The sequence below is a fragment of the Cupressus sempervirens genome, chromosome 11 (genome assembly GCF_028749045.1).
Source record: "Cupressus sempervirens isolate cs-2001-9-10 chromosome 11, ASM2874904v1, whole genome shotgun sequence".
NCBI lineage: Eukaryota > Viridiplantae > Streptophyta > Pinopsida > Cupressales > Cupressaceae > Cupressus > Cupressus sempervirens.
The window spans coordinates 808,963,249-809,107,427 of record NC_143128.1 but is presented as its reverse complement, the minus strand read 5'-3'; the positions used below and the strand labels follow the sequence as shown (position 1 = coordinate 809,107,427).

Sequence of the window (144,179 nt, the reverse complement as noted above, 5' to 3'; positions counted from 1 at the left end):
GTGCCAAGTGAAGTTCAAGTGCCAAGCAAAGTATCAAGTGCTAATCATCAGAAAATCTTAGTAGGTGTTGAGTGAACCTTAGGTGTCGAGCATCAGTAAAAATGTAGTTGGGACCGAGTAACACAGTATGTGCCAAACACCAAAATTTCAATAGTGTTGAGCTGCTACATTATTTTGAAAGTCAAAGATTTTCCAAATCTGAGCCAACAAAGTTGTTACATTGAATTTTGTGAACTAGTTAGAGGATAAGGATGATGAACTAGTGGCACAGAATTTTATGTAAACCATTTTTGAGCAAATTCAAGAGGATTCTTCATGATTTTTTTAAAAGAAACATAATATGGGTTAGATACAATGAATCCTACCTAATCCGTATGAATTGAAATTAAAGGAGGGAAGAATCAAGCAAGAAAAGGAATTCTAGACTTCTATTTAAGGAGTCACAGACTAAGAAGCAAGAGCTATTGGAGTGCCAAATAGTGAAGTGGTTAGAAGGGTGTCAAGGAGAAGACATCTAGGAGAAGGAAGAATAGAGCATAGAGACTCTACTTTTACAAGTGGTCAAGAAGAGATGATTGCACTACTACATTGAGCATGGAGACTCAAGGAGACTAAGCTTGAAAGGAGGACAAGTTGTCAAGAGTTGTAGAGACTGAAAGCCAAGCAAATGAAGAAGAGCTAAATGGTGATCTAAAATCTACAAGTTGAGTTGTATTCTGTAATTAGGTCAAAACCCCTTATTGTTACTCTCTAGCAATTGTATCAGTTAGGGTAAAGGAAAATCCTATAGACTTAGGTTGGCCTAACAGCCATTTGTAAATCCTTTAGCAGGGTGGCATTCCAAGTGAATGTTCTAATATCCTTTAACCAGACCCACTTCTAACAGGGTGCTTAAATCCTTTAACCAAGTCACATTTAATAGTGTGTTGTAAGTCTTTAATAGGGCAAGCCTTTCACAGGGCATCACTTCATAAGAGTGAGAATTGAGTAACATGTTATTGGTGGTTTTTCCCAAATTGAGTTTCCACATAAATCACTGTGTTATGTGTAATGCGTGCATGTTGATTTACACTAACTTGTTGAATATGGAAGTTAAAGCTCAGATGAATGAATGGTTATGTGGGCTCACTACACTAAGTGAAAAAGTTTGAATCGGACATTTGGACCTTGCATAATTGATTCACCCCCCCTCTTAATTATTCTAAAGCATTTCTAACATTAAGTTAATAAATATTTCTATAAAAAACACTTCAAAAATAAATTAAAGAGAGATAGAGAAATTAATTTAATAAAGATATTTTAAATTGCAAAAAAATTGCATGAATATTTAAAAGTTAATAAAATATTAAAAAGAATTTGATCAATGAGTTCCCTTGCGTGATTGCACAATCAGAGCCCCAAATTTAGGGGAGAACTCTTTATCAGAGATCTAGAGCTCATTCCATAGGGATTGAGATTTTGGAGAAGGGATTTTTGGAAAGAAGGGTTTAAGAAGAAAGAGGATGTCTTGTCTACTTTGTGTGTTTGCGTATTAGCATCAAATTCAGGTAGAATCTTGTGGTTTATTCGCACAATGATTTTTGTTCTTCGAATCCTTGTCTTCTCTATGTTTGATAAATCTGTTTTCAAAATTTTATTTAAGATGAATCTTTTGTGGTAAATTTTATTGTTATTCATATTGAATTTATCTGCATTCAAGGAATTGAGTTTTAGAATTGTCATTCTGTGGATTTTAATTAGTTGAGTATTTTAATCAGAAAGGGTTTTGAAAAGAAATTGAATTATAGAATGCAAAAATTGATTGGTTTATTGGATTTTCCCTTTGAGAGTATTATTCACAGTTTTTTTAAAAAAATATATTTATTAAAAAAATATTTTTTTTTTTGGGGGCAGGGGGCTATTTTGTTTTTATTAAACAAAATTTATATAAATAAAAATGATTTTGGTGGGCGGGGCCACCAACCCCCCACCCACCCCATTTCTTCACCCTGCCATGACAGCGAGAGGGTTTTTGGCGGCCATTAAAGGCTATGCACAACAGATCCTACTATCATGACAACAGAAGTAATGTCGCAGACAGTACTCTGTTGTCATTAGAATAGAGCTGCTATGGCAGAGTCCTAGCCTATGAGCTTTAAAATTATTAATGAAAGGTTTTTTTTTTCAAATTTTAATTTATTAAATTAAAGTAATTTGTATTAAATGTTAATTTTAATAAATATTAAATGTTATAATATAATAATAATATTATTTTCTTTGGATAATAATACTTATTATTATTAGATCAATAATTACTTATTAATAATTTAATATTTATATATTATTTTATTAATAAATTAGTGATTATTATTATCTTTAATAATCTAATGATTATTGAATGAAATATTAATAATATTTAATTAAAATTGGAATTAATGGATTATGATATTGTATGTGAAAAGTAAATTTAGAAATTGTAAACTTTAGCAAACTAAAAACTGGCAATGAAATAAAAACTTAAAGCTTACTGTAAACTTGAAATTGTGTGTTTTCAAAATCAAACAAAACTATGAAACTACACTGTTAATTGTATGCTTTCGTATGTTTTGTGTTTGGGGTTGACCTAGAAGTGTTAACTAGTTTAGGACATCTACTAGAGGTTGGGAGTTATTGTTTTGATGATTATATATGATGTCATGAATTGGGTTATGTATAATTTCTTAGATCAGTCTTGTTAGGATGATCATATTAGTGATGTTTGTACTTTGACAAGTGATTTCAGTACTTGTCAATTACTTGTTTAAGAACTGGTGTATGATATGTGGTCTTTTGAGATCTTTTTGCTTTACTGAGCTTAGGGTAGGTTATCTATATGTAATTTCAGGAAGTGGCTTGCAATGGAGGCTAGAGCCCAGAGAGGTTGCCTAGGTAACCCATTGTAGGTTATTTAAATAAGTGATAACATTACATTAAATGAGAGTAAAATGAATTAACAAGAGTCATTTTCTTTCCTCACCCATGCCTCAAGTGTTTGTATAGACTAGGATGGGAGTAGAGAGGATGCTTGGTTATTACCTTGCTTTGTTAGTATGCCTTGTCAGTACAAAAGGATACTAGTGCTACATAGAGTCACTAGGGGCCAAAGTCCAGTCAGGTTGCCAGGGTAAACTTAGAGTTGACTCATGTGATGACACTTGCCCACTTACATACTAGATATCCTACAAGTCATTGTTTCCTCTTGATTTAGATGTCATTTATATCTTGGTACCTTTGAGTTAGATTGCTTTTAGGATTTCCTTGACTTAGATGTTGGATTTAAATTTTGAGTTGGTTATCCTGTTTGGGACTTGATACTATCTCCTTATCATAGTGGGAGTGGACCTTTTTGGGTTACCATGAGGTCGGGTGGTAGTGCTTTTTACTTTTACCATTGAGATACATCAGTTCGATACCGTGGCTAGAGTTCCTTGTTCTTCTTTTCCTTTGATTCTATCTTTGTGTACTATGATGGATGGTTATACTTATTGTATTATATTTGAATTTTATGGATCTTAAAGAGTTGATGCAATCTATTTTGTGATGTATATTCTTTCAGCCTTTCATACCTTGTTGCATGTACAATGGATGATTGTGCATTTTGATTATTGCCAAGTGGCATTTAGGATAATTGTATATTATTTAAATGGATGTAAACTTGTAGTTAATCTTTAATGTTGATGTGTTATATATTGGATTTAATATTAATTAAATTTAAATGTGATTCAATGTCATGGGATCTTTAAGGGATGTAATATGTTTATGTGTTTCTTATGTATGAATGTATGTTATGCCTTCCGTTGTTTTATAATTTTTTTATAGCTGTTTTTATATGTTATCTTTAAGAAAAATGTTTGGCACTTAGTGAAAACTTTAGTTTAGTTCTTTTGGATCCCTTGGTGGTGCGTTACAGTTTTTGACTTTGATTTAGTCATGTATGCTTTTGTGAGATTCTAACTCGTGTCTTGTTGTCCCTAAAGGATGCCTCCTGCATGTAGATGTGGAAGAGGCCATGACCTGCAAAATATGTGCTAGAATGAACATGAAGAAGAGAAATGTGAGGAAAACTATGAGGAAGAGCATCATGAAGAAGGGGAGAGACATGTAGAGAATTAGGGTGGAGTAGAGGCATTAGTAACTTTTCTATAGGAGATTATAGCTTGGTTGGAACCTTGGATTGAGGGTTCTCAAGATGGTAGTTCATAGTTAGAGGGATCACAAAGTTGAGACTTCTATATATCTAAGCATAAAGAGAAGAGTGTGAGATTTATCACACACCACCTAGTGTAGAATGGAACACAGGAGAGGTAGAGATGACGGTGATGAGAACACCATCCATTTGGACATAATAAGAGACCATAGGGTTGAGACTTGGTTATTGGACCTAGGTCATTGCTTTTCTATGTATCCTTATGCAAGAAACCTCATAGCCCATTATGCAATGACACACCTAAGACATCATGCTTCAATTGGTGTAACATAGAGGAAAAGAAGCTCCAAATTATATAGGAAGATCTTGCATGATAGATATTTGAGAAGAGGCTTAGAGAGAAGTTTCTATCTTCTCAATATAGAGCAACTTAGGAAGATAGTTCCATGAGATTAGATATGAAAAAATAATAGTGGAAAAATTATAGATGAGGTTCTTTAAGCTAAGAAAGCACTCAATTTACAACCATGATGAGGTACTTTTGAATCATCACTTCATTTAGGGTTTTAAGGACTCTATCATTGGGGATGTTCATATGCACCAAACCAGGACATTTGCATTTTCCACTAAGAAGTCAATGATTTAAAAGAGAAATTTGGAAAGAGGATATAATAGTAGAGTGAGTATGCAAAATCACACTACATAACCTCTAAGGTCAGATGCATCTTCTTTATTAACACACTCTATAAGATCAACTCAGATGAAATTTGTACTTATAAGAGGTGGATGTTAGTAGTTTGGTAGATAACACCACTCATAAAGCTATCAGGGAAGTTCAAGATTAGGTAACACAAGAGAGAAGGGGCATACAATTTATCCAAATACACAATCATAGCAGAGCTGCCCAAAATAGGTTGGTCAACAAAGTTCTAATAGGGGGAGTTTTCATTAGTCTAGTGCTTCCCAGGGAGGATGTGATTATGGATATGGTGTTGGGGCATGCTTCTCTTGTGGCCATTTGGTCATGAGTAGGATATCCCCAAAATTTGTTAAAAGGGCCAAGTAGAGGTGTGGCTATGTCAAAGCCTACTATGGGAGATACATGTAGATCTGATTAGGTATTTGTGGCAGTTGACAACCATCAACCCAAGAATTAGATTATTGTAGTAGAGACTATATGTATGTTACATGGCTTTTCTACCGCTATGGTTTTTGAACATGGTGCTTTAGATTCTTTTATTTCACCATCCCCTATTTAGAGATGTGGGTTAGTGACATGAAAAGTAGATAGGTGGCAGTTTGATTTATTCGCAGGGTCCAAAAAGACTATGGATTCCCTAGTTGGTTGTTGTGTGTTGGACTTGGGAACCTTCACCACCATGGTTGATCTTCATATCCTACCATTAGGGTCTTAGGACATTGTGTTGGTTATGGATTGCTTAGCTTCTCATCAGGAAAACATTAATTGTTCACACAAGTTAGTAAAGTATGTCAATGACATAGGTGCGTAGGTTGACCTTGTAAGTTGGGTCTAGAGACCACTCTCTCTTTGGATAATCTCAGATAAGAAGCTAAAATAGAGCATGAGGCATGGATGCCATATATTTGCAATCTTTGTCAATGGCCTTGATGGGATTGAGAATCAATATGTATCTCTAGATAACCACCCTCTCCTTCATGAGTATGCAAATGTGTTCCTAGATGAGATACTTGGTATGCCGCCATAACATGATATTGATTTTTGTATTGATCTCATCCTAAGAACAGAGCTTATTTCTCGAGCACAATTTAACTACTTAGGAGTTGATTGAGCTTTGATTTCATCTAGAGGATGTGTTGGCCAAGGGATATATTCATCCTAGTGTATCTGCATGGGGTGCACCAATCATCTTCATTAAGAAGAAGGATAGATCATTGTGGTTATGCATTAACTACAAGCAATTGAATAAGGTGACAGTGAATAAATGATATTCCTTTCTAAGGATAGATGACTTGTTTGATCAGATGAAGGGAGAGAGAATATTCTCAAAGAATTATCTTAAGTCCAGATACCATCAGCTTCCTATCCATGAGACTAATATTCATTGTACATTTTTTTCCATGTTATGGGCATTATGATAGTTTAGAGTTATATCTTTTGGGTTGAATAATTCACTATATATGTTCATGAGTTTGATAAATGAGGTGTTTTGCACATACCTTAATCAATTTGTCCTTGTTTTTCTCGATGATATACTAATCTATTTTAAGACTATGGAGGAGCATGAGGTCCATTTGTACCAAATATTGCAATTCTTATGTACCCATCAATAATATGGAAACTTGGGAAAGTGTGAGTTTATCCAGATAGAGGTGATGTATTTAGGTCACATCAATATGGGTGATGGTATTGAAATGGATCTTGCAAAGATCTGAGCTATCATGGATTGGCCAACACCGACAAGTGTTTCCAAGGTTTGTAGCTTCATGGGATTGACAACTTACTACCATCAATTCATGAAGGATTTATCTTGTGTGTCTCATCCTATCACTTCTCTATAGAGAAAAAGGAATAATTACCTTTGTTCAAAGCTATTTGAATCAAATTTTGAGGCTTTTAAATAGAAATTGACCAATGCACTTGTCCATGTAGTGCCTAATCATGTAGGTGGTTTCATTGTGTATATGGATGCATCATTAGATATTGTGGGAGGATTGTTGATGTAGGGTGGATGAGTGATTTCATATGAGTCTAGAAAGCTCAAGGACCATGAACTAGATCCCCTCTCATGATTTGGAATTAGTGGCATTCATAAACATGCTTGTGTAGTAAAGATTTTTTCTTTTGGGTCACATGTTTGAATTGTATAGTGATCATTGTAGCTTGTAGTATATCCTTACTCAACCAAACTTGAATGCACAACAATATCATTGGATGGAGTTCTTGTTTGAGTACAATTTTCATGTTCATTGCATCAAGGGAAAGGAGAATGTTTTGTGGATAACTTGAGTAGGAAAAGGCACCAGATATTATTTTTCACTGGGAGTGTATTTGTGTATCCATATCTTGGAGACTTTTCCTAGTGATTCTTAGTATCAAGAGGTTAGAGAATAGATTGAGTTTGGACATACCCTTGAGGTGCAATTCACAGGTTATTCTTTGGAGTTCAATATACTATTGCAGTACTTGGTGCTCATTTATTTACTAGTATTAAGGGATCTTTGTTCTTTAGCTTCGTGAGAGGTACATCATGCACTATGTTTTGTATATCTTAGCATTAGGAATATGTATGCCAACCTTAAACAATTGTGCTTTTGGGTAGAGATGGGGCATGATGTTGCTGATTTTTTTTCTTGATGCCTTGAGTGCCAAAGAGTGAAGGTAGAACATCAACATCTTGCAGGTCTTTTGCAGCCACATTCCATTCCAAAGTAGAAGTTGTACACTAAATTTATTATTTTATCACATGATTTTGTTGGATACAATTGTTAATTGTGTATTGTCTTTGATGTTACACAAATGTAATATCATCCATCAGACAGAGTCTACCGAGCTCAGACGATCGGCAAGCAATTTATAGTGTCTACCAAACATTCCTGTACATTACACAGTAAAGTTAGCTCTTACCGAGCTCACTCAGGCATCAAAGGATCTTGTAGTAGAAAGTTAATGTTAACCGAGCTCCCAAGGTTAACAAAGGGAAAGTTCAATGTCTACCGAGTTCACTCGGTCATCAAAGAGAAAGTTAGCTTTTATCGAGCTCACTTGGTAGGTGAAGGAAAGTTAGCTTTTACCAAGCTCACTCGGTAAATGAAGGAAGGTCAGTGTTTACCAAGTTAACTCAGTCTTCTAAGAAAGTTGCAAGGTTTGCAATGTTTACCGAGCTTCACTTGGTTAACACTGGGAATACCATTCTGGAGCAATGGTCACCGAGCTCAGTCGGGAAACAAAGAATTTTATTGTTCTAAAGAATTAAGTTTAATTGTCTTGTGAAGCTGACTGATTTAATGTTTTTCAGTTGTTGTAACTTGTAATTGAGCCGACTTGACAATCTGAAAGGTCAAGTTGTGAATTCATTAGATGCAAGTGTGTGGATGCATAAGAGTGCGAATATATGAATAAGAGGATATATGAGCGAATGTTGAGGAAGGATTAGATAGCCTTATGAAACTGCAAAATTGTGTTCGATCAGTAAGGATCTAGTGAAGTAGAATAGAGATTTGTATTCAGCAAAGATAAGTTGCATATATTTCAGATCACTTCATTGTTGCTTGCTAATCATTATAACTGTGATTCAAAACCTCTTAACAGAGTTGGTTTGACAGCAATTTTGTAAATCCTCTAACAAGGTGACAATTCAATTGAATTGTTTAAAGACCTCTGACAAGGCCACTTCTAACAGGGTGATTAAATCCTCTAACATGGTCACACCCAATAGTGTGTTTTGTAACCTTTAACAGGGTTGGCTCCTAACAAGGCTCACTTTAGAAGAGTGAAAATTGGTAACTAGTTACTTGGTGGTTTTTCCCAAATTGGGTTTCCACGTTAAATCTGGTGTCTCCTATGTTCATGATTATTTTTTTATGCATGCATGTTAACCACTTTAAATTCTTAACAAGTTAATAGAACATCTATCTAGTTTCAACATTTATTTGTATGGTTACCGAGTGTCAGCAACAATTATATTTTAAGACATCCAAGGATCTGTGGATTTATTTTTGTGGTAATTGATTTACCCCTCCCCTCTCAGTTACTCCATCTCTATTTTCAATAGATTTCCCATGTCATTGCATTTTCATGATACTATTATGGTGAAAGTGAACAAGGTTTCCAAGGTAGCTCAATTTTCACCCATGAGAGCACCATATACTACTGCTTTGGTAGCTCATGTGTTCTTGGAGGATTTTGTTCAATTTTATGGGATTTCTTGTAGGGTCATCTTTTATAGAGATTCAATATTTATTTTAGCACTATAGAAATATCTTCAACATTCTTTAGGCATGCAACTCAATTTTAGTTTTTCTTATCACCGAAAGAAAAATGGATAAATTGAGTAGGTGAATCAAGTTCTGGGACATGCCTCACATGAATTTGATGGATTTTTAGGCAAAGTGGGAGGAATATTTTTACTTGGTTGATTTTTCCTATAAAAATGAGTGCCATAGCTCACTTGGCATGTCAGCTCATGTGTTCTTGGAGGATTTTGTTCAATTTTATGAGATTTCTTGTAGGATCATTTTTTATAGAGATTCAATATTTATTTTAGCACTATAGAAATATCTTCAACATTCTTTAGGCATGCAACTCAATTTTAGTTTTTCTTATCACCCAAAGACTGTTAGAGTAAATAATTAATTAATTATTAATTATTTATTCTATTACTTAAGCTTACTTAGGTTAATGTATTTATTTAATATTTGGTATTTAATGCATGTAGTGATGAGTTGTTGATAACACGGGAGTGTGTTCCCTTCTAGCATGTTCCACCTTTTTGTGGAAGTGTGCTTAGTTGTTAACCTTATCTTCTACCACTTTCCAGCTTGTTCTAAAAACTTCCATGAGGCCTTTATATTCAGGCTCTCTCATTGTATCTCTCAACTTGCATTCTATTCTCATTGTAAATACAATTTCATTGTTTTGCAATATGTTCTTTCTCATGTCCATTTAGGGTTTTTCCAAGCTCCACCTCTTCCTTCTTGATTTCCCTTTGATAGGTTATTTGCATGTAGGTGATCTTGGTGAGTTGTAGAGTTGGATTTCATCAACTCTTACATGGTATCAAAGACACCCTGCTACTACTTCGTTGAAGGTTTTCTGAAGCTGTGATTCAGAGACACAAACTCTAGTTTATTTGTGTATTTTTCTTCAATCTAAGGAAAGAGCATTTTTTTTGGAGCACTTTGGACCCAAACGAATGCTGCCATTAGATTCAAAAGGCATTTTTCAGCTAGGATCCATATAAAATTTTCTAATTTTGGAGACAGGGCTTTGGGAGGCAATTTTTTTTTGGTTGCAGGCCCTTCCATATGGTTGTATGGATGATTTTTGGCAAATTTTTTTTAAAAAAATTTAAAAACCATCGTCTACCACCGCGCCACCATGAGGCCAACACCACACCATTGGAGCTTAGCCTGTGGGCTGCCGCAGCTGGCTAGGCGACCGCTGAGCCACTGCAACAACACTGCAGCCCAGTTGTCACTCACCCGCAACCAATCTTCGGCAATGCCACCTTTTGCCTCTTCTTTGACATCAATTTGCATCTTGTCTACCACCTAGGGCTTCGCTCTACCCAAGGACATGTCAGCTTGCCCATCTGCACAACACAGCGAACAATCAGCAGTTCATGGTACATCAGTGCCCACGTGGTAGTTTTCCCAATCCGCAGTTCCCTAACACTTGGAACCGGTATAGGGGTGACATGTGGGATAGGTGCCATGTGGCACTTTTCCATGTGGACCCTACCATGTCACCCCTACCACATCATCTACCATGTGGCATCTTTTTTTACTGCGATGGTTGCTAGGCTGTCAAATTTAACATAGCGGATTACTGATGTCAGCATGATGTCATTCTACATTAGCACCCCTGCCAGGCTCTCCAAGGTCCTTTTTGACCTACCTTCAATTTTTTGGCCATAACTTGAGCATACAAAGGTAATTTTTCGATCTAAAAGAAGTGCCAAAAAGCTGGTTCTAAGACAAAGACATTGGTGTAGGTATTTTCAAATTTTGATGCAGTTTTGTTGCCCTTTTTTTAGTTGAAGTCTGAAGTTCTATTTTTGACTCTGGCATGCATATCTTTTGCGTCCCATGTCAATTTTTTGAAAACATTATATTTTTGGAAAGCTAGTTTTGCCATCTTTTAAGAAATATAGTTTTTTTCCTTAGATTCTAGCTCATGCTCTTTTTATCATGTTTTTGGTATTTTTTCTCTATGGTGGATATCTTGGGTATTTCAGGTCCAAGGATCATTTTCCTAGCATGGTTTTTTTGTTTTAGGCTGTACTTTCTTTTGTGTCATCTTTTTTCCCTTTTCTGATCATTGTAGATATCATTTGTAAGAACTTTTATGTACATGCATGGAGATAAAGTGTCACTCTTGCATTTCAGGTTCATGAACGTTGTTTTTGAGATAGTTGTACTTGCACTATTTTTATAAAGCACCATGGGGGGATAGTTTTTCGCTATTTTAGGCCTTCTTTCTTTTGTTTTCCCATGCAGTGTCAGTGTGTCCGTGTCTTTATAGGTGTTTATACCTCTTCCTCTCTCAGCGTTCTTGATTCTGTCTGTAGGGGATTTTGGCCCATCTTCTTAGTTGCATGTCATCTCACCCTATCTGCATTAAGGGGGGGTTATGTTGTTGTTCTAATGCATCCTTGGTTCGATGGTTCAATAGTGTGAGCTATGTATTCAGTGGTTGATTCTATATATGAGGTGATTGCAGTGGCTGGCTACCTATGCATTTTGGTGAGATGGATCATCTACCATATAGACATGCTCGGTTCATGCCTTCTTCCTTTTACTTGCACTATTTTTATAAAGCACCTTGGGGAGATAGTTGTTTGTTGTTTTAGGCCTTCTTTCTTTTGTTTTCCCATGCAGTGTCATTGTGATCATGTCTTTATAGGTGTTTGTACCTCTTCCTCTCTCACCGTTCTTGATTTTGTCTACAGGGGATTTTGGCCCATCTTCTTAGTTGCATGTCATCTCACCTCGTCCGCATTAAGGGGGAGTTATGTTGTTGTTCTAATACATCCTTGGTTCGATGGTTTGATAGTGTGAGCTGTGTATTCAGTGGTTGATCCTATATACGAGGCGATTGTAGTGGCTGGCTACCTATGCATTTTGGTGAGATGGATCATCTACCATATAGACACACTCAGTTTGTGCCTTCTTCTTCCATGGAGGTTCTTCAGATCAGCAGTTTCTTTTTTATGGTAGATTTTACGGCTTCTTCATGCTTCAGTAATGCTCTTCATGATCACTTTTTGTTCCTATTTTAGGGGACATTCCCCTAGTTAGAGGCTTCTTCCGTTCTTCACTAGGTTTACCTCTTTTTGGGGGAGGGTTTTTCCCATGTGGTTTTCACTCTTTCCCCATTTTTAGAGGTTTCATCTCTTTGCATTGTACATAGGTACCTAACATGGCCTCATTGTCGAGACCCATTCTGCATTTCATCTTAGTTTTTTGAGCTTAAGGCATTCCCCTAAGTTGCACTTAAGGGGGGGGTGTTAGAGTAAATAATTAATTAATTATTAATTAATTATTCTATTACTTAAGCTTACTTAGGTTAATGCATTTATTTAATATTTAGTATTTAATGCATGTAGTGATGAGTTGTTGACAACACGGGAGTGTGTTCCCTTCTAGCATGTTCCACCTTTTTGTGGAAGTGTGCTTAGTTGTCAACCTTATCTTCTACCACTTTCCAACTTGTTCTACAACCTTCCATGAGGCCTTTATATTTGGACTCTCTCATTGTATCTCTCAACTTGCATTCTATTCTCATTGTAAATATAATTTCATTGTTTTGCAATATGTTCTCTCTCATGTTCGTTTAGGGTTTTTCCAAGCTCCACCTCTTTCTTCTTGGTTTCCCTTTGACAAGTTATTTGCATGTAGGTGATCTTGGTGAGCTGTGGAGTTGGATTTCATCAACTCCTACAAAGAAAAATGGATAAATTGAGTAGGTGAATCAAGTTTTGGGACATGCTTCACATGAATTTGATGGATTTGTAGACAGAGTGGGAGGACTATTTTTACTTGGTTGATTTTTCCTATAAAAATGAGCACCATAGTTCACTTGGAATGCCACCCTTTCAGGCCCTATGTGGTAGGCCTTGTCATGCCCCTTTGAATTAGGATCAATTGGAGGACCAAGTAGTTTTAGGTGCTAAGATGCTTTAGGATATGAAGTAAAATGTTGCTCATATTAAACAGTATTTGGTTACCACCCATGATTGAAAAAAGAAGTAGATAGATGCCCATAGGCTAGATCACCACCTTTTTGTTGGTGGCTAAGCATTTTTGAGATTTCAGCTATAGAAGACCCCCATCCATTATGGGAAATGCTATAAGTTAGCATCATTTTCTGTTGGACATTTTGAGATCCTAGAGAGGATTGGTCTTATTACTTATTTATTGGTATTTCTGTCTAAACTATTACACATCCATGATGTTTTTCATGTTTTTGTTTTGAGATAGTATATTCCTAATATGGCCCATGTACTTGATTGGGATGCTTTGTAGGTAGAGGTTGAGAAGCTTTCTTTGGAGCCCATATACATTCTTTAGCATTGGAGGCTCACCCTTATAGGTTAGGATATAGAGTAGGTAAGCCTCAAGTGGGATCCCAATGATGATATTTTATCTACTTGGGAGGATGACACACAATTGAGAGATTTTTACCCTTATCTTTTTGTAGGCTTTCAAGAGTAAGCCTATGCCTAGTTGGGGAGGATGTAGTGCCTCTTGTGTTTGCATTCTATTCCATAGTTATTAGAACTTGACATATACTTTGATGGATTTTGCATGTTTATTTTCATATTGAGATGATTTGATGACTATACACTATTTTGATTACCATTATCATAGTTGCTACATCTTAGATGTGTTACTATTCAGTTTGATCATATTTGCATGATGATGCTAGTGATGTGACATGATGCCTTACGATGATGTTTAATTTATGTTGTATTACACATGGATTATGATTTATAAGTTATCATATGGATATTAGTGGATTCATTTCTAGGGTGCTTTTATGTTGTGAATATCTATCTTTTACCTTCAATAAATATATTCTCTAATGGTGAAAATGGGTTATTTAAATGGTTGAATTTAAATGCTTTATTAGATGGCTATATGTTTTTATGCTATACTACTCCATGACTATGCATGGATTTCTTGTTAGTGCAAGTATGAAGTGGGAATAGAGTCACAAACACTTGCAAGATCTATACAGTGTCTTATTCTCCTTCACATGATTATGTGTTTTTGTGTGCTTTTCCTATTATATTAATGAGCATCTACACTTAATGTTTACTTATCTACTAAACATGTACCAAGTACATTCACCCTTCAAGATCTGAGAGTGTACCTTTATCCTTGGCAGTAGCACTAGGAGATGGTGACTTTGAATGTTCATTTTGAGCCAATGTCATCCTTGTATGGGTGACTTATCTATATATTTGTTATTATTAACCCTTCATTAATTGGTAAATTTGGATTCATGATGCATTACATGATTAGAGTTGTGAATGTGTTTATTTAGGATTTCATAGTTGTTGCAAAAAATATTATTAAAATGTTGAGTTAATTGAATTGGGAGAAATCTTATAATTTATTTTATTTACCAACTAATTTTTCATAGTTCAATTGCAAGCACTTGGAATTGCCTAATTTATTTGAGACAAGGGGTAAATTATATTATCAAGCTATTTGATATTCTAATTTATAAGTCACTTTTATAAAAGTGCTTATATTGGCAAAAGCGAGTTTTCATTCTCACTCCTTATTTCTTGGTTTTTGGAGAAATTTCTCGAAACCATTTTTGTCCATTTTGGTGATTTGTTCATTGTGGGAGTTTGGCTTGCCGACTCATCACGAGGATAGTCTCATTGGATTCATAGAAAGAATCTCCTCCTTTGTTGAGTGTTTCATCGTATTCAGTAGTGTATTTATTTCATTAGTGTAATCCTCCATTTTGAGTGTTTTGTGTGAGGTGGCGCTTTCTCATTTCTTGTGTTTTAGTCCATTTTACTTCTTTTATTATTGTCAATTGGCTGGCAGTTGAGAACTAGTGTTCCCCTCTATTTTCATGCATTAATTTGACCTAGTTGGATGGGAACAAACATTTGATGGTTTATGTGTTTTTATGGAGTTATGCTACTGTCATTTGCACGTGATCTTATAGCTTGGATTTTATTTGATTTTTGGATGTTTTTATCTCATTTTAGAGGTGGGTTTTTTATTTCATCAAATTCTTGAATGTTTGATTTTTGGGTGTTTCTTTTGTCACCTAATTTTGCGTGCTACCCAAGAATTGTGTGGCATAATTTTTCTTTATGGAAATGAAATGAATACTAGGTTTAAAATCTTTTCATGGTTTTGGTTTGTGATCAATTAGGATTTGTGACAAGTCTATACTCTTAGGAAGATGCGCAATTGAGTAAGTTATTTACACTTAGATATTTTATTGAATTTCTCATATCCAACCTTTGCATTGGTTTATATTTATTATTTCATGGAGTTGATTGTATCCATCCATGAGCACATATATGTGCATATGGTAGGATCTTGCAATACCCAAACTCTTGGATGTAGGTTGATTGAGTGATTGATCATTCAAGGTTTGGGTTGATAATTTATATTGTCTATAGACACTCATAGTGTGGTGAGCATAGGTATATAGGGTAGATGTATGAAGTGGCTTCTCTTATGCACCCCAATTCATAACTGACTAATAAGGTAACCTGAAGAGGTTTCAATAAGTGATAACCAAGTTAACATGGGATAATAAAACTTAATGAAAGATAAGATTATTGAACACCTAGCCTTCTGAGGGAGTGAGTTAACATACCATATACAGTTCAGGCTAATCGATGCCAAGTGATTACACTCCACTAGAGTTTCTACATAGTTATCATATAGCATGTCTAGCTACTAACCTATTATACTTTATTGTCTTAATGATCATTACATTTTTATATCATGTAAGTTTCACATGAGTGTGCCTTGTAGGCTTTATCTTATGTGACTTTTGATAGTTTGTTATCTCCATGAGCACTACAAGATGGGTCTAAGGGTTTTGTGTGGTTCAAAAGGATTGCTACCTACACCACTACCAGGGATCAAAGTACAAAGATGGTCTTCTTCTAGCTTTAGGATTTGAGCTTGATGCTCATTTAGATTCTTTGGTGTCACTTTGAAGTATGTTAGTTATGACTTATGCTTTTACTTGATGCATATGTTATATCTTGATGTTGTATCATCCTAGTTATGGAGCAAAGTTGTATTTGGTAGATTAGTATGTTATATGTATTCATACATTACATGCATTTATTAATGTTATTGAGTCCTTATTCTTGAGATGCATGTATCTGGTACTCCCTAGTATCGAGGCCTAATTTATATTATATCTTAGATTAGCTTCTTATTGTTAACCTAGGTACTTGATTGTGCCCCTTGTAAGAAAAAGGTTGTACAATGAAATGATACCTTATGTTTCATTGCATACAATTGAGAATTGTATTGCATGCCTTCTAGAGTTGTATCATGTGATACAAAAGTTCATTGCTCCTAGTTTAGAGTTTTATCATACGAGTACCATGTTTTGTTCACTAGTTTACCACCCACCTTCTGGAGTTTTATTGTATGTTACTAATAGATAAATATCATTCCTCAAAAATGGACATTTCCTAACTTGTTCAGGGAATGCAACTTGGTATTTTGGATACCCTCTTTGGATTTGTTTCTTCTCAATTCCGTATAGATCACCTATTGATTGTTTCAGGGTCATTTTTTATGTTTTCCCGTTCCTTAGATGTATGTTAGTCTAAAAAAAGAACTTGTATGACTCAATCACTTAGGAACTTCTATTTGGGCTTTAAAATGAACATTGTATCTAATGTTAGTAGTATTAATGAAATGGACATTTTTTGGTTAATTCACCTAAATGAAAAGTAGGCATTGGCAATTAGTGAATGCTTGGGGGATATTTGGTTATTTAGTTATGTCTTTCATTGCTATCTTATGATTGTTATTATCCATTTCTTAACAAAACAAAGAAAATATATGTTAGTCTATATTTATCCTTGTTACTGAGGTTCTCTAGGTGGGGCATTACACTGTTATTTCTCTATTTCTATTATGTGATTGTGTTATTAAGGGGATAACCATTCATAAATACTAATAGGATTCAATCAAGTATCCATTCATTATACTCATTGTCCCATAGAATAATTTCCCTCAAGTATGACAATAGATGAAGACTAAACAATTCATTTCTGTCATTTTCCAAATTGTTAAATTCTATTTCTTATGATGCACCAGTTTGTCTTCACATTCAATACATACACACTTATGCAATTCCCTCATACACAAGCATGCTTTCTTTATTAATTTACCTTAATATATATGGTATTTTTTTCATCAATAAGGTTTTCCAAGAGAAATATAAGAACTAATAACACAAAGTCAGGCATCATGAGCATAAGCATTAAATATGATCCATCCTAGAGGATAGAGGGGTCTCAAATGCATCACAATAGGAATTCTCAAAATGTTATGATCAAGGTATGTGCATTATATCAATTTGTAAATTTTCTCTTAGAGGTAACTGATAGAAAGACATTAAAAAACTTGTTACCTATTGGATCAATATCACTCTTAAAAAAACACAACATTATGTAAAGAACACTTCAGTATTGTTGAAGGAATTTGTGCTATACACTAATGACTAAGCACTTCACCATTTAAACAATCAAGTAAGCTAGATCAAAGGAACACATGGTAGGTTAAATTTAGGTGGAGTTACAATTATGTCCTCAAAAATCAAAGAAAAAAGTCAAATAGGGTTGTGAATGTACTAAGCCAAAGGAGAAACTTGGTGTAGTGCAAGGTTGGAGAATTCCCAAAGGAGATGTCCATGCCCCTAACAAATAACCACACAATAGAAACACTAATACAACAACAATGCAAGATCTAATACCAAATCACAACTCTTTATTCATAAAAATAACTGATTATATACAATATGCCCGATTGTAAGGCCTTTCGAGTTAGGACCAAATACAACAATAATTACAATAATAGTTCTACAAGATCCAACAAGATCCAAATTAAAAACCCAATCCCAACTAGTCCAGAACCACAACTAGATAAGAACACCAAGAAGAATCCACACTTATACCCTCAGATCCATCAAGCAACCCTTTAGTTCTCAAGTCATAGCTACTAGCTCTTCAAAGTTCGCATCTAGCCTTCATCCTCTTCTCCAAGTTGGATGATCATGCCTAAAGACTCCAAAAAAAACCCTACTTATACCCAACTAAGCCAAAAGTTGGCCCAATTCATTACAAATTAAATTAGTATCCCTTACATTAAATATATGTTAAGCCACAAGTCAGCTACAACACAAACTAAATACCCAAAGTCGGCTCATAGACAACTCGACACCAATAGGAACTAAGATCAAGTTGAGCATTGAGAAAGACCAAGCCAAGCATCATAAAATTCTTAAGCATTGCCGAGCTCCCAATGCATTCTAAGCACCATAGTGTATGTCAAGATCCTAATGCATGCCAAGCACCACAGTGTATGCCAAGGTCCTAGTGTACACCAAGCTCCTAGTGAATGTCAAGCACCATTTATTATGTTGAGCTCCTAGTATCTGTCGAGTTCCCTTTAATGACTGAGTTAAACTTCCTTCTTTGAATGAGTTCCCAAACTCCAAATCCAAACCACACCATCCTATAGGATTACAAGCCAAGCAAGGATGCTCCTACATCAAATGCCCTAGGTTTGAAAAGATGTTCTTAATAGCTAGAAGAACATCTTTTGGGATTTAACACATAAATCCAAAATTGGCTGTTCACATACATATCCTCCAAGTCTTCAACTTCTACAATCTTTCCCTTGTTCTTCTTCTACTTCTTCATATCCATCCTCAATGTGCTATAGGTTTTCTTTCCATACTGATCTTTAACCTTCTCAGAATCTACCAACTCAACACTGTTGCCAATACTCAAGTTCCTCCTACTGAGATTTTCATTCTATAAAGGAAGTAGGGAATACTTCCTACCACCTTTCTCAATAGTAAACACATTGTTGATATAATCATGCATGACCTTGCAATCATACTGCCAAGGTCTACCAAGCAACACATGAGAACTATTCATGTCCACAATATCACACAACACTTGATCCTTAAACTACCTAATCTGGAAATCAACAAGGCATTACTCCCTCACTTCAAAAGCATGCTCATCTTACAACCAACCAATCCTATAAGGACAAGGGTGTCTCACTCTCTTCAAACCAAGTTTCTAAACCATCTATTTAGCAACAAGGTTATTAGTACTACCAACATCCACAATCACATTGTAGACTTTACCACCAGACTTACGATGAGTTCTAAACAAACTAGTCCTCTGACAATAATCTAGTGTCCTCTGACCACTAGTAAACTCTCTCCTTGCTCAAGTTAACTATCTTGAACTACAATCTCATTCACAACAACAACTTTCCTACCATGAGGAAATTCAAAAGATCTATGCCCTTCTTCATTACATCTGAAACAATTTCCATTGAAACCACCTCCACCTGTCCTTCTCTTCTGATCAATAGGTTTTGGTCTACCTTTGAATCTCAATTTAGCCTTTGCCGAGGTATCCTACTTCTCCTTCCCTCTAGCATTACCTTGACTTTTCCTCTTCAACTTATCTTCTACCTTCAGAGTATACTAATAAGAATCTTCGACTAAAGAAATATTCAACATACCAACCTCATCATGAATATTGAATCTCAAAACATTAAAGTACCAAGCTACCTTTTCCTTTGACAATTCTTTATACATAGATTGAATAGTCAACTTGTAGAGCTCCTCAGTATAATCTTTCATAGTCACATCTTTCTACTTCTTATTATGCATACTCTTAAACAACTCAAGATCATAATTAACAAAAATGAACTTAGCCTTCAACTTAGTCACCATCAATCTCCATCTTGTGATCTTCATCTCACCTTCTTCTTCTCTATCTCTTTGCACTTCTTTTCACCAAAAAGTAGCATGTCCTTTCAGCTTAGTTTGTGCCAACCTACTCTGAGTGGATCCTTAGTATCCTCAAGCTCAAAGTAGTCTTCCAATTCACCAATCCAATCAACTAGGTCTTTGAGAGTCAAAGAGTTAAAGTACTTGAGAAATTAGAAACCTCCATGTTATGCTTCAGCTTCAGCAGAGATCTAGGTCTAGCAAACTGACCAACTCGAGTTCCTATAGGTCTCTCCACATGATTAGTTATGTCCTCACCAATAGATCTAATAGCTTCAAAGTCTTTAAAAACTTTCTCATAGCCATCATTAGTACCCACATGCCTAGGTATACCACCTAAAGCACTCACAATTTCAGCAATCATGTCACTCTTCATCAATGCAATCTTAGATCTAAATTCTGCTCTAATCTTCTCTAAGATCCTTTCCTCCACAACATCACTAAGATCATTAATTTCCCTAGGGTTCAATCTTCTTGGAGGCATATTCCAAAATTTTTACAAACCCAAAGCAATAGATGCACCAATCTAGAAGATCAATAAGCTCCACAAGATCAACCTTCTCCAACCTAAGATCTTGGTGCAAAACTACCTCAATTTCGGCAATCTATCCACACACTCAGGAAAACCTTCACTCTAATACCACCTATGTAGTACAAGATATGAGAATCCCCAAAGGAGATGTCCAAGCCCCCAAAAAATAACCACACAACAAAAACACACCAATAATACTACAACAATGAAAGGTTTGATACCAAATGACAACTCTTTATTCATAAAAATAACTGATTTCATGCAATATGCTTGGCTGTAAGGTCTTTTGGGTTAGGGCCAAATGCAACAACAACTAGAATAATAGTTATGCAATATCCAACAAGATCAAAATTACAAACCTAATGCCAACTAGTCTAGAACCAAAACTGAATAAGAACACCAAGAAGAATCCTCACTTGTACCCTCAGGTCCACCAAGCAATCCTCTGGTTCTCAAGTCATAGCTACTAGCTCTTCAAATTTCACATCTAGCTTTCATCTTCTTCTCCAAGTTGGATGATCATGCCTAAATACTCCAAAAATCCCCCTACTTATACCCAACTAAGCCACAAGTCAACCTAGTTCATTACAAATTAAACTAAATCACTTAAATTAAATATATGTTGAGCCATAAGTTGGTTGCAACACAAATTAAATACACAAAGTCAGCTCACAGACAACTCAGCACCAACAAAATCAAGATCAAGTCGAGCGTCAAAAAGACTAAGCCAAGCCCCAGTAAATTCCTAAACATTGTTGAGCTCCGGGGGCATGTTGAGTACCACAGTGTATGTCAAGCTCCTAGTGCATGTCGAGCACCATAGTATATGTCGAGCTCCCAGTGTATGCCGAGCTCCTAGTGAATGTTGAGCACCATAGAATATTTCAAGCTCCCAGTATTTTTCAAGTTCCCTTTAATGACCGAGTTACACTTCCTTCTTTGATCGGGTTCCCAAACTCCACAGTCAAATGACACCATCCTGCATGATTGCAAGCCAACTAGGGATGCTCTTGCATCAAAACTTGATAATGTAAATATAGGAAAATTTAGTAGGATTTGATTAACTAAACTCTATTACAAGGATGATCTAGATTTTTTTGAGGGATAGAAGGAAAGAAGTAAGATGGTAGGCATAGGAATGAGTAAGTGGTTGAATTATTACATTTAGAATGTCATGTTATTCAAACTAAATTAGTTGTGCATCTTGAGGATCTCCATAGGGGATAATCTCATCAAAGATAAAAATTCTAAAGAATGGGTAGGATATTTTGGCATTGAATGAACAACATCCCTAGAGAAATAAGGATTCTTTTGATTAAAAATTTGTAAGGATTTCTAGAAGTGTTTTCAAGAATAGAAGACCTACCAAGTGGCTAAGGTACTTTTGCATAATATTGGAAATAAATTCCATTTCAATTGGAAATTTAATTTTGAACATATATAGATACATAAATACATATATGCATATGTAGTGTATGTATGTATGTAGGTAGGTATATGCATATGTGTATGTGTATGTGTGTGTCCCTATATATATATATATATATATATATACCACATTTTTTAATTAAATCATGTACACATTCAGGCTTTGATGGAAAACCTATGGCTTGGGATCTTTCCTACTTTTTGTGTGTTTTTTCCTCCCATTATGATTTTCCAAATTCATCATTATCAATTTTAGACATTATCAAGTCAAGTGTTGCATCATTTAGTACATGAATCAATTATGTTATATGTACAAAAAATTATGGCCATGACACCTATAATATTTCTCAGTTGTTGTGTCTGAGAAAGCCTTATAAAACTTTGTGATTCCTAAGAATACATGGCCCTTTAAGATTCCTAAGAAGACATCTTAGAGGTTTTAAATGGTTGTAAGGGGTCATAAGGTCTCCTAAGAGAGCCCAAATGAGCTTCCACCTTCATGGAGTAGGCCTTATTAAGTAGAGAATATTAAACTATTCTTGAAATAGAGAGAAGCTCAATAGGGAATATCTTAGGGCCACATGGAAGAAAATAAAATTTCCCACTCTTTTGTTAATGTAAGAATCAAAGCCTATTACAGTTGTGCATATCATCAATGGTAGGGGTTGAAGGAGTTTAACACAATCAATAGCACATTTATGCATGGATGAGAATCAGTGATCAATGTCCTAACATTTTGAGAAGACATGTGAGTGGAATATAAGAAGTAATGGTTTTGACTTAGGAGCATTATGAGTTACCTTGCTATCCTACTCATCTTTGTGCATTTTGTCAATTATTGTTGAGTTATAGTTGTGGCAGAGCTCTAGTGTTGGCTGAGTGCAATGATTGCTAAGTGCAGTAGTGACTGAGTTCCCTATGATGGTCGAGTTCTTTTTTTCACCAAGTCCTATTGTTGTCGTCTTCCTTCATGTGTCGACTGAGTTCACTAGCTTGTTGATGCTCATTATTTTTTTGGTTGAGTTTGTCTGCAATTGGTTCCTAGTATGAGCTGACTTGTTCATTCAATTTGAATCATGAATTTAATGTAAGGATCATGCATTGGGATGTGTCTAGACCATTATGAGGTTGACCTTCTCTTGTGTAAAGATCTAGAATCTTTTGTAAGCCATTTTGGCAAGTATAAGTACAGGTGTCTAGGGTTAGGTTTAGAAGTTGGTTAGAAGTAGAAAAATCATAGAAGTTAGCAAGCAAGGGCCTAGATATCTGATCATAGTCCTATCATGTTGGGGGCATTTTGATGTATATCTGATCTTGTATTGGCTATAACCTAAAAGGCCTCACAATTGGCCATTTTTTTTATATTTGATGAATCAATAAATATATTGTTGTTTCGTCTCTCCTTAGTGTTCTTCTCTATTATTGGTCTTTGTTGTGTTTACTTTGTAGGGTCTTTGGACTATTTGGTGTGCCTTTGGCCCTAGTTTTCCATCCATTCCTGTGTCAGGTGGTATCAAACCTTGAGGTTCATCCTTGAGGAGATTGGATCATGTAGAACCTTGATTGATTTTGGTTATAGGGTGGCAGATTTGTAGATTTGACCTATAATAGACAAAGGGTTATGATCTTACAAGAACCTATTTGTCAAAATGGTTCAATGTAGAGGAAATGTTGATAATGCCATATTGGACATGTAGAGATAGATTATAACTAGATTAGATATTGTGGAGACATCCTAGAGGAGAGAAGCACATCTTGATGATGTGAATGATGATAAAACAATGGTACTAAACCCCAATCTAGAACCCGAGGAAGATCAAGATGAGGAAAGATTATTGAGAGTGTTTTCTAGGGTACATTCAAAGCCCATTGTGGAAGTTGTTCCTTATGATGGAAAGTTGGATACCAATGTTGTGTTGGATTGGATTTTTGATATGGAGAAGCTCTTTGAATTTGAAAGCACTCTTGATAATAGGAAGGTGAAAATTGTAGTCACTAGGTTGAAAGGTCATGCCTCACTATGGTGGGATCATTTGCAAACTGATAGATAAAGAAGAGGAAAAGAGAAGATCAAAACTTGGTTGAAAATGATGCACAAGGTGAAGACGAAGTTCCTTCCTGTTGATTGCCAAGTTAGCTTGTTAAGGAAAATGCAAAATTTGAGGCAAAAGGACATGACTGTGAAGGAGTACACTAAAGAATTCTAGAGGTTGGACATTAGATTTGGACATGTGGATGATGAGGTTGAAAAATTTGCACGGTACCTAAACGATTTGAGATTTGGAATTCAAGATGGAATAAGTTTTCTGAAATTGGATAGTGTGGAAGAAGCATATCAATATGACTTAAAAGCTGAGGAGACCTTGACAAAGAAGCATGAGCAAAGACAAAGAGGTAGAGGTGATAGATTCCAGAGAGACAAAGGTAGATCTTATGGAGAAGGTGGTAGATCTGACAATTTTGTGCAAGATAATGACAAATCTGAATGGAAAGGTGATGAGAAAGACAAGACCCAGTGGAAGGGTGGTAATTCCTATCAATGAGGTACTAGTTCTTATCGAGGAAGAGGCAATTCTTATCCTAGTGGTTTTCATGATAATTGTTTTAGATGTGGTAAATAAGGGTATAAATCCTTTGAGTGTAAATACTCTGGTGAGAGTGAAAATGGTAACATAAATGTTGTGATTCAAGGGGATCTTGAGGGTTCACCAAGTGGACTTGAGGCTAGAGAAAATTTGATGGGTAAGTAAACTTTGTGTAATAAAAGAGTTGATGAAGAACCTGCCTGAGGAGAATTCTTTTCAAAATTAGATGTAAGATGACAGGGAAATATTGCAAAGAGATCGTTGATAGTGACAATTCAACAAATTTGGCATCAGAGAAGCTGGTTACAAAGTTGTGTAATCAAGGCCCCAATCCTTGATCTGGAGGAACAACGAAAAGAAAAGTCGAGCCCCATACAAACATTAGAAATGAAGAAACTAAAGAAACCTGCAATAATTCAACATAGTGATTAGCAGACAAAAAGAAAGAAATAGCATCCTACTAATGCTATAGGGGAGAGGACTCAGTACTTGAGCACGTTCCAATGGTTGTGATAGGAGTTGTTAACTTAACACCTACACTTGTTGATTTAATATCCAACATTTTTGACAAGATTGTACCAATAGTTGTAACTTTAAAGTTGTTCTTGGTAATGATGACTACCCATAATTGAATGAAAAGTGTTCCTTTTCCCAAAAAACAACCAATAGTGTGATGTCACATCAGCTGCACAAGTACAGGGGTCTCTAATGCACTATGATTAGTCTCACTTTTTTTTGGGCTGTTTTGGACACTTTGGCCAAAAGCATGCTAATGTGGCATCATATTTGATGATGTGGCTCTAAAAGCTTAGTTGTAAGTAGGGGATTTGCCAAGTAAGCTACCATAAAAAAATGAGAGTGATTTGAAATTTCCACAGGATTTTGAGAAAAGTTAGGGTGCTCAACTACTAGGTCCTCTCCCCTAGCACCCTTCCTCCGGGAGAAACTAATAAAGTGGCGTATAAATTATTTAAAAAAAACTTATGAATGTATTTCTCTTGTAACATTCTACATAGGCAATGCTTAGCGATAAAGTTTGCAGACTTGCTTGAGAGTTTCTTAGTTTTGTTCATGTTTCAAATTGATGGACGAGTATAGTTTAAACCATCTATCTTCTCTCAAAACAAGGGTGGCTAAGTACTTGCCTTTAGTAAAGTACAATATAATTTAAATTTAATTTATGTATAAGAAAAATATATTTTTTAAATTTTTTTTAATAAAAATTATTATAATTTTGAATTAAATTATTTTCATCAATATTAAAAAGTAATATGTTAATGATCTAATGATCTCCATATAAATTAGCAAGTTCAAAATGGTAGCTTAATTTGTGAAGTGTAGATATTAATTTTAATTATATTTTTAAAATAAGATTCAAATTTTTTAAATTATAAACATTAAAAGATCTTAAAAATTAAATGACATTCTTTAATGTTAATTCTATTAAAAACTATTTGGTTCTTCTAATACAACACATCTAATTGATTATTAATTTTGTAATTTTTGAAAGAAAGATTCAAATATAAAGATGGAGAAAATAGTGGCGATAAATAAGATTTAGAATTATACTTTATACAAAATAATATCTCCCAACTTATCTCAATTCGTTCAACCAACTAAAACATAAAAAATTAATATGTAAAAATGAAAAAGTTAAAAAAATCTATAAAACTTTAAAAAATATAATATTTATATGAAAAAATAAAATAAAATGAATTATAATTGGTAGATTAGAGGTCATTTAATAACTTGTTAATTAAAATATCAATAGTACTTCACCTATAGACAAGTACTAGTAAATTCCACTGAACATTTTAGGACATTCATTTATCTTTCGACAGAAGTATTCAAATGCAGACCAGTGATATCATTGCTAGAAATCATCGTATTTTTCAGCCCATTTCGAATGAATAATACGAAACTACTCAAGCATTGTACATTACAAGCACTTGCTTGGAGAAATTTCCGATTTGGACCCCGCGTAAACGTGCAGTTAAATTTTGAATTTGCTGCAGAAAATGCCAAGGAAGAAAATGTGGCGGCACTGGGTATCAACAATACCGATTCTAAAACATATGCAGTTGTTCTGGAGGAGCTTGTTCTCCGCGGCAATTTCGCAGAGGGCAAAATAATTCATGCCTGTATGATTCAGACTTGTCATGAAGCGAACACATTCCTAGGAAACCTTTTAACAAACATGTACCTCAAATGTGGCGATTTAGATTATGCGCGCCGAGTGTTTGACGGAATGTCTCAGAGAAACTCTTTCACATGGAGTACAATATTGGCGGGATATTCTCGAAACGGTTACGATGGGGAGGCTTTGAGAATGTTTTACAGAATGATGCTGGCACGGGAGTGGCCCGATCGATCTATCCTTACAAGTGTTCTCAAGGCGTGTGCAAGCATTGCGGATTTTAAACAAGGGAAAAAGGTCCATGCCCTTGTTATGAAATATGGACTTGGTTTGGATATCGCTGTGAGTAGTGCTCTTGTTGATATGTATACTAAATTCCAATGTAGATTGGAAGCACGCCATGTGTTTGATAAAATGTCTGAAAGAGATGTAATCTTATGGACTTCAATGATTGCAGGTTACGCACAGAATGGTAATGCAGGGGAGGCATTGAATCTTTTCTGCCAAATGCGATGGTCTGTTGTGGAACCCAATGAGTATACATTCAGCAGCGCTCTTGCTGCTGTTACAAGTCAAGCGGCATTAAGAAAAGGTGAGCAGGTCCATGCCCTTGTTGCTAAGATTGGTTTGGATTCAACTCTGTTTGTGGGCAACGCTCTTGTTACCATGTACGCCAAATGCAAGTATGTGGTTGATGCATACAAAGTGTTTGAGAAAATGCGAGAACGAGATTTAGTATCGTGGAATGCGATGAATGCAGGATATGCTCAGAATGGTTATGGTGTACAGGCGCTCAGAATATTCTGCAAGATGCAACAGACAGGTTTGAAGGCTAACGAGTCATCGCTATCCAGTGTTCTCAAGGGGTGTGCCAGCCTAGGAGAACTTGAATGTAGTACACAATTTCATGCATACGCTATAAAAACTGGATTTGAGGTAGATTTATGCGTGGGAACAGCTCTTATTGATATGTATAGCAAGTGTAGGCTCATGGAAGATGCAGGGAAATTGTTTCACAGAATTGCAGAGCGAAACGTGGTGTCATGGACTGCAATGATTTCAGGATATGTACAAAATGCTCTAAGTGAGGAAGCTCTGAATCTATTCTGCCAGATGCAACGTGAAAATATAAGGTTCAATGAATTCACTTTGTCCGCTATCCTTGGTGCATGTTCTAGCCTAAAGGCCTTGGAAGAAGGAAAACAGATCCATGCACACATAACCAAAACTGGCTTTGAGGCATATGATTCCATGGGAAGTGCTCTTGTAACAATGTATGCCAAAAGTGAAAACATAAGCTGCGCATCTAAAATATTCAACAAACTCCATGAGCCAGACTTTGTCTCATGGACAGCTATGGTTTCAGGATACGCCTGGAATGGGTATGGCGAGGAAGCTTTAAATCTTTTTTGTAAGATGCATCAAGCAAGCTTAATGATAAATGAATTTACCTTTGCTAGCGCCCTTGGAGCATGTGCCATACAAGCAGCAGCTATAGAAAGTGGCAAGCAGATTCATGCATACACCATTAAGACTGGATATCAGTCTCTCGTCTGTGTGGCAAGTTCCCTTGTCACCATGTATTCAAAATGTGGAAATATTGAAGCTGCAAACAAGGTATTTGAGAAGATGCATGAACGAGATGTTGTATGCTGGAATTCAATGGTAATAGGATATGCCCAACATGGACAGGGTGTGGAAGCCCTTAGGATATTTGATCAAATGCAAAATGAGGGAATAAAGCCAGATCATATCACCTTTGTAGGTGTGCTCTCAGCATGCAGCCATGTGGGTTTTGTGGATGAAGGCTACAAGTTTTTTAATTCAATGATTGAACAGCATCAGATAACACCAACAGCAGATCATTATGCTTGCATTGTAGATCTTATTTGCCGAGCTGGTCGCCTAGATGAAGCACAAGATTTTATCAGTAAAATGCCAGTTAAAGCTGATGCCACGGTGTGGCGAACACTGCTTGGTGCCTGTAGAGTCTATGGTAATATGGAGGTAGGAAGGCATGCAGCAGAATGTATTATTGAATTAGAACCACATGACTCTGCAGCCTATGTGCTGCTATCAAACATCTATAGTGCAGCTGGCATGTGGGATGATAGAGAAAAGGTGAGAAAACTGATGGAAGATAGGGGAGTGAAGAAGGCAACAGGATACACCTGGATTGAAGTCAACAACAAGGTACATACATTCGTTGCTAAAGACAGATCTCACTCACAAACAACAGAAATTTATTCTAAATTGGAGCAATTAGCTGGGCAAATGAAAGAGGCAGGATATGTGCCTGACAAAACATTTGTACTGCACGATATTGAAGAGGAGCAAAAGGAACAACTTCTTTCTCACCACAGTGAGAAACTAGCCATTGCTTTTGGCTTAATCAGCACACCTTCTGGATCACCTATCCAAATTGTCAAGAACCTTCGTGTATGCGGAGACTGCCATGATGCAACTAAGTTCATTTCCAAGATAGTTGGGAGAGAAATTGTTGTGAGAGATGCAAATCGCTTCCATCATTTCAAGGATGGGGTGTGTTCTTGCAATGGTTATTGGTAATGCTATCCTTAATAGCCAGCAGTCAGCTTATTATTATTCTGGTCTCATCTGGGTTGTTGTCAGGGACTACACGATAAGATTCCTGCTTTGCAAACTTCAAAATGGGTTTACGTCACTGTCAATTTGAATGCTGCCTTTATGACATAGATGTTGCACAAATTTTATGGATACTATTGCATGGTCTGAAGTCTCAATACACCAATAAGAAACAGCTCATACCCCAACCGCCCCACAGTTTAAATGAAAATCTTGAGATAACAGCCTTAGCACTTTTAGGTATGTGTCTGAAGCACCTTGGTGATTTATGTTGTCCTGAGATTAATGCCCAGAAGTGGTTACCCTGGATAGATTAGTGTGGGACATACAAACCAGTTATTGTTGGATTGAAGAAGAGGCCAAAGATCTATGCATTTGTATATAAATTTAAGTTATCTGGAGCCTTCAGTCTTGGCATACTTTGTTTTATTTTTGAGCAATTTAAGATGGTGGAATAACTGTCAGTAAGGATGATAAAACATGATAAATTTTGTTTGTTCTTCAGGTTTACTTAGAACTCGCAATCAGAACTACCAGCAATATTGTCACTGCTGAACATCAGTTTGTGCTAGATTATGTGGTGGCCTATTACTTCACACTCAAAAAAACCTCATTTGACAGTCAAGGGTGGATCAACAAAATTTGATAGCTTGAAGTTATTCATTTAAAATCCTATTTCTCATCAAATGGTGTGTTGAATGTGTTGCGTCTAGAGATAAGAAATTAAGTTACATTCTGAGAGCTACAAATACTCACCATCACATGTGCAATCTGATCTTATTCCATCTTAACTCAAACAAAAAACTCATTTGTTGAAGCAATAATCTTTGATTACGAGGACCATGGATTGCTAATTTTTTTTCTGTAAATACTTTGACTCTGTCAATATGGCAGTTATGCTCAGCTTGCATGCTTACAAGTAGACTTCATTAAGTACAAAATATAGTGTTTAGCTGTTCGTATATGTATTGTCACTGAATAATGCACCCTAGCTAAGGAAAACTCAGCTTACTGGTGAAACATGGGAGCATCTCCCAGTTGTGGGTAACCATTAGTAGAGATGAACCTCCAGAGAAGACTGGTTTCCTTTTGGTACTCACCTAGACTACTTCTTACCAGGGAAAGGGTAAGAGATGCTTGAAATGAAATGCCACTGCTACTAAGAGGTGATGCACCAAGATTTAACATTTTGAACTCTAGAACTGACTCACAGCCTGATTTATCAAAAGGGTTCGGTTGTCATAACTCAACTCAAAGTATCTAGTACATAAACACTTCACAGGAAGGTGAAGGTATTTTTATCAATACTTTCTTAAAGGAAACTATGCTTACAACTACAACATATTGGCACTACACAAGATATAATCTACACCAATATACATCTTGTTGCTACAGATTGCTTGAAATGGAGATGAAAGTAAAGGATTTAATACAAATCACTGTGATCAACTCAAATTCTTTCATTCACAACAAACAACAATTTGATAGGGAAAGAAAAGTCTGCTTCTATTTCATTAAAATCAAAACTGATTACAATGCTTTGAAAATCCTGAAAAATGAGCTACAAATACTCTCTCTTGTTGAGTTTACAAGAAATGAATAAGAACTAGAGAGAAAGAAGAAGAAAATTAGATTTATACTTAGAGAAGGCTCCAACAATTTGAAATTTGAATCCTTAGCTCTTTGGCTTGATGATCCAGCTGTTTGACTTGACTGAAGTGGACTAGATAATTCAACTAAAAGTGTTGGCTGCTCCTTGTCTTTAAAATCTGGCACTAATTGCTTTTGATTTGAAATCAAACTTGCTGGGCGAGCAGACTTGAAAATCCCTCAAAAAAGGAGGGAACTGAAGATGTCATGCTGATTTTCCTCTCACAACTCCCCTTGGTTGATGACTGACCCATGCGAACCTTCAAATCAGAGATTAGACTGCTGATTAAGCCTTAAAATCCTCCTTAGAGTGTGGAACTTTTATTTGGTCGACCTCCATCTTTTTGAAACTCGATTTATAATCTACTTATTTCGATATTTGTAGGTGTTGATGTGAGTTTTGTTCCATTACAACATGCAGAATCAAATACTTGATGTTTTAAAGAGAAACACCAAACACTCAATCCTCTCTTGATACAAGGTCATCTCTCATGCTAAGCTTGCATAGTAAGATCATGAAACGACTGCAAGGTTGCTTCTTAACCGTGGGCTTCACTCAGTTTTATGTTATGATATGTTGGTTTTCGCAAAGGGACTTTCGCTATTCATTCAATGAATATCAATGTGCAATAAAATTATAGATTTGATCTTCCAATTTTAACTCCACTTAAACTTATAACCTATTTCTACTTCTACCTTTTCTATTATGAACAACGAATCATTAATGACTTGGACTCTACTAGATGTAATTTCAGTAGAAGTTGCACCCACCTAGTGCAAGCTTCTAAGGAACAACTAAATGGTTTTAAAATCAATGGCCCCTCTCCTTTAATCCCATCAAATTAATGCAAACTAAAGATTGAATATCGATTAAAGTTAAGTACTTTCAATCATCGACTTACCACACAAGGTACCTTACCATCAGCAAGAGGCTAGTGGCCTAGATTTGTTCGAGTTAAACAAGTAAACATCCGCAACAACTTCCATTTAACTAAACTAATTCAACATGAAAATAAATCTACTCCAAGTGAAAGATTGAGGAAACTGTTGGCGCTCAAAATTGTAGTCCAAATTTTGAGCACTTTTGAGAAAATTTAAGCCTCATAAATTCATATGTACTTGATTGTACCCGACTGTACCTTTGAGGCCCCTAAGGTGTTTAATGTTTCTAACACCCTCCATTTAGTGTGTTTAAGTGTTCCATGGCGATAATTTGTTGTTCCGAGCCATTCTGTAAAGTCTTGTTTTGAGCAAATCCCAAATTTGCATTTTACCCCAAGTGTCAAACAACGACAGGAGCCTGTGTTTTCCATTGAATATCTGGCACCCAGAAAGGTTTTGTGACTTTCCGCTTTGGGAGTGTCTAGTGTCCATACCTGAGAACCTATGTTTCAGATTTCAAGTCGTTTTGAGTCCATCTGACTAAGTTTTAAATCCCTCAAAGCTGGTCAGTTACTGTTTTCATGCTTTTGCAAATTACACACATTTTTGGGAAGCCCTATTTGACGTGTTATAACTTTTGACCAGTTGACCGAAATGCTAAAATTCTTTTTGCGTTGTATTGTAGACCTCAGAGACTTGTTATGTTTCAAGTTTCATCCTATGACAAATCCGTTTGATCAGTTTTCAAATGTGATTCCAAACGCAATTTGTAAAGTTTTACTGGTGTTAGCGAATGCAGATTGATTGGAACCCCTGTTCGTGATGTCAAAACTTGAAATCTGTGATTGCTTGGATCGAATGGTTTGTTCCCCTATATTCTACTTCGAAAATACTTTAAGTGTGCCAGTTTATAAACTTTGACGAATCCATTTGCACACTTTTCCAGGGTCATTCCATTTGTAAAAATCGTTATCTTGTCATTGTTTCTTGTTTGCAAATCCAAGTAGCCTACTTTGAACGTTTTCCATTTGCACCCAGTTATTCGTTATGAGCCTAAATCGTAGATCCATAATGTCCTCATGACAAAGAATGAGTGCCCTAGTTTTTGTTTTCCCATGTGCTCATTTGCCTAGTTTTCAAAGCCAAATCAAAACCCAGTTTATTGCTTTCTAATGTGTTTACTTGCAGGTAGTTCTGAAAGGTCAACTTTGACAACGAATATCTTTCGACCATGAACTCGTCATGAGACGAGATCTGACTGAGTGAAGGTATATAGAACAGAGATTCAATGTGTCAGGTTTCAGAGCCTGGTCAGTTGTCCGGGTTAGTTTTTGAGGCCAGTCAACAGACCTCCTAGCGCAAAGTTGACAATTTGCAAGAAAGGATAAAATGAGTTTCAAATGTTGATTTAGTGATCGAATTTGTTTCAAATCAATATTAGGTAGTGAATGGGTCAGTTTTACAATTTAGGTGTTCAGAAGCGAATTTTTTTTAAAGTCGAACCCACTTTGGGGCTCGACTAAACTTCTCTAGACCATGAGTTGAGGGGGTGTCAGATATGAAACTTGGAGTGCACTGTCTTCTTATCAACATATTTATATTCCGGAAAAGGAATGAAGAGGTGTTTCAATTTGTATTGCAAATGTCAAGTTTTCCGAAACTTCAAGATGTTGTTCTTGCGTCATTACAAGCAATGCATAAACAATGGTCAGATGCTATGAATATGTTTAAAAGACAAGCTTCATCTTTTTCATCTCTGCTTAGAGTTAATGGATTGGTTTGAAACTAGCAGGATGAATTTATATGCTTGAATTCGACTTAGAACAAATCTTATTCTCTCCATTCTTCTCTCCAAATGAGATTTTATTCTACACGTGCAAAGAGTAAAACCCAAGTTGAACTAGAAAACAGGGGTCAAGATTTTGTTTAAAAAAAAGGAGTTACTAGCTCTTAGCTGGTAACCATGCTCAAGGAGTTGCAATGGCAGCGTAAAGATTGTGTTGTAATGTAGTGATTACAATTGTTACTACTCTTGAAATGAAGTGAAAATCAGTAAAATGTTGTGGAGCAATTGTAGTTCTTATTAGAGATTGACATGATGAAGCTCGGGCATATGTTAAACATCAATGTAAAAATAAAGAATGCACATGCCCCCAGGTGTCGGCATGTATAAAGAAGTAGAGCAGCTGGCTAGTAAAGAGGGTCTTCCATGTTTTAAGAAAAGAACTCCACATCCAAAGTCCCCAAGGAAAGGAAGTTGTTCACAAAGGAGAGTCACGTGCAGGATGAAGAAAAGGGCCCGGCTAGGAAGTGAAGCCGTAGATGTTGAATGAACAGAAGGCATCTAAGGAAACGCCAATGTTAAAAAGGAGTAGCCCATGTTTTGCAAGAAGAGAGAACCTGCGTGAGGACAGGGGAGGCGTGAAGAACAAGCAGATTAGACATTAGAAAAGACGCCAGTCTAGAGAAAATAGGGAACCCCATGATGTTAAAGAAGACAGTCCACGCTAAAACAATGAAAGACGCCTTGCAAAGAAGAACGAAGGACAACCCCACTCAAAAGCTCAGGCATCACATGGATGGCAGCTCCACATCTGAGAACAGAGGTAAATCGACTAAGAGGTGAACAGGACAACATCTCCACATTCTTGGCAAGAGGGGTCAATGTCAATTATCCCGCATTCCTTCGAGGGTTACTTTTCATATTGTTTAAATGCCATTGCACACATACCCTTAGTTGTCTCGAACAAAGGCCTTTCTGAAAAGGTAAAGCTTTGTGGTGGGTCCCAATACACGTGTGACGTCAGCCAGCGGGCGTGGAGAAAGTAAGAGTTTTAAACAAGTGAACAACTGTGATGATGTGGCAGAATCAAAGGAAGGACCATAAGATTGCGCCATGTGGCACATCCTGTGGTGCCTGCTTCCCTGCATTATCAAGTTGCTCGTTGGTTAAATAAAGCAAGAAAGTGGGCTCGCGACACGTGGCAACGGGCCCGCCAGGTAATTGACGTGGTGGATGCATGTTCGAGCAACCAATCAGATAGTGACACGTGGCATCGGAGGAACAAGTTCGGATGTAAGGCACAGGATGCTGCCACGTGGTAGATCCTGTGGTGCCCACATTCCCGCAAAAAGAAGATGCAAGGAAGATAAATAATGCGGGAAAGCGAGATTGCGACATGTGGCATGGGTCCCGGTGGCACTGACGTGGCATCTAATGCAGAGGTGGGCCAATCAAACAGCGCCATGTGGTGTCGGTCAAACAGAGGGTTGACCATGGATTGGAAGGATGAGAAAAAGGTTGAAGAGTAAAAAATAATAATATTTTATTATTTTCTCAGAGAAATGAAGTCACGTTCAAAATTTTAAATTTTAAAAGGGCTTTATAATAAAGTTTCAACTTTAGAAATTATTTATTTATTTTTTGAATTTTCAAAGGTGCATCAGACCTGAACTTTTATAGCCAAAAGAGTGTTTTTCAAATTGAGATTCTGGGCATTTTCGGAAGGCTAGATATGCGCTCCAATATACCGTTGGAACTGGGAAGAGCTGAGTTTTCCATTTCTGGAGTCAAATTCTACACAGATGTTCACCAATTTGTGCTATATGTCATTTTGTGGAATCTAGGGTATTGGCAACAGAATATGCAAAACTCTTCATTGATCATTAAGAGTGGTTAAAAGACAGATGTGGAGGCTTGTTGAATCTTGGGTATGGAGGAAAACTAATCCGAAAATTTTATTTTGCCTTTGAGGTCTTATAACTGATTTTCACCTTTCACTTTGAGTTAAATTTCGACATCAGAAGTCAGTTACCTTTCCAAATCAAAATATCTGAGATTCTTTGTGCCTTTGAGAGAAAAAATGGTGAGATTTGATTTTCAATTAGAAGGAGAAGTTAGAGAGAGGTTTTTGATCTTCTTGGGAAGGATTTCCAAAGGGACAGATGTCAGTCTTAATTTCAATCCGAGAATTGTCTTCTCCATATTTATTCTTTCTTCTCTGAAAAGTTGTTGGTTGGTTTTCTATTTCCAGTTCTTGGAGCTCTGCTCAGGCTATGAAAGCCACACACCCAACATTTCTCTTGTATTGAACAACATTTCATGTTTTATGCAGATAGTTCTAGTCTGTTAGATGATTTATGAGTTAGTTTATGTACATCTCTCATGTATTCTTTTTTAAGGAGAATGAATAAATCAAGTAAAGGTTTCCAAATTCAATTTGAATCTTGTCTCCTGTTTATGGATCTGTATGGTTTTCTAGTCTGTGATGAAAGACCATAGATTAGGTTGTATTCCATTTAGGAATGTAGTTGATTGAAATATCTTGCTGATGGAACAAAGACCCATGTAATTGCTTGGTGCTTATTAAAGGTTTTACAGATTTCATGAAAGGATTGTCCGAGTATGAGATTCATTTTTGACACAGATTGTCTATTCACAAGGTGAAAGATAGATCAGGGATCTTGATGTAGGGATTATGTCATAGATTTCAATGAGATGTACGGCTGCAATTCATTTAATTACCCAATAGATAAGGCACTGATCACAGATAGGATCATTAAATTTTGTTGCTCATACCTGGGTCTTGCTATCATCAATCTTTTAAATCATTTTCATTTTATGTTGAAAGGTATTCAAAGTAAAACCCACACTTAGCTTTCTAGTTTCATGAGTCATGTTCTTAGCTATTTCATGCTTGTGATCTCCTAGCTAAGCATAGAAGAATTAGGGGTTTCATTTGCTATCATAGATCCTGACTATGTTTATTACATTGGTTCCATATGTTAGATCTAAAGAGGTTCACCCGCCTAGGTTTTGCAGAGCCTGAAGAAGAAGAAGGGTCATGCCTTATAGTTGGCCTGTTGTCAGAAATGGCATGTTGAAAATGGGAGTTAGCTGCCCCTAGATATGTCAATTTCTCAGTGGGATAATTGAAAACCTGAATATGTTTTCAAACACCAACAAAATGGTGATTTTGCTGGGGATTGTATTGAATTTGTACAATGGACAAACCTTGAGAATTTAAAAATAAGATTCAATACATTAGGAAAGTGTTGCTACAGCAGCAGGGTTGTGAGGTGTTGTTCATATCCTTGTTGATTTTCATGTTCCCCAGTAAGCTTTATTCTCTTACAGTAGTAATTCTGAAATTGAATATAAATTGTGTTGAGAAATGACTATACCTTCTATCAGTTCAATTTTGTGAGTTGCTGTTGTAAAAATCAGAGTCTAGAATCTAAAAATGAAGAGTATCTTGTTCTCTTTTCAAAATGTTTGAGGATCTGCAAGTTATTTCATGCTGAGAGTCTGGTTCAGAATTAGATCAGTAATAATCTGTGTTTCAAAATCTTTTCTCACAATTGTGAGTGGCGACTCTATCTCTGCAACCAGTGGTTTGTAATTATTGGTGTATTTTGATGAGGGCTTTCAGTACATTGTTGGGCAGATCTGGATTTGTTGTTAAATTTTGGTTTGAGAAGAGAAGTGTAGTTTGGATCTAATAGTGTGGAAGAGTTATGTTTCATCTTTTTTTAGAGATTTCAAATTTGAGATAAATCTGAAGAGTTTTCTTCTACCTGTTGTTGTTTCAAATCAGTTTATAGTTCTGTTCAAATCTAATGCAATTCATGTCTCACTTAGTGTGAGTGGCGACTCGAAATTAATCTTTGTACCAGTGCAATTCTATGCATGAATTGTGGTTAGTTGCTATAGGAGAAGAGCAAATTCAAAGTGGTTGAAACATTTTTTAATGGTTGCAAAATTTGTGGTGTGTTGATTCAAAAGGTTCGGTAAGGATTCGATAAAATTTTGGGTCTGCTATTGTAAAAGGTGGACAAAGAACTTTCAGCCATCTGGATCTTGAGGTATTCTCATTTTCATGTATTTTCTTTTCATGAAAATCAATTGTAAAAAGTGTATTCTCCATCAAGTGAAATTTAGCATTAAGTAGAGGAGAATAGTTTTTAAAAGGTTTCATACACTTCATCGGGTTGAGTTTTAGCTAGTGTTGTTTTAAAGTTGTGAAGTGTATTCGAAGCATTCATTTGGTAGAAAGTTGTGTAAGCCTGATGCAAGTTACAGATCAGAATTTGTTATGGGTGAATGAGTTTCATATTTTTGAAGAATGTCGAGTTTTATCTCATCTAGAATACAGCCGGTTAGTGAAGTTCCTAGATCCATTTCTACCAGGAGGTATATGCCATTAAATGTTAATGGTATTCATGGTTTCCCGAATACTATGCCTTGTAACTTTAGAAAGTATTTGCCTGAGTTTGGTGGAAACCATGAAATTTCAGCCAGTCATCATGTTCAGTTGTTCAATGACTTGATTGGTGATTTTGAAATTGCTCATGAAGACGTTCAGATGAAGTTGTTTGTTCAGACTTTAGAAGATGATGCTAGGGACTAGTTTTCGTTTTTACCAACATGTTCAATTTCATCCTGGGATGAATTACTGTCAGACTTCGTGATGCAGTTCGGGGAAAGAGTAAGCATCTCTGATTATTTTGATAGGTTTTTGAAAATTCAGATTAGGAATGGTGAGTTAGTTCCTGAATTTAATATCAGATTTGCAAAGGTTTTAAATGAAATTCCTGAAAGTTACAAGCCGGATGATCAAGTGTGTTTAGTGGTTTATCTTGGCGCATTTGATAAGAAGATGAGCTATCTGTTGAGAGATAAAGAGCCTAAGACTTTGCATCAGGCATTCATGACAGCAATAGAGATTGAGAATAACATGAAATATGGCTTAACCAGGAGTCACTTCTCTAGGAATATTTACTGGCAAGATGAGGTGCAAAGAACAAATCAATGCCATATAGAATGTTTAATTTCAGATCAGAAAATAAGTACCCCTGCTGTTGTAAATAGTTTTGTTGAAGATTTAGAAATAAAAACATGTGAACATGAAATCTCTTTGTTGCAAAGAAGAAATGATTCCATTCATGCTGAATTGAATGCACATGTTTATGGTATTACAACAACGAATGATATAGTTGATTCACTTGATGAGTTATGCATGCAAGATATAAATCCAACCATTCATTTTCCCATTGATGATTTGCATTGTGTTGAAAATGTAATGAATTAGGAAGAGGAAAGGTATTTATCTTAGTATGAGAATGAAGAACCTGGAAGTGATGTATTAAGTGATAAAGATGAAATTGCTGACCTGACATATTGTGAAGAAGCATCATGTGAAGGCAATGGCGAGACTTGTTGCTCAAGTCAAGAAGAGGATTGTGATAGTACATATGCATCTTCATGTGAATCAAATGCTGATTGGGAAGAAGAAAGTAATGACGGAAGTGAGTACTCTTTTTCTAGTAAAGGTATGAATACTATTTCTAAATCTGAAAGTGAGTGTCCATTTCAGAATTGTGTAAATCAGTTTGAGATTGAAAGTTATGAAGAAAATGTGTCTACACAATATGAAGAAAAATAGGCTATCCATAGAGACATATTACCTAATTGTGTAGAAGAGTGTCTTGAGGATGAGTGCAATGATGATCAATACATGATTGATCCTGATATTAATGCATCAACACCTATTGGTAAGATACGTGATGATTTTCTTGCAAGACATTTGAATTACCTATATGGAGACAATGAAAGTAACTTTGATTTGTATTCTACATGCTTTGTTGACGGAGTGGATGTTGAGTCTTCATATGATTCTGATTTTTCTTCTTCATATGTTGAAAGTGTCCATGACAATGATGTTAGAAATGGTTTTAAAATTTTCACTAATCCATTATATGGTGAGGAGTTTGATGTTGATTAGCACATCACTTGTCCTAATGTCTATGAAGGCGCTTTGCATGGAATTATCAATCCTCTTTTTGAAAAGCACATGGACAGTTCAGATTTAGCAGAGAATAAGTTTAATGATGATACTTTGTCTTACTACTATAAGAGATCAGACTGTTCTTCTTCCAAATATGACAGTGAATATGATCATGATATTGCATCTGATTATGATAACAAGGTGTTTGATGAGACGGTTATTGAAAATTTGCCTATACCTTGCAATGATTTTTATGATGAATATTTTAATGTGATGACTACTCCACTTGCTGATTTTAGAGAATCATTTGAAGATCTCGGATTAGTTTCAGATTCTGATGTGGATGACATATGTGAGTATCAGTCAGATTGTTCATTTGATTCCTATCTGGTTATACAAAAGGACACACATTTTGAAGGTATGAGTGGTCTTTTTCCCCAAGTTGAATATGAAGCCTTCATATTCGAGAATGATAGCATGCATGAGCCATTACATGAAGAGAGTTTTTAGTTTCAGTCTGATATGTTTAAGCATGCTGATCAGTATTTTCATAATGAGCTAACGATTGAAGATGAAGTAAGTTTTTATATGCATTATGAGAGTAAGAGTGATGATTTTGTTTTGCCAAGTGATTTGTTATATGATGATAATATGATTGGCGAAACTAATAGGAGAAGAAATTTCAGTTTGCCTCATGAAAGTTCAAATGAGAATCATGTTTATGACAGAGGTAAACAATTTTGTTGAAGTTCGGTGGCTCGAGGCCATCGTGTGTACATAATCTTGGTAGTTGTAGTAGTTTCCCAGTTTTAAATAAAGCTGTTCGAGAGGAAACTTTTGAAGTCAGATGTGTGGTCTGCTTCTCCCAGAGATCTGAAATCTTGCCATGCTTGCAAGGGGCATGCATCCCTAGATAGAGCCACTGTTGGCGCTCAAAATTGTAGTCCAAATTTTGAGCAGTTTTGAGAAAATTTAAGCCTCATAAATGCATATGTACCTAATTGTACCTGACTGTACCTTTGAAGCCCCTAAGGTGTTTAATGTTTCTAACACCCTCCATTCAGTGTGTTTACGTGTTCCATGGTGATAATTTGTTGTTCCGAGCCATTCTGTAAACTCTTGTTTTGAGCAAATCCCAAATTTGCATTTTACCCTAAGTGTTAAACAACGACAGGAGCTTGTGTTTGCCATTGAATATCTCGCACCAAGAAAGGTTTTGTGACTTTATGCTTTGGGAGTGTCTAGTGTCCATACCTAAGAACCTATGTTTCACATTTTGAGTCATTTTGAGTCCATCTGACTAAGTTTTCAATCCCTCAAAGTTGGTCAGTTACTATTTTCATGCTTTTGCAAATTACACACATTTCTGGGAAGCCCTATTTGACGTGTTATAACTTTTGACAAGTTGATCGAAATGCTAAAAATCTTTTTGCGTTGTATTGTAGACCTCAAAGACTTGTTATGTTTCAAGTTTCATCCTATGAAAAATCCATTTGATTAGTTTTCAAATGTGATTCCAAACGCAATTTGTAAAGTTTTACTGGTGTCAGTGAATGTAGATTGATTGGAACCCCTGTTCGTGATGTCATAACTTGAAATCTGTGATTTCCTGGATTGAATGGTTTGTTCCCCTATATTCTACTCCGAAAATAATTTAAGTGTGCCAGTTTATAAACCTTGACGAATCCATTTGCACACTTTTCCAGGGTCATTACATTTGTAAAAATCATTATCTTGTCATTGTTTCTTGTCTGAAAATCCAAGTAGCCTACTTTGAATGTCTGCCATTTGTGCCCAGTTATTCATTATGAGCCTAAAGCATTTATCCATAATGTCCTCATGACAAATAATGAGTGCCCCAATTTTGGTTTCCCCATGTGCTCATTTGCCCAGTTTTCAAAGCCAAATCGAAACCCAGTTTATTGCTTTCTAACATGTTTACTTGCAGGTAGTTCTGAAAGGTCAACTTTGACAACAAATATCTTTTGACCATGAACTCATCATGAGATGAGATCTGACTGAGTGAAAGTATATAGAACAGAGATTCAGTGTGTTAGATTTCAGAGCCTGGTCAGTTGTCCGAGTCAGTTTTTAAGGCCAGTCAACAAACCTCCTGGCACAAAGTTGACAATTTGCAAGAAAGGATAAAATGAGTTTTAAATGTTGATTCAGCGATCGAATTTGTTTCGAATCAATATTAGGTAGTGAATGGGTCAGTTTTACAATTCAGGTGTTCAAAAGTGAATTTTTTTTTAGTCAGACCCACTTTGGGGCCCGACTAAACTTCTCTAGACCATGAGTTGAGGGGGTGTCAGATATGAAACTTGGAGTGCATTGTCTTCTTATCAACATATTTATATTCCGAAAAAGGAATGAAGAGGTGTTTCAATTTGTATTGCAAATGTCAAGTTTTGAGAAACTTCAAGATGTTGTTCTTGCGTCATTACAAGCAATGCATAAACAATGGTCAGATGCTATGAATATGTTTAAAAGACAAGCTTCATCTTTTTCATCTCTGCTTAGAGTTAATGGATTGGTTTGAAACTAGCAGGATGAATTTATATGCTTGAATTCGACTTAGAACAAATCTTATTCTCTCCATTCTTCTCTCCAAATGAGATTTTATTCTACATGCGCAAAGAGTAAAACCCAAGTTGAGCTAGAAAACAGGGGTCAAGATTTTGTTAAAAAAAAGGAGTTACTAGCTCTTAGTTGGTAACCATGCTTAAGGAATTGCAATGGCAACATAAAGACTATGTTGTAATGTAGTGATTACAATTGTTACTACTCTTGAAATGAAGTGAAAATCAGTAAAATGTCGTGGAGCAATTGTAGTTCTTATTGGAGATTGACATGATGAAGCTCGGACATATGTTAAACATCAAAGTAAAAATAAAGAATGCACATGCCCACAGGTGTCGGCATGTATAAAGAAGTAGAGCAGCTGGTTAGTAAAGAGGGTCTTCCATGTTTTAAGAAAAGAACTCCACATCCAAAGTCCCCAAGGAAAGGAAGTTGTTCACAAAGGAGAGTCACGTACAGGATGAAGAAAAGGGGCTGGCTAGGAAGTGAAGCCGAAGATGTTGAACAAACATAAGGCATCTAAGGAAATGCCAATGTTAAAAAGGAGTAGCCCACGTTTTGCAAGAAGAGAGAACCTGCATGGGGACAGGGGAGGTGTGAAGAAAAAGAAAATTAGACATTAGAAAAGACACCAGTTTAGAGAAAACAGGGAACCCCATGCTGCTAAAGAAGACAGTCCATGCTAAAACAATGAAAGACGCCTTGCAAAGAAGAACGGAGGACAACCCCACTCAAAAGCTCAGGCATCATGTGGATGGCAGCTCCACATCTGAGAACATAGGTAAATTGACTAAGAGGTGAACAGGATAGCATCTCCACATTCTTGGCAAGAGGGGTCAATGTCAATTATCCCGCATTCCTCCGAGGGTTACTTTTCATATTGTTTAAATGCCATTGCACACATACCCGTAGTTGTCTCGAACAAAGGCCTTTCTGAAAAGGTAAAGCTCCGTGGTGGGTCCCAATAGACGCGTGACGTCAGCCAGCGGGCACGGAGAAAGTAAGAGTTTTAAACAAGCAAACAACTGTGATGATGTGGCAGAATCAAAGGAAGGACCACAGGATTGTACCACGTGGCACATCCTGTGGTGCTCGGTTCCCTGCATTATCAAGTTGCTCGCTGGTTAAATAAAGTGAGAAAGTGAGCTTGCGACACATGGCAACGGGCCCGCTTGGTAATGACGTGGTAGATGCATGTTCAAGAAACCAATTAGACAGTGACACATGGTGCCAGAGGAACAGGTTTGGATGTAAGGCACAGGATGCTGCCACGTGGTAGATCCTGCAGTGCCCACATTCCTGCAAAAAGAAGATGCAAGGAAGATAAATAATGCAGGAAAGCAGGATTGTGACATGTAGTGCAGGTCCTGGTGGCGCTGACATGGTGTCTAATGCAGAGGTGGGCCAATCAAACAGCGCCACGTGGTGTCGGTCAAATAGAGGGTTGACCACGGATTGGAAGGATGAGAAAAAGGTTGAAGAGTAAAAAATATAATATTTTATTATTTTCTCAGAGAAATGAAATTCACGTTCAAAATTTTAAATTTTAAAAGGGCTTTATAATAAAGTTTCATCTTTAGAAATTTTTTTTTTTTGAATTTTCAAACGTGCATCAGACCTGAACTTTTATAGCTAGAAGAGCATTTTTCAAATGGAGATTCTGGGCATTTTCGGAAGGCTAGATATGCACTCCAATATACCGTCAGAACCAGGAAGAGCTGAATTTTCAATTTCTGGAGTCAAATTCTACACAAGTATTCACCAATTTGTGCTATAGGTCATTTTGTGGAATCTGGGTTATTGGCAGCAAAATATGCAAAACTCTTCATTGATCATTAAGAGTGGTTAAAAGATAGATGTGGAGGCTTGTTGAATCTTGGGTATGGAGGAAAAGTAATCCAAAAATTTTATTTTGCCTTTGAGGTCTTATAACTGATTTTCACCTTTCACTTTGAATTAAATTTTGACATCAAAAGTTACTTACCTTTCCAAATTAAAATATCTGAGATTCTTTGTGCCTTTGAGAGCAAAAATGATGAGATTTGATTTTCAATTAGAAGGAGAAGTGAGAGAGAGGTTTTTGGTCTTCTTGGGAAGGATTTCCAAAGGGATAGATGTCAGTCATAATTTCAATCTGGGAATTGTCTTCTCCATATTTGTTCTTTCTTCTTCTCTGAAAAGTTGTTGGTTGGTTTTCTATTTCCAGTTCTTGGAGCTCTGCTTAGGCTGTGAAAGCCACACACCCAACATTTCTCTATTGTATTGAACAACATTTCATGTTTTATGCAGATAGTTCTAGTCTGTTAGATGATTTATGAGTTAGTTTTTGTACATCTCTCATGTATTCGTTTTCAATAAGAATGAATAAATCAAGTAAAGGTTTCCAAATTCAATTTGAATCTTGTCTCATGTTTATGGATCTATATGGTTTTCTAGTCTATGATCAAAGACCATAGATTAGGTTGTATTCCATTTAGGAATGTATTTGATTGAAATATCTTGCTAATGGAACAAAGACCCATGTAATTGCTTGGTGTTTATCAAAGGTTTTATAGATTTCATGAAAGGATTGTTTGAGTATGAGATTCATTTTTTATGCAGATTATCTATTCACAAGGTGAAAGATAGATCAGGGATCTTGATGTAGGGATTATGTCATAGATTTCAATGAGATGTACAGTTGCAATTCATTTAATTACCCAATAGATAAGGCACTGATCACAGATAGGACCATTAAATTTTGTTGCTCATACTTTGGTCTTGCTATCATCAATCTTTTAAATCATTTTCATTTTATGTTGAAAGGTATTCAAAGTAAAACCCGCACTTAGCTTTCTAGTTTCATGAGTCATGTTCTTAGCTATTTCATGCTTGTGATGTCCTAGCTAAGCATAGAAGAATTAGGGGTTTCTTCAGCTAGCATAGATCCTGATTATTTTTATTACATTGGTTCCATATGTCAGATCTAAAGAGGTTCACCCACTTAGGTTTTGTAGAGCCTAAAGAAGACGAAGGGTCATGCCTTATAGTTGGTCTGTTGTCAGAAATGACATGTTGAAAATGGGAGTTAGCTGCCCCTAGATATGTCAATTTCTTAGTGGGATAATTGAAAACCTGAATATGTTTTCAAACACCAATAGAAACCATGCAAAACCATAAAGCAATATTGAGTAATCCACTATGAAGAACCAACAATGAATAATAAATTACTTTGACAAGCATTACAACAACATCTTCATCAACTCTCTCCCTTAGCTAGCCTACTCTAATCTCCTAGCTCTCTACTATCTCCGATTTCTAAGCCTAATGAATTACAAATGAGAAGACCTTGAACTTTTATAGTAGTTCTATTACAACAGAGGGCCAAGATCGATTCAAGATCAAGGGTCAAGATTTCTTCCCACAAACCCTAATTAGGGTTGCCAAATTTTCAACCAATTACATGAAGGAACAAATTTATGAGCTAATAAGAAAATTACAATGATTTTGATAGCCAATGAGAAAATAGGACACTATGATGTTAGTTTTGTACCACTACATAACATATAGGAATTGAATACTTGATATGGAATATCAAATACTCAACCCTCTCTTGAAAAGTAAATACTCATGAAGAACATGAGAAAAACTCCAAGGTTCCTTACACCTGTGGATATTAACTCAGTTATATTAATTTGATTTGTTGGTTAATCACGTAGGTGGACTTGTGTTGTTCATTCGAAGATGTTGGACTTTTGTTGTGATGGTGATGAAATCTAGCTTTGTGACAAATAATGCTGATGGTGATGACAAAGGGTACATGGTTGAATGACTTATAACTTTCTAACTTTCTTCTTAAATGAACTCCAACTACTAAACTACTCATTGCTTAACTTCTACTCCTATGAATGGAAAGATTAGCAAATGGACGGGGATCAAATCTGTTGAAAGCTTATTAGCAGCTCTACGTCCATAGATGCAATGATTCAAGGGAAAAAAGTCTAGATTAGCACGCAAGGCTTCCTAACCAGCCGCTAGGATGCTAGTGGCCTAGTTTATAGATCCCTATCAAACATCCATTAATATCACCATACAACTATCCATCTATTCTTACTCTTGCTTAACAACTTTCTTGAAATTAAATCTACTTTAACAACTTTAATGGAATTTAACTCTAACTATTGGAAGTAGAAACCATGCAAGTCACAACAATGATAAGAGAAGCAATTTTGGTATTATCTTAAGCAACAATTTTCTTGAACCCTTTAACTTTAACTATTGGAAGTAGAAACCATGCAATAACACCAAGTGTTCTTATCACCATACAAGTCACAACAATGATAAGCAATTTTGGTATTATCTTAAGCAACAATTTTCTTCAACCCTTTACAAATGAGAGCACATGGCCTTATATAGGGGCCAAAATTACAACCAACAATAGATATTAAGAGGAAAAATCAATGATCTCGATCAAATCCTAGAAACCCTAATTAGGGTTGCCACCCCATCAGCCAATGAGAAGATGCCACCTCATCAATGGATCAATGAAAAAAAAGAAAAGTGACAACCAATGAGAAGGCAACAAAATGGTAGTCAATCAGAGTCAGACATCTATCCTACCCAAGAAGAAAGGAGAATTTTCCACTTGGGCTTACATCAAATGATCCTCTAAGATAATTCTACCCTTTTCTTTCATCTTTTTAGCCAAAGCAATGAACTTGGCTAGCCTGTCATTGACTTCCTTCATGGGAGGGCAAAGTGTGTGCTTCATCTTGAGCTTAGTTCAATCCATCATTTTGCTCGCTGCTTGCAGTGTCTTCTCATGATCCTTCTCATATTCTTTCACATATTTGATAAAGGCATTGAGGGAGGCAAGGGTGCCCAAATGCTTCTTCTTGATGGAAACCTTCCCCAACTCATCCAATCTCGACCCAAAATTTGTCTCATTGACGTTCTTCTCTTTGATATCTTCAAAATCAAGTGCAGCCCCAACATCGCTCATCATGGTTGAAATGGAAGTGTTAACGCCTAGGCTGTGTTGTGCAATCTCATTCCATATCTCTTCAAGCATCTTCAATATGATGGTCAAGGAAACATACCAAGACTCCACCATACTCATTCCTCCATCCAAGAACTTGGTTCTCTTCAAATATCTCTCTGGTAACCCAATAAATACCCATAGCCTGGGAATGGCTAAGTCCTTGACTAGAAGGAAATCCTTCCACTCCCCTTCAAATATTCTGAATTTGTCTCTAATAGCCACCAATGACCTAAATGTCAAGATAAAGGAAGGCAAGAAAATTTTCCCATCTTGAATTATATCATTGGTCCAATCTTTGAGTAGCTAAGCTGATATCTCTTCTATGTTGCTCCAGCTATCTTACGGAAGGGCTGCCTGGTGCAATTATTGGATAGGTTGGGAATCTCTCCAATACTTGTTTTTGGCCTCCAACTTTACAATCCTTTCATTTTCCTTCCTCAACCTTTCTCTAATTGAAACCATGCCTTCCTAGATCTCCTCACATTCCATGTCATTCGTTATTCTTCCCAAGTTATGCTCTACTATCTCATAATCCTGGGCTACAATCTCATCTACTGCCTTGCTAACCTTTGGTATAGCAATCTAAAAAAATTTGGTGACCCTCATCATCACTCCTGATTACCTTTGCCATCATTTTGAAATTTGTTTATGTTTCTCACTATCTTCCTTTTCCACTAACCCTTGAATATCTTCAATTGTTTGTACAGTCACCACCTCATCTCTTGGCATAAACATTTGCCTTAATCAGAGTGGTGTAGTGCATCTCCCCAAATCTTGATTCAGTTCGACTAGCTAAACATCACCAATGACCTTGGGTGCCTGGCTTATTTCCTCAATATCAATTGGCCTATCCTCTTCTTCACTAGTGACTGTCACATCATCTCCATGTTGGTTCTCTAAGAGAGAAGAGTACTTGGTACTATCACTATAACTACTTGATTTTGAATCAGAGCTCACCTCTACCATGACCCCTTTTCCATTTGTATTATCCCCTTGGCTTCTAGCTTCAATTATGTTCTCCATTGATGGTGTTGCATTCTATCACTTTGTTGGAGGCTCTTGATGTTCTTTGTTTTTTTCAACCTCCAAATTTCTCTTCTTGCCCTTAACTACTCTTTGTTGCTAGCTACTAGCCCCACCTTTCTATCTGACTAACTCCACTGGACCTTCTTCCAATTTCATCTTCTCATAAGTAAGGTGTACCCTCTAAATTTGTAATTGCCTTAACTTCTCATTGTACCATGACTTAGTGTGTAGGTCAACTGTCCTTGTAACTACCTCTAAGGAAGGATCCTAATGATCATCCCAATCCCTTGGACCTAATTTTGTTCCATTCACTATATCAAAATCTTCTCTTAGCACATTTTCATCATCTTCCAGTTGATCGGGAATATCAAGGCCTCTCCATCTAATTTCCCTCATTATGCCCACTAGCAATCTCAAGAAAGTTAGCTTTCTCACATGAAATTCATCCTATGCATTGGCCCAAAAATCTTCTATAGTAGGAATATGTTTGAACATTTTTTTGTGAGATGTCTTGATAAGACCATTAGGATCGAATCCTTGTATTTCTCTATACCATCCTAGATTATATCGCTATAACTCTTTGTCTGCAACTGCAAAGGCGAAAAGGTTGGGGCAAGTATCATTGCCTATTCCAAATGAGAAGGTAATCCCTATCTCATCCTTAAGTTTCATCATCTTGTCATAATGCTCAAGTTGTCTAGCCAACTCCATCAAAACTATCTTTTCAAGTGGGTACCTTGGAAGTCTCTTGCGAAAAAATCTACTTCATGCTACTCTAATATATGTGAATTGTAGAAATCGGATGAACCAACTCCCATACTTAACTTTTACTTTCGCTTATATTGACAGCCTCCTAGTAGGTGTCCCTTGTAATATTCTTACCATCTTCATGGAAAAGGCATCATACAACATCTTATAATCTTTTGTGTTATGAAAATGAAGCTATGGATAACACTCATGCACCAAACATTGCCTCAACCCATTGCCAATCACTCCTAAGGCCTTAAGTCTAGGATTTTCATACAGTCTTCCAATCAGATAGAAAAGATAGGATCCCATGCAAAATTGCTTTTGGTTTTTCACTGTCCTAAGTTGCAACTCTATATTTTCTCTTATAATTCTAGCCCAATCAAATTTTGTCTTTCCATTTTCAATTTCATCAATAAAGTAGTACATCCAGTTCTCGAATTGCATACCTTGAGCCATGCCCATGATTTGGCTGAGAAGCACAATAAGGTCACCATACTTTGGTTTGAAATTTGACCGAGTGAGCTTTGATGACTTGGTAACTCCCTTCTTTCCATGGTGTAACCAATTTTTCTTTAGATGAATGAAGTAGGTCTCCTGGTTATCCTCAAAGAACTTGGTTGTTTGATCCATCATTACCACTTTCATGCTTTTATGCTGGGGAATATTGAATACTTTTTCGACCACTTGTCCACTGATCTTAGCCAACACTCTCTTCCCTTCATCGAAAATGATGGACTTGATAACAATATCAAACTAAGATGCACACTCCATTACCAATTCCAGATAAGACAAGTTAGGAGGAAAAGCCATTGTGTGTACAATTTCTCTCTTATAGATCTTCTTCACCATGGGGGATTGTCCTTCCTTCAATCTATCCTTCAACTGTACAATGTTCACCATGCTGATATTGGTATCACTTATTCTCCTTACTTTCGAGAAGAAGGTGGTTTTAGGTATTATGTCTTCCTTATTTTTTTTGGTATTCATTCCCTTTGAGTTCTTGCTTGCACTAACATCCACCATCCTAAACATTTATTTTTTGCGCCTTCATTTTAAATGATATTGGACTACACTTATTGATCTCCAACCTTCTTTCTATCGATGGAATCTAACTTATTTCCGCCTCTCCAAATCCTATCTCTATACTCATCAATCTCCAAACTTCTTTCCTAAGGATGAGACTACCACTTATTTCTACCTCTTCATTACCTTAGGATGGACTACACTTATCAATCTCCAAACTTCAACTCTATGGTGGTCTAGATTATTTCTACCTCTCCAAGTGTCCTATCATGAAATGTACACTTATGTCTCCCAACTTCAGCCTATCAATAGAAATGATGAAGTGGTGGATGAAAAGTGCAAGAAGAAGATAAGGGAAACGAACCAAACAAGAACAAGGAATAAAATTTTCCTTTAAAATGAATCTTCACCTCCAAAAATGAATGAGAAATTTACCTTAAATCTACCTTTACCAATAACCGGGTCTCTTCACATTCATATCAAATCTTGGAAATTTCAATCCTCCTCCAAAATATGATACCCTAGCAAATGAAATGCTTGCAAAGTTTGCTCATGCCACTAAATTTTGACCTTAAATTACCTTGCCAACTCACTAAATAAAATTGCCAAGCTAAAGAAGAAAATCACAACCCTTGGAAGAATAAACCAAACTTCAAAATTGTTGCCAATCTCGCAAAAATATGCCTTCTCACCACAAATTTGACCTAGGGAAAAAATCACCCAACTTGCCAAAATTTGAATCTACTCCTCCAAATCGTTTGATGGAAGAAATCACCCAACCAAGGAGGAAAAGATTGCTGCCAAAGAAGGAAAAATCAAGCCCCAAAAATCACCCTAGTTGGAAATTCGATCCCTAGAAGAAAATCGCTCCAACTTGCAAGAGGAGGTGGAAAGAATGAATGAGGAAATAAGAGGGGCTAAGCCCCTTCTTATACCAAACTTTTTGCCTCTCCAAGTGGGCCGACCTACCTGGAGGGAAAACAAAATTAAGTTAGTCCCTTAATTAATGGCCCAAATTTAAATGAAACAATAAATTGACCTAGCCCTATAGTAAAATTGACCCATTTAATTTCCAGTTTGATTCGAATTTGTAAAACAGAAACAAGGTAAGCCTAAGAGATGTCAAAATTTTCATTTAACAATGCTTTGGTAATTAAAATATCATTAAAATCAAATCTAGCAAGCCAAAATTGATTTTTGATTCCAAATTACCAATTTCCCTTAACATTTCTAAAATCCTCTATGAAAAATTTCAACCAAATTAATGTGATTTTGTAATTTAATTCAATTCCAATCCTGCAATGGAATTTCAATTTTTTTAACAAAATAAATCCTTTTCCTAGTAGTCAAAATTTAAGCTCCAATTTTAATTTCACTATAAAAAAATTCCTTTTCACCAAAAAAATTCAAGATTTTCCAAAACACCTAAATCTAAAAAATTAATTTTGGAAATGCTCAAGCTTATTCAATTATTTCAAATTTCTAAAAAAAATCATCTAATTCCAAAGTTTGCAAATTTATCCTGGCAGATATTATTTTAACCATTGAAAAAAAATGTTGTTGTTGAATTCTGCTAGGCCTAAGGACAAAATTACATGTTTCGAAAAAATCAAGTTTCGTACTGGGTGTAAACAAACCAAATGCCTCCTGGCTCGAAGGTGTCTAAGGTGTAAAATTGTCAATTCAAGAAAAACCTTTGGACCACTCCAAATTTGCTAAGGCAACTGAAAAAAAGGGGGTCCCCAAATTTTTTTGGAGCAATGGTGTGAAAACCTCACAACACCACTCGACATAATTTGATTAACTATGCTTGAAATTGAAATTTTTTAATTGGAGGAGACAACCAATTGCCATCTCATCATCCTTATCCCGTGCTTCGAGTCCTGATTTATAGAAAGTGTTTGCTAAAATTGCAAATATTTCTCATTGTTTGAGATTTCTCTATATTTTGAAGTTTTCTCATGGAATTGACTTGAATCACTTGCATCTTTGTGAACCTATGAACTTGAACTCTTCTTGATTCTCTTTGAATATGTCCTCATGTAATTGGATATTCTGTGCTTTCTTGAATTTCCTCTTGATTTCAATCTAAATTTGTGCATTAATAGCTTGAATCACGAATCCTTCCTTCTCACTTAAATCCTTGGGCTTAAGCCATCTTCTTGTAGTATTCCTTGAAGTTTTGAGGCCTTGATCATCACCTTTTCCTCTAGCTTCTCCTTCTAGTACCAATTTCTACTCCTGTGACGATGGAGGGTATGTGCACTAGCAATGTTTTGATTTTCTAAGATGTTCTAAGAATGAATTTCAATTCAACCCTTCTCCTTCTTGAATTCACCTTGCTAAACAAAGGAGAAAAGCATTAAGCTTTTGAAAAAATCTGGAAATAAAATCATGTCAATAATAAACAAAATTCATCCCAATTTAAAACCAACCACTTTGCAAAGTTGAGACAAATTTTAATCTCATCAAAATCCAAAACCATATATTATTAATATTTTTTATATTTTATATTTGTAATTTTCATCACTATCAATTTTTATTTTTATTTTGAGAAGAGGTAGGGTGGTTTTTGTGATTTAATATAGGATGGGAGTTGGTTGGGGAAAATCCTAAGCCTTAGGAATTTCTCCCAAACATGGTGCTCTAATAAAATCTCATTCCAATGTTCCTTGGTGATTCCTTTCTCTATGCTTGTTCATGGTGTTGCCCTCATGCCATAAATTGATCTTCTAATGCCTTAGAGGATGGTAAAACTTGGGAGAATCAATGTGGTGGAGAATCCTGAGCATCAGGAAATTTCCCCAAGAGGGAGAATCTTGAGAGACAGGAAATTTCCCCAGTAGGGAGAATCTCGAGACAGGAAAAATCCCAAGGAGAGAGAATCTTGAGCGACAATAAATTTTCCCAGGAGGGATGGTCCTAAGAGTAAATTTTCCCTGAACATGGTTCACTCACAAACTTTTTCCTATTTCTCAAACATGCAAACCCTTCTCACTTTGACTAAAATTCTACCCTCCACTTGGAATTAGGCTATGAAAATTCCTCAAATGGCAGCAAAGTTCTCACATAAACCCTAGGCAAAAATTACTTCCTAGTGAGCCAAAATTGCTCAAACTCACCCTCAAACTTGAGACTTGAAAAATGTTGCCAACTCAAACCGCCTAAGACAACATCTTCTACTTGCTAAAACAAAAAGATGGGGTCCCCATTTGCAATGGGGTGATGGTGTGAAAACCTCACCATTGTAGGATTCATTAATGAAGACATTTCAAATTTTGAAATTAGAAACTCAAACTATTTTGCCTCTGGGATTGGTGGTGTCAAAATTTAAATCTTCATTCAATGCCTTTTAGGTATTCCCATAGTAGCAATCTCTGATCTCTTGACAACAATGCATTGTTTTGATTGTGATATGCTTGTTATTTCTCTTTATGACTGTCTTTATTCAGTACATGCCCTTTATTTTCTCTTATAGACATCTTTTCTCCTTTGATGCATCCTCTCTAATATTTCCAATTCATCTTTGTCACATATTCCCAATTGTTGATCACTATCACGCTGTTTGCAACATGATGCTTTATTCAGTTAATGCTCTATTTCTCTATTTTTTCTTTTGTAGTATCACTATGTTATGTTGTCCTCTATCTTTACCCTGACATATACAATCCATTCACCAACAATCATGATAGCGACTTACATTCTTACCACATCAACAATGAATTACACCATTCTTTTTACCATGACTAGTTCTTGGATGTTACAAGTCATTATTTCACATTTTGTAAATCATTACTAAAAACACTAAAAGTTATCTTTTGTATTGGTATTTTTCGTGATTGAAAAGATTGTCCTCTTAAGGAAGATATTGTTTATGTTTGTAGCTGTAGGAGATATCTTGATTATCTACAATGGTGTTCTTTCATATACTCATGTTTGGAAGTATGAAGAGATATACATTTGGAAATATAAAGAGACATGTTTGGAAACATGAAGAGACTTTTGGTAATAATATGAAGAGTCTTTCAGTTCAATTCGTAAGAAGTTATATTTTTAAAGAGCTTCAACATTGTGTGTGTGTGTGTGTGTGTGTGTGTGTGTATAAGCATTGTACTCAAATGATACCAGAGCCAATTTAAGCAATGACAATGAGTAGTGTTAGCCATCAAGTTTTGAAAATGGCTAGGAAATGTTAGAGAGCCCTTCCTATTTTGGGTAATCTTAATGAAATGGTAAAATGACATGTAACTATTGTGTATGGTGGTGATTGGAATGATAGAATTCACCTCTCTTTTGTGCCTTTTGAGAAGGAATCTGCTATCATGCATTAGTGCTTGGAAGATTCTTTGAAAGATATTCTACATGAGAAAATAATGCTCACCAATGGTGATTGCATAACACTTCACAATTGTTGTCATAAAATATGAGCTTTTGGGTATGCTCAAGTCAACAATTTGAGCAATAGTTATTGGTTGCAAGTGATCTATGGATATATACTGATGGAGCTTGGTCTACAATTCTCTTGATGATTTATATTTTGCATTTTTATATAGTGTTTATCCTACAATTCCTGGGATAAGATATGAATGCCCATTACTATAGTAGTCTTATTAGTTGAACTGTAAGAGAGATGAAAATTGAAATCTAAAAGGGAATTTCCAAATTCATCAACAATAAAGAAAAGTCTTTTATGGTTATACCTTTGAATATTGATCACAAATTTTATGTAGTTAATTCATGCACTAACATATGGAATAGTGAATCATGTATGCTACTAGCACTAGTTTGTATATTTATCTTTAGGTGTAACAAGCTACTTTTCCTTTCCTATTTAATTGATTTAATTTAACAAAACATTCCATTTTAGAATCACATGAAGGACAGTTATAATGGCCACCTTATAAACATTAACAAATATTTATATATTCAAATGAAATGAACAACAAACTTAACAAATTAACTGAATCCTAATCTATTGAAAAGAATAAATGATTTAATTATATTAACCATCTACAATATACATCAATAGAAAATGCAAAGACATAAAATTAAGGTTCCTAATAAAGAAGTTATCATGCATGTAGATCATATCCTTGTATTGTGCAAGTCTTCGCATTTGCTGGAGAGGAGAAGCACTGCCAAGTGCTTAACCTCCCAACTGCAAACCCTTAAGTATCCATGCACAATCTTAACTAAGAAAGGCCCTCCCTACCTGGGATTAGGCTTGGGAAACTATGAGGCCTCACTTGATTCATCATAGTATGAATGAGATAATTGCATTATGATGAATCTAATTCAAATTTTTTTTGATACACTTTTGAGACTATAGGGTTATGCCATTTTAATATCTGCATTTTGATGATCTACGCTTACCTCTGCATATAATGACCTAATTGATGTATTTAATGATTCCATTTCATGTTCTAAATTATTGACATTTTTTTAATAAGAAATTGAATTGTAGAAATGCTTTCAATGTAAGAATGTAATGTTTAAGTGGAAATTAGAGTTAAATGATAGATTGTGTTATGCATTGAGACTTAACCCACATACCTAGGGATTCAATAGTTGTGGATTCAACATCTTGTCACAATGATAAAAATATATTATGAAGTTATTTAGAATATTAAATTTTCCATGCTATGTTGATGAACAAAGTTTGATATTATAGTATTATGAGCATTTTACGTAAAAATTGTTAGAAAAAGAAAGTTAATTGGAAAGAATGAAGTATGGAACCCAAATGTTAAATGTGATATGCAAGTTTTGATATTTTAATATTTTGAATGCTATATTTGAAATGATTAAGAAAGGGAAAGTTAATTTGAGATGATGAAATATATGCAAGCTTAAGGTTGAATGAGATAATGATTCATTTCACATATGTATTTATTGCTTACATGAATTCTTGGACTATTGATGCTTGAGTTTAGTGTGCTAGAATTTGACCATGTGTTTAATGGGGAACCAAGGCTCAAACTACTACAAACATGATATAGCAAATGTTGAATTAGTGGAAAATATTCAAACCTCGTTGTAGTGTGTTTTGCTCCATATACGTGCATTGTATGTGTGTGTAGTAGCTTAGTTCATGTATTATTGGAGACAAGTCACTTTTAATGTAATGTGTTGTTTTGTGTGTCACTTGAAACTTGTGTTCTCCATGTGGAGATGCCATGTCATTTAGGGTTTGGCAAGAAGTAACCTAACCTAAATCTAATCCCAATGTAGTACCCAAGTTAACCTCACATAGAAAAATGCCATGAGGAGTCCCCATCAAGGGAAATTCGAATTCCAACTTCCTACAAACTTGTCAGGGTCAAAAAGAAGTCCTAGGGGGTTATTTTGGTGAAAAATAAGTGCTCTCATGATAATACTATGGGTTGGGGGTCTAAATCTAACCTTTAGTAGGCTTGGGTGACCTTGGAAACCCTCCAAACATGTCATTTTCTTAGAATTTCGAAATTGAAGAGTCACATGTTTTTCTTCCACTTGGTCAAGGTGCAAATTTAGAAAGGGGAAAGGATGTAAGAAAAGGGAGGCTTGTTGTTTGGGCCATTTTTTAGCTAAGTGAGAAGTTGGAGGCTTTTTAGAGGGCTTGGGAGTAAATTTGGGGGTTGTCCACCCACTTTCTAACTTTAGAGACTCTTAGGGTTTGTAAGCTTAGGAGGGAGCTCTTCTACAACCATTCATTACCATTTTACAAAAGGATTCAAGGTTGGTTTCTTCTTGCCCATGCATTATGTTTCTTCAAACTTGCATAATGGTATTGCATTCATGAGCATGTAGGGGTGTGAGCTCATGTTGTGAGTAGAATTCATGGCATTTTATTGTGATGTAGTATTCACGTGAATGTTTGAATGGTGTTCTTACCATGTAGTTATTTTTCTTTCATTTTGAAGTTGGAACTTGATATTGCATTCATGAGATTGTAGGTAGTGAGTACGAAATTGTGAAGGAAATGTGTATTACCATCTTGTGACTCGTTGTGTTGTGTTGTGTGGTGTTGAGCATGAAGTTTGGATTTCCCTTGTTTTCTTGCTTTTGGTCCTCCATTATTTGTGTGTATGAGTGTTGTTATGGGTGTGAGGGCTTCACTCACCCTTTGGGAAGGGAAGAAAAGTCTAGGGTGAAGGGCTTAAGTTGGGCTTGAAAATGTATTGAGAACCTTGGAGTATGGGCTCCATTGTATGCCATAACCATTCATATATTGTTGGGGGTGATAAGGAAAGTATGGTGTAGAGAGGAAGTTTATGGAGTATGGGTTTCAAGGAGGCTACAACTACTAGTAGGGTTTGGAGGATGATTTGTGGAGGCCCTAAGAGGGCATTCATTTGTTGATTTATGATAGCCCCGAGAGGGTATGAAAATTTTTGATTTATGATAAGCCCCGAGAGGGCATAAAAATTGGTTATTTTAGATATAGTTTGCTATAGCAAGTCTCCATGCTAAAGCACACCTTCACCCTATGTTTATGGTTCCATTTGTGAGCCATTGTACAATATCCTTGGAAGGGAATTGTTCAAGTCTAAAATGTAATATTTATGCATGTGCTAGTTTGTATGTGGATCTTGGTTTGAGCCTTGTTCCCCTAGTGTGGGTGTGGTCTCTTTGGAGGCCTATGGTTGGGTGGAGAGCACCCATGGTCCTTGTTTTGTTGATGCATTTGCAGATCTGAGTTCTAGGGAGCAATGAAATAAACTTAGAATGATCAACTTGTAGATTGTTGCTTGAAATAGAAATTTAGTCATTTACACTTGTGATGGAGGATACTCCACCTTATTCATGTGACATGATATAGGATTGCATTTTAGTATATTGAGGGCATTATATGTAATTTGTTTCATTAATTTTCATTGGTTTGTATTTGAATGTAGTAAGGTTGCAAGTTGAAAAATTTGATGTGGATAATATTGGAAATGTTCATTGTAAATTTACCATGGTATGGTTGAATGTAATATGGAGAAATCATACTAATTAGATACTCCTTCTCATTTTGTTCTATAAATCCTTTGGTATAGATATTTCATAGTTGTTGTGTAGAAGATCCTTATTGGCATAGTTGGTTCAATTGGAAAACATAGATGGTTGTATAGTAAAATCATATGCATGCATTGGAAGAGAATTATTATAGTTGATAGTCCTTGTATATGCTTGAAATTAAGTTTATTTGATCTCAAGTCCTAATAGCTCTTAAGATGAGGAGGGAGAAAATGTATCAAACTAGAATGACAAGACCCCCTGTAGCTTCATTTTAATACTCTAGAATTTGTATGGGATGGACAATTCCATCCCAATTACAGATCATTATAATATTCAGTAAGAATATGCCAAGAATCTTCATTATGGAGAACCAATAAAATAATCATGCATAACTAGAAGACAAAGTACCAACTAATATAAATAATTAACCTAAGAACAAAAGCATGCCTACTCCTACAATAATATAAAATACTACTCCCTTAGAGTAGGACGTTAGTATAGGATGAAGCTGACCCAAAAGAAAAGAAAGGAAATAAATAAATAAGACATACATAAAAATATCAATACTAGGCATTTGTATAGGATAAAGTAACAAGGAAAAATAAAATAAATAATTAATAACAAGCTAATGTGGGGGACAGTGGTCCCCACTCCATAGGCATCCATCATCTTTACAAACCTTATGGCACTTGGGAGAGAACGCCATGCTGACCACATGTTAGCACATGTGTGTAAGCTACCTCCTAATGTTACCATCTTGTCACCAAGCTAATGCAAGGCGCCTAAATCACCATGGTTTATGATGCCTAACCTAAGTGGGTACCTCTAGAGTGCATAGTAAAGTGCAAGGTGGACATGTAGCTGACATGTTTTGACTTATGTTAGAACCATCTCATCCCTAGGCACCATTATTGTTGAAATCTTATTTACCTTTGTATGAGTTTTGACCTAACCTCTCGTTGACCAAGATGTCAGATATCTTTCCCTAGGCACCTCATTATGAAATCAGGAAGGACACCATTTTAGGAAGAATAGGAACATTGGGGAGCACATAATATTAAGTAGATTAGGCACTAGTCTTGGGGAATGTAGTTAAGATGGTAGTACCCCTTTTTGGGCTTGATTTGAAAATGTTGTGCTTTTCTTATAGAGTGGTAATGTGAGGCTTAAATATTAGTAGCAGGTTAATAAACTAATGTTTTTGATAATTAGTAGCAGGTTAATATGATGTTTTTGATAATTAGTGGTATATGTTGATTCTTTAGGATTGTTAATAGGGTTTTGGGGTTAGTAGATAAATGTAGGTATTAGTGAAGTGTTAGTATTTTATTTATTTATTAAGGATGATAGTTCTTAGTAATCTAAAGATAGTTCTTATTTGATAATTAATAGCAAGTGGATTAAGTAAGAAAATAGAAGTAATAATAATGAATGAATAAATAAATAACATGTGTATCAATTATTTTGGTAAAAACTACTTAATTAAATAATCTATATGACATCCTCCGAATATGCATGAACTTAGTATATGAAGGAATGTTAGTCATGATTAGTTTGGAATATAGAAAATTATATTAATAAATGTAGGATTTAAATTATTATGCAAATTCCTTAATGATCTTTATTTAACCATCACTTAATTGATAAGAAGGTGGTAAGGTTGTAAATGAAGAGTAAATTAGAAACCATTCTTATAACTGATCTCTCATTTGAAGCCCTTATATGTTCCCTGGTTATTTGAAACATTAAATTGTTATTTGAGACACATGCCAAATGTACCAACCTTCATATAATTCAATGTGCTTGCCAATTAACATTGGTCATTGATAACTAAGACAAGATATTAAAGAATATTAAAGATAATAATAATAGCAAACAATATATAATTATGAACTTAATGATCTTATTTTCATAAACTAATTCGGATGTAGATCAACGCTTAAAAGAAAAATTTAATAATAAAGTTGTAGAGGTAGTAGAGTTAAAATGAATAATACTCATATATGTTTCATGGTCAAGAAAAGGTATAGGGCTAGGTTAATAAATCATGAATTAATGAAATGACTAGGTGCAAATGATCATCAAAAAATTTGGTTCACCTAAATAAAAAGGAGATAAAATAAAAGATTGAAATGAAATGGGGTCAGTAAATCATAACGCATCACAAAATATTTGAAGGCACATAAGTGATAAGTGATTTAAATTACATAGTGGTAAAACATTTAGTTGATAGGAGTAGTAGTGTAAGGCTTTCATCAAATTTTTTCTACCATAATAATTCAAAGGCAAATGGGGCATAGAATGTAATAAGTGAAAACCATTATCTAATATCTTCACCAAAAGTGACCATGGAACCATCACATGCAACAACGACACAAAAGTTGTATTTCATACTTACATAAGTCTCACTGCAAGGATAGGAGGTGAATTCCGATATAATAACATTGCTTAGCTAGGATGTTGTATCCAAGTGTTCAACTAATGATCGATCTTCTATGAAAACTTGATGTTCCTAAATCTGAACTTTCCACCTCCATGCATAATGATCGAATCGACACTTTCTAACATGAGTTGTTGTCTAGGTACCCTATAGTTGATAGAACATTCATATATAGTTCTATAAACCTATATTTAGTTTCTCTTTAAAATAAAATAAAATAAAATAAAAATATTAAATTTAAAAAAAATATTGGGTTGTGTTTTTCCTTGAAAATTAGGGCATGACAGACACCACTAACCTTCCACCGAGCATCCCAGTGTTAGATTGTTAGCTAGGCAGCCAACTAGGCTATGGATACCTTCCATCAACCTATCTACCAATTGCTAGAAACACTGACCTATAGTGATCACAACAACAAGCATGCCACTAACCTATTGTGGCCAAGGATTTTCCTAGGCACTATGTACCCAATCACCCACCACTTGACTTGACAAACAAGGCCTATACTTTGGACTACCATGAGCTGACTCAATTTTTTAGATTGGTTATATTTATTATTTATTTATTAGTTATTGATTTCTTTCTCTTTTCATGTAGGGAAGACCCCCTATTCATTGATCATCAACCCACACCCTTTATCTCAACCTTCTTGGTCATCCTTGATGAATCTCAGGGTGGCTATCTAAACATGATATAGTCATAGCTAAATACATTTTTCCCAAGCCAGCTTAACATTAATACAAAAAATTCATGATGCTTCATAATTGTATTTCTTTACTCTACCTAGGAGTGTTTTCTATTGAGTCTTATCTTAGAGGTGTATAAAAGATGCCCCTATATAAGCATTGCACTAGTTAGATCTCTTTCCAAGTTAAACAAAGTTCTGATAAGAAAAGTAATTCTAACTGTAATAGATTCTTCAAAATTTTATGCATGTTTGCATAGCTAGACATGAGTAAATAAAAGATACTCCATTTGGAGATAGACTTTATCTATATTATCATTGCTTTCTTTCAATTCCCAAGCTAAGATTTTTGAGCCTCTTATAAAAATTGGAAAGAATAGAAATAAAAATGCATGACCTGATAAATATTATCGCTTCTTTGTATGTTTAGAATGGACCCTTTGCAATTGCTGGTAGGTGTGTGTTAGAATTATTTAGAATAATTGAGAGGGGGGGTGAATTAGTTATTCAAGGTCCAATAATGTCCAATCCAAACTTTCTAATAAAATAGAGGTGAATCAAAGGTACTATCCTTTTTACTTTCTTATCATACATGCAATTAAACATTAAACAATCATGAAAAGTAATCATGTATCACCACATAACACAAAAGATTTTGGTAACCCAGAAACCCTCTAGGAATAAGAAGGTAAAATTGGGGTGGGGATGACACCCAAAAAATAACTACGCAATTAATTTCAACCACTTCTGATGGTTTGCCCTATTAAAGGCCTACCCTATTAAAGGCTTTACACACTGTCAGATGTGACCCTGTTAAAGGATTTCTACACCTTATTAGGAGTGTGCCTTGTTACAGGACTTAAGAACATTCAACTTAGAATGCCACCCTATTAAAGGATTTACATAGAGCTTTTAGGCTCACCCAAGTCCATGGGATTTACTGTCACCTTCTCAAAAGAATCTTTTATCCCTCTCTAAGGATCTCCTATCCTTCTCCTGAGGATCTCTTATCCTTCTCTTGAGGATCTCTTATCCTTCTCTTGGGGATCTTCTATCCTTTTCTTGAGGCATATCCACCTAGCTGTTAAGCTAACCTAGCAATGTAGGATTTCAATGTCTAATACAATGGTAAGAAAGTATTAGAAAGGTTTTGACTTGATAAAGATTGCAACCCTAACCTTGCAGATTTTAGATCACTCTTTAGTTCCTTTCTTTGCTTAGCTTTTCTCCCTTGTAGTGATGATAGCTTGTTCACTCTTCAAGATTTGTCTCCTTGAGTTCTTCTACTCATTATGCTAATGCACTCTATGGTCACTCGATCAACTCAGAGTCTTGATGCTCTGTACTTACTCCTCACTGTGTCCTCTTCTTGAGACTTCACACTAGCCTTCTCTTGGATTCTTCACATGACCACACTTATTACCAATTCCCTCTCACACACACTTGATCTTTGACCTGTAACTCCTTATAAAGAAGTTCTATTCTTCATTTCCTGCTCAAATCTTGATTTGATATGAGAAAATGATATTGTTTTCCCTCCAAATTGCTTCTTCTAGAAACTTCATGATAAGTCCACCAGCATTCATCTTGAATTGGTTTGCATGGTTTACATAAAATTTTGTGACATCTACTCATCATCCTTATCATCCAACTAATTCACAAAATTTGATGTAACAAACTTATCATCACTGATCTGGTGAATCTTTTGACTTAACAAATAATGCAGCAACTTGGCATCATTGGTTTACTGATGCTCGACACCTTCTGTGTTACGAATTTTCTCAGCACTAACTAGCTAGCTTGGTTCTCTCAAATGAACTTAGTTAGGCTTTACAAATGACTTAGTTAAACCTTACATCTTTGATGTGTCTCAGTGTGTCCATTCTCTGTGTCTTAGAGTATGTCATCAATACACTATTTCATCAATGGCTTAGCTGATCTTTATACTTCTTTACAAGATCATAACTTCAACCGTTCTCTAGGTGCTTTAGTTACATCTTATTGACTGGCTCCTCCTTGTCAATCAACCAATTGATAGCACTTGGATCACTTAAGCAATTGTCATTCCTGCAAGTAGCAAGTTTGACATCAATGACATAAAAATGACTGAAAAAATTATTTACCAGTTCCATTATTCTTCATTCATGATCTTTTCAATCATTTCCAACAATCTCCCTCTTTGGTATTGATGGAAAACCAAACTGATCAATTGATTGGGCTGATCAACTTAGTTACCACCAAAATTAGATACCAAACAGAAAACTAATTAGATACCAAATAGAAAACTTTTTGTCATTACATTTCTTCCTCTTTGTATCATGTCTCCCTCTTTTGCTGATACAAACTGAATCCTTTGTTCTGCTTCTCCTTCTTGATCGCTGCATCCTTACTTTGTATTCCTAATCCTTCCTTCATAGCTGCTTGCTGATTAGTACCTTATCTCTTCTTAATATTCTTATCTGTTTTGAATCTCCCTCTTTCATATACATCTCCCTCTTACTTTGTATTGATCAGTTTCTCATAAATCTCGCTATTTGACATAAATGCCAAAGATGTAGCATCTTCAACATGCTAAATATAAGCTTTGCATCTCATGTTTTCTCCCTCTGTCACCATGCTTGTGACTGATCTGGAGTTTCTACTCCTATTGTCATCCTTTGCATCATTCTTCTGATATTTCAATGATCTAATTCTATTGATGTAGGGCCACTTCTTTGTTACTTTAGACTGCTTGAGTTAGGGGCATTACCCCCAACTTGCCTCTAAGATAGTCATAAGGATCCTTGGGCAATGGTTTGGTGAAGATATCTGCAATTTGTTCCTTTGTGTGAATGTACTCCATCTTCACTTGTTTGTCTTCCACCAATTCTCTTACATAGTGATACTTGATTGCAATATGCTTGGTTTTTGCATGCATTACTGGATTCTTAGATATGTTTATAGCACTTGTATTATCACAATATAGTATCACAAGTTTGGTTACCTCTTCTTTCATTCCTTTCAATAGATGTTTAAGCCATACAATGTTTGTGCAATTGACTACTGTTGCCACATATTCTGCTTCTGCAGTGGACTGAGATGTGCATGTTTGTTTCTTGCTAGTCCAAGTAACTAGCCTTTTACCTAAGAATAATACTCCTCCACTTGTGCTTTTCCTATCATCAATGTTGCCTCCCCAATCTACGTTTGTGTATGCATTGAGCTCAAACTTTTCATTCTTTTTGAAATATAGGCCAAAATCATCAGTTCCTTTGAGATACCTCATTATCCTTTTTATTGCCATGAGATGATTTTCTTTAGGATTAGTAGAGAATCTAGCCACTATTCCAACTGCTAGTGCTATTTCTAGTCTGCTATGTACAACATATTGTAGTTTTCCAATCATGGATCTGGACATTGTTTGATTGACTTCAACCGATTCATCATTTTTGGATAGTTTATGTCCTATTGCCATTGGTGTGTTGACTGGTTTGGAGCCTTCCAATCCAAACGTCTTAAGTATCTCTTTGATGTACTTTGATTGTGTCATGAATATACCATGTTTTAGTTGATGTACTTGCAATCCAAAAAAGAACTTAATTTCTCCAAAAATAGACATCTCAAACTCATGTTTCATTTTGTTAGCAAAACTTTTGCAAGGCACTTCCTTTCCTCCAAAAACAATGTCATCCACAAAGATTTTAGATACAAGGATATCCTTACCTTCTTCTGATTTGATGTACATGTTGCTGTTATCATTAGTTCTTTCAAATCCAAATTTGCACTAGATACTTGTGAAGTCTCTCATACCAAGCTCTAGGGGCTTGCATTAATCCATATAGAGCCTTATGCAATTTGCATACCTTATTTTTGTTATTTTCATCAACAAATCCTTCTGGTTGCTCTAAGTAGACTTCCTCCTCAAGTATACCATTCTAAAATGTGTACTTAACATCCATTTGGTAGACTTTAAATCCTTTGAAAGCTGCATATGCCAGTAAGGTCTTTACTACTTCCATTCTGGCAACTGGAGCAAAAGTTTTTCCATAGTCTAGTCCTTCTTCTTGTGCATACCCTTTACAGACTAGTCTTGCCTTGTTCCTTGTGATTTCACCATTCTCATCTAACTTGTTTCTAAACACCCACTTGGTTCCAATTACATTCTTGTCAGCTGGTTTTGAGACTAAGGTCCATGTCTTGTTCTTTTCAATTTGTTCTATTTCTTCTTTCATAGCATTGTACTAGTCACCATCTTTTATGGCTTCACTTACTATTTTTGGTACCATTTTTCTGAGTAGACATGTCTCACTTCTGAGTCTATTCCTTGTCATTGGTCCTACCTCTTTGTTTCCAATAATTTGATCTTCAGGATGATGTCTTCTTACATACTTTGTTAATATTGGTTCTTTCCTTGTTAGCATGTTGTCTCTTTCAGAATCTGAATCTTCATGTGTATTTTCATTAGATATTTTTTCATTTCCTTCATGTCATAGTTCTCATAATTTGAATGAACATTCTTTGTATTCTATAGCTTGGATTTTGAATGTATCTGCTGCTCGACATTCACTATCTGTGATTCAACAGATGCTAGATTTTGTTGCTAATTGTCATTCTGAGTTGCAACTTCACCATTATTAGGTATACCTTCATAAAACTATACAAAGGTCTTGTATTCTTCTACTTTCTTGGTGTTCTCAACACTTTGAACTTCTAAAAGCTCATCAAATTTCATATTTGTGCTTTCTACTACTTTGTTACTATTAACATTCAAGCACTTATAAGCTTTGCTTCTAGTAGAATAACCAAGAAATGTGCTTTCCTCACTCTTTGCATCAAACTTTCCATTTCTAGACTCTTTATATATTTAGCATTTGCATCCAAATATTTTGAAATGTTTTACCTTAGGAGAATGCTCATACCATAATTCAAAAGGTGTTGCATTTGTACCTTTCTTGACTTGAACTCTATTGAGTGTGTAGACTGCAGTACTTACAATTTCTCTCTAGTACTTGAGTGCAACATTTTTCTCCATCATTAAGGTCTTGGCACATTCAATAACTGATCTATTCCTTCTTTCTACTATACCATTCTAAGGTGGAGTCCTAGGTTTTGATGTCTTCCTTTTGATTCCTCTTTCATTGCATAATTCTTCAAATTCTCTTGATGTGAATTCACCTCCTCTATCAGATCTAGGACATTTTAGGATCTTCCTAGTCTCTTTCTCAACTCTGGCCAAGTACCATTTGAACATTTGGAATGCGTCTATGTTTCAGGAACATGACTGTCATCATCCTTGAATAGTCATCTACAAATAGCATTATGTATATGTCACCTTTGTAGCTTTGTACTTCAATAGGACCACACAAGTCAATATGAACTAGCTCTAATACTTCATTAGAAGTATAAGCTTTTCTTTTGAAAGTTGACTTGGTCATCTTCCCTAGTTGGCATTATTTGCACATGGTGTTATCAGTCTTTTTCAACTTTGGTAGACCTCTAACTTTCTTCATTTTGCTGATGCTTATCAGATTGTCAAAATTTACATGACATAGCCTCTTGTCCAATAACCATACATCATCAATTTGAACAATGAGACAAGAAGCATCTTCCATGTCTAGGTAGAACAAATTACTCCTAGTCTGATCACCTTTTCCTATTAGACTTTCTTGAGAATCATAGATCTTGGCAACTCTATTTTCAAATTCAACCTTGCATCCTATGTTGACTAACTATGAGACACTTAACAAGTTATAATTCAGGCCTTCAACATAGTATGCATTATCACATGATATCTTTTTAGTAAGCTTGATACTACCTTTCCCTTTGATCTGACATGGTGCATTGTTACCAAATCCAACACTATTTCCTTCATATTGAGTAAAGGAAATGAACTTACTTTTATCTCCAGTCATGTGATGAGAGCATCCACTGTCTATGATCCATTTGTTATTCTTTTTCATGCAGGTTACCAAGGAAATTGCTTCATCTTCATCTGATTCATCTTTCATAGCCACATAGACTACTTCATCATCATTCTCGTCAGAGTCTTCTTGAACAATGTAGCATCTTTTGCCTTTACCTTTGTAGTCCCTATTGTCCTCTTTCTTGTTCTTGATGTTGCTTCCATCCTTGTGATTTTTCTTTTGTGTGCATCTAGTTGCAATGTGACCAACTTCATTACAGTTGAAACAAATGATTGGCAGCTTACCTTTGAATTTTCCTCTTCCTCTATGAAATCTTCTTGCTAGTAATGCCTCCAATTGATCTACATCATCTTCATCAGTGCTGCTATCACTAGATACATACTTTCCTTTTCCACTCTTTTTCTTTGTTTGCACCTCCTCGTTGTCTTTCATTTTCATCTTGGCTTTGAATGTAGATTCAAAGTTTTTTGGCTTGTAGTTATCAAAGTTGGATAGCTCAAAGGCAGTGAGTTTTCCAATTATTCCTTCAAATGACAATACGTTGCCTGGTACACACCTTAGCTCTTGGATAGCTGATACTCTTATAGCATAGATAGGAAGCAAAGTTCTTAGGTATTTGCTACATACTGTTTCTTTTGCTAACGGTCCTCCTAGGCTTCTTATGGCACTTACCACTTCCTTCATCCTTGCACCATATTGAGCAGCATTCTCTCCTTCCATTTTCATGTCATCAAACTTTCCTCTTAGGCTCTCTCTTTTGGCTCTCTTGACATTATCATCTCCTCCATAGATTCTTGATAATGTTTCCCACATCTGATGTGTAGTACCACATTCTTTGATGTCATCATACTTGACATAGCTTAGTTCTAAAGAAATATCTAACATCGCTTGATTATGCTCCTTCTTCTTGCTCATGTCATCTGTAGTGACGGGTCCTGCGGGGTCTACATGATCAACTGTGATTGAGGTTTGTGCATAGTCACCTATTGATCTAAGGTGTATCTTCGTCAAACTTTTCCATGCAACAAAGTTGTCTTTTTTTAGCTTGGGAACTTCTCTCTTAGACATCTTGATCTTCCTGCTGCTAGTACCTTGAAACAAATCAGCAGTGGGCTCTGATACCAATTGTTAGAATTCTTTAGAATAAGTAAGAGGGGGGGGGGGGGGGGGGAGGGTGAATCAGTTATTCAAGGTCCAATAATGTCCAATCCAAACTTTCTAATAAAATAGAGGTGAATCAGAGGTACTATCCTTTTTACTTTCTTATTATGCATGCAATTAAAGATTAAACAATCATGAAAAGTAATCATTTATCAGCACATAACACAAAGGATTTTGGTAACCCAGAAACTCTCTAGGAACAAGAAGGTAAAACTGGGGTGGGGATGACACCCAAAAAATAACTGCACAATTGATTTCAACCACTTCTGATGGTTTTCCCTATTAAAGGCCTGCCCTGTTAAAGGCTTTACACACTGTCAGATGTGACCCTATTAAAGGATTTCTATACCCTGTTAGGAGTGTGCCTTGTTAGAGGACTTAAGAACATTCAACTTAGAATACCACCTTGTTAAAGGATTTACATAGAGCTGTTAGGCTCACCCAAGTCCATGGGATTTATAGTCACCTTCTCAAAAGAATCTTTTATCCCTCTCTAAGGATCTCCTATCCTTCTCCTAAGGATCTCTTATCCTCCTCCTAAGGATCTCTTATCATTCTCCTAGGGATCTTCTATCCTTTTCTTGAGGCTTATCCACCTAGCTGTTAAGCTAACCTAGCAATGTAGGATTTCAATTTCTAATACAATGGTAAGGAAGTATTAGAAAAGTTTTGACTTGATAAAGATTGCAACCCTAACCTTGCAAATTTTAGATCACTCTTTAGTTCGTTTCTTTGCTTGGCTTTTCTCCCTTGCAGTGCTGACAGCTTGTTCACTCTTCAAGATCTGTCTCCTTGAGTTCTTCTACTCGTTATGCCAATGCACTCTATGGTCACTCAATCAACTCAGAGTCTTGATGCTCTATACTTCTCACTGTATCCTCTTCTTGACACTTCACACTAGCCTTCTCTTGGATTCTTCACATGACCACACTTATGACCAATTCCCTCTTACACATGCATGATCTTTGACCTATAACTCCTTATAAAGAAGTTCTATTCTTCATTTCCTACTCAAATCTTGATTTGATCTAAGAAAATGATATTGTTTTCCCTCCAAATTGCTTCTTGTAGAAACTTCATGATAAGTCCACCAACATTCTCCTTGAATTGGTTTTCATGGTTTACATAAAATTCTGTGACATCTACTCATCATCCTTATCATCCAACTAATTCATAAAATTTGATATAAAAAACTTATCATCACTAATCTGGTGAATCTTTTGACTTAACAAATAATGTAGCAACTCAGCATCATTGGTTTATTGATGCTCGACACCTTCTGTGTTACTTGGCTTCTACTGTATTTACTGATGCTCGGCACCTGAAGTCTATTCCTAGGTTACTCAACACTTGAACAATTACTCAGCACCTGAACAATCACTCAGCACCTGAAGGATTGCTCGGCACACATTGCAGTTGAACTTGCTCGACTTCAACTAAGAATTTTCTCAACACTAACTAGCTAGCTTGGCTCTCTCAAAAGAATTTAGTTAGGATTTACAAATGACTTAGTTAAACCTTACATCTTTGATGTGTCTTAGTGTGTCCATTCTCTGTGTCTTAGAGTATGTCATCAATACTATTTCATCAATGGCTTAGGTGATCCTTATACTTCTTTACAACATCATAACTTCAACCTTTCTCTAGGTGCTCTAGTTACATCTTATTGATTGCATCCTCCTTGTCAATCAACAAATTGATAGTACTTAGATCACTTAAGCAATTTTCATTCGTACAAGTAGCAAGTTCAACATCAATGACAAAACAATGATTGAAAACGTTCTTTACCAGTTCCATTATTCTTCATTCATGATCTTTTCAATCATTTCCAACAGTGTGAAGCAAGGGTTGCAATCATAGAGCAAGGATTTAAGAGGTGCAACCTCTAATATTGTCTCACAACACTATATGCTTGTACCACTCTAGCAAGGATTCTCAACACTGTAAAGAACATACCCACATAAATGTTGCACGACTTTGTATGGAAAGTATTCTCAACAATGATGCATGATATTGCAAATAAGAAACTATAAATATACAGTAGTGGAATTGCAATTAGCAATGATTATGAATGTGCTATGGAGTGAACTTGAAAAATAGTATGCAACTATGAATGGAATGAATTTATAGAACAATATGCAATTATGAATGGAATGAATTTGTAGAACAATAAGTGGACTAGTAAGAAGATATGAAATTGTGATTGTTGGCATGAAGAAACCATCACATATAAGAACTTTTCTTTTTGATAGCATGCTTGGTAATGAGCAAGAAGGAAGAAGGTAGCAATATGAGTCACAAAAAAAACCATCAGTAACATAGATGCAATTTCATACTATTAAAATGGCCAGCAAGAAATATTAATGCCAGGAAGATGGCCGCACATGATTTAATATTAAAACATTATCAAGGTTGGAAAAAAATAGCTTCCTGCTCCTATGTTATAATATAAGGACATTATTGTACCTAACTATACTCATATATGCATGTACACATACACATATACATGCATAAATTCTAAAAATATGTATCTTGTGCATATGTCAATTTTTAAAGTAGGCATATATGTTCTTGTATATCTTAATTGATTTACTCATATATACATATATATTTGTATACAGGTATAAGTATAAAGGTATCATGGTGTTGTTATATTAAGACATGCTTGACACAACATAAAGCTTTGAGAATTTCCCAATTTATAAAGGTAAAAATTTTGTTCATGGTTTAAATAATGCTCAGTGGTTTTCTGTTATTATAGAATGATATACATATATTGATTGTTATCATTTTTTATGCCTCGCCAAGATTCAAATTTCAAATGTTTTACCCGCCAACAGCTAGTGTGCAGAGTTAATATTATTTTAAATACCCGATCAAACCTTATAATATGTTCTGCGGCCCACAAGTCTTCCATCGTTAGATCTAAAGAATATCTACGGTTGGTGTTATCTCATCATGGGAAGTTGCACGGTGGATACATTAGTGACATAGTGCTGTCCTGTTGCGTGTCCAGTGGGTCCCAAGTATGCAGTCCTACAAAGAATTTGAGAGCCATAGATGTGAATTTGATCCACGGTTGGTGCTATCTCACCATGGGAAGTCGCATGGTGGATACTTTGGCAACATAATGCCTCGACGACGTGTGGCATAAATGATGTAATGGGCCTGCCCTTCTTCAAAGTGATAGTACATCTCATCCTTAGTGGCAGTTGTCAGATGGGTCAGAATACAGTGGCATTTTTTCATTAGTCCCTTCAGCCAGCTCGAGATGCAGTTGTACAATTTTTTGGACCACCATAGATCTAAGGCAGATCTACAGAAGATGCTATCTCGCTATGGAGAACTGCAAGAATTTTAACCATAGCAACATAGCGCCCTTTCACCACGTGGATCAAGGGGCCAGGTCTCACCAAGGTATGTGTTCCAAGGATTGCCAAGTGTCATTCAAGTGTGGTGCAGTTGCCAAGATGGTGCCAGGTATGATGGGCTTGGGTAAGAACAAGCATAGTATTACGACGAGTCTTCATGATCGTCAAATTTCAGGAAGATCGATGGTTGGCATTATCGCACTATTGAAAGTTGCACACTATATACCATAGTGACATAGCACCTCAGTGACACATGCAAGGTGGGCCTGTGTTATCTCGTGAACCTCAAGGATGATGCTAGGTTATGCTAGGTAGATACTAGGTGTACTGACAATGTTTTGCGAGCCCAAAAGTTGAAAAGCAAAGCGCGAAACATGACGAGTCTCCATGATTGTTAGATTAAGAAAGATCAACGATGGGCGCTATCTCGCTATGGAGAACTATGAGAATTTTAACCATAGCGACATAGCACCTTGGTGACATGTGTTTGGTGGGCTCAACCAGGGTTGACAATTAACGACTGGCAGTTAGTGTAATCATTGCAACTGGAGTTTGAGGAGTTGGCACGGTTAATGATGAAGAGATGGTCAACTATGTAGGACTTCCGCGAGGTGGCAAAGTAAAAGGAGGCTGATGGTCCATGTAGTCCATCTTGCTTACAGAAATAGGCTGACTCGCTGACTCTGCTAATTCACAAACCAAAAAATGAAGGTAATCAATTTTGTTGCGCGATCTGATCTTCATGATCGATTCCAACTACCATGAAATGAATGCAGAACAAGAAGAAAACTCCAACACCCATCTTTTGATCCATCTACTGGGTTAGAGCATAGTTATGGCACCATGTCAGTCTTCTCAGGGCCCTGTTCTAAATCATTGTATCTGTATCCACATCCAGATTAGATTTCCCCTTGATTGTTCTCTGTAGGACTTAATGGCAGGTAGCTGTGAAGTCATTTCAACTGGAAGAGATCTCAGTTATGCCTGAACTATAAAGGAAACTTTTGTAGATTTTGTTGAGGTCGAACCTTTCTCTAGCTTTTCTCTGCTATTGCTCTACAACTCCATTGTAAATTCCCTTGTGCCTCTAAACTGTATGATTCTCTATTTTATCTCCTTCAACCATTGGTACGAAAGTGCAAGAACTCTTTGCCTTCACAATTTTTTTGTGAAAGTCTATAATCTGCATGATTGTATCTCTATTGGCTTGTGAATGGTATATAAGTGAATCTCTCTTTCCTTGTGTTATTCATCTTGATCATCTTGATCTACATGTGGTTATTTGATTAAAGCAAGTCTGAATGTGTATATCCTTAGTTTCATTCTGGTTCAATAGTGCATATATGGGCAGAGATTGGTTTGAACACTCTATTTTGGTGCATTGCCTCTTTAGATTAGGCTAGGTAGATTTGTTTCATGCTCCCCTTCTCCCTTTTCCTTTCCAAGAGTAGTTAGGTGCACCCTGATAGTAAGAGGAAGCCAGGCTTCTCCGGAGGCTCAACCTCATAGTTCAAGTCCCACAGCTTGGAGGTTGTTTCCATGTTTCACTAAGTTGTCCTCATGCATAGGCTCTGGACAAGGGTGCAAACCTAAGTGACAAAATTTTTTGGCACGCCCGGTGGGACTCATTTCAAAAAATTTCAAGTCTATTGGTGTCAAAAGGGAAGATTTCAATATTAATACTGAAGAGATAGTACTGGCTTCGGTGTTTAAGCCTTCAAGAGGATCATTCTTCAAAGTACTTAGTGACTCTGAGCTTTAAACACATATCTAGTTCCAGACCAAAATTGCAGTGATTCATGCCCAGAGATGAGACAAGGACATCTTCTCAAGGTAATTTTCAATACCAAGAGCTTTCACTTTCAAACCCTAGAAGAAGGAAGACTAGAATATCCTTATCACCAGTTAGGAGTGCAGTAGTAACAAATACTCCTAAAAAATCTATCTCTACTCCTCCTGCTGTTAGATCTCAACCTAGACTGCCATCAACACGTATCAGTAGATCACTTGTCTATATGGAATTGCCTAGAGCTCATACTTTTTCCACCTTTAATGGTGGGAGCCCTCTCTTGTTAGGCCAAAGACATGACATACCAGTAGCTGCACTCAAAAGTATACCGGAATTTACTGGTGAAACTTTTATCTCCCCCTCAGAACACATTCAAGAGGTTGCAAATGTCTACAATATCCATGGCATTACAGAGGATGATGTTTTAGTTAGGCTCCTAGCCTTATCCTTGAAAGGAAGAGCACTACAATGGTATAGAGGTTTAGCTCATGGTTCTCTAACAGATTGGGATGGATTAGGAGTAGGATTGTGCAAACATTTTGAGGATAAGAGTGATTATTTGTCACTTTTAGAGAAGTTGACTACTATAAAAAGAGCCCCCCATGAATGTATGACTGATTTTAACTATAGATTCCAAAAGACATGGGATAGAATACCTACTTCAGTGAAGCCTACCCCTGGTAATGCCTTCTTGCATTACCTTAGAGCTTTTAATAGCGATATTGCCACTACAATCCAAACTATGGGAGGAGATACCTTGCCTAATGCTTATGAGATAGCAATAAGGGCAAAAAACATCTTGATACAAGGAGGTAAGTTAGCTCCAAGGCATCCTATGCCTTTCTTCCCTGATGTTCCAAATCATCGACCAACAATGGCTCCCCTTCCCACAACTTCTATATCACAATCCCTTACTCCAGTCTCTCAAGCTTCCACATCCTCACATGGGATAGATGAAATCAAGGAGATGATGCAATCTATGATGCAGAACATGGAAAAAAGAGACAAGAACCTTGATAAAAGATTGCAAGATCAAGGGAGGAAGTTAGAAGACCAAGGAAGGAGGTTGGAGGATAATTTCTCTATGATGCAGAAAGTGAGAAACAAAGTGGTGACTTTAGAAAGATAGCAGGCTCAAGGTAGTAAGCCTTATCAATTGCAATATCAAACTCCAGATAGTGGTAGGCCTCTAAATCCTAATCATTGGAACCATTCTTTTGATCAGAGTAGGTAGGGTGGCCAAACTTCAACCTCAAATGTAAACCAAAGTAGGGCCATAGTCCATCAAAACAATATGGCTCAAGATCAAGATTTTTGTCCCTCCTGTAACTACTCCTATGCCTATTGTATGTGTTAGAAGGATGAATCTTATTTGGCCTTAACAGTCCAAGAACCTGCAGCAAAACAAGCATACAAGGAGGACCAATTTAAGGATGCCTCAGATATGCAAAGACAGGGTGATTGTTCTTTTATGAATCATCAGATGGAGGAGCATTGTAATGTAAACCAGGATTCCATTGCTCATAATACTAGAAGCAAAAGAAGAGCTATGGAAGATGTTGTCCCTCCTCCTCCCAATCAGGCCTCAACTTTGAATACAATACCTCATGAGCAAGCAACAAATAATCAATTAAGTGCCTTTCAGCAGCAAAGGAAAAACCATGGCAGAAATGATACAAGTGATCCTCAGGCCATCCCATCACAACCTCATACAGTTGCAGCCCCCAAGGTTTCTACCAAAACACTTGCTATGCCATTTAGTGTGGTAGAGCAAATGAAGAAGAAAAATGTGAATATCTCCATGTGGGATGTTGTTGCTACTATACCAATGCAAAGGAGATTGCTGCAGGAAGAGTTAGAAATAATTGAACCAAAGGATCAGACATGTAGCATGGAAAGTGCCACAAGCCTAGTACAACCATCAAGGGAGGAAGAAAAAAATAAAAGGGTTAGACCTCCTCCATTCTATGTTTCCCTAATTATAGGAGGTAAACTGGTCCATAATTGCATGATTGATTCAAGGGCCAGTAGTTCAGTGATGCCTAGGTGTGTTGCTGATGCTTTGGGAATGAAATATGAGCCCATTGTTAGGGATGTATTACAGTTGGATGGTAGTACTGTCAAGACTGTAGGGATCCTTAGGAATGTGGAGATGGCCCTACATGCATGCCTTGGTTGTATTGTAACCTAGGATATTTCTATTGCTGAAGTCAAGCCATATTTTTCCATCTATCTGTCAAGAGACTTTACTGCCCAAATAGGTGGTTTCATATCTTCTGATTGGTCATATATGTCTTTTAAAACTAGATATGGAGCCAATGCTTCAATCAGAGTAGAGCCTCAAGCCCTCCATCATACTAAATCTTACACCCCCAACCCCATCAACATGAATTGCCCTATTCTAGAGATGGATGAGAATGACATAGTGAAGGAGCCCACCACTTCCCTGGCAGAGATACCTAATTTCTTCTTGGATGAGTGGGCTGACGCATATCAATTTGACCCTATGTCAGAGATCCTCGAGACAGGTGTCAGTACATATTGTATATTGGAAAAGGATGCCCTGGTTCCTAATCTTGTGGATGCTAAAGAAGATGAAAGTGGGATATGTAGTATGTACTTTGACGGATCAAGCAATAAAAATGGATCAAGAGCTGGTTTAATGTTAATTTCCCCTACACAAATAAGGTATTACTTCTCCTTTAGGCTCCTATTCAGTTGCACCAATAATGTGGCCGAGTACGAATCCTGATCCAATGTCTCTTACTTGCTCAAAAAAGAGGAATTCAAGCCTTAAGGGTCTATGGAGATAGTGAGTTGGTGGTTAATCAAGTGAGAAATCAGAATATCGCCAAAAATGGCTTGCTCAAGTCTTATAAACATAGAGTTTGGGATTTTCTTGAAGGTTTCAACGCATTTAACATCCAAAGCATCCATAGAAAAGAAAATAGACATGTTGATAGACTTGTAGCAATAGGTGCATCTTATGATGTGCCAGGGAATCTTGAGGAGGAGAAGAAGCAACAAATCACAGTGGTAGTAAGGCCTGCCATCCTTGAAAATAACACCCACTGGCAAGTGTTTGAGTCTGATGAGCAAATTGTCAGCTTCTTGCAGAATGAGGCAAAATTTTCAAAGAGAAATCAGTCAAGACTACAAGATCAGTATGGTGATCAGATCATTCATCTCAGTTCTAACAAGTTGCCTAAAGGTCTCATTACTTTAGAGAGTCTTTTTAATCCTGATGATCAAGCAAAGGGCATGGCCATGAACCTAGTTGCTGATGAGGGTGACCATACTCTAGTCATGGTTGCTGATGGAAAATCCTTAAACATGGGGAAGGTATGTTCTAAAATTGAACAAGAAAATTTTATTCATCTATGTCAGGAATTTAATGATATATTTGCTTGGACATATGATGACTTAAAGGGTTTTGACCCAAGGTTATTTTAGTATACCATAGATTTAGTTGATGATGCAAAACCAGTAAGACAAAAACAAAGAACAATGAATCCCAAGATTGAACCATTAATGAGAAAAGAGCTATCCAAATTGATTGAGGCCCACATAATTTTTCCTATCAAACACTCATCATGGGTAGCGAACCTTGTCCCTGTTAGGAAGAAGAATGGGGAAATTAGATTGTGTGTGGACTTTAGGGACCTTAACCAAGTTTCCCTTAAAGATCACCATCCTCTCCCTTCTATGGAGCAAATTTTGTCCAAGGTTAGTGGTTCAAAGAGATTCTCATTTCTTGATGGATTCTCTGGTTATAATCAAGTGCTGGTTAAAGAGTCTGACAAGTACAAGACTGCATTTACCACTAAATGGGGTACCTATGCTTTTTGTAAGATGCCATTTGGGCTAACCAATGCAGGTGCTACGTTTTAGAAGGCAATGGAGATGGCCTTCAAGAAATTGATTGACAAGTTTGTCTTAGTTTACCTTGATGATATCACTATGTATTCAAAGGATGTAAATGATCATTTTGATCATCTCAGATAGGTATTCCTAAGATGCAGAGAGTTTGGGGTTTCCCTTAACCCAAGTAAGTGTGTCTTCACTACTAGCCAAAGAAAATTATTAGGGAATATTGTATCTAAGGATGGATTAACCATTGATCCAGAGAGAACAAAAGCAATACTTGCTCTCCCTCTTCCTAAACACAAGAAAGGGCTGCAAAGTTTCCTAGGCAGGATAAATTTTGTGAGAAGATTTATCCCAAATCTTGCTACCATGGTGAAACCTCTTACAGCTATGCTTAGGAAAGGTATGGTATTTACATGGACCAAGGAAGGGAAGGAAAGTTTTGAAGAAATCAAGACAGCCATAGCCTCAGCCCCTACTCTCATGAACCCAAAATTTGAGAAGGATTTCATTCTTTATACCTTAGGTGGTGAGCCAAGCATTTCTATTGTCTTGACTCAAACAAATGACTAGAATAAAGAACAACCCATAGCTTTCTTTAGTGAAGGGCTTAAGGAGTATGAAGATAGGTACAATTATGTAGAGAAGCAAGCCCTTGTAGTCATCACAGCTTTAAGGAAATTCAGACACCTCCTATCCCATAACAAGATTCATTTGTTAGTACCCCATGCCAATGTGAAGGGTTTCCTTTTGAGCAAAGATATTAGTGAGAAAAGAGCTGGTTGGATTACAAGAGTGATGGAGTATGATGTCAATATCCAGATCACTAAGCTGGTAAGAGGTAAAGGATTGTGTAAGCAGATATTATCATCTCAAGAGCCTGATGAAGAAGTTGTCATGGTATTAATAGAAGAACAAGAAGCAAGAAATGATGGCCCAAGGAATTGGATGGATGACATGAAGAATTTCTTATTAGGGAATGGATACCCTCAAGGATTAGACAAAGCTAAAAGGAGACATTATAGGCTATAGTCAATTCCTTATGTCATAGCTGATGATATCCTTTTTAGAAGAGATTTTAATGGAGCCCTATTAAGGTGCCTTGATATAAACCAAGTTGAAAGAATGATCAAGGAACTTCATGATGGTCCTAATGGTGGCCACTTCTTAGCTAGAACAATTGCAATGAAGATCATGAGGGCTGGTTATTACTGGCCATCTCTATTCCATGACTTTCATAAGTATGTAAGGAAGTGTGAAAAATGTGCCTTCTTCTCTAGCAAACAAAGACTTGCAGCTCTTCCCCTCCATCCTATCTAGGTGGATCAACCTTTTTCTTAGTGGGGGTTGGATTTCATAGGCCCTATCAATCCTCCTTCTAGTTCTGGTCACAAATGGATTTTAGCTGCTACAGATTACTTTACCAGGTGGACAGAGGTAGTGGCATTGAAGGATGCCACTGAATCTTCAGTTGTTGAGTTCCTTGATGGAATTGTGACTAGGTTTGGTGCCCCTTCAACCATTATTTCAGATAATGCCAAGTCTTTTGTTGGAGCTTAGATTTGTGCATGGGTAGTGGATCATAATATCTATATGAGCACATCCTCAAATTACTATCCTCAGGGTAATGCTTTGCCCAAGTCATCCAACAAGAACCTAATCAGGATCATGAAAAGGACAATAGAGGATAATCATAGGTGTTGGCATAAGAAGTTGAAGACTGCACTGTGGGCTGATAGGATAAGACCTAAAAGATCAATAGGGAATTTACCATTTGTGTTGGTACATGGTAGAGAAGCAAGGCTTCCAATTTCATTGGAGTTCCCAACCCTAGAACTAGCCCATCAGCTGGAGTTGATTGAGGATTATGCCATGACAATGAGAATGCCAGAACTGTTGGAGCTAGAAGAAAAGAGAAATTAGGCCATGCAGACCCTAGAGGCACATCAACAGTAGGTGAAGAGGAGTTTTGACAAGAAGGCTAGGGTCAGGATCTTCAAAGAGGGAGATTTGGTTCTGAAGTGGGATGCTGATAGGGAAAAACCAGGAAGACACTCAAAGTTTGATGCATTGTGGAGTGGTCCCTATCTAATTATTAGCTACAAGCAGACCAATGCTTTCCAGTTAAGCAGGCCTAATGGTGAGATTCTGCCCATCCCAATCAATGGGATTTACCTTAAGCCATGTTTCTGATAGGGTTTGGGGTTCCATGTATATAGTTAGTTTAGTTCTATTCTTTTTTGTTCCCTATTTTCCAAGAAGTGCATGAGCACAGGGTTGTCTCTCTATGAGATAGCAGGTTTTCAAAATTTTGAAGATTGCAGGGAGTTTTGGTCTCTGGTTCCAGTTGCAGAGACACAAATTTTTGGGTTTTTCTCTTAGAAGTAGGGTTAGGGTTTTACAATGCATAGGATCTACATCTTTTTGACTTTGTAGCCCAATGGATGCTTTAGGCCATTGGTCTTATGCATAATAGGCTCGCATCCCCTGTGAGTCGCCAAAAATGTTATCATTTTTTACGCTCCACCAAGATTCAAATTTCAAATGTTTTACCTGCCAACGGCTAGTGTGCAAAGTTAATATTATTTGAAATACCTGATCAAACCTTATAATATGTTCTGTGGCCACAAGTCTTCCATCGTCAGATCTAAAGAATATCTATGGTTGGTGCTATCTTGCCATGGGAAGTTGCATGATGGATACGTTAGTGACACAGCGCCCTTCTACCGCGTATTTGGTGGGTCCCAGGTATGCAGTCTTGCAAAGAGTTTGAGTGCCATAGATGTGAATTTGATCCATGGTTGGCACTATCTCACCATGGGAAGTTGCACGGTGGATACATTAGTGACATAATGCCTCGGTGATGTGTGGCATAGATGATGTAATGGGCCAGCCCTTCTTCAATGTGATAGTACATCTCATCCTCAATGGTAGTTGTCAGATGGGTCAGAATACAGTGGCATTTTTTCATTGGTACATTCAGCTAGCTTGAGACATAGTTGTACAGTTTTGTGGACCACCGTAGATCTAAGGCAGATCTATGGTAGGCGTTATCCCACTATGGAGAACTACAAGAATTTTAACCATAGCGACATAGCGCCCTTTCGCCACATGGATCAGAGGGCCAGGTCTCGCCAAGGTATGTGTGCCAAGGATTGCTAGGTGTCATTCAAGTATGGTGTAGTTTCCAAGATGGCGCCATGTATGATGGGCTCAGGTAAGAACAAGCATAGTATTATGATGAGTCTTCACGATCGTCAAATTTTAGGAAGATCGATGGTTGGAGTTATCGCACTATTGAAAGTTGCACACTATATACCATAGCGACATAGTGCCTTAGTGATACATGCAAGGTTATCTCATGAACCTCAAGGATGATGCCAGGTTATGCCAGGTAGATACCAGGTGTACTAATAGCATTACACGGGCCGAGAAGTTGAAAAGAAAAGTGTGGAACACGATGAGTCTCCACGATCGTTAGATTAAGAAAGATCAATGATGGGCACTATCTCGCTATGGAGAAATATGAGAATTTTAACCATAGTGACATAGTGCCTTGGTGACGTGTCTCATGGGCCCGACCAAGGTTGACAGTTAACGGATGGTAGTTAGTGTAACCGTCGCAACTGGAGTTTGAGGAGTTGGCATGATTAGTGATGAAGAGATGGCCAATTATGTAGGACTTCCACGAGGTGGCAAAATAAAAGGAGGCTATTGGTCCATGTGGTCCATCCTGCTTATAGAAATAGGTTGACTCGCTGAATCTACTGATTCACAAACCAAAAAATGAAGGTAATCAATTTTGTTGCACGTTCTGATCTTCATGATTGATTCCAACTACCATGAAATGAATGCAGAATGAGAAGAACACTCCACCACCCATCTTTTGATCCATCTACTAGGTCAGAGCATAGTTATGGCATCGTTTCAGTCTTCTCAGGGCCCTGTTCCAAATCATTGTGTCTGGATCCGCATCCAGATCAGATTTCCCCTTGATTGTTCTCTACAAGACTTAATGACAGGTAGCTGTGAAGTCACTTCAGCTGGAAGAGATCTCAGTTATGCCTGAACTATAAAGGAAACTTTTGTAGATTTTGTGGAGGTCAGACCTTTCTCTGTCTTTTCTTTGCAATTCTAGTGTAAATTCCCCTGTGCCTCTGAACTGTATGATTCTCTATTTTATCTCCTTCAACCATTGGTATGAAAGTGCAAGAACTCTTTGCCTTCACCATTGTTTTGTGAAAGTCTATAATCTGCATGGCTGTATCTCTGTTGGCTTGTGAATGGTATATAAATGAATCTCTCTTTCCTTGTGACATCCATCTTGATCATCTTGATCTGCATGTGGTTATTTGATTAAAGCAAGTCTGAATGTGTATATCCTTAGTTTCATTCTGGTTCAATAGTGCATATACGGGCAGAGATTGGTCTGAACACTCTATTTTGGTGCATCGCCTCTTTAGATTAGGCTAGGTAGATTTGTTTCATGCTCCCCTTCTCCCTTTTCCTTTCCAAGAGTAGTTAGGTACACCCTGATAGTAAGAGGAAGCCGACCTTCTCCGGAGACTCAACCTCATAGTTCAAGTCCCACAGCTTGGAGGTTGTTTCCATGTTTCACTAGGTTGTCCTCATGCATGGGCTCTGGACAAGGGTGCAAACCTAAGTGACAACATTGACCTAGTTAGCTCATGGTTGTCCATAGTATACTCTTTCTTGCCTAGCCATTTACCCTTAGCCATGGTGATTAGTAACTCATACTTGTTGGTTCATTGGTGGATTGGTGCCCCTTACCTAATTCCATTTCTGACAATGTTTCCCCCCTTCCCTATGCTCCTAAAAAAAGAGATTTACCATGATAATAACATATTCCTCATTATAAAATCAAAGTTACTATAACATGTAATCATTTTCATATAACTTCATAACAATTAACCACCATTTCACTTTCCATGAAATTATAATGAATAACCAAATTTTCCATTTCACATGAAACCATAATGTTTAACTAATTTACCAATCAACTAACTTCATATAAAATCTCAACGACTATAAGAACATTTTAAAATTAAGCAAAATTTGGGATGTAACATTAGGATATAGGTTGAGTCTATATCTAATCTCTCTAAAATGCATCTAGGATTTTTTGAAAAGTAATAGGATGATGAGAGATAACATAAGGAATTCAAGGAAGTAAGAACTTTATGCATCTTGTAAGAAAGTCATGTAGGTTGTAAAAATGAACAAACATGAGGACACTATTTACGACTTTGCAACCATGAGAGTGAGTTGATGACACATAACTTCATTGAATAGGAAAAACCTATACAAATTGTTTTGCATTTAGTTTCTTAAAAGAGAAAGAAATGACATTCAAAGGGACTTAAATTCCAAGAACTCAATGTGACCTATCAAAGGGTTAATGCACTGGAGATGAAGTTGAGACTGGAGAATATTTATTACATAAAGGGAAAGCTCTATGACTTGAAGAGGGATGACTTCTTTAGGCTAATTATTCTAGAGGGAGCTTCTATGGTAGAGGGAGAGTGCCAAGTCTTTTGTAGAGGATCAACAAACTCAAGAAGCAATGTGGCCTCAAAAGCTCTTTGTTTGGTCAAATGCTATAGCCAATTGTAATTTATTGTGATAATCAAATTTGTGAGAATGCTACACTGCCAAGAGGGTGTCTCTACTAAGGAGTCTCAACATTTAGTTGTTATTAATGAGCTAAATGCATTTTTCTTTGAGAGGGAGAAATTTTAGGTGAAAGCCTTTGTAATGCATTTTCTTTGAGAGGGAAATTTGAGGGGAAAGCCATTGTAATGCATTTTTCTATAGGGGGCAAAAATTTGTGGTGAAAGCCCTTGTAATGCATTTTTTTCTAAGAGGGAGAAATTTGAGGTGAAAGCTATTGTAATGCATTTTTCTCTAAGAGGGATAAATTTGAGGTGAAAGCCCTTGAAATGGATTTTTCTCCAAGATGGAGAAATTTGACATAAAAGCCCTTGTAATGCATTTTTCTCTAAGAGAAAAATTTTAGTTGAAAGTCCTTGTTGCTCTTTCCACTCATGGGAGTAGCCACTATGGATGTCATATTGAGAGACTCCATATTGACATCACCTTGAGTGATTATGTGATGAGAGTTTGTGGTTACACACATGGGAGTAACCATGGTAGACATCATGTTGAGTGACTCCATGATGCTATCATGTTGAGAGGCTCCTTGATAAGTTTTTGTCTCCTCGCAAATGGGTGTAACCACTATCAGTGTCATATTGAGAGAATCCATGACATGAATATTTGAAAGATATCTCCTTTTCTAAGAGAGAGTGTTGATGTTTGTAGCTACAAGAGAAATCTTGATTATGTGGGATGATGCTCTTTCACATACCCACATTTGGAAATGTGAAGAGACCCATATTTGAAAAATGAAGAAACTTCAGGTTATAATATGAAGAGTCTTGGTTCAAGTCTTGAGAAGTTATGGTTTTGAAGAGCATTTTCATTGTATATACATATATCACTGCTTTGTGTGATGTGTTGCTTGTTGAGCTGGGTTATTCTATACAACACCTATAGATAGTTTATGGAGTCAACTTTTATATATGTAATAAGTTGAAGATTTTGTAATATTGAGTTGGAAGCTTTATCCTCAGACCTCTAGTATTTAATAAAAGAGATTTTTTTTGGTGTTGCTGGGTTCTTACCCTCAAATTGGAGGGTTTCCTAGGATAATTACTATCTTATTGTTTCTTCTATGAGTTTTGCTACTTATTTTCATTCCTTGTCTAAAACATTAATAGATATTACTATTTGCATCAGCTATAGACACTATTCACATTGTCTTTTATTATGATTTTCATTATTCTCTATTTTGATACATTGTAGGAGCAATTCATGTGGTCACATCATTGATACAATATCACATTTCTTAATCATGGGGCTGTGAATTATATTTTCTTGTTGATTTTTTGTAACAACATCATTTCTCACTATCAATGGTCTTTCCTTCTCTACTCTGATACATTTGGTGACTTTTTTTTTTTATAATGTATCACCGTTTCTTGATAGTAGTCACCATTTGTTGCTAGCCTTGTGTCATTTGCATATCATTCATTGTACATGTTAATGCATTTCACATTAGTGCTTTGATGTTTGTGTTGGAATAAAAATAGGAAAGGTAAACTTCTGAGTGGGCGGGGGTGGGCGGGGGGGGGGTGTGAATTAGTAGTTTAAATTTGAACCCATAAAAATTTCACCTCACATCCATCTCATGCATTCAATGAGTAAATTGAAATAACATATAAATCATGTAAACATGTAAGCATTCACACACAACAACATATATGATTACCCAAAAACCCTCCAAATGAGAAGGTAAAAATGGGGTGGGGATAACACCCACAAATCTTCACTACTATAGTAATAAAGTGTATCCAATGAAGGTTACAATGTTTTTATCATGAGTCATGACCTCCCCTGTGAAAGGTCTGCCCTGTTAAAGGCTTACAAAGACTATTAGGTCTCACCTTGTTAGACGATTTCAACACCCTGTTAGAAGTGTGCCTCGTTAAAGGAATTTAATGTAAATCTAAGTAAGCACCTTGTTAAAGGATTTCATACAACCTATTAAGGACTACTCTTTTAAGAGATTTTGACTGAAATCACCTATTAGAATGTCTCAGCTTTGATCCTACAGTTAGCACTTTCTTGATAATAGATCACCTCTAAACACTTCTCTTCTTGATCCTTCTCAATCTAATGTCTCTATGTTGTATACTCTTCTCTATCCTCTTTTATGCTCTAATTGATTTTTCAATGTACTTTCACTTCATAACTATTAAGTCACCATGAATGCTCTATTTTTTTATGAAAACTTCTTTCTTAGCTCCTTCTATTCTGTACACACTCATAGAGAGTTTAGGGTTTCATCCTCCTTAAGAAGACTTAGTGACTTAGGGTTAGGTATGAATCTACGACTGAGATTCATCTATTTTTCTACTTAATCCTTCCCATTTTCTAATTGGTTGCATGTAATTGAATAGGGAATCCAAGTAGAGATTCATTTTTATCTCCAAAACATCAAAATTAAATCTTAAGTCGGCTCAAAAATGGTTTATATAGTTGTTTGTACCATTACAAACAAATATTTTAAAACTGTGTTAGTCAGCATCTAAAGTCTCTAATGCTCAGCATTTATTAATCTTTCTAGTGTGACTCAACACTTGCATTACTCGACATCCACTATTTACTCAGCTCTTGTGTCAGTTGACATATACTGTCTACTCGACACTTGAGTGACTCATCACATGAGTGGCTCGACACTCACTATGACTCGACATCTTCTATAGTTTGCTCGACATATGTTACTTGTTCGACATGAACTAAACAAATAACTTAAGTGCGTTGACACTCACTTGTCAGAACTAATCTGAGATCAACAATCTCCCTCTTTGACATGAGTGTCAAAAACACTTGAGTATACATTATCATCCTTAATCTTAAGAGAATAACATGTCTTACCTCGACTTATATACAAAATTCCAAAATTCTAAAATTTTGCAATAACTTAAAGTTTGATAACTACCCCTAAGTTGATATGTCTATTTCATATCCAAAATTTGGTACTCCTGTTGAGTAAATGTGTCTCTACTGATACACTTTGACTTCATCTTGATAATGTTTCATCTGATACTTCCTGTATTTTGATGCTTTCTCAAAAATATGTCTCCCCCATTATTTTTATTCTCTTCCTTTTTCTTTCTCTCCCCCAAAAATATATATCTCCCCCTTTTTGACACTTATGTCAATGGGCTATACATTGATTGTGTGCTTGTCCAAAAAATATTTATGGACATCTAATATCATCTTAAGAGTTGCATCCCAATTCTCAGATGCTAGATCCAATGACTTGACTTGGATTGCAAGCTTGATAGCAAGGTGAACTAGATCATTTAAGGTAGAAAGATTGGGGTCTTTCTTTAGTAGGGTTTCAACATAGCCTAGCTCCTTGTGCATTATTTCCATATGGGGGGTGAGGGTTGCTTGGATGCTAGTTAGTTTGGCCCTTATGTTGGCCTCATCTACTATCAATATAGCTAACTCACTCTGTGTTTGAAGCAATTTCCTGAAATGCTTCTCACTCTGAGCTGGATTCATTGGTAGTCTTGCACCTAATGTAGAAATTTGGCTCTCTAGACTGAGAATGTGACATCTGGTCTCTTGGGTGAAGAGTATTGGATTGCATAATTTTGTGTATAATGAGAATATGTTCTCAAGTACCTTCTTTACATCCTCAACCTTAGTTGCTAATACAACTTGTGCCAATGCTATATCACTAGATATTTTATCATTTACTTTGTTTTGGAACTTCTTTTCTAACCATTCAAATAATTTGAAATTTGTATCCAGGTCTTCATTTCTGACCTTCTCCACTATATCTGTTAGTTGATCCATTAGTGGCTTGGTATCATCTAGATTTGGTAGACTAAATGCATCTAAAAAGACGTCTTTGATTTCTTGAAGTATCTGCTTCTGCCTGTGCTCCCTTCTAAGAATTTCTTGATGCTTTTTTGTTGCTAGGGCTTGCTGTAATATGCCCATTTTTTCTATTGTCATGGTAGAAAAATTAAAATTTGGTAGAATTATCTCTTCATCAAGGCTTATGTCTCCATATTGAATTACTTCTTTAGCCTTTGATGAACTTAGGCTCGACACTGAAATCTACAATGGAGCAGCATCTGTGCTCGACTTCTAAAGAGTATGACTTGATGGAGTGCTAGATACTAGTAAGGTTACTAGGGCTTGGATGAAAATTTGCTCCTTCAGTTGTGGTGTCATCTCACTCTCTTTAGGCTTTCCCTATTCTACCACAATGACTTGACTTGCACCTTGTCCTTGTGTAGTCGGTGTAGAGAAGTTTATCTAACCTATTTCTATAGTAGAAAATTGTGCTTCCATTGTGCTCTTTCCTACAATATCAATCTTGGCAGTTATGTCAACCTTATTTGATATGGCTTTTGGCATGTTTACTAGATCTTGTACATTAGTGACTAGAGGGATGATGGAAGGTGGTTCTTGTGGATTCACCTTTTCCCTTGCAACATTAGTCACTAATTTCTATAGCTCATCTACATTGACAAGAACAAGATTGTCACAAAGGTTAGCCTACAGTGTAGACTGATCTAAGATCTTCAAATCATCTATAGTAAGGAGATTAAGATCTAATATATTAGAAACATCCTTGATAGTTATAGTCTTAGTAGTCTCACTTGTGACGTTGAGGACTAGCATTCAAAAATTGTGTGTTTTGAACACTCTGGTCTTCTGGCTACTCAGGCTTAGCTATTTCCTTGTCATCTTCTTCCATTTTTGTTCTTCCTCCAACTGTGTCACCTTTGTCATCATCCTTTACTTCAATGGGTTCTTCTCTTTCCTTCACTGTTGTCAACCCATAAGTAAGTTTCCACATTTGAGTGGTCTTCTTGACAACATCCTCAATGTTGTTTTGCAAAATGCTGAAGGCTCTATATTTAGGTACAAACCTAACTACATACTTCTTCACAGCCTTAGAAATTTTTACTTTTGTTAATTCTATCATCACTTGGGCTAGAGATCTTTCTCTTATTTGTTCCCCAAGTTTAGGCAATAGTTCCATTTTTGCTCAACTCTATCATATAGACTCTTAGGCATTGAGTTGGCAATCTCTAGTGGAATTGTCTTGAATTTTTCCATCATGGCATACATGGCCTCCTCCACTTGATTTTTCTCTTCTTTACCCAATTTATCAAAATCAACATGACCAAATCCTGATAGTTTTGCACTATTTCTAACATTTTCACATAATTTATTAAGATCTGAGAGAGGATTATGACTCACCACTTTAAATTGGCTATTGTCATCTAATTTAGTTTTCTCTTCATTAGACTCTTCTTGTGCTATATACTTTCTTCTTGGTCTATTTTGTTCTTGGCCTCCTTGTTCAGTTTTTTTTTCCTTTTCCTTGGCCTTTTGTGTAGTTTCACAAATGATGGCTCTTGTAGAAGGTGTAGTGGACTTAGTTTGGCTTGGTCTAACAATTTTCTTAGCCCTTGCCATAGGTTGTGCCTTGGCCTTCCTCTTCTTTGGCTCGGAAAGAGTAGGTGGTTCCTCGACTTCTTCTCCCTTGACACCTTTAGTTTCCTCCTCTTCTTGATCTTCTCCCATGCCTTGTGTCAAAGCTAGAGGTGTTTGTGCTTATTTTTCTTCTTCCTCTTCATCCTCTTCTTCTTCTTCTTCTTCTTCCTCCTCAGCAACCTCTCTGAACTTAGCTTTTCAACTTCTTTACTATCTTCTCCTTTTTCTTCAAAGCTGAAGCAATCTTCAATTCCATGGAAATTTTGGATTTTACCATCTCATAGTTTTCAAATACCTTTGCACATTTTTCTACCTCTTCTGATAGTAAAGTTGTGATGGTTGCAAAGGCTTCATCCACATTTATTTCATAACCAAGTGGCCTCAACCATCTTACTCTTGGTGTAGTAGCTTGCACAAATTTATAGTCAACATCCACAAGAAAACATACATCATTATAGTGTTTCTCAACTAAGGATACTAATATTCTTAATCTTTCCTTCATCAACATCTTGAAGTCTTCAAAATAGCTTGTCATTAGAGATTCAAAATTTTCTCCTAGCTACTCAATATACTCACCAATCTACACTGCTATTGATCTATTGGTTTTCCATCCCACAATACTAAAAGAGGGGAATGTGTTTTGCACATAAAAGAATATATAAATAAAAATTGAACCAAATTTGCACTGTGCACTCTTATTTTTCTTGATTGCTCCAAGGTTCTCCATCAATTGTTCCAATTGTAGCTCTGCTAGATCATATGTATGATCTTTCTTTACAATCTTATATCCTATATACATAGCTATACAAGGCACACTATTTAATCTACTGGATTGATAGAACTTGTGTGATATTACCCTTACAAAAAAATCAATCAATGGATTAATGATAGTATCTATTGTCATGCCTCTTTTGTTCTAGACAACTCCAGTGTTCTTCTCAATCACCTCCTTAGAATGACTTCTTAGTGTCTTAGGCTGATCTAGGGTTGGATAAGCAATAAACCTATGGATTATTCTCTTAGTTATTTTAATAGGTCCATTGTCCTGCCATAATGAACCATCATGGATTTGGCTAAGCACTATCCTAATCCACTCTATCTTAAATACATTTGGAAAATCTAGGGCTCATGTTAATCCCTTTCTCTCAAGGAATTTGAACTCTTCCTTCAAAACACCATTATCACAAAGTTTTTTATATGCCTCCCTAATCTCCATGTCACCAATGCTACCAATCTTGTAGTTATAACATTTTCTTACATCTTACACCATTATTACATTTGGAAAAATCATCAATAATGCACCAGAAGGGTCTTGCTTATATGTAATGTTAGGAATGGCTTTGAAAATAGGTTGTTTGACCTCATTAATCACTAACTACACATTCAAAAGTTCCTTCCCTTCTACATTCTTTGAACTAGACACCATAATGAGAAACTAGGGTTTACAAAATTTTAAACTGCATAGCTTGGCTCATGATAAATACCTTGTGAAATTTGAAAAACTGGCATAGAATCACTACTTTGATCTTTCTACAATTGCTTAGATGGATTTATAGATTGCCTTCTACTCTACTCACTCTTTCTCAAAATTGAAATGATGAAAAATGAGCTAAAATTGATCAAATACCCTTTGGAAAACCTTGCAATTAATGTCGAGTGCTTACACAGCTATAATCTTGACATCAACCAATTTCAAGCTCACTCGACATCCACTAAAATTTTCATCACTTGGCAACCACTATGAGCTCGACATCAACTAGCCAAACTTCTAGCTTGGCATCTTCTAATATTTCACTCAACACACATAGGAATTATTTCATGCTCAGCAACAACATGAAAAACTTAAAGATTTATCTTGAATTCCTAACATCTTGCATCTTTATTCATGCTAATGTAGTCCTTTTAGTACTAGCTTCCTTTGGAACTGATGTATTATATAGCTTTTAAATATTAGTCCCACATACATTGCCTAGTTTGAGGAGGTGTGATCACCTGACCCATTAGGTGAAGTGATTCCTTCTCCATTTGATGTGTTATAGTCATCTTTCTTTTTCCATGTCTTATTCATCTCATTTCTAATGTGTTCAAAATTTGCCTTGCCTTTGCCTTTATCAAATTTACAACTTGGTACTTTTGATCTAGTTGGACAATATCTACTGATGTGACCAGTCTTCAAACAACTAAAACATGTGGTTTGACTTAACCACCTTTGTTAGTTACCATTGAAGTGTGTCCTAATACAATTCTTAGCAACATGTCCATATTCTTGAAAATAATGATAGCTATATCTTGTATTATAATCCCAATTATAAGAGTTGTCATTGTTCCTCACCATTATTTTCCTGTTTGATGACCACATGGGTTTTGATTTGCATTCAAAATCTTTATGCCCATACTTTTGACAGTTGTAGCAATATCCTTCAAATCTTTGTACATGCATGGTCCTAGTTTTGCATTCATGTTTCTAATGACTTTGCTTATTACACTTATGGCAGTGAACCATGTTCTTAGGCTTGACATTCTGATTTATAGTCTTGCTCCTACACACATTAGCAGTATGTCATTTCTTACCACAATTATGACAAGTAGGCTTGTAGTTCTTACCTTTGTTGTTTCTTTTGTCTGCACTTTTGGATGATTCTCCTTCTTTAATGCTTGTGTAACTTAGTCCTGATGTATCATTATTGGATCTAGGGGATCTCAATAATTGGTCAAAGTATTTGATAGCTTCATTTTGTTTGTTGAGACTTTCAACAAATTCCTTTTCCCCCTTTAGGTCACTCTACAACTTCAATGTAGTTATCTCAATGTCCTCGAGATTCAATTCATAGTTTGCATTCATCATTTGACTTAGAGTATCCAATTGCATGTTGGAAATCTTGGTTAGTTCTATTAATTTCTCTTCTAATCTTTTGGCCAAAACCTTTCTATCTTCTTCAATCATGGCTTTGTCTTCCATGGCTTTCTTCTTTTGTTCAACTAGTTCACATAGTAGTATAGCTTGTGATTCTTGCTCTATTTTGAGATTTTTGATTTCCTCAACTTTGGCTCTATTCTTTGCCATTAGATCTACAACTACTACATCAAATTCATTTGAGTCTCCATTTTTAAATAGCTTAGTAGTGTCTATATCTTTGTATTGTGTGTCATTCTTTGCAATGGAAATTTCTTTCCTTCTCTTCAAAGAATTCTTTAGGTCTTCTTTTGCTTGATTCAGTTGATGTAGTATGATATATATTTCAATCTCCTGGTTCTCAATGTATATGAGAAAATGTAAGTATGCTAATAGAAACCAAATTTAAATAAAGCTTCTACAAACTAAACAAAATTCATAAACTTCAAGATAGACTAAGATGAGCTCTTAATTGAAAATATGAGCCATTAATGGGCTCTCTCAATAAGAAGCTCTCTTGTTGAGTAGCTTTGTCTAAATAGATAGGATGTATGCTCAAGCTTTATGCTTCAAAAAGGGCTTCAATGGATGATTGTAGATTTTTGGTGTGGATAGATGGCTTTAGTATGGATTTGGCTCTCAAAATAGCATTATAACTTTACTTCATGGATTGTGTTATTTTGAAAAGGGGAAGGATCCAATTTATAGGCAAGAGGCTTGAGGGTTTGAGGGCTAAGATGCAAGGATGGGAAAAAGCTTATGGAGGGCTCAGATTGCATGAGAGGAGAGCACATGGATTGTGCTTCCTTATAGCCAATCAAGGAGTGACACATGTCACATGGTGAGAGGATGGAGGAAAGGGGAAGGATGAGTCAACAAAGGAGGCTCAAGGGATAAAATCTTCATAAAGACCCTCATAATGACTTGTAAGAGCAATAAAAGGGCTTGTAAGAGTCATTTATGGCCTAGTGGACTTCATAAAGTTTTATGGTTGAGATATTTTGAGGGTGATGAGAGCAAATTCGACTTGGACTTGATTAGGAAAGTTTTAAGCTTGCTTAGGCTTGTGCAAATGATTAGAGGATGGATTAGGATGGTTTAGGATTAGCTTAGGGATAGGCAAGTGGATGGCATTTAATGAGGGTGGGTGAAGGAGGAGATATTTGTTAACTTTGGCTTGGGTTAGTAAGTTTTAACCCATGTTTAGGGAATGTGACAAGGTTAGGAGGGGATTAGGATTAGGTTTAAAGACATCTTCTAGAAGAGTCTAGATTTTGGAGGAGGATAAAGACTTTCTAGAATAGTCTAGAATTTCCTAGGATGAGGATGAAGACTTTCTAGAAGAGTCTAGAACTTCTTAGGATGAGGATAAATTAGATTTTTAGGAAATAAATAAAGTTTTATTTATTTCAAGGGTTTGGGTTGAGGAGATATTTATTAAAACTTTTTTAATAAACATGAGGATTAATATTTAATTTTAATTAAATATTTTGAGTTGGGATTAGGGGTAGGAAATGATGGGATTAGCCTTTAATCAAAATTAAAGAAGGATTAGAAGATTTTGGAAGAGGTTATTGGTCATAAGGAAATTGGCCAACTTTTGGAAAAAAAATAAATTTTTTATTTATTTTAGGATTTTTGGTCAATTTATTAATTAAATAATTAATAAATAAGGAAATAATGTTTAAATAAGATTTAAACATTTTTGGGAGGGATTCCTTAATTAAATATTTTTAATTAAGATAAAAGGATTTAATGGCATAAAAATTAATTAATTAATTAATTAAATAATTAATTAATTAATAAATGATGATGTCATCAGGAATTTTTCAGAAAATAAAAATACTTTATTTTCTAAAGGATTTTTAGGTGTCTACATTTTGCCCCTCTTTGATGTGATGCCGCAAGTGGCATGACATCAAAGATAAGAAAATAAGATGCCCAAGGCTAGAGCAGAAGAGGAGAGAATGGACTATGAGATGCCCCCTCAAGAAGGCAACGGGGAGAGAAAGCGAGGCTTGGTGGCTTCTTGAAAAATACAAGAATCTGGGATGAGCAAGGAGACTCAAATTGGATTAAGAGAAGAGGTTGAATTAGCTCAAACTCTCACTATGGGAGAATGATAAAGGAGAATCAGATGCACAAGAGGAAGCAAGCTTAAGACCTTAGGGAAGGTGGAGGATGAAGGAGCAGAGTGCTATAAAAAGGAATCCAAGATAGGGAGATGGATGAGGGGATTATAAAGCTGATGCAACAGGATTTCAAAGAGTTAGATTGGCGGAAGATGGGTTTCGAAGATCCCTAGGACTAGGATTGTGGATCTCGAAAGATGAGGCTTGGTGGGTTGATTTGGATTGGTGGATCCCTAAGACTAGGATTGTGGATCAATAAAGCTAAGAGTGATGAGTGATTCAAAGAGATACTGATGCATCAGCTGGGGTAGGAGAGACGGATGTTGGATATGGATGGGGGATAATGGAGATGAAGGAAAACCATTGAAGCTTTTTGAGCGGGGGGATACTTCAAAGAGAAGTACCACCATGTAGTTGAGCACTAGATTTGCTATAGGACTATTGGTTAATTGCCAAGGTTACCAAGAACATCAAGGCCTTTTCACCAACCGTCCAAAGGACTGACAAACTAACTCAAAACAAACACACAAGGATTGCCCCAGCATCACACATGAATCCTAGAGGAAGCAGCGTGGAAACGACACTGGAGAACCCACAAGCAGAAAAGAAAAACAAACGAAAGACCTGATCAAGACCTTACGCTCTAATTGCCCCATTCGCAGCATACCATGATATGGAAGATCGTGGCAACCTTGAGGAGGGAACAAGGAGATTGCTTGGAAAAGATACTTCAAAACCCAAAAGGGAAGATCCCAAATCAAAAGAAAGTGAAAATCCAAAAGAGAACCGTTTGCCAACGAGATGGGTAGGACGAGGTACTAACGGACCAAGATCAGACATGAGGAAAGCTAAATCCTGCAAGGACCTATCGGAGAGCACCTAAGCTGGTGGATTTGGATGAGTGATGCATCTGGCAAGCTGAACTAAGAAAGATAACACTTTGGTGATAGGAAATCTAGCTAAAGGATGCATTGAAATATCTAACCAAAGTGTGTGATGTGTGCAAGATGTTGACCAAGGACGAACTGACACGAACGTTGGATAGATACAATGGTACTAAGCTAAAGAGGATGTACAAGATGATGGACCAAGATATGTTACAAATGTACAAGTTTTTTCATGTTTTGGTTTTTGTGAGATGGAAATGTTTGTGAAGGATGGGATGTCTATAATAGGTGATAGGTGGATAGGTAGATGGTTTGCGAAAAGATTAAGTGAAAATGGGGTTTTGTGTGTGCACGTGATAGTATACAAGTTAGGATACAAGATTATTTATAGGCTGGAATATGGTACAAACTTTGGACAAGATTCGGATAGACAAGGTATGGTACAAGATTTACAAGGTATAATACAAGCTTTGGTACAAACTTTACAAGGTGTATAGGAGGTATTTACAAGCTTCATCAGGTTTTTGGATATTTGGTTGGAACACCAAGGGAACAAGAAAGTGTGTCTTATGGGATGGTGGGTAAATGGATGAGGGATAGGATAGTGATAGATAATGGATTAGTCTTTAGTACACAAGGCACCTGAATTACCAGGTTTTCACCAAGGTACCTATCCAAGGTGCTTGAATTGCCAAGTTTTCACCATTGGACGCTTGTTTCTCTTTACTATTTTTTTTCTTTTGTATTTTTTAAAAGCCTGGTATACCAAGGATCTTCAAGCATAGAACTTCTTGAGATGAATGATGTTAGTAGGATCATTCAAGAGTTCTCCTTCTGGTGTCGATAGCTGATAAGCTCCAGAGCCAAAGGAAGCAGTGACAACATAAGGACCAAGCCATGTAGGTTCAAACTTGCCTTTCTTTTCTCGATCTGCTTGGACTTTCATGTTTTCTTTAAGGACCATGTCACCTGGCTGAAAGTGTCGTGGAAGCACCTTCTTGTTGAAATTCCTTTTGAGACGAGTTTGATAGACTGTGAGATGATCATAGGCTTGTTGTCGCTTCTCGTCTAAGAGATCTAGCTGGGTGAGCCGAGCTACTCTATATTCTTCATTTGATATTTGCCCTTGCAAAGATATGCGCAAGGAGGGAAGTTCAACCTCTATAGGTAGTACTGCTTCGGCACCATAGACTAGGGAGTATGGAGTTGTGCCTGTGGATGTACGGAAGGAAGTTCGATAGGCCCATAGGGCTGGATTTATTTGTAGGTGCCAATCACGGCCGGAATCATTGACAACTTTCTTTAGAATTTTGAGAAGGGTTTTGTTAGTTGCCTCTGCCTGGCCGTTACCTTGTGGGAAATATGGGCTAGAAAAGCGGTGATGGATGCGGAGGGAAGTGCATAATTCTTCCATGTTGAGATTTTCAAAGTTACCTCCGTGGTCAGTGAAGATGGTGGATGGGATGCCGAAGCGGCAAACAATGTGGTACAAGATGAACTTGGAGACCTGAACTCCTGTAGCTGAGACTAGGGGGACTGCTTCCACCCATTTAGTGAAATAGTCTGTAGCTGTTATTATCCATTTATGTCCATCAGATGAGAGGGGTGTGATAGTTCCAACTAGATCAAGGCCCCAACAAGCGAAAGGCCAAGGTGGTGCAATAGGCTGTAGATCCTGTGCTGGAGCGTGCACAAGATTTGCATGCTGCTGACATGGGAGACACTTTCTGACAAAGTCAAAGGAGTCTTCTTCAATGGTAGGCCAATAGTAGCCTGCTCTAAGGATTTGTCGCGCTAGGACAATACCACTCGTGTGGGCACCGCAAAGTCCAGAGTGTACTTCCTTTAACACCATTGCGGCCTCATTTTGGTCTAAACATCGAGAGAGAGTATCGTGATAACCCCGACGATATAGGGTATTGGCTATGATAACATAGCGGGATGATTTTCGGATGAGGTTCTGGCGTTGGGTACGTGTGAGGTGAGGGGATATGATACCATCGTTAAGGTAAGCGTGAATCTCATGGTACCAAGGGGATTGGGAACCAACCAAGATACAAACACGGTTTGAATCCTCATTCGCATAGGTGGGTGTGAGGAGCTGCTCCACTAAAAACTCATACTGTGTAGCTGCTTGGGGAATTTCCAAGAGCGAGCCTATAGTAGCCATAGCATCTGCTGCTTTGTTCTGTATTAGAGGCACTTGTGTAAACTGAAGCTTTGTAAAATGTTGGGTTAGCTGATCAACTAGCTCTTTGTAGGGTAATAGCTTTTCATCTTTGGTTTGATATTCATTTAGGACTTGCTTGATGATGAGCTGAGAATCGCCAAAGATTTGTAGCTCAACAATGTTCCATTCTACAGCTATCTTTAATCCTGCTATGAGGGCCTCATATTCAGCTATATTGTTGGTGCTAGAGAATTGTAGCTTGAAGGATTTTGGAATGTAATCTCCTTGAGGTGTGACCAACAATATTCCTGCCCCTGATCCATGAGATGTGTATGAGCCATCAAAATAAAGTTTCCATGGGGGTTGTTCTTCAATTAGATAGATATGCTCATCTGGAAATTCTGTGATCAACGGATAAGCATCTATTAGAGGTGCATCAGCTAGGTGATCTGCTATAGCTTGCCCTTTGATTGCCTTTCTATCCACATACTGGATGTCAAATTCACTAAGGAGCATAACCCATTTGGCCAAACGGCCTGTAAGTGTTGTTCTAGAGAGCATATACTTGAGAGGGTCAATCTTGGAGACTAGTTGGATGGTATGACTTAGCATGTAATGGCGAAGCTTTTGAGTTGAGAAGACAACTGCCAAACAAGCTTTTTCCATAGGAGTGTAATTGAGTTCATAACCAACTAGGGTTCTACTGATGTAGTAGATGGCTCTTTCTCTTTTGTAGTCATCAAGCTGTGCTAGAAGTGCCCCTAGAGCAGTAGGTGTTGCCGATATGTACAAAATTAGGGGACGACCAGGAATTGGTGGAACCAAGATAGGGGGATTGATGAGATACTGCTTGAGATGGTTGAAGCTGCGCTGACATAAAGGATCCCAATTGAAGTTCTCATCCTTCTTTAGTAAATGTGAAAATGGTGTACACTTATCTGCAAGCTGGGAGATGAAGCGCCGAACAGATTGGAGCTTTCCTTGAAGAGAGCGAAGTTGTCGCAGTGTCTGGGGAGGAGGCATGTCTAAGATAGCCCTGACCTTCTTGGGGTCGATCTCTATACCTCGTTTAGAAACTATGAAGCCTAGAAGCTTGCCAGATGTGACCCCAAAGACACATTTCTTGGGATTCAGCATGAGATGATATTTGGCTAACCTATCAAAGACTTTCTCCAAGTCAGCAAGATGATCCATGAAGGTATGAGACTTGACCAAGATATCATCCACATAATCCTCCAAAATGCTATGGATGAGATCATGAAAAATGGCTGTCATAGCTCTTTGATAGGTAGCCCCAGCATTCTTTAGGCCAAAAGGCATCATGTTGTAGCAAAAGGTTCCCCAAGGGGTAGTGAATGCTGTCTTATGCTGATCCTCTTCTGCAATCTTGATTTGATTATACCCAGAAAATCCATCCATGAGGGACAAAATTTCATGTCCAGCTGTAAGATCTACAATCATATCTATGTTGGGCAAGGGAAAATCATCTTTTGGACAAGCTTTGTTAAGATCTCTAAAATCAGTGCAGATTCTGATGTCACCGGAAGGTTTAGTGACAGGGACCATGTTGGAGATCCACTCTGAGTAGTCAATAGGTCGGATAACCTTAGCAGCTAACATTCTTTCTAATTCAGCTTTGACTAATAATGCCACCTTGGGGTGCATTTTTCTAAGCTTTTGTCTGACGGGCTTGATCTTTGGATCAACTGCAAGATGATGAACTACAAGCTTTGGATCAAGTCCTGGCATGTCCTGATATGACCATGCAAATCGGCCAATATTCTCTCTTAAGACCTCAAAGAGGAGGTCAGCTTGGTCTTGTGATAGGGATGCAGCAATGTGAACAAGTCTGGGGATCTCTGAAGAACCAATGTTGACTTCTCGAGTATCCTCAATTAGAATAGAAGACACCTCTGGTCGATTATCTTGAGGAGGCAATGCTAAATCCTCATGTTCTTCTTGTGGCTCTGAATTTTCTTGCTGAGGGGTTCTCTTCGTTGCCTTAGCTAGTCTCAGATTCACCTTAGTTCCAGTTTTGGGTGTATCGGAACTAGGTTGGGGATTTTCTCCAAAATACCCCTTGGGATCTAGCTTGTAGATATAGGCAGAATCTAGCTTTGTTTTCTTGTGAGGAGTTTCAGCTCCCATGAATCTTAGAAGTGCCTCCTCTGATGTGAACTCATCGATGTGTATGACACTTGGTTGGTCCCAATCTATGAGTTGTGGATGGGCGAGTGGTAGGTCAATGAGGTGGATGGATAGTTCTTGGAGAACAGAGTCTCCAAGGGAGATTTGGTCTAGGATATCGTCGTAGGCTCTCTTTTCAACTTCCTCAGGAATGTCTTCAATTTCAACAAGGTTGCGGTGAATGTTTGAAAAAGCGTGACCGTTCTCATTGGTGCCCCCAGTTGTGGGTATGCCAAAGCCAAGACCTGACTTCGATTCCCACTTGTGTGCGTCGATGGGGCACTGCATGCCTCTTTCTTCTGGTCCTAGACCACCACCTTGATAGTTCCATTTTTTAGTGATGAGCTTATGTTCTTGGGGATACTTTTGGCTAAAGTGATCAAGGCATGCTTGATTTCTTTGAGGTGCATCCTTATGTAACCATTTGTTGATATCTGGAGTGAGCTCCTCATGAAGAGGGATTTTCAAGGATACAAAGGTTGTTGGGCCAAATTGTTTGTATCGAGGAGGTGGAATTTCCTTAGCTTTGTGATATGTCGGTCGTCCATGGGCATGTGGATCAAGTGGGAGTGCCCCGACAGCAAATGCATCTGACAGACTATACTCTCCACAACCTTTGTTATTGATCTTCACGGTAGACAGAGGCGAGGATGGTTTCTGGGTCATTATAAGTGTGGGATGAGCTGGCGATGGATGTGCCGATATCAATTCCAGGGCAATGGTTTGTATATGAGGCTTCAACCGCATTGCAGTAAGCAAAGGGTTCTGGATCGGCATGGATGGTTACCTCAGTGCCCTGATGCGGAAATTTGACGCACTGATGGTAAGTGGATGGAACGGCTTTCATGGCATGAATCCATGGGCGACCAAGGAGGATGTTGAATGGTAGGTTTAGATCAATAACATGGCAGAGTGTCTCTTGGATGACTGGCCCAACCTTGATTGGCAGCAAAATAGTTCCTTCTGTGGTTCTTTCCAAGTTGTCATAAGCTTTGATGGTGATAACCTCACTGATGATATCTGCCTCAGTATACCCAGCTTGTTTTATGAATTTTAGGGTGCAAATATTCAAGGCTGATCCATTATCTATCATTACTCTTTTCACAGCAAAGTTGGATACCATGATGGCTATGCGAAGCGGAAGGGTGTGATCTGGCTCGACCACAGGTATGTCGGTGGGTTTGAACGATAGGGCACATGAGGATGAGAGGTGTCCAACAAGATTACGAAAATCAGTAGCATTGATATCAGAAGGGACACGGGATTCTATGAGAGCACTGTCAAGGATGTTCTTGTACACAGGACTAGTGCGAAGAAGGTCTAAAATGGAGATTTGGGCTGGCATGTTCCCAAGGTGTTCCAAGATATTGTACTGACTTTTTGATGGAGCTGATGGTGTTGGTGTAACAGGTGGGCCTGCGATGTTAAATTGCGCTCTTCGAGTGGTGACTGCACACTCATTGTTTGGTCCTTGGATGTTGATAACATTGACGGAAGGCCCTTTCTCGGATATACAACCTATAAGGCTACCATAGTCTATATAGGATGAAGTGTGGTCATTGTTCTTCCCATGCTGTTGGTTTGGCTGACGGTTGTTGGTGTTGTTGTTGTTGGTTTGGATAGGTGCTTTTCCAAGATTTTGGTTGTGGTGTGGAGGAAAAGCATTTTGATAGATTTGTAAGCCTGCATTGGGAGAGGTTTGGGCACCAACAGTGATTTCCTTCCGATCAATGAGGTCTTGCACATAGTCTTTTAGTTTCATGCATCTGAGGGTAGTGTGACCTTTTACCCTATGAAATTTGCAGTACTCATTATCTTTGTACCATGCAGCTTTGGATTGGCTTGGGTCAATTTGCTGGGTAGGAGGAAATTTGATGAGGTTTTCTTTGACTAATTTCTCAAAAATGACATCCAATGGTTCACCAAGGGGTGTATAGTTTCTAGGTGTAGGTTGGAATCTAGGCTTTTGTCCTGCAGCTACATTGATGGCATTAGCTTGATTGCTAGACCCTTGGAAGTTGGGTCTTGGATTGTGGTTTTGATAGATTTGGTTATTCTGTTGTTGGTAGTTGATAGCTTGTTGATTTTTTAGTTGATATGGTGGGTTGGACTGGTTGTGAGAAGGGCCAACAATATTCACATGTCTGGTGTCAGTGACGCCATCTGTTGCAACGTGCTTGTTTTTGTTCCAATACCTAGACTTGTCATTGGAATGTGATTGATTTTGGTTGGCTTCCTTGTAAAGCTTGACCACACCATCTTTAATGAGTCCTTGCTCAAGGATCATTCCTTTCTCTTTGATATCTTTGTAGGTTTGCAAACAGTTCATGGTCATGTGGTGAGCCAAGCTAGGATGGGCATTATAAATAAACATTTTCACAACATGGCGTTCTGGCAAGGTGCAGGATATGCGGGTGGTAAGGGTTTGCCATCTTTGCAGGTATTCGGCAAGGCTTTCTCCACCTTTTTGCTTGGTGTGGACAAGATCAACTATTGATAGCTCTGTTTCAACAAGATGGGCATATTGGGCTACAAATGCCTCAGATAATTCAGCAAAGTTTTTAATTGTACCATAGGGGATTCTATAAAACCATTCAAGAGCTGGTCCAGCTAAGCTTTTGGGAAAAAGGCGCAAGAGGAAGACATCATTGTATGCTACATCCTGGCAGTGCATGTAAAATTCTTTGATATGTGTGACAGGGTCTCCTTTTCCTCTGAATTTGTCAAATTTGGGTACCTCAAAGTGTTTGGGAAATGGTGTCATGGTAATGGCTCTGTGAAATGGGTAAGGACACACATTCTCAAACTTGAATGTCTTCGGATCATTCCCTTCTTGGATGGCTTTTAGAGCTATCTTCATTTGCTCCCATTCTGAATTGATAGGTGATGGCTGGGGTGCCCCCAATGTAGGAGTGCCTTGAGGTAGGTATGTACTGGATGGGGCCACTGAATATGGATGGCTATGAGGGATTTGCTGATAGGGATTGTACATTGTTTGGGCAGCTGCATGGTGGATGACAGGTTGCTGAGGGGGAGGTGGCGCATATTGCTGCATGTGCTGTGAGGCTTGCTGTTGATATGTGATTTGAGGTTGGGATTGAGGAACATAAGCTGGCTGTGGGATAAATGGATTGCTTTGTGGAGGTAAGGTATAAGATGGTTGAGAGGCTTGGGGAAAGGATCGGGGGGCTTGTGGGGTTTGACCAATATATGTGGGTTGTGCCCCCATTTGGGATGGTATCTGCAAATAATTGGTGGCTGGCTGGGGTGGTGGATTACCTCCTAGAAGTGGCATTGAAAAGTAGTTGGTAATTGGAGGTAATGGATTAGTTGGTGGTGGAGGTGGTGGGAATTGAAAGCTTGGGAATGGAACTGATGGGGTTTGATAGCTTTGTGGTTGGATTTGGAAGCTTGGTAGAGTGGTGGCAGGGGCTGGGGTCACTTGGGAGCTTGGTAGAAAATTGGTAGTAGCTTGTGGGATTTGATAGCTTTGTGGAGTGAGGGTAGTAGCTTGTAGATTTGTGGCTAATGGTATTGAGCTCCCAAGACCTAATGGAAATGATGGGATTGTGTGTTGGGCTGCAGTGAACAAGCTGGGGGTGATGAAAGGTTGATTACTTGGCCCCATGGGTGGCATCCCTGTTGTATATTGCTGAGGTTGGCCAAAGATGCTAGCACTGATTTGGGAGATGGGTGGATTTGGAAGGCTGGGTTGGGGAGCAGCAGCAGCAATAGTGAAGGGGGTGAACGGTGAGCTGTTTTGGGTAAAGGGGGTTTGGAGCGGAGAGGTATGAACCAAGGATGGAGTGGTGGTGGCTGGGTTGGCTTGCGGCATGGAGATTTCAACTTGGGTGGATGATGGTATGTTTGGGTCTGTTGGATCATATGGATTGGCTGGAGGCTCTTCTTTTGGCATATATTGAGGATAATTTGGATCATAAGAGCCTATGGGTGGTGGTAGCTGCCCAAACAATGGGTGAGATGGATCTGATAATGGAGGGGGTCTTCCAAAGTCAAAGGTTCCTACATTTTCCCTTCGAAAATTAGCCATGATTGTCTCTTTGTTTTTGTCTATAATGGCATTTACCAATACTGCATTTCCTGGTTGGTTCATGAAAGCTTCAATGTCAGTACGTGATGGCATAGCTTTCTCTGCGCTGAAGGATGGCTGAGTGCTCAAGGGGGGTGAGGCTGTTTGATCCAAATGATAGGGCTCCATTGTTTCTTTCTTCTTGGCTAAGCGAGTGACGGGTGGCATGAAAAATGCTCCTAGGGATGAGATGCAATAATGCTAATGGATGCAAAAGGGGGAAGGCTTCTCTATGCAAATGATTTCCTAGGTTAAGGCAAAGCTATACGACAAAACCTAAGGAGGATTGGGTTGGAGATTCTAACTTCAAAGATATGTTGTCAAAGCACAAAAGGTCTGCTTTCCTATGTGTAAGCTTGGTGGTGATTGTGTCAACTTAAGGATAGACTGATGATCCTTTAGGAAGAACACGAGATTGACCACTTGTGGATCCCAACCTTTAGCTCAAGGTGATGAGGGATAACAAGTGACAAAGCTGGATCACCCTAGACAAAGCTCTGTCAAAGGGATAACCTTGGTGAGATTGATGGATTTGGAAGATTTTAGGAGTGGCAAACTTTTGGCAAAAGTGACAACAATTTTTAAGGCTTGGATGTGAGGTTTTGATTGCTGGCTAGATGGTTTGATTCTAAATGAGATGGATGAGCTAATAATGCTTAAGGGGATAACCTAAGATGGCTGGATTTTCTACAAAAATGACTCTAAAGTGAAGCTTATCCAAGAAGATGTGGAGAAACAAGGGTGTCTAATCATAGAAATCATGCCTAGTTGGTAAGGCATAAGCAGGATTAACTCCTGGATGTTGGCTAAATTTGATGGTGCGCTCTAACCAAGCCTCTTGAAGTGCTTCGTCGGTAGCTTTTTCCTCTACTTTGTGGAGTTTGGCAATTCGTGGGCTTGGTGTTATTTCTTTTCTCTTGGCTGAAAGTTATTGGTATGCTAGAGATGGTTTGAGTTTAACTTTGTGGAACTTCTGTTTGGGTTTGGGTTGCTCTGACATCAATTTCTGAATTTGCTTGGCTTTGAGAGATCTTGGTTGTTTTGCTTCAACTCATTCAACTTCTGGAATAGGCAGTGACTACGCTAAGTATGCCCTAAGCTAGGATTGACCAAGTTTGGCAAACATTCATTCAACAAATAAAAGATCAAGCAATAGATAGAAACAACTAGATAGAAGTTTTTGATTCTCAGAAAGTGATACTTGCGCCAAGGAGTGTGTATGTTCTACAAATGTTTCGATCAGTCACCTCAAACACATTAACATCCTAGATGGTTGTCTACAAGGCTGACAGTTGGTTTAGCTAAGGAGTCCTCGATATACCCAAGGTATGTGAGGCCCAAATCCGTAGATGAGACCAAAAAGATGTCACGCAGCCGAGAGGAGCGGTAACCCACTTCTCCTCTTTCACTTCTCAAGGGTATAAAGTTCCTTGAGGCTTAGCCCGAGTGACAAAATCTTGATCCCAAGAGAGGTGTCTTTCGATTCACCTCCCAATTCTTATACTCCGCCAGAACGCTGGAGTTGAGGTCGTCCAAGGGGTGATGAAATCCCCAAGCAGGCCTCCTAAAAAGAAACAAGGTTTTGGATCCTAATCTTATGCACCCAAGATGGCCTCGAAAGACGACAAGGGGAGAGAAGACTTGGATGACCTTGGGCTAAAAAACACGCTTGTTCTTTTACCAACTGACTCTTATGTGTGCTAATCTAGACTTTGCAAGCACTCATGTTTAAGAGACAATGTTCAATTCCAACTTGAAGTGCCAACAAAAGTAAATCGATCAAAGAATGCAAACAATAAGAAGAGTTAGGGTCAACAAAAGAAAACTCGCGCGCCCAGAGGCCCTCCACGTCAAGTATCGATTAATTTTCTTTAAGGCATTCAAGATTGAGTGTGAGTTTGTTTTAAGCCCAAAACAAAAGTGTGTGAGATTCGATTTCAAGCGCGCGCCCAGAGGCTCTCCACGTCAGTTGTTGTTCAATTTTAGTGCCCAAACTTGAAGTGTGATCGATTTAATCTAGAGTTTTGATCATTTAAGAATTTTGATAAAGTTAAAGCAAACATTCAAAGACCAAGTGAGTGAGTTAGATTGTGGAACATTTAACACCTTTTTCAAGTAGACCCATCCCCATAAATGGCGCTGAGATTGCAACCAATGGTTAATATTTGATGGGTGATTAGAAAAGAGGTGAGTCCAAGGAACTACTCAAATTGATTTTTGCAAATTTGTATTTTAACTTAACAAGGTTTTTTAAATGTCCAAAAATCAAACTTTACCTAGATTGCATGTGGAAAAGAGATTTGTTTTGTTCAATTTTTAGAAGCTCCAAATGAAGTGTTTGATATTGCAATAGTTAATTGATCCTTAGAATTCAAGATTGGATTTGTTGTTTTAACCATGCATTCAAGGAAAATTTTATTTTAATCCATAGCATTCAAGAGTGATTTTAGCAACATGCATTCAAAGAAAAGTGGTTAAACATTCAAGTGTTTTCTTTTGAGCATTCAAGATTGAGATTTTGTGTGTTGTTTTAAGAACTTTGAAGTGCTTTGTTTTAACCTTAGATCATTCAAGATTGTTTTGGACTCAAAAGTGAAAATGACTCTTTGGACTTTGGTTTTCATTCAAGATTTTGTGTTCTAGTTTGCATATTTTAAGCCCAAAAATGATATTCCTAGATTGTTTTGATGCATGAAAATCCTAAGAAACATTCAAGATTTTGCAATAAGACATTTGTTTGGAACAAATAACAAAGCTTTTAGGACAATTTTTGGCAACCATTTTAGGACTCTTAGTTTTTATGAGATTTTTTTAAAAGAACTTTAGTGTGCACTTAGTGTTGATTTTGAACCTTTTGAAATGGAAACTTGAAGTTCTTTTTAAATTCCCAAAAATGAAGTGTTCCTAATTTTGCATGAATGTATCTAAAACCTTGATGTTGCAAGGATGCAAATGATTAGATTGGTTTAGTTTCACTTGTTAAATTTTTTTTTCTTTTTTGCAAATTTTTAATTTTTCAATGGATTTAAGTATGATTTGGGGGTTCATTTTAAGCACTAAAAAGAAGTGTGTATGATTTTGCTTTCTTAAAAAAAAATGGCCAAGATCTCCCACAAGAAGAAGAAGAAGAAGTAGATGGAATAAGAAGAATATAGACAAGAAGAAGAAGAAGAATTTCAAGTTCTTTGTCCACCTATAAGCTTGAAAAATCTGCAAACACTATGAGATAGATTATGAGTTCCTTTGTCTTCTTCATGCTCATGTGGACCTACAAAACCAATTTATACAATCTTACCAATCACAAAAACAAGAAAAATTAGCCAAAATCAGCAAATGACATACAAAACTTGACTAAAAAAGCTAATGAAGATGACCCATGCGGGGTCCCGCCGGGCGTGCCAAAATGTATATGAGAAAATGTTAGTATGCTAATAGAAACCAAATTTAAATAAAGCTTCTACAAACTAAACAAAATTCATAAACTTCAAGATAGACTAAGATGAGCTCTTAATTGAAAATATGAGCCATTAATGGGCTCTCTCAATAAGAAGCTCTCTTGTTGAGTAGCTTTGTCTAAATAGATAGGATGTATGCTCAAGCTTTATGCTTCAAAAAGGGCTTCAATGGATGATTGTAGATTTTTGGTGTGGATAGATGGCTTTAGTATGGATTTGGCTCTCAAAATAGCATTATAACTTTACTTCATGGATTGTGTTATTTTGCAAAGGGGAAGGATCCAATTTATAGGCAAGAGGCTTGAGGGTTTGAGGGCTAAGATGCAAGGATGGGAAAAAGCTTATGGAGGGCTCAGATTGCATGAGAGGAGAGCACATGGATTGTGCTTCCTTATAGCCAATCAAGGAGTGACACATGTCACATGGTGAGAGGATGGAGGAAAGGGGAAGGATGAGTCAAAAAAGGAGGCTCAAGGGATAAAATCTTCATAAAGACCCTCATAATGACTTGTAAGAGCAATAAAAGGGCTTGTAAGAGTCATTTATGGCCTAGTGGACTTCATAAAGTTTTATGGTTGAGATATTTTGAGGGTGATGAGAGCAAATTCAACTTGGACTTGATTAGAAAAGTTTTAAGCTTGCTTAGGCTTGTGCAAATGATTAGAGGATGGATTAGGATGGTTTAGGATTAGCTTAGGGATAGGCAAGTGGATGGCATTTAATGAGGGTGGGTGAAGGAGGAGATATTTGTTAACTTTGGCTTGGGTTAGTAAGTTTTAACCCATGTTTAGGGAATGTGACAAGGTTAGGAGGGGATTAGGATTAGGTTTAAAGACATCTTCTAGAAGAGTCTAGATTTTGGAGGAGGATAAAGACTTTCTAGAATAGTCTAGAATTTCCTAGGATGAGGATGAAGACTTTCTAGAAGAGTCTAGAACTTCTTAGGATGAGGATAAATTAGATTTTTAGGAAATAAATAAAGTTTTATTTATTTCAAGGGTTTGGGTTGAGGAGATATTTATTAAAACTTTTTTAATAAACATGAGGATTAATATTTAATTTTAATTAAATATTTTGAGTTGGGATTAGGGGTAGGAAATGATGGGATTAGCCTTTAATCAAAATTAAAGAAGGATTAGAAGATTTTGGAAGAGGTTATTGGTCATAAGGAAATTGGCCAACTTTTGGGAAAAAAATAAATTTTTTATTTAATTTAGGATTTTTGGTCAATTTATTAATTAAATAATTAATAAATAAGGAAATAATGTTTAAATAAGATTTAAACATTTTTGGGAGGGATTCCTTAATTAAATATTTTTAATTAAGATAAAAGGATTTAATGGCATAAAAATTAATTAATTAATTAATTAAATAATTAATTAATTAATAAATGATGATGTCATCGGGAATTTTTCAGAAAATAAAAATACTTTATTTTCTAAAGGATTTTTAGGTGTCTACACTCAATAGTCTTTCGCAACTTGTAGAATTCCATTTCAAGTTCTTTCCTCAAACCTATAAATCTTCTCTTTCAAAGAACAGAGCTCTAATACCAATTGTTGGAATTACAATAGGAAAAGTAAACTTCTATGGGTGGGGGGGCGAGGGTGTGAATCAATAGTTTAAATTTGAACCCATAAAAATTTCACCACACATCAATCTCATGCATTCAATGAGTAAACTAAAATAACATGTAAAGCATATACATCTAAATTATGTAAATATGTAAGCATTCACACACATAACACCAGATATGATTACCTAGAAACCCTCCAAATGAGAAGGTAAAATTGGGGTGGGGATGACACCCACAAATCTTCACTACTATAATAATAAAGTGTATCCGATGAAGGTTACAATGTCTTGATCACGAGTCATGATCTACCTTGTGAAAGATCTACCCTATTAAAGGCTTACAAAGACTATTAGGTCTCATCTTATTAGAGGATTTCAACACCTTGCTAGAAGTGTGCCTTGTTAAAGGACTTTAACTTACAACTAACTTACAACTAAGTAAGCACCCTATTAAAGGATTTCATATAGCCTATTAAGACTACTCTGTTAAGAGATTTTGATTGAAATCACCTGTTAGAATGTCTTAGCTTTAATCCTGCGGTTAGTACTTGCTTTCCTGATAACCTCTAAACACTTCTCTTCTTGATCCTTCTCGATCTAATGTATTTATATTGTATACTCTTCTCTATCCTCTATTCTACTCTAGCTAATTTTGTAATGTACTTTCACTTAATAACTTCTAAGTCACCATGAATGCTCTATTTTCATATGAAAACTTCTTTCTTAGCTCCTTCTATTCCTTACATACTCATAGAGAGTTTAGGGTTTCATCCTCCTTAAGAAGACTTAGTGACTTAAGGTTAGGTATGAATCTATGGCTAAGAGTCATCCATTTTGCCACTTAATCCTTCCCATTTTCTGATTTATTGCATGTTATTGCATAGGGAATCCAAGTAGAGATTCATCCTTATCTCCAAAATATTGAAATTCAATCTTAAATTAGCTCAAAAATGGTTTACACAGTTGTTTGTACCATTACAAACAAATATTTCAAAACTGTGTCACTCAGCATTTGAAGTCTCTGATGCTTAGCATGCATTAATCTTTTTGCTATGACTTAGCACCTGCATTTCTCAACATCCACTATTTACTCAGCTCTTATGTCACTTGGCATATACTGTCTGCTTGGCACTTGAGTGACTCGACACATGAGTGGCTCGACACTCACTATGACTCAACATCTTCTATGGTTTTCTCGGCATATGTTACTTGTTTAGCATGGACTAAGTAAATAACTTAAGTGTTTTGACACTCACTTGTCAAAACCAATCTAAGATCAATAGTTTGTACATCACTATTTCATGAACTTGTATCTCCATACCACTGTCTTCATTGTTGGAATTGCTTTAGCATCTTCTTTATCTATCTTTGCAACCATCCATTATATTAGTGCTTAGAAACCCCTTTGATTGTCTTCTATGTCCTTTTAATCTCATTTAAATTTTATGACAATCTTCAATTGACAAGGAGAAAGTAACCATCCAAGAAAAATGAAAGCTTCTCTTAAAAGACTCTTTTCTTGAAGCTACCGTCCTTTACATGATAGTCATTTTTTGGACATCTTATATCTACAAGTCATTTATCTTTAGCTTTCATTAAGATCCACTACTATAGATTATGTCAAAGCTATTCACTATTATATTGGAATCTTATTTTCAAATCTTGACTATTATTCTTGATTAGTATTTTGCAACAACATAACACTATTATCCTCTTTCTATCAAAGCACTACTCTTGGCACCACAAACTACTCACTGCTTATCTATTTTTTATGAATGCTACTGGAGATCATGGTTCTTTACAAGTGAAATACACACACATCTTTTGTCTTGTACATTTGGTCGTGGTGATCTTCTTTGAAATATGTCATCTTAGCATATGCACTGATGTTCCTCAATTGAAAGCTATTGGTATTGCATTTGAAACATCATATAAAACTTTGTTATTGCAAGAAGATCCTATCTCTTCCATCATGTAGCTACTCCTTAATTTTTACAAACCCATTGTTCCAATATGAACAACTGATACTAAGTTGTACTTTCTCTTTTATGAAGTTGTTGTTATTGGCATACCCAATGCCACTAACTTTACATTGATCTCTTCAAAGTTCATATTACCATAAGGGGGTTATTCAAGACTTTTAAAATATAGCATGACATTTAAACATTGAATGCTCCTTGAGAAGTAATGAGTATATTACAACCACAAAACCTTTGTGACAATGAAAAAGCATGTGACCAGGGACTTATTTAATGAAGGAGATTTCATTGATTATAGAGGAAACCAAGAAATATGGTTTTTGAGTATCAAGGTTTAGATCAAACACTATATCATATTGTCAATTTGTTGCACTTGATACTCCTCTTCCTTAATGGAACCCAATTTTCTGTTTTGGCACCACAAATTTGATGACTCCTTCAAATCTTGTGCTCTGTTAATGAACTCTTCATTCTATTATGGTGGTATGCTATTTGTCACTAATGTTCTCATTTATTAATGACCATTCTTCTTGATGATAGGGCATTTATTTGCCCTCTATGCCGCTATTCTAGAAACTGGATATGCTATTCTTGATAGTTGGCATTAAAATGCTTAAAACAATAGTTAATCATAAAATTTGTAGCTTCTTTGATATCAAGAAAATTGTTCATGAGATCAAACTAGTTGTTTCCTCCTTGTTTACATCAAGTAAGATGAGCTTATTAGACTGTTCATTCATCCAAGCTTAAACTTTACTACTTAGCAAGTTATTGTAAATCAACATGCAAGCATAACACATGAAAGATCAACACATAACACAATGATTTACATGGAAACCCAATTTGGGAAAACCCACCAGTAACATGTTACTCAATTCTCACTCTTTTGAAGTGATGCCCTATGAAAGGCTTGCCCTATTAAAGGCTACAACACAATGTTAAATGTGACCCAGTTAAAGGATTTAACCACCCTATTAGAAGTGGGCCTAGTTAGAGGACTTTAGAACATTCATTTGGAATGCCACCCTATTAAAGGATTTACAAATGGCTATTAAACCAACCTAAGTCCATAGGATTTTTACCCTAGCTGATATAATTGCTAGCAAGTAACAATAAGGGGTTTTGGCCTGATTTCGATTCATAAATTATCTTGCAAATCTCAGATCACAGTTCAACTCATAACATTGCCTCACTTTCAGTCTTTGCAACTCTGACAACTTGTCCTCCTTTCAAGCTTTGTCTCCTTGAGTCTTCATGCTCGATGTACCAGTGCAATCTCCTCTATGACCACTAATGGAAGTAGAGTCTCTGTACTCTATTCTTCCTTCTTCTAGATGCCTTCTTCTTGACATGCTTCAACCACTTCACAATTTGGCACACTAGTAATTCTAGCTTCTTGGCCTGTGACTCCTTAAATATAAGTCTAGAATTGCTTTTCCTGCTCGATTCTTCACTCCTTTAATTTCATTTTGAATGGATTAGGTAGGATTCATTGAATCTAACCCTTATCTTGTTTCTTCTAGAAACATCATGAATAATCCTCTTGAATTCACCTAAAAATGGTTTACATAAAATTCTATACCACCAACTCATCATCCTTATCCTCCATTTGGTTCACAAAATTCAAGATTTGGTGAATCTTTGAAATTTCACATAATGTAATAGCTCAACACTATTGGAATTTTGGTGCTCAGCACATACTGTGTTACTCAACATCAACTACATTTTACTAATGCTCGAAATCTCTTGTGGATTCACTCGACATCCACTAAGTTTTGCTGATGCTTTACCCCTATTGTGGATTCACTTGGCATCCACTAAGTTTTACTGACACTCAGCACCTATTAATTTGCTCAGCACCTAAACATGCTTGTCTCCTTCTGTATCACTTGGCACATACTAGGTTTTTCATTTTCTCGGCTCCAACTAAAAATTTTCTTGGCTTGAACTAGCTTGCTCAACACTTACTAATGAACTTAGTTAAGCTTTGTAGTCAACTTTCTGGTAACTTATTTTTCTAGTGTTTCTAAGTAGGGCCAACCTCTATATCTTCAAGTATATTATCAATACATCATTTTACTATTTTCTTAACTAATCCTTGTACTTCACTACAATACCATAACTCAACCTTTCCCTTAGGTTCTTTTGTTACATCTTGTTGATTAAATCTTCTTCATCAATCAACTACGTGATAGTACTTGGATCTTATAAGCAATCGTCATTCCAACAAATAGCAGGTTTGACATCAATGACAAAATAATGATTTAAAACATTCTTTATCAGCAATCTTCCTTCTTTGCAACATTCTCCCTTTTTGCAATTAATCTTCTTCTTACAATGATCTTTTCAATCAGATTTCCAACAATCTCCCTCTTTGGCATTGATGGCAAACCAAACTGATCAACCATCAAACCAAATTGATTAACCAAGTTATCAAAATGCTAACTAGGTTAGAACAGTAAGTCAAATGCCAAAAAGAAAAATGTGTTACTATCAGTTTTCACAACTCCCTCTTTGATCTACTATCTTGATTTCTTTACTTTTTCTTCTCCCTCTTAGCTATTATTGCCTTTCTCTTTCTTTTCTTATATATCTTCCTGAATCATTCTTTTTCTCCCTCTTTCTTGAGGCTTACCACTGTTCAGTTTGATATTGTACTACTCCCGACTCCTTCTTACATTATTTCTCCCTTTGAATACTTCTCTCTCTATCCATAAATCTAATCAATTTCTTGTTACTTCTCCCTCTTTGACAACAATGTCAAAGACATAAAATTTCAACATCTTAATCATGCAAGTGTAGCATTTGCAGGCACTCCAATTTCTCCCTCTGTCACCTTGCTTGTGACTCATTTGGAACTTTAGTGCTTTGATTACTTTAGACATGATCCTAAAGTAAATATTCTCTGCATCAATTTATAATATCCCAAAAAAAACTCATTTGATGTAGGGAAGTCTTTCTTTTTCTCAAGTAGCCTTAGCTAGGGGTATTACCCCTAATTTACCTCTAAGATACTCAAAGGCATCTTTAGGTAGTGCTTTTGTAAAGATGTCAGCAATATGTTCCTTTGAACTAACATATTCCATCCTTACTTGCTTGTCTTCCACTAATTCTCTAACATAATGATACTTAATTGCAATATGCTTTTTTTTGGCATGCATCACATGATTCTTTGATATGTTGATGGCACTTTTATTATCACAATAGAGTATCAAAGGTTCAGTTACCTCTTCCTTCATACCTTGCAAAAAATGTTTGATTTGTACAATATTAGTGCAGTTGATAGTAACTGCAACATATTTAGCTTTTGCTGTGGACTGTAAGGTGCAACTTTGCTTTTTGTTGGTCCAAGTAATTAGTCTTTTACCTAAGAAAAGTGCTCCTCCATTGGTTCTCTTTCTGTCATCAATATTACCTCCCCAATTTGCATCAGTATAGGCTTTTAACTCAAACTTTTCACTTCTCTTGTAGTACAAACCAAAGTCATTAGTTCCTTTTAAGTACCTCAGTATTCTTTTCACTACCATGAGATGATTTTCTCTTAGATTTTTTGAAAATCTTGCCACTATTCCAATAGCTAATGCAATGTCTAGTCTACTATGTACAACATACTGCAACTTTCTAATCATTGATCTATACATAGTCTGATTCAATTCAGCTAACTCATCATTCTTTGATAACTTATATCCTGTTACTATTGGTGTACTAATTAGTTTTGAATCTTTTAATCCAAATTTCTTGAGTATCTCCTTGATGTATTTTGATTGGGTCACAAATATACCATGCTTTAGTTGACGTACTTGCAATCCAACAAAGAATTTGATTTCTCCAAACATTGACATCTCAAACTCATGTTTCATTTGATCAGCAAAATCTTTGCATAGAACATCTTTTCCTCCAAATATTATATCGTCAACAAAGATTTCATATATCAATGTCTTTACCTTTTTTTGCCTTGATGTACAGGTTGTTGTTGTCATCTGTTCTCTCAAATCCTATCTTTACAAGATATTTGTGCAATCTCTCATACCATGCTCTAGGTTCTTGCTTCAAACCATAGAGTGCTTTATGCAATTTGCAAACCATATTCTTTTTGTTGTCATCAACAAATTCCTCTAGTTGTTCTATGTAGACTTCCTCTTCCAATAGACTATTCAGAAAAGTAGACTTTACATCCATTTGGTAGACTTTGAAACCTTTCTAAGAAAAATATGCAAGTAGTTTCCTTACTCCTTCCATTCTTACACCATAGGAAAATGTTTCCCCATAGTCCAATCCTTCTTCTTGTGCATAGCCTTTGCAGACTAGTCTAGCCTTATTTCTTGTTATCTTACCATTCTCATCAAGTTTGTTCCTAAAGACCCATTTGGTACCAATTATATTCTTATTAGCTAGTCTAGGAACTAAAGTCCAAGCATTTGTCTTCTCAATCTGATCTCTCTCCTCTTCCATAGCTTTATGCCAATTATCATCTTGTAGTGCATTTTTTACTGTTTTGGGCTCAATCTTGCTCAACAGACATGATTCATTCCTTAGTCTGTTCCTTGTCATTGGTCCAACTTCCTTCTCTCCAATGATTTGTTCTACAGGGTGATGTCTTCTCCCATACCTAGATAGTCTTGGCTCTATTGTTCTTTCCATCTTTGATTCTTTAGCTTCAAAGTCACTTTGCACATCACTGTCTGGTATTTCATTATCTCTTCCATGTGTGCTAATTTCATAATTAGAATGTGCATTTTCTTCATTTAGTAACTTAGCTTCTGAATTCAGCTCAACATTCACTGGTTGTGACTCGACTAATACTGAAATTTGTTGTTGATTCCTAATTTGATCGACAACTTCATCTTTAGGAGTCATTCCTTCATAGAAGTATACAAAAGATCTATAATCTTCTGGTTTCTTGGATTCATCAACTTGGACTTCTACATGCTCATCAAAATTTACATTTGCACTCTCCACAATCTTGTGAGTGTTAGTATTCAAGCACTTATATGCTTTACTTCTAGTAGAGTATCCAACAAATATTCCTTCATCACTCTTTGCATCAAACTTGCCATTCCTAGTATCCTTAAGAATATAGCATTTGCAACCAAACACTCTGAAATGTTTTACATTAGGTGAGTGACCATACCATAATTCAAAAGGTGTTGCATTTGTACCTTTCTTCACTAGTACTCAATTTAGGGTGTAAAAAATAGTACTTACAACTTCTCTCCAGTACTTCAGAGCAACATTTTTCTCCATCATCAATATTCTAGCATAGTCTATTACTGATCTATTCCTTCTCTCTGCAATGCCATTCTATGGGGGAGTTCTTAGTGCTGATGTTTGTCTCTTGATTCCTTTGTCATTGAAAAATATCTCAAACTCTTTTGATGTAAACTCTCCTCCTCTATCTGATCTTAGTCATTTCAGACTTTTTCCTGTTTCCTTTTCAACCTTGGCCAAATACCACTTAAACATTTGAAATGCATCAAATTTTTTTTTAAAGAACATGATAGTCATCATCCTAGAGTAGTCATCCACAAATAGCATTATGTATCCATCTCCTTGGTAGCTTTGCACTTCTACTGGGCCACATAAGTTAGTATGCACTAACTCTAGTACTTCTTTGGAAGTATAGGTTTTTCTTTTGAATCTTGACTTGGTCATCTTCCCTAATTGACATTGTTTACACATTGTATTTTCAGTTTTCTTTAGCTTAGGCAGACCTCTGACTTTCTTCTTTTTTCCAATGTTAATCAGATTGTCAAAGTTAACATGACACAGCCTTTTGTGCCATAACCAAACATCATCAAGTCTAACAATGAGATAGGTTGCATCTTCCATATCTAGGTAAAACAATTTACTCCTAGTTTGTTCTCCTTTTCCTATCAAATTTTCATTAGTGTCATAGATTTTGGCAGTTTTGTTTCCAAATTCTACTTTGCAACCTATATTGCCTAATTGTGATACACTTAGCAAATTATAGTTCAATCCTTCAACATAGTATGCATTTTCACATGAAATTTTCTCTATAAGTTTAATATAACCTTTTCCTTTGATTTGACATGGAGCATCATTACTAAATCTAACACGATTTCCATCATACTAGGTAAAGGTAATAAACTTACTTTTGTCTCCTGTCATGTGATGTGAGCATCCACTATCTATGATCCACTTGTCATTCTTGTTCACATAGGTTACCAGTGTTGTTTCTTCATTTTCATTTGATTCAGCCTTCATGGCTACATAGACTACATCATCATTCTCATCAGAATCTTCTTCAACAATGTAGCATCCTTTGCCTTTGTCCTTGTAATATCCACTATCATCTTCTCTTTTGTTCTTGTACTTGTTTCCTTCTTTGTAGTTCTTCTTCTGTGTACACCTTGCAGCAATATGACCCACTTCATTACAATTAAAACAAATGATAGGCAACCTATCTTTGCTTCTGTAGAATCTTCTAGCTAGTAGTGCTTCCAATTGTTCCACATCTTCCTCCTTTGTGCTGTTGTCATAGGATGCATGTTTTCCTTTTTACTCTTCTTCTTTGATTTCATCTTCTCATTATCTTTCAATTTTAGCTTGGCCTTGAAAGTAGATTTAAGATTCTCAGGTCTGTATTTATCATAATTGGACAACTCAAATGCAATGAGTCTTCCTACTATTCCTTTAAAGGTTAATTGATTTCCTGGGACACATCTTAACTCTTGGATGGTTGAAACTCTAATAGCATAGATGGGTAGTAGAGTTCTTAAGTATTTTCTATTAATAATATCATCTTCTAAATGACCATCCAAACTTCTTATTGCACTTACCACTTCTTTCATTCTAGCAGCATATTGAGCAACATTTTCACCTTCCTCCATTTTCATGTCATCAAAGTTTCCTCTAAAGCTTTCTCTTTTTGCTCTTTGAATATTTTGATCTCCTCCATAGATGTCTATCAGGAATTTCCACATCTTGAATGCAAAATTACATCCTTTGATGTAATCAAATTCAACATAGCTAAGTGCAGAGGCAATCTCCAGCATTGCCTGATTGTGCTCCTTCCTTTTCTTCAAATCATTTGTAGAGAGGGGTCCAGCTAGATCTACATGTTCCACTCCAATTGAGGTTTTTGCATAGTCACCTATTGATCCAAGGTGCAATTTTATTCATCTTTTCCAAGCTGTGAAGTTATCTCTATTGAGCTTGGGAACTTCTTTTGGACATCTTGATCTTTCTACTTCTAGTACCTTGAAACTAAAGCAACAGATGGCTCTGATTCCAATTGTTAGAAATTCTTTAGAATAACTAAGACGGGGGGGGGGGAGGAGTGAATTAGATATTCAAGGTGAAAATGTTCAATTAAAACTTTTTCATCAAGTAAGATGAGCCTATTAGACTGTTCATTCATCCAAGCTTAAAATTTCCTACTTAGCAAGTTACTGTAAATCAACATGCAAGCATAACACATGAAAGATCAACACATAACATAGTGATTTATGTGGAAACCCAATTTGGGAAAAACCACCAGTAACATGCTACTCAATTCTCACTCTTCTAAAGTGATGTCGTGTGAAAGGTCTACCCTATTAAAGGCTACAACATACAGTTACATCTGACTTGGTTAAAAGATTTAACCACCCTGTTAGAAGTGGGCTTTGTTAGAGGACTTTAGAACATTCACTTGGAATGCCACCCTATTAAAGGATTTAAAAATGGTTGTTAAACCAACCTAAGTCCATAGGATTTTTACCCTAATTGATACAATTGCTAGAGAGTAACAATAAGGGGTTTTGACCTGATTTCAATTCACAACTTATCTTGCAAATCTCAGATGACAGTTCAGCTCATAACATTGCTTGGCTTTCAATCTCTGCAACTCTGATAGCTTGTCCTCCTTTCAAGCTTTGTCTCCTTGAATTAGTTATTCAAGGTGAAAATGTTCAATTAAAACTTTTTCATCAAGTAAGATGAGCTTATTAGACTGTTCATTCATCCAAGCTTAAAATTTCCTACTTAGCAAGTTACTGTAAATTAACATGCAAGCATAACACATGAAAGATCAACACATAGCATAATGATTTATGTGGAAACCCAATTTGGGAAAAAACACCAGTAACATGCTACTCAATTCTCACTCTTCTAAAGTGATGCCCTATGAAAGGTCTTCCCTATTAAAGGCTACAACACATGGTTACATGTGACTTGGTTAAAATATTTAACCACCCTGTTAGAAGTGGACCTGGTTAGAGGACTTTAGAACATTCACTTGGAATGCCAACCTATTAAAGGATTTAAAAATGGTTGTTAAACCAACCTAAGTCCATAGGATTTTTACCCTAATTGATACAATTGCTAGAGAGTAACAATAAGGGGTTTTGACCTTATTTCAATTCACAACTTATCTTGCAAATCTTAGATGACAGTTCAACTCATAACATTGCTTGACTTTCAATCTCTGCAACTCTGATAGCTTGTCCTCCTTTCAAGCTTTGTCTCCTTGAGTCTTCATGCTTGATGTACTAGTGCAATCTCCTCTATGAGAACTAATTGAAGCAGAGTCTCTGTGCTCTATTCTTCCTTCTCTTAGATGCCTTCTCCTTAACACCCTTCAACCACTTCGCAATTTGGCACACCAGCAACTCTAGCTTCTTGACCTGCAACTCCTTAAATAGAAATCTGGAATTTCTTTTCTTTTTTGATTCTTCCCTCCTTTAATTTTAGTTCAAATGGATTAGGTAGGATTCATTGAATCTAACCCTTATCTTATTTCTTCTAGAAACATCATGAAGAATCCTCTTGAATTTGCCTAAAATTGGTTTACATAAAATTCTATACCACCAGCTCATCATCCTTATCCTCCATCTAGTTCACAAAATTCAAGGTAACAACTTTGTCAGCTCAAATTTGGTGAATCTTTGACATTTCAAATAATGTAGAAGCTTGACACTATTAAAATTCTGATGCTTGGCACATACTGTGTTACTCAGCATCAACTACATTTTATTGATGCTCGGCACCTACTGTGGATTCACTCGACATCAACTAAGTTTTATTGATGCTTGACACCTACTATGGATTCACTCAACTTCCATTAAGTTTTACTAACACTCGACACCTGTTACTTTGCTTGCAACTTGAACATGCTCGACTCCTTCTATATCACTTGGCACATACTAGATTTTTTATTTGCTCAGCTCCAACTGAAAATTTTCTTAGCTTGAACTAGCTTGCTTGGCACTTACTAATGAACTTAGTTAAGCTTTGCAGTCAACCTTGTTGCAACTTATTCTTCTAGTGTTTCTAAGTATGGCCAACCTCTATATCTTCAAGTATATTATCAAAACATCATTTTACCATTGTCTTAACTGATCCTTGTACTTCATTACAATACCATAACTCAACATTTCCCTTAGGTGCTTTTGTTACATCTTGTGGATTAAATCCTCTTCATCAATCAACTAAGTGATAGTACTTGGATCTTATAAGCAATTATCATTCCAGAAAATACCAAGATTGACATTAATGACAAAACAATGATTAAAAATTTTCTTTATCAACAATCTTCCTTCTTTGCAACAATCTCCCTTTTTGCAATCAATCTTCTTCTTACAATGATCTTTTCAATTAGATTTCCAATAGTTAGGGCCTTGGATTAACAAATTTGAACAAAAGAACATTTAAAACTCCCTCTTGACTGGAAGGATGCCAAACCTTCTCCTTTGTTCTCTTTTTTTAGCTTTTGGAGAAATATTTTAAGGATTTAAGTATAACGAAAGTACTTTGACATTGCACATGTGGAACTAAAACATAAGACAAAGACATCTTAAATTGAGGTGGATGACGTAAAGTGGATAACAATACCATATTTTTTTTCTCTCCATGCACAAATATATATCAACCGTCAACATGGGAGATATATCTTGCTTGCATGCTTGCAAAGTGTAGTTCATTTTGATTTTGTACACACTATAGTGTTTGCTCATCACAACTACACAGTTTCTAGTTTGGTTATGGATATCCTCTCTCCCCCCCCCCCCCTCTCTCAAACACACAATCAACATGTTAGTTATGTCATACTTGAATGGTTACAAAATAGAGTTCACCAAGTACATAAAGTATTTGATCATTGCAAGTGCATCTCAGTCTATGATTTGGCTGTATATACATATGCAAATGTGCATGAATATAGAATATGGTATATAGAAGGGGCAATTCTGTCCCAATTCAATTTGTGAAAGAATGATCTTACTAAATTTTATGTTTAATGAATATGATAGTTAATTAACCTACTATAGAACTATAATAAATCCTACAAGTAGAAATGTATAGAATGGAAACACTTGGTTTTTTCTCTTCTTAAGGGCATTGGAAGAAGAATGATGCAAGATGAATTGAGTTGTTAAATTTCAATGGATTGATCTAATGCATCATGGGTTTAATTTCAAAATGTAATAGAGCTAAGATTTTCCAAGGATTTGATTGAACAAAAAATTGAAATGCTAAATGTGGACATTTGGAACATCAGTTGCCTCAATCTTTAATTTCAAAATGTCATAGAGCTAAGCTTTTCCAAGGATTTGATTGAATACAAAATTGAAATGCAAAATGAGGCCATTTGGAACATCAATTGCCTCAATATTTAATGTTTAAGGATGTGCAAGGAGTGGTAGTAGATAAAAATACACACACAACATTGTATAATTGCCAGGGTCAGGTCTTCTCTAATCAAGCCTCTAGTTTGTTTGCTTTATGCCCTTTGGCAAGTGATTTAAGACAACGTACTCAAGCATGCAACATCCTAGATGATGTTCACGAGGTTTTGGTTTAAATGCTCGAAATATAAATATTCCTATGAATGAAATCTCCTTGCAATGTAGACGATCAAGGATTGGTTGGCACTCCAAATGTTTTTACAAGCTCGAGTAAACAACTATAAATACCAAGATCAAATGTACCATGTTAGCTCCCAAAAAGTAATATAGAAGGGTAGGATTGGTAAGTTGAATTTTTGTAAATGGTTAGTTTCATATTATTTGGGAGCTAAAAAATCACAAAATTAACTTAAGACATTAGTTACAAAATCTCAAGCTAGGGACTAGTGCAAGGAAATATGAGTTGACAATTAAGTTAATGTGTGGAAACATGTGTGAATCGAAAGGAATAAAGTAGAATACATGGAAAGCCATGGAAGTGAGAATAAATGAGAATCAATATAGGTCAAAGAAGAAGTAAAACATAATCCAAAAATGTGTCAAATGTTGTCATGCATCTATGTTGGGGTATTAAAAGAAAAAATGACCTAAGACAAAATTTTAATCGATGGGGATAATGCACATGTTAACATTATATTTTACCTCTTTTTTGAGGTCCACAAAAATCTAAAATGTAGTATTTCAAACTATATTAACACTCATAGTCATGAAACTCATATTACAAGATAATTTCTAAAGTGTTGGCTTCAAGGATTATCAAGCTCCTCCCTTCCATCATGGCACCTCAACAATCTGGCTTTGTCTTGAGGCGACAAATCTTGGACTCTATTATGACTATCCATTAAGTTATCCACTCTTTGGAAGAAGGTAAGAGAGAAGGTTTCCTCCTCAAGCTCAACATGTCTAAGGCTTATGATCATGTGGACTGATCCTTTCTTTTCAAAGATCTTAGTGCCTTTGGGTTTAATTCAAGGGTCATCAAAGTTATTAACTATTTGGTGACTACTACCTCTCTAGTTGTCCTAGTCAATGACTCCCCCTCTACTTTCTTCAAACCTTCTAGAGGGCTGAAGCAAGGAGATTCAATCTCGCCCATTCTTTTCATTATTTTGGTTGAATGTGTTGGAAGGATGATTTCTACCAACAAAAATTTTGGTGCTTTGTCTAGAATCAAACCTTCTTCTGGTCCCTTGGTTTTCTCTTACCAAAAAATTGTTGATGACACTATAATGGGAAGGAAAACCATGGTTGGTGAAGCCAGGGTGGTGAAAAAGATCTTGAGCTCTTACTCTAGGGCCTTGGGGCAGCTTATCAATTAGAAAAAGAACTCTATTATCTTATTAACACTCTGTTTGAGAGACAGAGGAAGATTGTTACTATTCTAGCTTGTGAATTGGGAAGCCTCCCTTCAATATATCTAGGTCTCCCCATGGACCTCAAACCCCCTGATTCTTTTTGGAACAACCTTATAGGAAAGTTTAATAAGAAATTGGATAGCAAGAAAGGAGTAACTCTTAGCCAAGTTGGCAAGATTTAGTTGGTCAAATCTACTCTTTAGAATCTAACAACTTATGCTCTGAGCCTTTATGGGATTCCCACCAAGTATGCTAATCTTATGGAGAAGATCCAACATAATTTTTTTAAGTCAGGATTGGAAGACAACAAGAGATTTCCCCTGGTGGCGTGGGATAAAATGTACCTCCCAAAATAGAATGGAGGGTTGGGTATAAGGAAACTGAGACCTTTCAATAAAGCTCTCCAAGAAAAACATATTTGGAGAATCTTTTCTAGCAAGGGGAACTTAAGGGACATCATAAAAAACAAATACCTTTGTAGACCTTCAATTAGAAACTTTCTCTTTGGAGAGTCAATTCCCAATGGATTAAATATTTGTAACAACATTCTAAGAGCCAAAGAGATGACCATCAGTAGGGAAAAATGGTGTGTTGGTAGTGGGAATGACACCCTATTCTAGCAGGACAACTGGCTGATCTAGGGGCCTCTTCTCAACAATCTTGATTATGAAAGATGGGCTAATTTGTATCAAGTGGTATGGTAGATTTGTTAGTGATTATAGACAATGCTAGGGTTGGAGGGATTTTTCTTCAATATTTAGGGATCTAAAACCTTTGATGACTATTCTCCACTTTGTGGTTTTAAGTAATGATCAAGACTAGCTTGTTTGGGAGAACACTTTAGATGGTATCTATTTGATGGCTTCGAGGTACCAAGCTATTATGAGGTAGGATTCAAGAATGGACTGGGCAAAGGCCTAGTTCCCTAGTCTTATCCCTAAAATCAATATTTTCTTTTGGATTTTACTCCAAAATAGGATCTTGACTATATGCAATCTTAGTAAAAGGGTTCTCCTATTCCTAATAGATATGTCCTTTGCAAAAACTAGGTTGAGCCTATAGATCACCTGTTTATACATTGCTCCTTCACTAGAGAGGTGTGGTCTATTTTCACTCAAGATTTTGGGATGAGTTGGTGTGATCCTATCTCAACTATTGAATTCTTTAGGTAGTGGGATGACTCTTAGAAGGGATTGGGGCTTCAAGCTATTAGTAAATGGGCTCTACCTAATTTTGGATGGGGTATTTGGAAGAAACATAATAACCACATCTTCAGGGATGCAAGCCTTCCTGCAAATATTGTGTTTAGTAAAATTCAAAATGTCCTTTTGGAAAATTATATGTTTAATAAAGGATCTAACCCATTCGCAAGAAAAATTGGAAGCAGTAATGATACTTAGAAGAGAAGAAAGGAATGTCACTAGTCTTTACCTTTGGAGGGATGGCACAAAAATTCAACTTTGATGGTGCAGCTAAAGGTAATTTGGGTGCTGCAGGAAGTGGAGGGGTGATAAAAAATTGTCATGGGTATTGTATAGCAATGGTTACTTTCCCCCTGGGGCATCAAACTAATCACTATGCAGAGGCTTGTGCTACCCTCCAAACGACCAAGCTGGCAAAAGAGGTAGGGTTCAAAAGCCTATGGCTTGAGGGGGATTCAAATAATATTATTAAATGCCTCAGGGGTGAACACCCTTTGTCCTAGAGTATAAAGAATATGATGGAGGAAACGATAGAGATTTTAGTTACCTTCGAGAGGGTCTATGTGTCACATGTTTACCACAAGGCTAATGTGTTTTCTAACTGGATGACAAATGAGGTGGTTAGTAGGGACATGTCACACAAATGGCCAAAAGTGGTGAGGGGTTTATGGCAGCCGCTAAGAGTTTAATAGAGATTGAGAGAATCTAGGGCGGGATGATAAACATAAAGTTTAATTATAGAAGTTAATACTGTCAATCAAACTTTTAAAGTAATGCAAGCTTGCATGGGCCGAATCAGAGGTATCATAATTAGGGAGCTTTGTGGCATGTTTTCTAGGTGATCAGTAATTGTTATTACAATCGCTTTATCGAGGATAGAGGCAAGTACAATTTTTTTGAAAAAAAATAGTGTTTGGCTCATCTCACTTGGAGAACACAGAGAATTTGTTCTTTTTCTACAACATAATGGTGGGGGAAAGGCATCGTAGACAGCTGAAGGGTGAAGCAGAGAAGTGGAAGAGGAGATTGAAGGTATCTAAGAAGTTGAGAGAAGGCGGCCTCTCAAACTTCATTGAAAAAATTCATGGCTGGGATCCTAAGATAACTAACCTTATGGTTAAGTCATGGAGAGATGGGAAGGTGAAGATAGATGGTATCGATGTTCGAGTCAATGAAGGGGTCATAGATTCTCCTAATTAGGGAATAAAATTCTATAGGGATAGGAAAATATACCTGAATGTTGTGAAAGACTTTGCTAAGGATGCCAAGGAGATGAAGGATTTAGTGAAGATTGGTGCCTACTATGAACCTACATCAATAAAGGAATAATGGAGGTTTGTCCTAAGGGTGATTATCTCCTACATAATGCTTAACACTAGGTATGATAGGATCCATATCCACCATTTTGTTATTCTAAACCACTTCAGGTATGGTACAAAAATGTCCATCCCCTTCTACCTTTTCTTCTTTGCAAATAAGAGTATTATGGGTTTCAAGAAGAAAGTGCATGCTAACCTTGCCTTCCATGAGGGTCTGTTATTACTTATATATGAGCATTTTAAAGCTCAAACCTGCGGAAGAGTTGTAGCCCATAAGGTGGAGTCCTTAGAGGAAACAGAGAGCTCTCACCTCCTTTTTGATATAGAGGATAATGCAGGTCTGCATTTAGATGACAAAGAGGAGGTGGCCAAAATTATGAAGGACATGGGTAGGAAGAAGAAGTTTGGGAAAAGAACAGAGAGAAGGATAATGCAAGAGGTCAACTTAGCGGAGGATTACAATGAAGAGGAAGAGGGGATGGAAATAGATGAGGAGGGCAATGTGAAAGAGGTGGGCACCAATAAGGCTCATGAAAGAAGGAAAGATGACAATCTGTCCAAAAGGAGGGGTGGAGAGAAGGAAGCAAAGAAGGCACATGGTAAGGGTAAGGAGACCAATCTCGAAGCTCAGGAAGAGAGTAAAGAGGAATATTGTTCAGCAAAAATCATTGTTACTCTTGGTGCTAAGGGCAGGAAAATTGCATGAAGGAACTTTTAATCAAGCACAATGAAAATGGGTTTGGTAAGAGAGCATATCCACCTGGAGGTTTTGGAGGGAAGGGATGGCAAAATTCAATTGGAGGAACTCATCGACCTGGCTTTGGTGATTCTAAGCAATAATGTGAGGAAAATGGGGATGAACCTCCTTAACAATGCCCACAATAGTATGGTGGACATTTCCAGTCCATTAAATGGATTTTCCATGAAATAGAAGAGATTAAGTTTAAGATGTAGGGGTAGGAAAGGACAGAAGGGGGGGACGTGAATGTCAAAATTAGCAAGCTGGATGCGAGGGTTATTTAGATTGAAAAAAGAGTGGAAAGGATGGAGAGATCTCTCCATAGCTTGGGTAACTAGAGCCTCAACATAATCAAAGGATTAAATGACAATATCATTCAACTACACTTGATGATGGAGGAAAGCAATAAAGGGAAGGAGGAAAAAGACAAAGAGGAAACTAGGGCTGTAGATGAAGATGACTTCTTACAGGTCGAGAGCCCGAGCAAAAGAAGGAGATCATATAAGAGGAAGAGGGAAGAGGAGGTATCCTCAAATGATAGTCATTTGAAGACTGACAAGGTAGAGACCACAGGAGAGTTGGAGCTTAAGAATGCAGAGTTGGTCAAAGAAATGGTGCCCTAATTGTTGCTTCTGGTTTTTAGTCTGTAACCTAACTTTTGGTTGTTTTTATTCTATTTAATTATGGTGACTAGGTATGACCTGTTGTTTTTTGCTACTTTGTTGCTAGCTCTAGACTATTAGTAGTATTTTGTTGTTAATTGGTGGATTTCAAGAACTCTTGTAAAAAATCCATTTTACTTAATAAAAAACACTCATAGTCATGCACAAAAAATAAAAATTTATACATAAAAATAATATTGAAATGATAATAAAACAACATATAAAATTGTAAAAAGATGAAATAATGCATAAAACTAAAATATAAACATTTAAACATCTTAATAAGACAAAACAAAGTAATATAATATATCATAACTAAAATCATGGTAAGCAAGTATACAAATTATATATATTCCAAATTAATATATAATATATTATGTTATTGTGTCATAAAATTAAAAAATGTATCGATACTATTTTATTAATATATAATAAGTCAAAAGTATGACTTGTTTACACGATGTAGTGGTGAAACGTTCAAAAGAATATTTCCTAGAATTAAACGATATGAGTAGGTTGATTAAAAAATCAGGAGGATCTAACAACGTTTGGTATCAAATCAAAGGGAATGAGATGTCTCCACATGAGTTGAAAATAACGAGGCAACGCATACACTCAACCAACGAATATAATTGTTATTATATTCTAAAAAAGAACACGGACAAGGCAAAGACAGAGAAAATATACCAATCTCTTTGGATGTTTGTGATTTATAAAGTACGAGCATAGCAAAAAGTTTACAAGATATTGGATTGTCTTTTTACTTTTAATTGACAAGTCATGGCAAATGCTAATGGAGTAATGGCCCTACTCCTATTCACATTCCACAACGTTTCTATCAATGTTTTCATTACAAGTGAGAAATCATGACATTTCAGAGAAAAAAAAGTTGTAATGCAAAACTTAACTTGTGTAGTAATGTTTGACAAGTTGGGGTTAGAGGAGAGAAGTGGCCATGTTTGACAATTTGAGGTAATGTTTGAAAATTTATGATTGTTTGAATGTTAAAATTAATTTAGTTTTGAAAAAAGATAAATATGCATTATATATTGACATGATTTAGGTGCAAAATTGGTATTGGTCAGAGTTATCAATTTTCAATAATGTATTACAAATTTGAATGGTAGCTATTGGTTTAGATTGTGTGTAAGTTTTTAAACATCAACAGATCGTAATGAAGTGACAAAAAAAAGAAACAATTGAGTATTGAATTGTACAATGTTTAAGTAGAGTGATTGAAAGCATATCTACAACATGTAACCTCATTTTCCAGAAATCACTTTAGTCGTTTTATTTAATGTGTAATTTTGTTAAGATAAAAAAGAAGTTTAAGTTATTTTACAATGATTAAAAATTTAAACAATCTTATAGTTGCTTTATACAAACATGTCAATTTTTTTTTTTTCAACTTCTATACCTAACCTAAAAACTTTAAGATTTGTTGCAAACATCAAATATGTCGTTAACCCTTTAATTTTACTTACCATCATCAAGATGTAATCTTTAAATATAATTGAAATACATCAATTCCATTAATCTCAAAGCAACCCACTAAGAAATTCATACTCAATTAGATCTACAAACTCAAAAATAATCTGCTAATGTATAAAAGGAAGGAAAGGTTCAAGTAAGAAGATAGCATGAGCGTATGTCTTGAAGAGATATATAGATAATTATTAGCTATTTGATATATGATCACTTGTTTATAAAATAAGTAAATATATAATAACCATCAAATTTCTAGAAATTTCTTATTTAAAATAGTTTGATATAGATATTGCCTAGCAAATTTTTACCATTTATCAAATAATGAAAATTAAATTTGACTAAACAATAAATGAGAGCTAGAGGGAAGTGGTAAGGCTCAAAATTTTATAGTTGAAGACATTTATTTTAATAGTCAAAGGTTAATTTTAGTTAATATAATATAGATAAGTAGTTATTACTTTTTATGTGATTGAGGTGCAAAATTATTATTTGCTATTTAAGTATTGATTTTTACAATGTTTAAGTAGAGTGAATTAGAATAATGTGTAATTTTATTTTTGAAAGTCTTTTTGATCATTTTCTTTTAATTTATGATAATAATGAAGTTAAAAAATCCTTTTGATTATCTTACAAGTATAAACTTTTTGAAGTACTTCACAATCTCACATTTCTTTTATAAGATCATGTCATAAAATTATTTTTTGTCAACTTCTCTACCTAATCTTAAAGTTAAAAAAAAAACTTTTACAAATATTAACTGTATCCTTTAGTTTTACTTCCTAACTTCAAGATATGTTCTTTAAATATAATCAAAACACATCTATTAGCTCACTAATTTCATGGCTAACTATAACAAATATAGGCAACCATTCCTTAGTAAAAAAAAATTCCAACCAAAATAATTAGATTTATATGGAGTAGCCAACAAGCTCAATCACTATGCTTGATTTTTTATAAAAATATAATATTAGATATTAGAAAATTCTATGAGAAATATTTTTAAAATGTGAAACAAAAAGATTTATACAGTTGAACAATTTAACTACACATTAAGAAATTTCTTAGTCAATTACATCTATATAGTGGAGCAAGATGCAAGTGGGAATATATCAAAATAACATGTATTGTCATTTAACAATGTCATTTGCTTGTAGATAACAAAGTGAATGTATGTAGTAGTAACTAAAAAGATTATCTTAAAAAATTAAGGGATTAATTATTACTTTGTCTTTAGTATAACGAGAGGAGGAAAGAGATATCTAAGCAAAAAAATTTCTAGGCTTGATATTTGATAGCATATATTGCCTTTGTTCACTTTTAAAGCATGTATTACAACTTAAATATGTATTTCCCTATATGGCATTCTAGAGTTAATCTTACTCACAAGAAGAGATCTAAGAAAAATTTGAAGAAACTAGATAGGGGTTGGATTAAAATCAACTTTGATGAAGCATTCAAGGGGAACCCTAGACTCTCAAGAGAAGGGTGTGTGGTGTGAGACATGTTAGGTTTTGACAGATCTAGAACAATATAAGAATAAAAAACTGTATGCATAAACAAAAGAAGAATACTCAAAAAGCACAGATAACACATAGATTTAATGTCGATCACCCAAGACCTGGGCTACGTCCACCTACATAGCCTTCAAATTTCTATTATCCATCAAACACGCACACCAACATTGCAATGTATTATGCATCTCAACAACTTATAATAACATTTTAGGGAAACCTCTAAAATCAACACCCACTACATGATCAATCACCACAATATCAACAATCTCCCACTTGGAGACTAAAACCAGATGACAATGTAGTACATGCAACTCCCACTATATAAAAGACTTTGCTGTGTATTACCTCCACGAGAATCAATCAAGAAGCCCAATAGAAGTTGAGCAAGAAACTAACTTCTCCTTGGGGACTACCTTCGTGAACATGTATGCAGGATTTTCACTTGTGTGAATCTTTTCAAGCTGCAATTCGCCATCCTCCAAAAAAAACCTTATAAAATGGTACCTGAGCTATATGTGCTTTGTCCTTGAATGAAAGCAAAATTCTTTGCAAGATGAATGGAACTCTGGCTATCACTGTACAATGGGTGATCTTGTTTCTGACCCAATTCCTTTAGAAAACATTGTAACCAAATCATCTCCTTGCTAGATTCCATAGTAGCTACATACTCTGCTTTAGTGGTTGAAAGTGCATTAACCTTTTGCAATCTAGAAATCCAACTGACTGCAATGCCTCCTACAGTGAAAACATACCCTGTAGTACTCCTCCTTGTATCAATATCTCCTACCAGATCAAATTCAACAAATCCACTTAGAGAAGAATTGGATCCTATGAAACATTGTGCTTTTGTAGTAGTACCTTTCAAATATCAAAGAATCCATTTAACAACATTCGAATGTTCCATACCCAAATTGCTCATATATCTGTTGACAACTCCCACTGCATGAGCAATATCTGGTCGTGTGCATACCATTGCATACATCAAACTGCCAATAGCTGATGAATACATGATGTTAGACATTTTATCTACCTCTTCCTATGCCTTTGGACACATTTCCTTAGTCAATTTGAAATGACTAGCCAAAGGTGTATAGACTACCTTTTCATCCTACATATTAAATCTTTTCAACACCTTATTTATATACTCACTTTGGGAAAAATTCAAGGTTCTATTTTTCATGTCTCATGTAATCCTCACACCAAGGATTTTCTTAGTAGTACCCAAATCCTTCATAGAAAATGACCTTGCTAATTTATGTTTAAGTTCATTTATTTGTTAGATATTAGACCTAGCAACAATCATGTCATCAACATAGAGTAACATGATAATGTAACTCCCATTATCCAATCTCTTAAAATATACATAGTGATCAGAATGACATCTATGCTAACCTTGTTCAGTCATGAAGCTATCAAATTTTAAATACCATTGTCAAGGTGCTTGTTTTAGGCCATACAAACTTTTCCTTAACCTGCAAACCAAATTCTCCTTGCCTTTGACCTCATATCCCTTTGATTACTACATGTAAATTTCTTCCTCCAAATCTCCATGGAGAAAAGTTGTCTTTACATCTAGTTGTTCAAGGTGTAAGTCATTTGCAACACAAGACTAAGTACAATTCTAATTAAAGTCATTTTTACAACAGGGGAGAATATTTCATCAAAATCTATACCCTTTACCACAAGTATGGCCTTATACCTTTTCTTTCCTCCATCTTCCTCCTTCAGCCTATAAACCCATTTGTTAGGCAAGACTCTTTTTCCTTCAAGTAGAGGAAATAAGTCCCAATTCTTATTTTCCAACAAGGAGTCCATCTCTTCTTTCATGCCCAACTTCCACTATTTTTTAGCATCCACTTGCATTGCTTCTTCATATTCTTCTAGTACACCAAAATCAATCAATAAAATGGAATACAAAGAAGGATATAACCTTTCAAGAGGTCTACTTGACCTTGTAGAATGTATAACACTTACAAGAATTTGTTGGATAACATGTTCTTGCTGAGCATCAAGTACCAGTGGCTTTTTATTTTTAGGAATCTCATCCAACACCACATATTCTTGTTTGACTTGCTCATGCTTCTTTTCCTACAACTGCTCTTTATACATGACCTTCTCATTGAAAATAACATCTCTACATCTAATTATTTCAAGATTTTCAAAATCCCATAATCAATAACCATAGTCATCTACTCCATATCCAATGAAGGTACATTTTAGAGATTTAGAATCAAGGTTGGTTCTATTTTCTTTATCAACATGCACAAAAGCTTCACAACCAAAAGTTTTCAGAGATGAATAATTTGCCTTTTTTCTACTCCATGCTTCCTTTGCAATACCACCATCCAAAGGGGTTGAAGGTCCTCTATTTATTAATTAGACAACAATATTTACAACATCTACCTAGAAATGAAGGGACAAACCAACATGCAATCTCATGCTCCTTGCATGTTCCATGATTATCCTATTCATTCATTCTGACACCCCATTTTCTTGTGGGGTTCCTAGAACTGTCTTCTGCCTTTGAATTCCATTAATAGAATAGTAATCTTCAAAGGTTGTGCTACAATACCCACCTCCATTATCAGATCTAAGACAATTGAACTTCTTTTTTGTCTCATTCTCAACCAAAAGCTTTCCATTTCTTAAATGATTCAAAAAAATCTGATTTTTGTTTTAGGAAATACACCATGTTTTTATGGTTGAATGATCTATAAAAATAACATAATAATGAGAGACACCAAGAGATGATACTTGAGCTAGTCCCCATACATCTGAATGCACTAGCTCTAACTTCTCACTCTTCTTTTGTTTCCCAAGTCTAAGAAATTTGGCTCTTTTCTATTTGGCATAAACACATTTTTCACAGAACTCTAAATCAATATTTTTCAGTCCCAACAATATATTTTTAGAGTGAAGGATTTTCATCCCTTTCTCACTCATGTGTCCAAGCTTATGCGCCACATTTTTGAATGCGTTCTTACAAAATCTATAGTAGCTTTCCCTGTATTAACATTATTAGTAATGACTAATGTAGAATAAATGTTACCAGTACAAAAATATAATGTGCCTAATTTCACACCTTTGGCTACTACTAATGAACCTTTACTAACCTTCTAGATATTGTCTAAAAACATGACTATGCAGCCTTCACTACCCAGTTGTCCAACAAAAATTAAATTTCTTCTTAAATTAGGGACATGCCTTACCTCCTGCAGTATCTAGTCATTTCCATTTGACAACTTGATCTTTATTTTCCCTTTTCCAATAATGGGACAGGGCTCATCATCACCCAAATATACCTATCCAAAATCACCTTGAACATAATCTTGAAAATAATTTCTATGGGGTGTGGCATGGAATAAAGACTCAAAATCTATTACCCAGGAATCATTAGCATTATCCAAACATAAGATTAAAGAATCTTGTAAAGTATTACTTGCAACATTAGATTCCTTACTATCATCTTCATTTTCATCTTCTTGTTTTTTTTTTTGAGACCAACCATATTTCTTCAGGTGACTAGGCTTTCCACAGTACTAGCAATCTTTCTTTCCTTTAGATTGAGAACATCCTTTCTTCGACTTCCCTTGTGACTTGTCATGTGAAGGCTCTTTTCCTTTTTCCCTTGTTCTTCCTATGTTCTCCATGTTTAAGGTAGAACCTGATGAGGTCAAAGTTTCACCTGTGCTTTTCCATCACATTTCCTCACTTAGGATAATACTAACAACCTCATCAAATTTCAAAGTATTTGAACTAGAGACAGAGTTACTTACAACCATAGCCAAGCTATTCTAGCTTTCTAACAAAGAACAAGGGATTAAGAGAGCCCTAACCTCTTCATCAAATAAAATTTGTATGGATGAGAACTGATTGGTAACTATGTTAAATTCATTTAAATAATTTTCTATAGATCCCCCCTCACCCAGTTTCATATTAAACAAACACATCATAAGAAATACCTTATTTGAAGCTGAGGGTTTTTCTTGTGATATGGAGCCTAATCAGACTTAGAGGTTTATTTGGTGCGATTTCCCTGTAGATTATTTCTACGAGGATATGGGGGCAACACCCCTGCAGGGTCCTGGGACTATGCCCCAGGTGCGCTCCCTATCATGGTATAGGGTGGGGTCAAGGGGTAACACCCCTGTGGGGGTTTTCAAGGGCAACGCCCCCGAAGCCAAAAATGCCCTTATATTGTAAAAGATGTTAGCTACTATTTTTTAATTATTCTAGCCCTAATTTTGTAAGTGGAAAAAACTTGTATAAAACAACTTAGAGTTGGGGATTTCATAAGATGAATGGTTATATTGTAGCTTCTTGCAATGGTATGGAGTTGTAAGGGCTTACAGATTGTAATTAGGTTGTAATCACTGAATAATAATAATATTGGACTTGTTGTTGGTGGACGTAGCCCAAGGATTAGGTGAACCATGTTAAATCTTGGTGTCTTGTGTTCTCTTTGATGTGATCTACTATTTTCTAGTATTGGTTATATTTGCATGTAACTGTTATTTCTATTTGAGGTTAATCCTAACAAGTGGTATTAGAGCTAGATGGTCATCATTTTTTTTTTAGCCAAACTATCACCTTTTTTTTGGCGATCCTTTGCAGGAAGGTCTCATGGTTGAGTGGGAGTCTCACAATTGAGTGGGAGCAATGGAAGATAAGGGTAAGCTGAAGGTTGAAAAGTTTAATGGGTAGAACTTTCAGTTATGGAAAATGCAAATGGAGGACTATCTTTATCAGAAGGATTTATGGAAGCCGTTGGAAGGAAAAGCCAAGAATTAGGGATCTATGACAAATGAAAATTGGGATTTTTTGGATAGAAAGGCACTTGGAAGCATTTGATTATGCTTAGTGCCATCGATGGCATCTAATATTAAAAAAATAAAAGACAACAGAAGAGTTGATGCAAACCCTAGTGAAAATATATGAAAAGCCCACTGCTTCAAACAAGGTATTTCTCATGAAGCGTTTATTTAATATGAAAATGATAGAAGGTGGATCTGTTGCAGATCATTTAAATGAGTTTAATACTATTACTAGTCAGTTATCTTCTGTCGGTATCAATTTTGATGAAGAAATTAGGGCTCTCTTGATTTTGTGTTCTTTTCCTAAAATTTGGAATAGCTTGGTAATGGCTGTGAGTAATTTTGTTTCTAGATCTAGTACCCTAAAATATGATGATGTAATTGGTGTTATTGTGAGTGAGGAAACTCATAGGAAAACCTCAAGTGGATTTACATCAGGAAGTGCTTTAAATGCACAAAGCAGAGGTAGACCATTTGAGAGGAAATAATTTTGGAAATTATGGAAAATCAAGAGGAAAATCAAAGGGGAAGAGGTCTCAATCCAGAGGACTGAGAGATTGCTGGTATTGTGGGAAATCAGGGCATAAGAAGAAAGATTGTTGGACTTGAAAGAACAATGAAGGAGATAAACTAAAAGGGAACAAGGAGGCAAATGTGCTAAGTAACAAATTCAAAGAGGATACTTTTCTTCTACTTTAGGAAGTGTTTATGATTCATGGGTTTTAGATTATGGTGCTTAATTTCATACTACACCTCATAGAGGTTATTTCATTGATTATGTCCACGAGGATTTTGGGCTTGTTTATTTGGGGGATAATGAACCTTGTCAGATTAGTGGAAAGGGAAATTTTAAGATTAAGTTGTAGAATGGGAATCATTGGCTACTACATGAGGTAAGGCATGTTCCAAGGTTGAGTAAGAATTTAATTTCAGCAAGGCAACTCAGTGATGAGGGTTGTGTAGTTAAATTTAATGATAAAAATTCAAAGGTTTCAAAAGGTTGCCTTGTAGTAGAAAAAGGTGTGAAAGTAGGCACCTTATATCTTTGTAGAGGTCATATTGTTTCTTCTACTTCGATTGTTTAAGAGGAAAATGAATTTTAGGAATAATTGTTGTAGTTGAGTAGGGAGAACAATTGGTTGCTATAGATTCTGATACAACATTGTGGCACAATAGACTTGGGCACATGAGTGAGAAAGGTATGAAAGTACTTCATTCAAAGAAAGTTTTACTAGGTCTAAAATGTGTTAATATGGATTTTTGTCAAAGTTGTGTGTATGGAAAACAAAAGAGAGTGAGTTTTGTGAAGACTAGGAAGGAAAATAAAAGTGAGAAATTAGAGCTTGTGCATAAAGATGTATGGGGACCAGCTTAGGTATCTTCCTTGGTGGTTCTCATTATTATGTTACATTTATTGATGACACAACTAGAAAAGTATGGGTTTATTTCCTTAGACATAAATCTAATGTATTTCAAACTTTTAAGAAATGGAAATGCTTAGTTGAAAATGAGACTGGAAGGAAATTAAAATGTTTCAGATCTAATAATGGTGGTGAGTATTGTAGTCATGCATTTGAAGATTATTTCTCCGCTAATGGTATTTGTAGACAGAAAATTGTTCCAAGGACTCTAGAGGAAAATGGAGTGGCTGAATGCATGAACAAGGCTATAATAAAGTGTGCAAGAAGCATGAGGTTGCATGCAGGGTTTCCCTTAAACATGTGGGAAAAGGCTGTTAATACTACTTTATATTTGATTAATAGAGATCCCTCTATTCCTTTGGGTTGTGGTATTCCAGAGGAAGCATGGATTGGTAAGAAGGTGAGTTATTCTTTTCTTAGAACCTTTGGTTTTGAAGCATTTGCTCATATAGATTCTAAAAGTAGAACCAAGTTGGAAGCTAAGTCAAAGAAATGTGTATTTGTTGGATATGGCATTAATAAATTTGGTTATAGGATTTGGGATTTTGAATATCATAAAATTATAAGAAGTAGGGATGTCATATTCAATGAGAAAGTGTTGTACAAAGATCCGTTGCAACAAGATGAGAAGAAAGAAAATGATTATGTAGCATTGAATGATACTCCAAAAGGTGATGTTTCAACAATTCCTCATGATGTGCAACAATTGCAACAACAAATACCATATACCCTAGTGAATTTTAGATGGTCAACAAGGATGACTAGACCCCCAGAAAGATTTTTCTCCTTCCTTGTATTCTATTTTACTTAATGATGCTGGTGAACCTAAATGATATGATGAAGTTGTGCCGGTGGATACAAAGATTCCATAGGAGTTTTCAATGAAACAAGAAATGGACTCTTTGTTGAAAAATAAGACATGAGATTTATGCAAGTTGCTTATAGGTAAAAAGGTTTTACAGAATAAGTGGGTTTATAGGTTGAAAGAAGAGGATGGAGGTAAGAAAATATTTAAAGCCAGGTTAGTTGTAAAAGAATTTGCACATAAAAAAGGCATCACTTATGATGAGATATTCTCTTCTGTTGTTAAAATGACTTCTTATCACACTATTTTAAGTATTGTGGCTATTGAAGATTTGCATTTGGAGCAACTTGATGTTAAAATAACCTTTCTTCATGGTGATTTGGATGAAGAGATATATATGGCTCAACCACAGGGATTTGAGGTCAGAGGTAAGGAGAACTTAGTGTGCAGATTGAAGAAAAGTTTATATGGATTGAAACAAGTACCTCAACAATGGTATCTAAAATTTGATAGTTTTATGCATTAGCATGGATATAGCAGGTTTCATTCACATCATTATGTTTATTTTAAGAGGTTGGATGATGATAGATACATTATTTTATGTTTATATGTTGATGATATGCTTGCAACTAGGTCTAACATGGATCATATTAAGGGGCTGAAATGTCAGTTAGCACATGCATTTGTTATGAAGGATTTGGGGGTAGAAAAACAAATCCTTGATATGAAGATTTGTAGAGATAGTAAGAACAAGAAATTGACATTATCTTAGACTAATTATATTGAGGTGTTGCAATGTTTCTCTATGGAGAACGTAAAAGCTATCAACACACCTTTACCTAGTCATTTGAAGTTGACTAAGGAGATGTGTCCCAAGACACAAGAAGAGGACAACAATATGTCTAAGGTACCTTATGTTTCAGGTGTAGGAAGCTTGATGTATGTATGGTATATACTAGGCCAGATATTGCACATGTAGTGGGAGTTGTTGGTAGGTATATGCATCATCTAGGAATTGAACATTGGAATGTAGTTAAGTGGATTCTTAGATATTTGAGACGAACATCTAGTAAGTGTTTACATTTTGGGGTTGTACTACTAATTTATAGGGATATGTTGACTTAGATTTGGTTTGGGATATTGATACCAGGCAGAGTACTACAGGTTATGTATTTACTATTGGTGGTGCAACTGTGAGCTAGGTTTCTAGGTTATAGATGGTTAATTCTTTATCCACTACAAAGGCAGAGTTTGTTGTTGCTATAGAGGCATCTAAGGAGATGATATGGCTTTAGTTCTTCTTGGAAGAATTAGAACACCCTAAGAAGGATAATTATTTGTTTACAAATAGTCAAAGTTCCATTCATCTTGTAAAGAATTTAGCTCTGCATTCAAAGACAAAACACATACAATTGTGGTACCATTTCATTCAGTTAGTTTTGGATGGTGGACAATTAAATTTGGAGAAGATACATACAAATGACAATCCATCGGATATGTTTTTAAAGGTAGTGACAAGGGAGAAGCTGAACTCCTCTTCAATTTTGGTTGGTCTTCCTAACTGAACAAAATAAAAGAATAATAGAGTCTAAGGTGGTTTGATATATTCCAATGGGAGCTATAGGTTTAGCAGTACTATGATCAATCTCCAAGTGGGAGGTCATTATTATGGAGTTTGATTAGTCTTCAAGTGGGAGATTGTTGTGATGTGGAGCCTAATCAGACTCAAAGGTTTATTCAGTGTGATTTCCCTCCAGATTATTTCTATGGGGGTTTGGGGGTAGCACTCCAAGTGTGCTCCCTATCACAGTATAGGGTGGGGTCGAGGGGCAACGCCCTCGTAGGGGTTTTTGGGGGTAGTGCCCCCAAAGCCAAAAATGCCCTTATATTTTAAAAGGCATTGACTACTATTTTTCTATTATTCTAGCCCTAATTTTATAAAAAACAAAAGTTTGTATAAAATGGCTTATGATTAGGGATTTCATAAGATGAATGGTGATATTGTAGCTTCTTGCGGTGGTATTGAGTTGTAAGGGATTAAAAATTGTAATCAGGTTGTAATCACTAGATATAATATTGGACTTGTTGTTGGTGGACATAGCCCAGTTATTGGGTGAACCACGTTAAATCTTGGTTTCTTGTGCTCTCTTTTATGTGATCTACTATTGTCTGGTATTGGTTGTATTTGTATGTAACTATTATTTTTGTCTGAGGTTAATCCTAATAGTTTCTCATATAACATAGCCAATATCTCCATCAACTCTATTGTCATTTTGCCTTTGATATGTTGAAAGTTATAGATGGTGCAAGGCACATTCGAATAGATCCCAGTGCCTTCCTACCCAAGACCTTCCAATCTTCATCTATGATGGTTCCCTATTTGTTAGCTTTTCCTTTTAATGGCTTCCATAGATCCTTTTGATACAAATAATCTTCCATCTGCATTTTTCATAACAGGAAATTCTTTCCATTGAATTTTTCAATCTTGAATTTGGAATCCTCCATTTCTCCCACTAAAATGTAAAATTCCTATCAATCTACAACAATGAACCTTGCTCTAGTACCAATTGTTAGGGTTTGACAGATCTAGGAAAAGCTATTATATGCATAAACAAAAAAAGAATACTCAAAGAACATTGATAACATATAGATTTAATGTGGTTCACCCAAAACTTGGGCTACATCCACCTATATAGGTGTCAACCTTTCTATTTTCCAAAAAAAACATACACCAACATTACAATGCATTATGCACCTCAGCTGCTTACAACAACATTTTAGGGCAACCTCTAAAATCAACACCTAGTACATGATCAATCACCACAATATCAATAATATCCCACCTGAAGACTGATCAGGCTCCACACCAAACAAGACATTAATGGAAATATTGTGTTACATCTACAAGACTTAATGATAGGATGAACAATGAAGTGAAAGCCCAAGTAGCACTATAAGCTATAGAACTTGCTCAAAATATAAGTAACTTCTTTTGGAGGGGAAATTACATGTCATTGTCAATGCCATCTTGGAAGGCAGTGTTCATATTTGGAAAATTAATAATATTGTTGATATTATTTAAAATAAGCTTGTGTTGGCATGAATGGTAAAAGAAGTCAAATTATGAGACCAATGGAGCTTATCGATGAGACTAGTTATAGGTAGTGTTGTCATTGATGACAACACAAGATCAAAGTATCAATTGGTATATGAATGGTTACCGTTGAGATAAAGGAAAGGACATGGGTTCATCTTAGTCATAGGAAGGTAGTCTAGAGTATGGTAAAAGTAAGATAGGTGAAGACAAGTGGTCTTCACAATCATACTTAGACAATCTAGGGCTAAATACAAGTTAATGTCAAGTTAAGAGACAAGATGTGCAAATAGGAAGTAGAGACTAGTAGTCACATAGACAAGTTGAAAGAGAGTATTCATGATCAAAGAATAGAGGTAGAACCCCATGTGGACACATCACTAAGAAAGTGTAAATGGTTTGACACCTTGGGAAACATGGAGGATGTTGTCACATTGAGCTCCAATTGGAGGAGAGTTTAAATTTCAATTCCTCATAGTGAGAAAGCAAGAGAAGTCATAGAACACACATGACATTCCATTTGTACAAGGTACAATTGAAAAAAATGGCACATTCATGATAGGGATAGGGGTACATGCTAAACATAGGAAATATAATTAAAAATTTGAATTCTCAAATTAGGATTTATAGCATAATAATCAAGTATTGTATAAATACTTTCATGTTTGAAAGAACAAATTAGATTACAAAGTAAGAAGATGGCACACTAGAGAGATAGGTTATCATGCAATCTATTAAAAAGGTGAGGAAGAAAAGGTAAAGGTAGAGAGTGCACAAGTAAATTAGGTTGTGTAAGAGCTAGTAGGGCCAAAGGAACATAATATATGAGAATTGAAGACAAGGAGAACCAAGCATAAAAGTGACTATGTCTGAGTTACAGAGTCAAGTGAGTATGGATAAACTTGTAGATAGGTCCATGAGCATACAAGTGATCTAATTAAAGCTAAGTCAAATAGCTATTTATCATAGATCAACAATTATGTTGTTATCTTATTATTATAATAATAAATCTCATCAAATATGAACTATGACAAGTTCTTTGTATCAAATCCCATAACAGGGTGACATGTTCATTTGTTCCTTAAGTCCTTTAACTAGACCACTTTTAGTTAGGTAAAGACTCAAACATGTCACTTCTAAATGCCTTAACCAAGTGTTACTTGACAGTGTCTTTGTAATCTTTTACCAATGATAAGCTCTTGATCGAGTACACTTTAGAAGGGTGTAGGTTTTGTGAGCATCACCTCACAACCATGGTTTTTACCCTAATTAGGTTTCCATGAGATAAATATTGTGTTATGTGATGATACCTTTTTGTCTTCATTAATTTTTTGTTTACTTAATAACCAGTTAGATAATAGTCATATGTATCAAAAGATAGGTTAAGTGAATAAGTTTGAAGTTACAAGTAGTATACTAATCTCACCCTCTTAGTATACTTCCGAATGGGTGGACCAAAAATTAGTATAAGATTCTGGGTCCTCTAAAGAAGGAGTTTAACAACTTGAAAAAAGGGTTAGAATGATGAAGAGGGAAGCATCAAAGTTTTATAAGGAAAATTATGTCCTATGTTGTGGAAAGATGAAGCTCCATCTTAGGATACTTGGAGTTGCATACTAGAAGTACATTGTAACCAAATATGTCCAGCCTACACCAACCACTTGATGAAAATAAAATAAAGGAGAAGGATATTCATTTTACTACCATGGATTCCCTAGCAAGTGCACTCTCATATGCTGTGTATGCTAATGTAGAAGATCTTGAGTCTGCTTATGAAATTTGCGGAAAGATAAAAAAAACTCTTTATGAATGAGACAAGTATGTCCAAAAGGAAAAGGTTGATAGCCTAAGAGGGATATATGATGACATGAGGTTTCACAAAGGAGAGGATAAAAGATGTAGTGGTTGGAATAAGAGGAGATATTGGTAGATAAGAAGATGATGTAGTGAGAAAATGGTATGAACCATTGCACCAAAACCCTAAGGTGCTAGTGAAGGCCACCCACTGGGATCATAAAATCCCACCACGGTCTGTAGTCTAGACTCAGGGCTAGATGTGCACCCATATAGTGGGCCTGTCCTTGGTTGTATGAGCCCTAAACAAATTATTGAATTGTATAGGAAAGGATAAAAGATGTAGTGGTTGGAATAAGAGGAGATATTGGTAGATAAGAAGATGATGTAGTGAGAAAATGGTATGAACCATTGCACCAAAACCCCAAGGTGCTAGTGAAGACCGCCCACTGGGATCATAAAATCCCACCACGGTCTATAGTCTAGACTCAGGGCTAGATGTGCACCCATATAGTGGGCCCATCCTTGGTTGTATGAGCCCTAAACAAATAGTGCGATGCCAAAGTTGTCACCCACTCTGAGACTTGAACCTGGGTGGAGGCTTTGATACCACATGGTACAAACCATAGCACCAAAACCCTGAGGTGCTAGTGAAGGCCACCCACCAGGATCATAATAGAAAAATACTGAGTGCTCTACAACCTTAGTATGCTATAAGAGTTAGAAATTTGTCCAGTGCCTATGTACTATAAGTTGAGAGGTTGTATCAGGAATTGATAGATCAATCTTTTGGTGCAACAACAACCCCACTCTAACAAGTGGGATCAAAGCTTGGTCACAGGTTCAGATCCTCAAATCCTCAGGTAATGCCGAGGGGGAGATTGTTAAAAATTTGTTCAATGCTCCCCTTGAGATTTGTGACAAGGGCTTAACTATCTCATGTATACTATAAGTTGAGTGGTTGTACTGGGCATTGACAGATTGGTCTTTTGTTGCAACAACAACACCACTCTAACAATAAGGGTCACAACCATTCAAGAGCTATGACCATTGGAGAAAGACAAAGTTTCACTTGATGCCTTGATAGGAAAGCTAATAGAATTTGAGATAAGTAACTATGATAATCATCTCCTTAAAAGAGAGGTTGCATGCAAAGCTACTATTGCACCTATTGAACCCAAAAGAAGAAAATAACTAGAGAGAACTTCTAGATATAGCAGAGATCTTGAATATCTCTTTGATGAAGAAGCTGAATAGGAAGAGATAAAGGCTCTACTAGAATAAAGATTACCTTGAGGAAAAGGAAAGTATAAATGTAAACTACCTTTCAAATATTTTAACTCAAAAAGTAGGACATGTAATTGCAAGATGTCGTAGACCAAACAAAAGGGAAAATAGAAAGAAGTGGACAAGCTCCAAAGACAACGACAAGAAGGAATTCTATCATGTGGAAGAAGGTGTGACCAATGAGAAGTCACACTATTCTAATGATGATGATGAAGACATAGGCTTTGTAGAAATATAAGAAGAATGAGTGGAGAGATCTCTAATATCGAGTAGCAGACACAACAAAAATTGGATCATAGATAGTGGAGTTCTCACCACATGACCGAAGACTAGACAAAATTTCATGAAGTAGAGGAATATGATGATGGAACAATAAGATTTAACAACAAATCTCCATATGAAGTAATATATAAGGGTTTCATATCCTTGAATGATTCCACAAAATGTGAATATAAATAAATAAATAAATAAATAAATATATATATATATATATATATATATATATATATATATATATATATATATATATATATATATATATATATATATATATATATATATATATATATATCAAAGAATAACCTATTGAGTGTGGATCAACTAAGTAATAATGGTTGTATGTTTGAGTTCTATCATTATTATTTTTCCTTTTTGCTCTCTTGGTTAGTTTTTTCCTCTAAATAGATGTTTGAGTCAAAGCTGAACTTGAACCTTTCATTTTAACTCAAGTTCAAGTTTAGGTTCAAACCGTCTATGGGAATTTTGAATAAGGTTGTAATCCCTTTAGTTTTCAGTTTTTAGTTCACATGAAGTAAGTCAAACTTGAACCTTGAACCTAGTCAAAATTTTGATTGACAGGATTTTCTATCTAAATAAATGATTCTCTGTAGGCCATTTCTTTAAAAGACTTTGATCCTAAAAATATTGAAAGATTTTCCTGAGAATCATGATTGTCATATCGGATGGAACAATATGACAATGTTATATCATAATAGGGACAATTGGAAACTCATGGTACTTTATGGATCATCACTAGAACAAATGCAGTAATTAGATGAAGTCATTGAGAACCAGAATTGTGTGTCGATTTCACAAGAAAAGTTAATGAAAAGGTTGTAATATCTTATCAAAAAACACTCACATGAATGCATTTATTATTTCATGCTTCTCATATCTACTCATAATCTTCCCCCAACCTTGATAAAAAATAGTAGTCTTGTCATTATTGTTTATTCATCAATTACTCTAAAAATTGGAGATTACAGAGCTTGGAAAGGAATTACAAGAGTGTTTGACAGAAGAAATTAATGAATTCACATTCTTTCTTTTATGATTTCCCATTTTTGGATTCTCTTAAGGGGTTTTGGGTTGCTGGATATTGTGAGTTGCTTTTTTTTTGCGGATCAAATGTCTCTATTCCATCCTAAGCTCCCCAAACTTGAAAAAGGGATATGTCTGTTGATTTCTCTTCCTGAAATATATGATACCTCCTTGGTGAGTAAAATTTTGACAAAATTAATTGAAATATTCAAAAGTGCTCCACATGGATCATTTTCTAAAGAACTATCTAACAATGGATTGTTAGAAGTTGTGGCTTTCCCTCTTATCCTAACATACCCTGAATTAGTGATAGAATGTACCAATAAATATGACTCCCAAAATAGGTGCATCAGAAAATCCTTAGGAGAAATTTTGGTAAGGGTTAATAGGACAACCACTATAGAAGCTCTAAAAAATTCCCCATAAGGAACCCTACAAAATCTAGACCTTTGAAGAAGAAACCCCCTGATATGACAATCCCTTAACTATTGGACATTTTATGAAAGAGATAACATATATATATTTTTTTCATAAATAGGGTAAAAGGAAATAAACACACTTTTCATTGTGAGGACTAGATGTACTACTTTATACAAAAAATAGTAGAAGGTGAAAATTTTATTGATTGTATAGAATAGGTAGCTAAAAATTTGCACAAAGAACTATTGAGATTGGCCAATTTAACCTTGTTTTACATGACCTCCTCTCTATTCTATATTATAGTTGTTTTCAAATATTGGGAAGGGCTATCCCATGATTCTTGGACTAAAGATATGAAAATTTATGAATACTACAAACATCTGAAGAGCAGGAAGTTCGTCCAAGAATTCAAGAGGATCAATGATGTATTCTCAAGAAGGTTGGTCTTTGAACTCAGGGGTAAAGAAAATAACATGCTTACTAAAGTGGTTATACAAGTAATTGATACCTATGGCTACCATTTCATCCAGTTCCCAAAATTTACCTACATTAGAGTTGGGGCATTCGAAGGCAAACCACTTAAATTAACTCAATACTGCCTAGATAATGTTTCCCTAATGGAGATATGTAGGTAATTAGCTTCTTTTGAACAATAATT

General features: G+C 36.2%; 1 pseudogene across 1 annotated transcript; it reads left to right on the top strand.

Moving 5' to 3' along the window:
* Positions 1 to 26,263: 26,263 nt before the first annotated feature.
* Positions 26,264 to 29,597, top strand: LOC149532024 (pentatricopeptide repeat-containing protein At2g27610 pseudogene; annotated as a pseudogene). The gene has a single exon (XR_016358867.1). The product of XR_016358867.1 is annotated as a pentatricopeptide repeat-containing protein At2g27610 pseudogene (transcript).
* The last annotated feature ends 114,582 nt before the right edge of the window (positions 29,598 to 144,179 follow it).